Raw genomic sequence first — 104,053 nt, forward strand, 5'->3', positions numbered from 1 at the left:
TAAGAGTCCCGGCCCTGCCCTCAGTTCTAATGACTTTTTCAAAAAGGATCCTAACTTATTTGTTTGTAAAGGCGATGATGGATTAAAGATAACAAAACATGCTAAAGGACTGTGTTGAAATTGTTACAGCTTTAAAATTCGTTGTGAGAACTGTTACTGTATATCTGTATATATTCGTTTCTGCAATCATAGTTATGGACTCAGTATATTATATTCGTCAGGTAAGTAGACCAAAGCACTATGCTGTACATGATGTCATCCGACCAATTCCAGCAAAAAACAGGTGACATGGGATCATCCGCTACTTCTGTGCTCGTGCACTTGAATCATGTAAAATAGTTCGTCCATGGTGTGACTTATGAAATTTACGGACTTTCGCAAAGTTTTCCTTTGGGATGCTAATCTTTCCACACGCTACAAAAATACCTTGTTCGACACTTCCAGTACTTCGACAATTTTGAACAAAGTGGTCTATTTGCCAAAATTAACAGTACAAGCAACCTCGATATGATTTCAACAAAATATTTAGTAGTTGATTCCGTTTATCTAAATTTGTAGATGTCTTCAAAAACGAATGGATTATTAAGGTTCAGAATATGTCAAAATTAGGAACATGATAAGTTCCATAAGACCGAATTTTGTTTTGAGTAGTATACTAGTAATCAAAAGTGATTGTCCATACTACAGCGATCAGTTACATCTAAAATGCGATGCGATACACTGTCCGTTGAGAAATCGAACGAGGTCGATATCGCCGGATTGCGAATTATTCAAACCGACCGGGGAATCTGCAAGGTGCGCAATTTCAACTTGGCCGAAGATGAAAACATTCAAGTTCCGTTGTTGATACTTGCCTCATTCTCAATTATACCAATATTGATTGGGTGAGGTGTATAAAAGAGAGTGTAATGAAACCCAAAATAAAGAACATATTTGTATATTGGGTAAACTTAAATGAAGTCTCTTACTCTGCTAGATATTCAAGAGCATGTGTTTCCTTTTTGAATATCCAGAAAACAAGAAGAGCTGCTGCATGTAAGTAATGAATTCGTTTAGAGTAATCTACAATGATCATAATTTACGGTTAAATTGGTTCTCTTATATCGAAAGTCTCATAACTTAGTGACCGTTATACAGAAAGTCTGTCAGAGATGATCACGGTTATGTTTCTTTCCTTATATCTTTGACACATCCCATCCTCCTGAACTTTCCCGAATGCAGCTTGTAGTGGATTAAATACTGTTTGAAATACCAGTGGGTCACTACCAACCCTCTGGAGTGTCTTGGATTCATATCTTCGTTGTGTTTGTATCGTGTTTCCTTTGCTTCATTTTTCGATGTTGAATTTAGCAATGCATTTCCATGATCTTGTCTATTCTTTGCCTTTGTGAAAACAAAGACATATAATACAAAATATATGTATTTGTATGTCTATGGGGAAAATACACAAGAAGATTTCAATGATGTTAGAATGACTGGTCTTATTTTCATATTGCATCCTATTAAATATCACAAAGGTTCTTCATTGCTCTAAATTAAGCTGATTTTGAATTGCATTCCACGTTGCTTTTTTTTTTAACTAATATATGAGCAATGTCGTTATAAGTTTATTACTTTTAAAAAACTCATCAAAAGAACACTTAATAATGATATATCTATCAAACGAAGTACTGTAAATTGTTTTTTTGTTTAATGCATTTAAAAACCTGGTGTAGGAAATGGAGAATGACTCTAAATACAGAAAAAAACCGAAAGTTATTCATTACCGTAATAAAACATTGCTAGATCTGCCGTTGAATTTAAATGCGGAGATATTTCAGTTAATTATATTTCATCCTACAGATATTTGGGACTACATTTGAATGAATTTTTTGATTATAAACATACAGTACGAGAAATTACTAAATCAGCAAGCAGAGTACTTTCAGCCTTATATGCTAAATTTATTTCGTGTGGTGGAATGACTTATGATGTGTTTACGAAACTATATAGGTCGGTAGTTGAGCCTGTTCTATACTATGGTTCTGAAATATGGGGACATACAAATTGGAGAGAGGTACAAGTTATACAGAATAAAGCATGTCGGTTATTCTTAGGAAGTGCTTCAAATGCGTCAAATATAGCCATTCAAGGTGCTATGGGACTTACAAGTACGAAATCAGCAAAAATTTTAGAAACTTTTCGTCTATTTCTTAGAGTGAGCAAAACTTATGATACAAGACTTACGTATAAGGTTCATATGTGGAATAAGGATTGTTCTAGGTCATGGGATAAAAATTGTATAAAGAAAGCACAAATTTTAGGTATTGAAAATGTTATTAATGATACTTTTTCCATTAAACATAAACTGCAAAATATCAAATCTAAACTATGTGAAAAAGATAACTAGAGGCTCTAAAGAGCCTGTGTCGCTCACCTTGGTCTATGTGCATATTAAACAAAGGACACAAATGGATTCATGACAAAATTGTATTTTGGTGATGGTGATGTGTTTGAAGTTCTTACTTTACTGAACGATTTTGCTTCTTACAATTATATCTATCATGCACTTTGCCCATTAGTAACAGAGAACTATATTTGGTAAAAATTTACATAAATTTACCAAATTAATGAAAATTGTTAAAAATTGACTATAAAGGGCAATAACTCCTTAAGGGGTCAATTGACCATTTAGGTCATGTTGACTTATTTGTAGATCTTACTTTGCTGAACATTATTGCTGTTTACAGTTTATCGCTATTTATAATAGTATTCAAGATAACCAAAAACGGCAAAATTTCTTTAAAAATTACCAATTGGAGGGCAGCAACCCAACAACCAGTTGTCCAATTCATCTGAAAAATTCAGGGCAGATAGATATTGACTTGATTAACAATTTAACTTCTTGTCAGATTTGCTCTAGATGCTTTGGTTTCATAGTTATAAGCAAAAAAATGCATTTTACCCCTATGTTCTATTTTTAGCCGTGGCGGCCATCTTGGTTGAATGGCCAGGTCATCGGACACATTTTTCAAACTAGATACCCCAAAGATGATTGTGGCCTAGTAGTTTCAGTGGAGATTTTGTAAAAGATTACTTAGATTTATGAAAAATGGTTAAAGATTGACTATAAAGGGCAATAACTCCTAAAGGAGTCAACTGACCATTTTGGTCATGTTGACTTATTTGTAGATCTTACTTTGCTGAACATTATTGCTGTTTACAATTTATCTCTATCTATAATAATATTCAAGATAATAACCAAAAACTGCAAAATTTCCTCAAAATTACCAATTCAGGGGCAGCAACCCAATAACCGATTGACTGATTCATCTGAAAATTTCAGGGCAGATAGTTCTTGACCTGATAAACATTTTTATCCCATGTCAGATTTCCTCAAAATGCTTTGGTTTTTGAGTTATAAGCCAAAAACTGCATTTTACCCCTATGTTCTATTTTTAGCGGTGGCGGCCATCTTGGTTGGTTGACCAGGTCACGCCACACATTTTTTAAACTAGATACCCCAAAGATGATTGTGGCCAAGTTTGGATTAATTTGGCCAAGTAGTTTCAGAGGAGAAGATTTTTGTAAAAGATTACTTTAATTTACGAAAAATGGTTAAAAATTGACTATAAAGGGCAATAACTCCTAAACGGGTCAACTGACCATTTTGGTCATGTTGACTTATTTGTAGATCTTACTTTGCTGAACATTATTGCTGTTTACAGTTTATCTCTAACTATAATAATATTCAAGATAATAACCAAAAACAGCAAAATTTCTTCAAAATTACCAATTCAGGGGCAGCAACCCAACAACCGATTGACCGATTCATCTGAAAATTTCAGGGCAGATAGATCTTGACCTGATAAACATGTTTACCCCATGTCAGATTTCCTCAAAATGCTTTGGTTTTTGAGTTATAAGCCAAAAACTGCATTTTACCCCTATGTTCTATTTTTAGCCATGGCGGCCATCTTGGTTGGTTGACCGGGTCACGCCACACATTTTTTAAACTAGATACCCCAATGATGATTGTGGCCAAGTTTGGTTTGATTTGGCCCAGTAGTTTCAGAGGAGAAGATTTTTGTAAAAGTTAACGACGACGGACGTCGACGACGACGACGGACGACGACGACGACGGACGACGACGGACGACGGACGCCAAGTGATGAAAAAAGCTCACTTGGCCCTTCGGGCCAGGTGAGCTAAAAATGAGTGGGTTGAAAAATTGTTTAATGACAGAAATCAATGTAATGGTAATAAATTACGTATTTATAGAGAGTATAAACATATAGCATCAGATCACCACCTAATCATTGCAAAGATACAACTAAAACTACTTTCAACAAAAAAAGCAAAATCCAGAAGGAAGAAGTTTAATGTTGATCTTTTCAAAGACCCTAAAGTTGTTCAAGACTACCACATTCTGCTGCAAAACAAATTTGGTGTACTTGAAAATCTACATGATGAAGAAACTAGCATCAACACAGCATGGGAAATGACCAGAGATTCCATTGTTCAAGCATGTGAAGAAACTGTCGGCTATCTCCAACAAAACCGCAAGCAATGATTGTCAGAAAATACCTGGAAAATTGTCAACGAAAGAAGACAAGTGAAAGAAAAAGTTCTAACTGCTATAACTAGACAGCAGAAAAGGCAGACACAAGAACAGTATAGCAATAAAGACAAAGAGGTGAAGAAAAGCTGTAAACAAGATAAAAGGAACTTTGTAGAACAACTAGCCAAAGAAGCAGAAGCCGCCTGTAGCAAGGGAGACACCAAAACCCTATACAACATTACAAAGCAATTAAGCGGTAAACCACCAACTTCAGATACACCTATCAAAGATAAAAACAACAATACCGTCACTAAACTGGAAGATCAACTTGAAAGGTGGAAAGAACATTTCGAGCAGGTTCTCAACAGGCCCCCACCTACAGATCCACCTGAATTACAAAATGGTCATCTCCTTTTCCTAATAGTAGTTGACTGGGTTGGTAAATAAGCCTACAAAGATCCAAAAGGCATGGGATGGACCCTCACAACACGACTTGAAGATCTCGAATTTGCTGATGACATCTGTGCACTATCCCATCGCTTTCAAGATGCACATTCCTGATGCACAACTTCAGACCAAAAGTCTTGAAACAGTAGCAAAACAAACAGGCCTATACATCAACGCACAGAAAACTAAATCAATGAGGCTAAATACAAACCAGCAAGATTGTCGACGACTCTACTGTTGAAGATGTTCAACAATTCACCTATCTGGGAAGTATTGTCAGTACAACAGGAGGCACAGACAAAGACATATCCGCAAGAAAAAAGAAAGCACAACAGGTATTTTCCATGCTTAAACCTGTTTGGAGGAGTAATGATTTAAGAACTAGCACTCAGTTAAGGATATTTACCACCAATGTCAAATCTGTACTCTTATACGGATCAGAAACCTGGAGAGAAACAGCTGCATCCATCAAATCTATCCAGACTTTTGTCAATAAATGTTTGAGAAACATCCTCAACATCAGATGGCCAAACAAAATATCCAACAATTAGCTATGGAGAAGAACCAAACAACAGCCAACATCCCAGACCATAAGAGCAAGAAAGTGGAAGTGGATCGGGCATACACTAAGAAAGAAAGACACGCACATTACCAAGCAAGCCCTAGAATGGAACCCCCAAGGACATCGAAAAAGGGGAAGGCCAAAAAACACCTGGCATAGGGGACTAACAACCGAGCTGAGTAAAATTGGGATGACCTGGAAAGAAACAAAACGAATAGCCATGGACAGGAAGATGTGGAGAGAAACTGTAGTCGCCCTATGTCCCCCTTGGGACGAAGTGGATTAAGTCAAGTCAAGTAAGTCATAAACATGTTTTAGAATTTAGTTCTTATGTAAAATTAGTTCGTAACAGGCAGCATAGACGTGTTTTGTCAAAATTTTTTTTCAATTCAATTCTTTATTACTTTAAGCACATTATGCTTATCAGTGCAATAAATACAAATACATTTCTATAACACAACATAACATAATACATCAGAGAAGCAAATAAATATCAAGTATTGACCAATAACAGTTTGGTCCTATGATTATGTGCATTAAACAAGAATTTACACAAATTACGCAAATCTTTTACATTTTCAGTGCTGAGAAGTTGCACTAATTTGAACGACGATGGACGTCTATAATAATAAGGTTTAATAAACTGTCTCCTTAAGTCTCTATAGCTTTCACATTGTAAAACAAAATGGAATTCATCTTCAGTGATATTCAAATTACAAAGAGTACATTTTCTATCTAACCTATTTACTCCATGATAACGGCCTACTTCAACAAACAAATTATGAGATGACAATTTAAGGCGAGTTAAATACACTCTAAAATTCATATGTTTAGTTAGATAATTCTGTAAACATACATTATTGACAATATATTTATATAAATAACACTTAGATGAAACGTTCAGTTGATCATTCAAAGTCTGTTTTGCTTGATCATATATCCTTGTTTTTACAAATAATAATAAATTTGTATCAATAATCAAATTGTCTTGGTTATACCAGATCTCATTTAAACCCAAGTTAAATAATAATTGTTGTAGTTGATAAATCCAACTGCTTCTAATATTACAGAAATTATACAGTTGTTCCCTGTAGCAGTTTTTAAGAATACAATTGCTTGTGGATAATAATTTGAACCAGTACTTCACTATGTTGTACATTCTAAAATATATCAAAGGATATCTACCCAATTCAAAATACCATAACATTTGTTGTACATTGTTTGACACCTAATATGTTTTTGCAAAAATCAAGTTGTATTTTTTCAATATTTGGAGCTTTATGGAAGCCCCATATTTCACAACCATAACATAAAATACTGCTAATGTAAGTATCAAATAAATTCAAATATGTAAAAACATTCAAATACAATGACGAAACCTTCGACTTCAAACCAAAAACAGCTTTTCTACTTTGCTCAGCTAAATGTTTTTGAGCTTTAACAAATTTACCGTTAAAATTTAACAGTACACCAAGGTAACAAAATTCATCCACTATGTCAATAGCATTGCCATCATAATACCAAATTTCTTCGTCTTTTACAAAACCTCCGTTTCTAAATACCATAATTTTTGTTTTGGCAATGTTTACAGTCAAACCCCATTTACAAGTATATAATAATAATGTGTCTAACATATCTTGCAAGCCAATAACTGAATCAGAAAATAAAATCATATCATCAGCATACATAAGTAAAAATAATGACAAGTCTTGCACTTCATATGGTATATTACTATTACGTAGAAATTCCATTTCAAAGTCATTTACATATAACGAAAAAAGTATAGGAGAAAGAACTTCCCCTTGCATAAGACCAACTGAACTTGTAAACTGCTCAGAATAAAAACCATCAACTTTCACACATACTTTTACTGTAGAATACATTGATTTTAAAACAGAAAGTAATTTGCCTGTTATACCAACTCTTGATAGTTTCAACCATAAGTTAAGTCTGGTTACAGAGTCAAATGCCTGTTTGTAGTCAACGAAACAGCAATATAAACGTTTTTTCTTGAAAAGTGCCTTCTGAACGAGTGTCAACAAAGAATAAATTGCATCAACAGTGCTGCTACCCGGGCGAAATCCAAATTGCGCATCTGTAATAATATCATTATTCTCAGACCATTTAATTAGTCTTGAATTTATAATAGATGTAAATAGTTTCGCTAAATTACTGACTAAACTGATTCCACGATAGTTCGATGGATCGGACGAGTCGCCTTTTTTAAAAACAGGAATTAACACTGCGAGTGCCCAAGATTTCGGAAAATGTCCTGATGCTAATATCTTGTTGAATATTTCCTCTAGGAACGGTAGCAGAATATCCTTAAATTCAATGAATAACTCGTTAAATGTACCATCAATACCATGACTTTTGCCACGTTTTAGGTTTGAAATACACTTCAAAATTTCATCTTGTGTAATAATTTGATCAAGTTCATCATATGTTGTGTCGGAAACGGTCTCTGGAGTTTCGACTGTCACATTAATACCATCATTTGTGACCAAATTTCTAAAATGTTCGAAGAATTCAGAAAGTGTCACATCAGAATTTTTGGCTCTCTTCTTTTGAAAAAGTTTATAATATTTCTTTGGGTCGCTTTTACGCAATGTAGCTATCATATCACCCTCTTGACGCTTATATTTTCGTTTTAGTTTATTTTCTAAACGCTTGTATTGTCTTTTAGACATAATTAATATTTGATGATTTTCAACATTTTTGTCTCTATTAAATGTATACAAAGAACTAGTATAGATAGATCGAAGTCTTTTGCACTCGTAGTTAAACCATGGTTTGTCATCTTTATATCGGGTCGTCTTACTACGGGTACGGTCACAAATATTATTTGAACTATGTGAATTACAAAAGAATGGTGAAATAATGTTCATCAAATTAGAAGTAAACGATTCAACATAATTGTCAATACCATCTTGGGATTTTTCAATATCAGAAAATACTATCTGGCTAAGTGAACCACTTTTTAAAGTTAAAGACTCATAACACTGATCTTTTAGCTCTTCCTTCCATCGGTAACTATCATATGAGTTGTTTGACGTACCACTGTTACGCTTAGGCTCTTGTGAATCGTTCAATATGCACCGCAAGCGAACATGTAAAGGCGCATGGTCACTAAAAGAAGTGAAGTTACAAACAATAAACTGGTCTATAATGTGTAAAAAGTCATATGGAGCCAATAAGTAGTCTACAACACTCATTCCCCGGGAACCACAAAATGTATAGTCATTAGCTAAGCCATCCTTATGCCGACCGTTCAAAATACGTAGACCAGTGCTTCTACACAGATTTAACAATTTTAATCCAAACTCATTAGTACTTTGATCTGGATTTCTTCTTACTGGTAGATTTGTGTCACTTAAATACCCAAAAATATGGTTGAAACTATCAAAAATTGGGCGACATACATTGTCATTTATTATAAAATCATTAACTATAGCAGTTCTTGCATTCATATCACCTAGTAAAAATACTCTTGACGTTTCTGATGAATATTTTTCAACAGAATTTAACAAATCATAGAATAAATCACAATTATACATCTTATAATAATTTGAATAGGCAGGAGGCAAATACACACATCCAATAAAATAATCAAACCCACAAGTTGATATATTCTTTGAAACCTTGAGCCATATAATTGTATCATTCTGAATATAAACTACTTCAACATACTTTGCAAAACATTTTTTTATTAACAAATATAGTCCACCACCTTGTTTATATTTACTTTTTAGTAATGGGACTGGCTTAAAAATATAACCATCTACAATATCATCAAATGACTTATCAATCCAACACTCAGACAAAATAACAATATCATATGTTTTAATGTAAGATAAAAAATTTGGCTCATTAAGTTTATCATGTAAACCACCATTAATGTTCCAATACAAAAAGTTAATAAAGGAGATGATTCTCGATGTGTCCTAGTCTATACCTGTGTGCATATCTGCTAACACTTCAAAGCGAGATCCACTAGACGAGCCATTACTCACTGAAGATTTACTAGATTTTATACTTGAGACGCTCGGTGTTTTTTCGGCCACTGAAAACCCTGGACCCGACGCTGTATCCGACATTCTACCACCTGACTGATCACGACGTGCAATTTTGACTAGCTCGTTAGATTTAACAACAGTCTGCTCACCATCAATAAAAAGTTTATCTTTATTAAACGAAACTCGTTTACCTGCCTCCTTTGCTTTTTTATACACAGGAAATAATAGTTTGCGTTTTTCATGTATAGCTTTCGGAAATTGTTCAGAAATTGAAATGGTTGACTCTTTTAATTTGCGAGAGTTTTGACGTACAGTGTCCCTTTGTTGACGTTTTATAAATTTGACAATTATGGGGCGCGGCTTACGCACATTCCGAGTCGACATGCTCACGAATTTCTTTCCCATCCTAAAGGCAGATGCTATTTCGATTGGTTCTCGAATTTCCAGAGATAAAGCACATATGTTTCTAATGCTATCAATACAGTCTTCGCCCTCCTTCTCCTCGATACCAAAAAACATCAAATTGTCCCTCAAGTTTTCACATTGTAGTTGTTCAAGCTGATCAACCATACTCCTGTTAACAACACGCAATGAAGTTATATCATCGGCAATGACAGCCATGTCAGATTTATTTTGTTCGAACCCTGCAGATATAAACTGCTGACTATTTTCAACGACCTCAATTCGTTTCACAAGACCATCAACAACTGCTCCCATTTTCGTTAACTTAGAGTCAATGCTTATAACTGATGACTTTATTTCATCAACGGAATTCATTCTCAAATTAAGATTGTCAATTTTATTCATCAGGTCGGACATCCATGGGGGTGTACTGTTAAACGATGTAGGAGGAGGGGGTACAAATTCATTCCGGTCATTCCGGTATGCGATGCATGCTGTGAAGGATAATGCTGAGACATAATACTAAATGGATTTGCATCCTGTGATGATGCAAAATTGACCGTTGGCATCACATTACCACCAGATGAGTTTGTTATTGTTTGTGACATATTAAAAATGGCGGAGGAATCAAACGCACCACAATCAGTTTTACTTTGAACACGTTTTCTTTTTGGTTGCGGCTTTGTTACCCTTCTTTTATGTTCCATTAGGTCTGTTAAATAAGTTTACCATACACTGTTCATAATAGAGCAACCAACCACTCCTGAAGACATCTTAAATATCATTTTTTAAGAGATGCCAAACAGACATGTCCATACAGTCCAGGGGGACATAACTCAATATTTTAGAAGTGGCTGTTTACCACTGGCAGTTGAAACGGGTAGATACACCAAGCCAAAAATTCCTTTAAATGAGCGCACTTGGATATATTGTACAGATAATTGTGTTGAAGATGAAAAACATTTTTTATTAGGGTGCGATTTTTATGCAGATTTAAGATATGATTTAATGAAAAAATCTGGTGATATTTGTGATTCTTTTGACGATCTTGATTTACAGGAAAAAAATATTTTTTTAATGTCAAATGATGCTATTCAACCATTTTTAGCTAAAACTTTATATCAAATGTTTTATCGAAGAAGGTATTGTGTATAGTAATATTTTAGTACATTAGTTTTAATTGTTTTATAATATGTGTGATATTTTTAAAGTGTCTCATAAGTCAGTAATTTGTCTGGGTACCATTATTTTTATTGTAATATTTAATAATTTTTAATTGCATATTATGTAATTATATGTATTCATTGTGTTTTATATTGGTATGTGACACTATAATAAATTATTCTGATTCTGATTCTGATATAACTTAAATTTTCATTTAAATTGAAAAAAGTCTCATATATTTTTTAAATTAGTTTTCTCATGATTTGTTTGTGTTTCATTTATTTTAAAAATTTCATTTCTTTCTGTTTCATTTATTTTTAAAATTTGATACGTTTTTTTTCGTTTTATGATTTTTTTTTTTTATTTATGTTATTTTTTTTTTTTTATTTATTTATCTTTAATTTCATGTTAAAATTAAATCTGTTAATTTACATTGCTATAAATGTAAAATTTTATGTGATTACTTTTCAAATTACTACATACATTAATTACTGTGTGTCGTTACGGCAATCAACGGTACACCTTTAATCAACAAAAATATTATAGATTTAACAAATCCTATGATTGGCAATCAAGCCAATAATTAACAAAATCTTTGAAACTTGACCACGAGTTGAACACTGTTTAAATTGGTTGAGTAACGAGATGAGCATGATTTTACAATTAGAGACCGGTATTACTTATTGTCAATTCAAAATATCTACTATAAAAGGTCATAATACTTCAAATTTCAATATTAAACTTTCAAATCGTTATACGAAGCAGTCAGAATTCAGCAACTATAAATATGCTTTCAAGAAGATTATTCGACACAGGTGATGAATTCAATACAATTCCAGCTTCTGTATCTTCTCTGAGTTTTGATTCTCCTCCAGTCAAGGCTAATGACCTTATGTCTGTGATGACTCCAAACAGCAAACGAAATCTGTTTCTTGATGATGCCGATGATTCTGGCCTCGGTATGGAAGACCATATTACATCGAGTTTGCAGAAATTTACCAAGAGACAGCGTGAAGACGACGATAACTCAAGATGTTCAAAACGTCAGAAAGTTTGTTCAGATATAAAGGCTGTGGTAACCAAACTTGAAGAGAACGACGACTTCATTGCCGATGGTAGCAGATTACATACTTTACCAACCGTCACTGGAAAACATGCTGATTTGAAAAGCATCACTTCACAGACTCTTGCTGATGTTATAAACGGAGACTACGATGACGTAATCAGTAACTACAAAATCATCGACTGCCGATACCCGTATGAATTTGAAGGCGGACATATCAAAGGAGCAGAGAATATGTATTTGCACGAGACCATTTTAACTTTACTTCGACAACCCACTAAAGATAAACAGATTATCATCTTTCACTGTGAGTTTTCTTCTGAGAGAGGTCCAAAAATGTTACGATTCCTGAGAAGCAAAGACAGAGAACTCAACAAAGAAAACTATCCATCACTGAACTTTCCGGAAGTATATTTACTTGACGGTGGTTATAAGTCATTCTTTAATGAACAGCCTAAACGTTGTGACCCAGTGAGCTATCGACCAATGCTTCACTCTGACCACTCAGAAGATTTGCGACATTTCAGGGTCAAGTCAAAGTCATGGACTTTTGGAGAAAAACGAAGATTTGCCAGAAAAGTGATGAGATTTTAGCACTGCAAGGCAGCTGGTTATTACAAACAGTGCTTTAACTAATCTGTGATAAAAGAACTTTCAGTGCTTTGATTTTAATATACGTTTTATTATTATTGTTAGCTATACTATATATATTTGTTATTGAGATATTAAAGGTTACAAATAATTATATTATATTTTATCTTTTATCTTTAAGAATGACACAATAGACATATAGTGTCAATACGGGAAATATGATTTTGCTGGTACCGTGAAACCAGAGAGTAATAATATTCTCGTAACATTATTTCCAAAATGTCAAATATAGAACAAAAATATGAAAAATGATTTATTGAATGTTTTAATCATTCACCGACAATGCAAAAACAACAAAAAAAAGGTTCCCTTTTCAAAAAAAATTATACAAATAAAAGTATAAAGGAGAAACTACATTTGTGCTGATCGATTTATGAGAGAAAATAATATACACGAGATTACCCTGTTAACAAGAGAAAGACTGAAAATTGAAGACGACATTAAACAAAACATTTCGTTAGTTAGCTTTTGGGAGACAACACAAGGCATAATCCACTAAACCACAAAGTATTTGACAATCTGGTGGCAACTTACTATTGTAGGTGCCCCTGTATATTCACTGAAGAACTATTCCTATTTTGATGACAAAACTGAATTCATAGATAAAAACCAATATTATTGTGTCACATACTGATTGCACATTATACAATGACATAATAAAAATATACATTAAAACTATCAGTACTCAGACATAAGATTGGCTTATGAGACACATATCTACATTTCACGTTTAAATATACTAGTATGTAAATATAACATTTCCTAAAATTTGTTTTTTGTACAATTTCAAAAAGATTTATCGTTTAAATAATTATAGATAAATTCAATTAAAAATTGATTTAATAGATGAGTATAGATATATACCAACAACCTTACTGAAGAAGACTAATGCCGAGATTTTTTTTATGCTTTGAATGGGTTAAGTTATTGTAAGATTGGTGGATTATAAGCAAGACCCCATTCTAAATCAAAAGAACGTAGATTAAAATTTAAAAAAAAAGTTATACAAAATTCTGTAAACATGCAAACAAGAAAAAAGACAATATCGATCTACTTTCCCATGCAGTTGTCTCTGTTTTTGGTACGTGTAGAATCCTGGCTTTTATACACGGCATTGTTATGTGTGATGTTCCTGTAGAGTTATGTGTAAGGCTTTTATACACGGCGTTGTTATGTGTGATGTTCCTGTCGAGTTATTTGTAAGGCCAGAATATAACCTGCATGCACCACTTTATCTTTCAGTTGGTTCTAGTATATGGTTGTTTCCACAAAAAAAAAATGTTTGTATTGACTATTGTGGCATATTGTTGTCTGGCACTTTAATCTCTCTGGTGTTGTTTATTATGTGCTTTTCAATCATATTGTCTGTTTCAAAATTTGAATATATTTTGACTTTGATTGTCAGCCAGTTCTTTTCGTTCTTGCTGGTGTGACAAACTTATAGGCTGGCAGTTACAACACTAGATTCTCAACAATCTTGTATATTAACACCAGGCGGAGGCTGTGTATTCGTTCCTCATAGTAGCGTCTCAATTTCAAGCTGTCGTCATATGTAGGTGATGGACCCGTTTCTCGACTCTTGTAGTTTTTCTTAAAGAATCTTAATAATTTGTTTTGTATCAAAGTTCTAATTTGCCTACTACTATATCTAATCATATCCGCATTCACATGTGGGTTCCAGATGGTTACACCATGATATTCCATGGTAGATCTAACTAAGCTGTTTTTCTACATGCTTCTTGTATCTTTCTCAAGTTTCTCCCAAGTTAGCTCAAGGTGCCTTTGCATATAAATCAAATAAAAATAAAAATCATACAAAACATGCATCTTTATTGTCTTATTTTCGTCTTGGAGTCAACTCAGTGGCCGCCAAGTAATTAGAAATCCGATGGGAACTCATTCCTTATGCCATGTGAATTATGAAATTTTCAAATTGCAATACGGTATCTTAACAGCCCGAAAAATAATAGAGATGGACCATTTTGTACATATACCAAGGAGAAACTTCGTGCAAAGCAATAGTATTTATTTTTTCGTTGCATTTAATAGAAACTAGAGGCTCTCCAGAGCCTGTGTCGCTCACCTGACTCTACTTGGGTTTTTGAAAAAGAAAAAGAAAATCCTAACAGGTACTTAGATGATCTTAGATAATGATTGAGGCCAAATTTGGTTTAGTATTGCATTCCTTTTTGTGGTTCTCTAAAAGAAGACATTTTGTATGTATTTCTCATAGGGTCCTATGTTAAACAAAGTCCCTCGCTGACGACCATCATGGATGATGGATCGGCTACAAAGTAACAACACTTGGTCAGCACCTCATAAGGAACATTCATGCTATGTTTGGTTTCATTGCATTCAGTGGTTCTCTAAATGAAGACATTTCACAAACACCGCTTTTTTGCGCCTGTCCCAAGTCAGGAGCCTCTGACCTTTGTAAGTCTTGTACTATTTTTAATTTTGGTTTCTTGTGTACGATTTGGAGTTTAGTATGGCGTTCATTATATATCACTAAACTAGTATATTTGTTTAGGGGCCACTGAGCTGAAGGACGCCTCCAGGTGAAGGAATTTGTCGCTGCATCGAAGACCTGTTGGTGACCTTCTGCTGTTGTCTGTTATATGGTCGGGTTGTTGTCTCTTTGACATATTCCCCATTTCCATTCTCAATTTTATTTGTATGTGTTCCCAAGGGTCCTATGTTAAACTGAGTCCCCCGCTGGCGGCCATCTTGGATGATGGATCGGCCTCAAAGTAACAACACTTGGTCAGCACCTCATAAGGCCGAACATTCATGCTTCATGTATGTTGGACGCCAAGTGATGAGATAAGCTCAATTGGCCCTTCTGGCCAGATGAGCTAACAAATCCCTAAAAAGGGATTTGGTGCCAAAAAAACCCTAGATTTTCACAGAAAATACTCAAACTTAAAAAAAAGTGATTTTTGTGATAAAATCTTAAGCATGGATTTAATAATCACTTATTTGCCTATGATGTGCTAGCATTTATCATTTATTATTTGGAACACTTCTAAATTAAAAAAAATCATCGTGCTGAGTCCCTAAAGTCAACCGCACCCTTGAAGGTGTACTTGAATTGGTCTTAATTATATTTCTTTTAACCGATATCTAAATTTATAAACTTGTTTTAAGGAAATCATTGCTAGCACTGCATACAACAATTCTCTATCTAAAAGTATCACGCCAAATAACTTGAGGGGAAAGGGGTGTGTATTTTCCACAAAATGTCATTGAATCACTGAAACTAAGGGTACATAATCCTTATAATGATATGCACAATAAATAAATCAAATATTGATTGAATAGCTCGAGTATCAGAAATCTTCTTGTATAATAATGCTTTATTGCAAAAGTACAACCATACATAGCAGACGATTTTTTTTGAATGACTGAATTGCAATCTACTCCGACTCTCCTGTATTAAACGTACGTAAAACGTATACTTCCTGTTTATAAAAAATAAAAAATAAATTGTCGAAAAAGATCACAAAATCATAAAAATGGAACAGAAAACAGTGTCCTTTGGATTTTCAAAAATTAAAAAGAACAAGTCTTTGGGAAAATCTCAAATTAGCGAAGGAGAAGTCGAAAAGAACGACGAGGCAGAATTTGTAACCGAGGTTGACGAGAACTTTTCTAAAAGGTAACACAAGCCTTGGATAAATTTGAACAGTTGAGTTTTGGTGATGTTCATGTTGCTGAGTCTCTATTTTTCTATGCTGTGTTTTGTGTACTTTTGTTTGTCTTTTTCTTTTGTAATCATGTTCAGTATATTTTTGATCTATGTGTTTGAATTTCCCTCTGGTAAAAGTGGTATCTTTTGCTGCTCTTTTGTTTAGAAAAAAGTTGTGTTAGTTATGGATCCGGTACCTCGAATGACCGAATAACACTGTTTATATCCGAATACACTTGTAATGACCAAATAACGCTTGGAATTTAAATATTAGCAAATATTAGTGACTTTTAAAACATTGGTTATTAAATAATAGTATATAGAGAAAGACTCTGGCGTAAACACCGAAAACCGTGTGATTACGAAATTTATAAATCATCCATGAACAAATACCACCATGAACTTAGAAATGAGAAACATTCCATTCTAAGTCAAAAAGTACTTTCTTTTAAAGGTGATTCTTAAAAGCTATACAAATTCGTAAAAGACTTAACAGGCAGTAAGGGGGAAAATCCGATGCCAGCCGTTGAAAAAGAAAATGAACTTCCCGATAAATTTGTGGACTTCTTTATGAACAAAATAAAAACAATTCGTGATTCTCTGAGAGACTTTGACGATTACAAACCATTGTTCAAAGACATTCCGTTATTTACATCATTTAAAAATCTTTCAGAAGACGAAGTTAAGACCATCATAAACAAATTGCAATGTAAATCATGCGAACTTGACATTTTGCCTACAAAAGTACTTAAATTGTTCCTTAGTGAATTGTTGCCTGTTATCACAAAGTTAGTTAACTTGTCTCTTAGTCAAGGCATCTTCCCATTAAGATGGAAGCAAGCGGTAGTCAGGCCTCTGCTGAAAAAGGCTGGTCTTGAACTAATTTACTCAAATTATAGACCAGTAAGCAACTTGTCTTTCCTGTCTAAATAAATTGAAAAATGTGCGCTATATAGACTGAATGAACATGTGAAAGATCATGATCTCCTTCCTACAAACCAATCTGCGTATCGTCAATTCCATTCGTGCGAATCGGCCCTTCTACGACTTGTTAACGACATACTTGATGGGATGGAGCATCAAAAAGTCACCACTATGATCGCCGTTGATTTAAGTGCAGCATTCGATACTGTTGATCATAGTATTTTGATAAAAGTACTCGAATATCAGTACGGTGTAAATGGAACCGCACTTAAATGGATCGATTCCTATTTGAGACCTCGAAGCTGTTGTGTAAATGTCAGCTCTACAACATCATCAGAGCGACTTCTTGAGTGTAGTGTACCACAGGGAAGTTGCTTAGGTCCCTGGCTTTATTTAGTCTACGCCAGAACTCTATTCCACATTATTCCATCTATTACTGTGTACGGATTTGCCGACGACCATACTGCTAATAAACGTTTCGTGCCAACACTAACGAATGAGATGGATGCAATTCGTGACTTACAGGACTGCGCTGTTCATATAAACACCTGGATGAACAGTAACAAACTAAAAATGAACAATGCGAAAACAGAGTTTATTCTCTTTGGCAGTCAACAACAACTCTCCAAATGTCTGACAAAAGAAATAATCATTTGTGGAGATGTTATAAAATCAAAAACATGTATATGGTACTTAGGAGCTTTTCTGGATGAGACTCTAAACTTCAAAGACCATATTTCTAAAAAAAATAAGACAGCAATGATGAACTGCTACAAAATAAAGTGCATAAGATCCTATCTATGGAAAGAAGCAACTGAAACTTTGGTCTTATCTTTGGTTATATCACATTTAGATTATTGCAATGTTATACTTTTGGAATTTCACAAACTGATTTATATAAATTGCAATGTATACAGAATATGTATGCCAAACTTGTGTTAAACTGTTCTAAGTATGATAGTGCCAAGCAGGCATTGTTTGACTTACACTGGCTTCCGATCAAAGCCAGAATTATATTCAAAATCTTAACATATAGGTACAAATGTCATGTAGGTAATGCACCGTCATATTTGATCAATTTGTTAAATCCTCAAGTGTTGAAACGTTCATTAAGGTCGTCAGAGTCATCTATTGGTTGTTATGCAGTCCCATATACAAAATGTAACAGAAAGAAAACTTTTTCAGATAGAAGCTTTAGTACTATTGGGCCAAAATTGTGGAATGAACTAGGTACAAATGTAAGAAACTCTGAATCTTTGGATACTTTTAAATGTCGGTTGAAAACATTGTATTTCGAAAATTATTTTGAACTTTTCTGACTTTTTTTTTGTGTATCACAGTATATATTTTCAATTCTTGGTATAGTACATGCATATTGTATTTTTGTATTTTATATGTCATTTATGTACAACGCCATTGAATACATATTTTATATGTAGAAATAGGCATTTAATTAAGTTTTCATGTTTCATGTTATTATCTATGTATTTTATAGCTTAAAAATGATTTACTGAAAGCAGATAAGTTCATGAAGAACTTTTTAAATTTAGTGTCTACATCCAACATGGAGACCACGGAAATTACAATGGCTGTCATGTTGGAAGTAAACACTAAATTTAAAGTGATCTTTATGAGTTTATCTTTTTTCTGTTAATCATTTTTTAGTTATAAAATACATCGATAATATATAATTACTAAATGATCAATATTTAAAAGTCATCAATATGCGCTAATATTAAAATTTCAAGTGTTATAAGGTCATTACAAGCATGACAAGTGTTATTCAGATATTAAAACATTGTTATTCGGCCATTCATGTTATCCTATAATCCTTATGGATCTGTATCTCTATGAACCCGTTGCGGATATCAATACTGTCTTTGAAATAAGGGTAGAGACAGCACGGTCAATTTGTTTATGGTGCGGGAGACTCTAAGAGCAGTCTTGAAGTTCTCAATGATGTAGTCCGAGATTACTCTGACGTCTTATGGCTATTTTGCCAGACAAGGTGGGGCCATGGTTCCAAAGCCCTAGCTTGTCTGGCAAAACAGCCAAGGACGTCTGACAGAGTAATCTCAGACTATCAATGATGATGCACACTCTTCATGTACAAAATGTATGTACAGTACACTCTTCACTACAGTGTCTTCAAGGTGGTTCCACTGACTTTTTCATTCTTTTACAAATATATATTGGAAAGGAGTATTGCTAGTTGAATTTCTAAACACTTTGTGTTGTTCCTTTGTTTTACCACACTTTTTATTATCTGACATTTTCCTGGCATTAATTAGCCTTTTTGGATATGCTGTTTTAAAATATTCATCTGGTTCTATAGCATGCAGGAACCAGCCCCTCAACCGCAGTATAAAAAAATATTAGTTCCTGGTTTGAGCATCTTGTCTTTATGTCATGTAATTCTAGTTTGGGACCCAACCATCATCATCTCTTGCAGCTTGTTCATTTATTTTTTCAAGCTTGGTCATGTTAGTAGATGTGTAGGGGTCACATACTATTGTTCCATACTCATGTAACTTAAGGCTATCATCTTTTAAAAATAAACAAATTGAAGACTTAACTTTCCCTTTACAGACAGAAGATTTTTTTTATAATAAAGATATTCTCTATTTCCATATTGATTTATAATTTATTTATCATGTTCATTGCAGCACAAAAACCAAAGCCAAAGAGTATGTTATACCCTTAATTAAAGAAAACAAGTGGAGGGTTAACGCATCTGGAAATCAAATTGAGGACAGTGCTGTTCAGGAACTGGTAGAAGGTATTACTAAATCTTGTAGAAATGTACATTAGAAAACATTTCTTGATTAACAATAATCATGATATGACGACTACTATCACCATACGTTCTTCAATAAGGAGCAAAACTTATACCCTTTGGTCAGCTATAAACATGATAAATGCCCTTCATATGCCAAAATATAAAACAAATCAAATGACAATAAAAGCAAATGAATAGATTTATTACATTAAAAAAGATTGCAATGCTACAGACAGAAACCAACTACATCAACCATATGTAAGCTGTCTACTAAATTACATCAACCAAATGTAAGCTGTCTCCTAAACTACATCCATCAAATGTAAGCTGTCTACTAAATTACATCAACCAAATGTAAGCTGTCTCCTAAACTACATCCATCAAATGTAAGCTGTCTACTAAATTACATCAACCAAATGTAAGCTGTCTCCTAAACTACATCCATCAAATGTAAGCTGTCTCCTAAACTACATCCATCAAATGTAAGCTGTCTCCTAAACTACATCCACCAAATGTAAGCTGTCTCCTAAACTACATCCACCAAATGTAAGCTGTCTCCTAAACTACATCCACCAAATGTAAGCTGTCTCCTAAACTACATCCACCAAATGTAAGCTGTCTCCTAAACTACATCCACCAAATGTAAGCTGTCTCCTAAACTACATCCACCAAATGTAAGCTGTCTCCTAAACTACATCCACCAAATGTAAGCTGTCTCCTAAACTACATCCATCAAATGTAAGCTGTCTCCTAAACTACATCCACCAAATGTAAGCTGTCTCCTAAACTACATCCACCAAATGTAAGCTGTCTCCTAAACTACATCCACCAAATGTAAGCTGTCTCCTAAACTACATCCACCAAATGTAAGCTGTCTCCTAAATTACATCCACCAAATGTAAGCTGTCTCCTAAACTACATCCACCAAATGTAAGCTGTCTCCTAAACTACATCCACCAAATGTAAGCTGTCTCCTAAACTACATCCACCAAATGTAAGCTGTCTCCTAAACTACATCCATCAAATGTAAGCTGTCTCCTAAACTACATCCACCAAATGTAAGCTGTCTCCTAAATTACATCCACCAAATGTAAGCTGTCTCCTAAACTACATCCACCAAATGTAAGCTGTCTCCTAAATTACATCCACCAAATGTAAGCTGTCTCCTAAACTACATCCACCAAATGTAAGCTGTCTCCTAAATTGCTGCAGGCACATAAAGAATGTTGTGGTGTTAAACATGAGAGAGTGGCTCAGTAGGTAAACAAAGAATGTTGTGGTGTTAAACATGAGAGAGTGGCTCAGTAGGTAAACTAAGAATGTTGTGGTGTTAAACATGTGAGAGTGGCTCAGTAGGTAAACAGTTGACAAGTGCCTATATGGATTGTCAAGCTCTTGTTGGATTCACACACGAACAAGTGTCCACTTAAAAGACAACCCAATTCAACAAAAGTGTTAAAATGAAAACAGCAATCACAACTCAAGTACCTGCACAACTAATCAAATATTCTCAGAAAGATGATAACCAAGCAAAACTGCTCCATAATCCAAATGTACCAGTAAAATAACATAACTAAACCAAGTGTCTAGATATGAAACAGTACAACAACACTAAATTGTCCATATAAATGAAAACACAGCAATCAACACCAATAAATAAGTGTCCAGTTAAAGTATTTGATGAACAACATGGAAATCTGCATTAACAAAAAAGAGTCTACATAAAAGGACAACACGAAGCTCTGTACAAAGACACAAGTGTTCACAAACAAAGACAACAAAAAATGATGGATTGTTAATATTAATTGAACACAAATAGATAAAATATTTTTTGAAAGGCGATTTGTAAGTAATGAGATGTATAAATTCATTCACACAAAATGAATCAACAATATGTATTTAAAAGTAAAGTATACTTAATTATAACATTTTTCAGATGCAAGAAAGTTTCAGGAAGCTGAACAAGGGAAGGGGCAAACTGATATGGGATTAAATATTCCTCTCTTGATGCAAAACAAAATTCCAGAAGGTTTTGAAACAGATGATAAGTTAGATGTAGGCTTAAGACCTGATGAGGTACTATATAAAAAAATTGAAATAAGTATACTCATGTACATTGTACTTCCAAATAAAGATGTAGAATATTTATCAGCTATGAGTTATATTAATGTCGGAATTAATACAATCTGAAAGGATTTTATATGTGTGACTCTTTTGACTTAAGACACATTCTGATTTTGTGTTGGAAGTTTATTTTGACATATATTACTATACAATGTATATATAATCATAGAATTTTAATTTTCAGACTTGTATTTCATATTATTGTTTTTTGTCGAGCCTGCAACTTTTGTTGCAGAAAGCTCGACATAGGGATAGTGATCCGGCGTCGGCGGCTACGGCAGATGGCGGCGGTGTTAGCTCACTTCTTGAAAGCTTTATATTTTAGAAGGTAGAAGACCTGGATGCTTCATACTTTGTATATAGATGCCTCATGTTACGAACTTTCAGTCAGTCACATGTCCAATGTCCTTGACCTCATTTTCATGATTCAGTGACTACTTGAAAAAAAAGGTTAAGATTTTTTTGTAAAGTTAAATTCTCTCTTATTATTAGTAAATGGATAACTATATTTGTTATGTGCGTACCTTGCAAGGTCCTTATGCACATCACACAGTTGTCACTTGACCTGGACCTCATTTCATGGATCAGTGAACAAGGTTAAGTTTTGGTGGTCAAGTCAATATCTCAGATACTATAAGCAATAGGTCTAGTATATTCGGTGTATGGAAGGACTGTAAGGTGTACATGTCCAACTGGCAGGTGTCATCTGACCTTGACCTCATTTTCATGGTTCAGTAATTATAGTTAAGTTTTTGTGTTTTGGTCTGTTTCTCTTATACTATATGCAATAAGTGTACTATATTTTGTGTATGGAATGATTTTTAGATGTACATGTCTAGCTGACAGGTGTCATCTGACCTTGACCTCATTTTATGGTCCAGTGGTCAAAGTTAAGTTTTGAGTTTTTGTCTATTTTTCTAATACTTTATGCATTAGGTCAACTATATTTGGTTTATGGAAATATTTTATGACCTATATATCTGTTACGCAGGTTTTATTTGACCTTGACCTGATTTTCACGGTCCATTGCTAAGTGTTAAGTGTTTGTGTTTTGGTCTGTTTTTCTTAATTTATTAGCAATAAGTCAACTTTATTTGTGTATTGATGAATTGTTAGCTGTACATGTCTGCCTGACATGGTTCATCTGACCTTGACCTCATTTTCATGGTTCATTGATCAATGTTTCGTTTTCTTGGTTAATGTTGAGTTTATGTGACAGTTGTAATAAAGCTTTATATTTAGGTCTATCAACATGATAACAATGATTAGTAAAGAAGGCGAGACATTTCAGCGTGTGCACTCTTGTTTGTATCTTAGGCCACGTTTTTTTTATTTGTTGGTTTACGCAGATACTTATATACTATATACGTCCCTGGTTTACAGATCCGCCGACCAGATTTTGCCGATTTTCAGAATAAAAATAAAATTGACTTTTCATGCTTTTTTATTCCCGCCGGCCCTTATAAATGCATTATCCCTGAAAAATAATTTAAATTTTCTTTTATTATGAAATGAAATGCATTAATCATTAACAAAGTTGATACAATGTAACACTTTCTGTTGTGAAAAATAAAACTTCCAATTTAAGTTTCTAAAAATAGACAAATCAATTATAACTGACCTTGAATTGTCTTTTGCGCAAATAATTTTGCGGAACGAAACCTGTGTTTAAAACCAATTACAAAATAAGTTTGTTTCCCTTATTTGTCATCAGTCTGTAAGATGCATCATCTCAGAGAAATAGACTTGTCCAAATGTGGACAGGTGGAATACATCAATTAAAGTACTGAATATTAACAAATCATTTGAAATTTTCTTGTTTCATAGATAACAAAATTTATTAGTTTTTGTGCTTGAAGATCATTATTCACCAAGTTTTCTGGAATTGATTGAGAGCTACGCCAATCTGTTTTTCTTGTTTGTGAAATGAGGATTTAATTTCGTCTTTGTTCGTGCAACCCCCTTTTTTACAGGAAATTATTAAACGATGTCATGCGATGTTCATGATCAATAATATTTCATCGAACTTTATGTTAAGAAATGATGACAAAACAGCATATAAAACAAACATTTTGTTAGTAAGGTGAAATATATATTTATTTTGCATATTTTTTCTGTTATGAAAGATATTTTTTTTCTATTTTTTTCTGACCGACCGACCTGACTTTTTTATGCGAAAAATCTGTAAACCAACAAATTAAAAAACCGTGGCCTTATATAATTATAGGAATTTTTTTTCTACAAGATAATGTTCAATTGCATATATTTATATGAAAATGAAAAAGCAAATGATATTTTGATTAACACGTTTGAAGTGATATTTATCAATTATATTTCTCATATTTAGATATATTTTGAAATTGTTTGTGTATTACATACGACGATGATATGTATATATACATGTTCAGAGGAGTTACTTTATACAGAAATACACTGTACATGTAAGCATAATAGTGTTATTGGTCACAATCATATTTAATGTTTCATATATATATTTTTAGCCTGAAGAAAATGACTATGAAGAAATACCTATAGACCAATTTGGGTTAGCTATGCTAAGAGGAATGGGATGGTCAGAAGGACAGGGTATTGGAAAAAATAATAAGTATGTAGAAACAGTAGCATACATGCTGAATCAGCTGATAAGTCAGTGTATTCCATTCAGGATTTAAGTAGGGTGTGCCGACCACCTTCTTTTGAAAGCCAACCACCTTCCAATATAAGAGGTGGTCAGTTTTTTTTCAAATTCTGGATTTTCTTTTGTTTTGCACTGTAAAAATTTATTTATTAATTGCGTCACTCTGACAAAAATGGCTGATCGACATATTTCAATGTTATCTTTTATTAATCAGAGGATGAGAAAGGCAGATGATGATGGTGATAAGGACCAACTAAAACTGATAGTTGTATTGAAATTTAAAAAAAAGTATCAAATACTTGGAAAAGGAACACAAGCCATTGCGTAATCAGTTGATATATTGTGATGTCCACACTTGAATGAATTTAGCTTTGTTGTTATTCATAGCATCTAAAATATTTTATAAATTCTTGTTCAACACAGTTTGACCTCCAGAGCAGTGTCTCAGATTTTTGATTTTTCCTATTGTATTTCATTCTTTCATAAACTTCAAATGAAATTTGCAACATCAATTCAGAAGAGATCACTAAATTTATTTGAGTATGTTGATGTTTTTGGAAATCTGAGACACAGTTTTGGAGGTCAAACTGATAGAGAGCAGTGTAAGGAAAATACTTTTTTATTGTTTGCAGAATTTCACTACTTTAAATTCATGTAACAAGCTAAAAGAAAATTGCATGACTTCATCTCCATCTCAAAATTGTAAAAGTAAAAATCAAATATTTACACATTTAAATATGCAAATTTAAACAATTTCTGTTATTTCAATTTATTTACATAGATCTGTAGCTCCTGTGAATGCTGTTTTGAGACCCAAGGGCCTTGGATTAGGAGCTGATAGGTCACAAGCAGCCCAGTTGAATGATTCAAAGAAAGGATCAGGAAAAAATGACAATGAGGAAGCACTAGTTTTAAAGAAGGGAGCTTACTGCCTTCTTCTGAAGGGAGCTAATAAAAATCTTTATGGCATTGTAAGTTGTGTGAAAGTAGTATAAAAGAAAAGAACTTACAGACTTTATATACAAGGCTTCAAATTTGTAAGCCTTGGATTTATTATTATTCCTTAGATACCAATTAACGTGGATTTTGTGGGTATGTTCAACAAATTACTAATTTTGTATAGGAATCTATGAAGACATTGTTAAAACCATAAAAAGTACAAGTTTTCCACAATTCACGAAAAAATAGTAACCAAGAAAATAAGAAAACATGAACAAATTACAATGTGACATGATTTCAGATTCTCATTGAATTCCTTTCACTTTTTAAAATACCATGTAGGGGCCTCATGGCCAATTGGTATAAGTAGTTACTACTGTATCACTAGCCAGTCAATACTGAGGTTGTGAGTTCACATCCCGCTTGCGTAAGTGCATTTGACTCCAATCTTAATTGACTAGGATTGTAAGTTTTCCTATAGAAGGTCATGGTTTTCTCCACCACTTCGGCTTCTTCCACCAATAAAAACTGGCCTCCACAAAAATGTGGGTGCTTAAAAGTGCGTTAAAACACAAAAAACCAAGGCAAAACAAGTTGAATAACATTTACTGTAGATTCATTATTATTCGTCAGATACCAATTTTCGTGGGGGATTTAATTTCGTTTAATTCGTGGATAGGAATTATCCACAAAATTAAAACCTCAACGAAAATTTAACTGTAGATTTACATTATTTTATGATCTGACTAAATCCTATTGAAATTATATAATTGATAAACATAAATGCAGACAATGAAATAAATAGGTTAATTGATAAGACATCGATATTATAAGTTTTTTTTATAAGTCAGATGATGATACTTATCCTTTTTTGTAAAGTAATTAATTATCATCAAGAACTGTCAATCAATGTCATTTAACAGCCTAATGCATCTGTAAAGTCGTAATACATTAATTACACAATCATTGTCCTTTGATAAAACATCAAAGGGTGTAAAAGCCAATTAGCGTGTGCAGGTTACAACCCTTGATTAGTGCTATGAAATGTTACTATGAAATGCAATTATTTATTATTTACCAACGGCGAAAGTTCAAATCAGTTATATTGTTTATTGTCAATCATATAGTGAAATTTTTGTAATTTTTTTCCAAACTTAAAAACCATGAAAATTAATCCCCACGAACTTACTTTTGAATACAAAACCACGAAATTTTAACCCCACTAAAAATTAATGTTTAAACAGTATGCAGGTTTTCAGCAATCCATGAAAATTGATACCCACGAAAATAAATGAGTACACAGTATTTAATTCATATGAGTTTGTTTCTGTAAAAAGTGTTAATTTTTCAACATCCATCAAAGGTTTGAATATGTCTTTTCAACAGACTCTATGTCTTATAATATCTTATGTATATCTCCCATGAAAAGTCCTCGATTTGTTGCACTTTTTCACTTCCAGTTTATAGATAAATAGGTATAACATAGATAGACTGCTAATATTTGGAGGGAAACAATTAAATGATTATAATGTTTTCACTATTTCTGCTGTTTCAAACAGATATTGTAAGAAAAAATAAATTTGATTTAATAAAATGAGTTGTACTTGACTAAATTAACAATTTATTTCTCTTTATTATCAACAGATAGAAGGTTTAGATGAAGACAATGCCAGAGTGATGGTCAAGCTAACATTGGGTGGGAATATGGTCACTCAAAGTCAATATGCAATCAGACTGGTAGATAGCCATGACTATAAAAAGCATTCTAAAATTCTCAGTAAGTAACATCAGTATTGGAAAGTTACAAATAAAATATTTTATTAACATTACCATCAATTCGCATTTGACACAATTTTCATGATTTGAATAAATGAGAATAAAGAGAATCCACATAATAGTGAATTACTGAATAGCTAAAATTTTTTTTTGAGTCCAGTTTTATTTAGTTTTATTTATATTTTGCATAAAATTATCATCTTTCAAATTAAAGATATGATCTAAAACAACAAACACAATTTCCGCTGCATTTTAGCAACAAGATGAGGAAAGGTTATTGTTCCAAGCATGTTTTTTTCCCCTGATTTTATACACCACACAATAAAAGTTACTGAAATGAAGTGAGTTAAATTTCAGGTAATTTTATGGCACAAAAATCAGTTTAAAGGACTTGAATACATAATTTGCAAATGTTATACTGGTTATTTTATGTATAAAGACGAAGTAAAATCAGTATTCTAATATGCTCAATGAACACATTGCAGACAAAGCAAAAGCAGACAAATACAAAGAAGAGGAGGAAAGAAAGAAGGAAAAGGATAGAAAAAGAGAAAGACATCACAAGTCTAAGAAAGACAAACATAGAGATGAAGATTCTGACCATGATAGTAAACAGTATGAAGATGATAATAGACAACCCAGTTCTGATTCTAGGAAAAGAAAACATGATAGGTATATATTTGTAAATAAGTCCCCTACCTACGAAGTTGAACGGACTTCAGGTTTGCACTCCATCTGTCTGACTGTCCATCAGTCAGTCTTGCAAATCAATTTCCATACTTTTTTCTATATGCTTGAAATATATCGATTTGAAAATTGAGAGTATATATATTTTTATTACAACAAGTTGCAGATCAAGTTTTAATTTTTTGCAGAGTTATGTGACTTGGACTTAAAAAAAATCACTAAATTAATCAGTTTTCTGCACTTTTTTGTGATTGAATTTTGAAGAACATGAGACAGGTAATTATGATTTTCAACTGATTTAATGTACTTATTCAAAAGTCTTTCGGTTTAATTTCAGTAGCGTTTTAAAAGTGTGTAAAAATTGTTATGTTAAAGTCATATGAAACGAGTGAGTGGTGAAAAATAATGTTTGTCCAATTCTTGCAGCAATGCATGTATACCTCATAAACTTAGTCCTCTGTGCACGATTTTATCATTATTTTGGCAAATATATCATATAATCGTCAATTTTTAACTGGATTTTTGTGACAAAAATGTTGGTTATTGATTTGGGGATGCTCGGCGGGCCGGTGGGCAACAATCAAATGTTGTCTGTGCATTAACTCATGAACCGTTCAACCAAAACTTTAAAAATTTTAATATGTTGTTACTGACAACTAAATGAAGGTCAAGTTCAATAATGGCTAAAGTTATGGTTCTTGAAAGATTGAAAAATGGCGTTTCCAGTCGTGTCCGTGCATTTACGCATGAACTGTTCTTCCAAAGCTTCCCAAATTTTGATATGTTGTTACTGGTGACAAAATGGAGGTCAAGTTCAATAATGACAATTTTGACTTTTACCGTTCAGGAGTTATGGTTCTTGAAAGATTGAAAAATGGTGTTTCCAGTCATGTCCGTGCATTTTCTCATGAACCATTAAACCAAAGCTTTTCAAATTCTAATATGTTGTTACTGATGACAAAATAGAGGTCAAGATCAATAATGATGATTTTGACTTTTACCGTTCAGTAGTTATGGTTCTTGAAAGATCATAAAATGGCGTTTCCAGTCGTGTCCATGCATTTACGCATGAACTGTTCTACCAAAGCTTCCCAAATTTTAACATGTTGTTACTAATGACTAAATGGAGGTCAAGTTCAAAAATGACGATTTTGACTTTTACCGTTCAGGAGTTATGGTTCTTGAAAGATTGAAAAATGGTGTTTCCAGTCGTGTCCGTGCATTTTCTCATGAACCATTCAACCAAAGCTTTTCAAATTTTAGTATGTTGTTACTGATGACAAAATAGAGGTCAACTTCAATAATGACGATTTTTACTTTTACGTTTCAGGAGTTATGGTTCTTGAAAGATCATAAAATGGTGTTTCCATTCATGTTGTTGCAATTACTCACGAACCATTCAATCTAAGCTTTTCAAATTTGAATATGTTGATAGTGATGACAAAATAGAGGTCAAATTTGATATTGACGATTTTCACTTTCACCAATCATCAGTAATGGTTCTTGTGATATTACCAGGACACAAATAAATGTTAATAAATCTGGTTTGCTGTCGTTGTGACAGCCTCTTGTTTTTCTCTCTGTTTGTTATGATTTAACAAATATGGCTGCTCATTAAATGCTGTGTTTTGAAGCCGAGTTTTACCGATTGTCACCTTATAGTAAACAAATCACAAAAAGCATGGGTATTGAGCACGTGTTTAACAGGTATAATCAGGAGGATTACGCGCGAGTCACTATGCATACGGAAAATATGTCAGCGAATTGCTTCCTGGAAGCAAGCAATTAAAAATAAGTAAACTTCTTCTAAATGTGAACAAATTAAATAATTTTCCTCAGAAAAAAGTATATGTACATAAGTTGTATAATGAAAACTATAATAATCCATTTAGTTATAAAAAACATATGGATATTTTTTTTTAATTTGAGGTTTCTTATGAATTTAAAAAAAAGGATTGAATAGTATTGAAAGAGGAGACTCATTTAATGCTCAAAGAAAACATATCATGTAAATATTTGCCACCATATATTTTAATATAATGATATGTTTCTTTTCTTTCTAACTATTAATATCCTTTATGTTCTTGTGTGTTCAAGAGAGCTTCCATACTTGAGTTTATGCAAGATATACATTACCAGCTTGACTCATCTGAGTAAAATATGATTTGAAAAATAGTTTTTTTTCTGGGATTGTAAAAATACCTCACTGGATAATTTTAGAATCAATCATGTCTAACTGCATGTATTTTACTTTTTCAGATTAGATGATTATGCAGACAAACACAAAAGCAGTCAGAACGGTAACAGTAGATCTGAGCCTCTTTGGATAAAACCTCAGATCCGAGTCAGAATTATAAGTAAAGATTACAAGAAAGGCAGATATTATAATACTAAGGTAAATGTTTTATGAAAAATGAGAAAATCAGGGATGAGAAATGTTCAGAAAGTCATGATCATGTAAAACTATTGAAATTTGTTGCAGATATTTCAATGACTTTCGTTTGACTTGAGGGAAAGGGATTTCACCATTTATAAAGATAAGAAGATGTGGTATGATTGTTAATGAGAAAACCCTCCATAAGAGATCAAAGGACACCGAAATAAACATCTATAGGTTGCCATACAGCCTTCAACAATGTGTTAAACCCTTACCACCTAGTCAGCTATAGAAGGCCTTGAGATTGCAATTGTAAAACAATTTGAACAAGAAAACAAATTATCTGATTTATGTACAAAATAATAAAGACAAATATACAGCAACAAGCAGCAACCACTGAAATATAGGGTCCTGACTTCTAACAGGCACATACAGAATGTTACGGGGTTAAAGGAGTTAAACAGCTAGCTAAACCTCCCCAACCTTGGACAGTGGTGTAAAGATACAAAATAAGATCCAGAACAAACTACAAAAATCAGTTGTAAAGGGATTAACTCATCAGATCGAAACAAAGCAGAAATACATGTAACAACCAGGTGCTCCACAGGGCACAGCTTTATACAACCGCAGAGGATGAACCCTGAACAGTTGGGGTTAGTATGGACACAACATTAAAGCTTGATACAGCTCTGAATTTGGATCGTGATCAAATTTTGGACATAATATAGGTTTCTAACACAAAACAAATGTCAAGATCTTACAAATCTATGCAATAAAAGATGTCCTCTCAAAAATTCCCCCTAGGATTAATTACACCAAAACTCATTCCCAGCCTTTCCATTGTAGTATATGGAACCTTGTAGTACAATTTCAGAGAGTTCCAAACACTTAAACAGAAGTTATTGTCTGGAAACTAGAAATATGCTTGTTTTTAGCCCCTTTTGTCCCCTTATTCCTGCATAAATAGGGCAGTAACCCCCAAACTCAATCCCAGCCTCCCTTTTGTGATTTGGAACTTTGTGGTACAATATCAGATAAATCCATACACTTACAAACAAGTTATTATCCTGAAAGTAAAAAAAAATGCTTGTTTTGGGCCCCTAATTCCTAAACGGTAGGGTCCATCATCTGCAAAATCAATCCCAACCTTTCTTTTGGGGTATTGAACCTTTTCGTAAAATTTCAAAGAGATTTATTTATGTAAACATAAGTTATTGTCCAGACAACAAATGTGTCTTCGGACAATGCAGACAACGACGTAGACTATGAAGACGCAGACAACGACATCATACCATTATATGACTTCAAAATGATTTTTGCTGTCGTATAAAAACGCAGAGTTGATGTGACAGAGTACTTATACAACCCATGTTTGTTCATGTAAATATTAATATTTTGCATAATTAAGCCAGTTTGAGGAAATTTAGTCACTTATGTTATTTGTTAAAAAAGTAATTTTAAAGAAAAACCATATCCATTGAAATCGTACATTGCATAAATTGATTTATTATTGGTTATTATTAGTAATTAATTGATCAATAACTAATATTTGCAGGTCAATGTAATAGATGTGTTGTCCTTAGATAACTGTGTTTGTCAGACTGATGATGGTAAAGTATTGGAGGGTAAGTTTGATATGCACGGTAAATTATTTTAAGTTTATTTGATTAAAATAGTAGCATTTCGTTGTACATATTACAGAGAGTAATTTTGTATATTTAATTATAAAAGTTTGCAATTACAGAAAGAATAACACTCCATTACAACATGCTCTTATGAATATTAAAAGTACTAAAGCACATATTGACTGTTTACAGATTTAAGATATAAGAAACTGAATAAGCTGGACAACAAATGTAGGGTAAAAAATAGAATACACGTAAAATTTCTCAATGAAGTATGTCTCTTTCTTTGAAAATACAACTTTCTTTTTAATTTAAGTAGTTAGAAGTAAAATCACAAAAATACTGAACGCAGAGGAAATCAAATCAAAAAGTCCATAATCACATGGCAAAATCACATGACAAAACGCATTAAAAACAAATGGACAAGAACTGTCATATTCCTGACTTGGTACAGGAATTTAAAATGTAGATACATAGTAAGGCTATCAACAGATTTAAATTTAATGTATTTATAACTTCTTTTTTTGTAGAAATTTCTCAATCTGAACTTGAAACAGTAATTCCAAAGCAAGAAAATGCCTATGTACTAATTGTTAGTGGGAAACAGAAAGGACAGGTAACTTACTTTACATTATGAGCAAATATGGTATACATCAATGACAGCAGAAAAAAATAAAAGTTTAAAAGAATAAGATTACAGTATTACTTCACGACAGATAGCAATTATCTGGAAAATCTTATTTTAAGCAATCTCACAATTACATTTCTTGTCAGAAGGATATTTTTAAAAAATTTAAAAGAAATATTGTAGTATTTTAAAATGAGTACCTTTTGTCAGATAAGATATGTGGATAATGAGTGATATTGGAACACTGTTCGTTTATTCAAATTGCTATTCTTTTACAGTTAGCAAGAATAATGAAGAAAGACAAGTCAAGATATATAGCAACATTACAATTACTGAGAGATAGAGATGAAGTGATCAATATAGACTTTGACAAAATATGTGAATACTCAGGAAATATAGACGAAGAATATGACTTTTAACATTTTATCATTTTTTAATATGTTATTCATAATAAATCATTTTTATTTACATATTTTTGTTTAACAATTGAGTAACCCCATACTCATACACATGGCCAAAATAACAAGTGTTGGCACGTACTAAAAATGTGCATTGAGTTTATATTTCATGCCCCCACAACCATGGATGATTGAAATTGGAACTTTTTCAAAGTTTACATGTTTAAGTTTGTGGAACTACTGTAAAGTCAAGGTAATTGGTAAACAGTTATAATACCTTTGACATATCTTATTCCCCTTGAAATATTTGGTCCAGTACCTTTATTCAAACTTTATTTTTTATGTTACATAAATTGTGAACAAATAAGTCAACCTTGCTGGAAATATTCTTGTATAGCAACTGCTCATATTGGCCAAAACATTAAGATCACAGATATTTATACCCAAAATGTTAGACATTATCAAAGTCCTAACTTAACACTATCCTCCTCTGAAGAAAAAAATAAAAATCACATGACAATGCAAACTTGGTACAGGCACAAAATCAGCTGGAGTCAAATAAATTTCTTCTTGCATACATGCTCCTTTTGCCTTTCTAAGTCATAAGTCTTTATAAAAGTAAATAAAAGGTAAAACAATACATGGTCCAGATATCCTGGTGTGGTAATTGCACAAATGTGGTGTGATTAACCAGTTTTATGAAAGCAATGTTGATATTCTGAACATTTTCTCTTATGGTTTGAGATATAAGACAATCACTTTCATCTGTCTCCATGTTTTATTGTTATATAGTTGGACACATTTTTGTCTAGCCTGAAATGACAGTTGCAGAATGTGACACACAGGGTCTACTCACTGGCAGCTTTGGCGTAAACTATAAAATTTCAGAATGCAAAGACCTGGATGCAAATGCCTTATGCTAGTAAGATTCTGTCTGTCATATATCCATTGTCCTTGACCTTATTTTAATGGTTTAGTGGTGGCTTGAAAAAAATGTAAAGGATTTCGTCGTGTGAAATACTCACTTATTGTGTGTAAAAGGATAACTATATTTGATATACAGGATTCTTGAAATGTTTGCATGTTCATCAAGCAACTTTCACTCGACTCATTGATCAGTGATCAAGTTTCTTGTGGTCAGTTCAGATTCTCGGATACTGAAAGCAATAGGTCAACTAAATTTAGTGAAAAATTAGTGGTAGGTTTGATCTGACCTTTACCTCATTTTCATGTTTTAATAGACAATGTTAAGTTTGATTGATTCCTTTGAATTTTGGTGTATGGGATTATGAAGATGCCATTGTTTGTCTGGCATCTGACCTTACACTCATTTTCATTGGTCAATGTTAAGTTTTCATGGTTTTGTCTGTTTTTCAGACTTACCTTTATATTAGTTTATACAAACTTCAAAGGTGTTTGTATCCTGCTATCTCATATTGTATTTTCTTGTGGTCTTGTATTGTATTTTCTTGTAGTGTTCTATTGTATTTTCTTGTAGACTCTTATTATATATTTCTTGTGGTCTCATATGGAAATATTATTTCTTGTAGTCTCATATGGAAATATTATTTCTGTAGTTTCAGTAGGAGGTTGTGTAATCTTTTGTTTGTGTAATCTTTGTTTGTGTTACTGTTGAGGGATCCTGATATAGCAAATCTCAATAAAGTCAGCATTGCAATATGATAGCTAGCCCACATTAAAATGAGCAAAAAGACCAAATAACTGCTCCAAAACAAACTACAACCAAGGCAAATATAAGGGGTTTCTGTGTGTAAACCAAAACATAGTCTCAGCAAATCATACTGGCTTAAAGCAGAAAGACAGTTAGAATAATAATAATATTTATTAAAAAATCATTTAATTTTGGCCCTTGAGAAACACTCAGCATACAAACGCAATTTTGAGTTCCTGCCTGAGCAAGTCAGCTTGCAACCTTCAGTGTAAGGAAGAACCTGCCTGCCCGACAATGCGCCAGCCGGGGAATGTGAAGCGAGGGTTCTCCACTTAGGTGATGAGACTAGGCGTCTCATCGGCAGCCAGGTAGTGCAAGGGTCTGCCTGGGGGATAGCCCATGTACTCGTGAAGTAGCAGGGGTCTATCAAACTGGCACTGGAATAAATTTGATAAAATTTGTCCCCGAAATGCTTGGGGATGAATGAAATTTTAGAAATGACCAGTGATAAAATTCCATTAAGGAAAACTGAAATAAATAAAAAATATATCACTAGTTTAAGCTGAGTTGTTTCTCTAGTCATGAAACAATATTGAAGGTGTTATAGGAAGGGGAAGGTGGGAGGTGAATTGAATAATAGCACTGTAAAACTCAATCAACTAGTCAGGCTGCTATGAACCAAGAAACTGATTATACAAAGACCATGCAATAGGCTTTACACACAGATTGGGTACATCTTACATCCAGGGGAGGAGACTGACCTACTGACCCTCAAATAATATACTATTATTGTGTAATCAGTATTAAAGAGATCTGGTATCATAATCTGCTTCCTCTCCCACAGTGATTGTTTGTGACATGTATCTGATTAAGACAAGATTAGTGTGCCTCCTAGTGAGATTCCAGTTGTAACTTCAAAGTGTCAAATGTTAACAAGTGGTCTGTGTATGTTAATTAATTGCATCCATAATGTCAGCATCTTTATCATAAAATTAATTACTTGAAAACTGAAATAACTTTTGTTTGTATAAACAATACTTAAATTACATATAAGTAAATAGATAACTCTGTTTGGTATATGGAATAATTGTAAGGTTTATGTCTGACTGGTAGGTTTCATCTGACCTTGACTTCATTTTCATGTTTTAATAGACAATGTTATTATTTTCCAGTTTGGTTGATTTCTTTGATACTATAAGCAACTATAATGGTGTATGTAATATTATAGATGCCATTGATTGCTGGCAGGGTCAATCTCAATTGAACTCATTTTCATGGTTTTGTCTGTTTTTTTAGCTATAAGCTATAGGATAACTATATTTGGTATATGGAATTATTGTAAGGGGAGGTTTTATCTGACCTTGACTTCATGGTTCAATGTTAAGTTTTCATATTTTTGTGTTTATCTGATACATTAAGCTATAGGTCAGAGTTCTATATTTTGGGATAGTTTGCGTATAAAATTAATGTAGTGTTTGTGTCGACATGTCAAGGAAGGGTCATCTGATAATGATCTCACTTTTTATGGTTCATCACTCAATGTTAAGTTTTAAGTTGTCTAATAATCAGAAACCATGAACAATTAGTATGTTCACAATATTCAGTGTATGAAATGTTTGTATGGTGTACATGTTCGACAGGTCTTTTTAACTTTGACCTCATTTTTATGGTTAATTGGTCAATGTTCAACTTTTTTTTATTATGTTTTATCTCTTGGATACTATTAGCAATAGGCTAGCTATATTTAGTGTATGGAATGATAGTAAGGTTTACACGTCTGTCTGGCAGGAAGCATCTGACCTTAAACTCATTTACATGATTTTTTAATGTTAGGTTTGTGTGATACCTCAAGTCTTCAAGACACTTTTAACATAAATTCAATTATGGTATGTGAACTTCATTTGGTAAGCAGACAAAATATTTCAGTGCATGAACTCTAGTAGCAAATTTTGGTTTTAAAATTACATCTTGAAGAGGATTTTAGAAAAGTAAACAGATAATACATGTCTAGTGATAGCAATAGCTCACACTGACAGACCCTTTTGTGTCCGGTCAGTTATTTTATAATCAATAGAGTGAAACTGTTCACAGTAAAATTGATAAACCAAAGAGGACTTAGTAAATGTTTTTTTCCTCTTACTATCTCATTAATCTCATCCAAACAAATAATGCATCTTATCTTAAATACATGGCACACTGAAAGAACTGTATACATTGTATTTGAAAATAAATAACTTTTTTGAGGTAAACAAATTATCAAGATGGGTGAAATGAATACCAATATGACAACATTTTGCTAAGTGAGTTTTATCAGGCTCACCAAGTTCTTTTTTTTTGCAATCAATTTTTCATCAATTTTTTTTTCTCAGGAACTCTAATTTTCTATGTCAGAACAAAACAGCAGTCCACCTTAAAAATTTAAGAAACAAAAAAACACGTAACAATTTTAATCAAACAGTAACAATAAGTAACAAAATATCACAGAACAATATATATTAAAATATCACAGACTGTCAACTAGAGATCTGTAACAATATTTATCTAACAATACTTTTTTTAAATTTACATATTTTACAATGTATACCATTATAAGCTAATCTATTTGGCTATCTGAAGACCTTTAAGATGAGTGCATAGTGAGCTTACAGATTTATTAGCTTTTGTTATTTATCAAAATAATACAGCAACTATTTTTTTGTCACTTTGCAAGACAAAAAAAAAAGAAAAAAGGAAAGATAACTGATAAAAAAGTTATTAAATACTTTAAAATGTCATAAATGAAAAAACAGTTGTTTCCCCTTTTTTGCAAAATGAGGCTAAATATCAATGTTGTATGGCTATTAAAAAAAAAAATTATTTCATTACTCAAAATTTAGGAACATCTCCACTTAATGTAATATTTGATCAAATCATAAGCTATCTCATTATAAAAAAAAAAACACCCAACAACACATAAGTGAAACCATGAACATTTATCATACATAATGCAATGACAGCTAGCCTAATAAAGCAAAACTACTTATATACATTCTGTTTATAAGTTATTGATTCTTTTACTATCCCTTACAGTGATGATGACAGTGTGTATTTATTATGCAAAATCTTATCCCTGACTAACATGATAAAACAAATTACTTTGTATAAAAAGTAAATATAAATTTAAAGTGTCACAAGTTTTCTTAAACTTGTCATGTGATCAATATCCTGAGTTGCTCATAAGTTTTTCTCTGTAAATAGAGCCTCAATATCAATCTTCCCTGTCCATATGAAAATGTCTTATTTAATCAATCAAAACTGAGTTTTCTAAAGTTAATGGTCATTCTAAACATGAAAAGCTTTTTTGATTGCGATTAATTCTTGTCCAATGTCAAAATTGTAAAGTCTCCTTTTCTCACCTCTTCTACTGTAACCAGACATCTACAAAACATTAAAGGTTATTATTTCATACTTTAATACAATACGGAAATGTGTTGTGGCATTCTTAGCACAACCATCAGCACCAAGTTTGACTAATAAATAAACAATACCAAAAGTCATTCAGTATTTTTAACTAGGTTTGTCAGGTGAAATTTTTGGTGTATGGCAATTTACCATATAGTTGTAGACAAGTAACTATATAGTTGTTATCAACTCAAAACTTAGTACACATGTTTATTATATGGACTTTTATATATGTCAAATTAAAGACTTGTGACCCTGATTTCACTAATCAGGTTGAAGTTTTGGTTTAAGGTAATTTACCATCAACTTTATATCACATTAAATTGAAACTTTGTTCACATGTTCATAATGATGTGAACATTTAAACATGTATGTTGAATAAGGGTTTGGACCTAGATTTCTTGGTTCAATAAACAAGCAAAATGTGATAGTATGAGTGGGACAATGTGTCCTTTAAACACATTCTTGTAAAATACTATATAAGCAACGATTCGAGACATTACAAAGAAAATAGATCTCAAATGAATTTAGGACATGTAAACATACCACAGATTGTCTTTCCCAATTATCAGAAGTATTCTGAGTGTCCTCCATATTTGGTGTACTCAAGAAATCATCTGACATTTCTTCTTTTCTTTGAGATACTGTGAAGTAAAGTGTTATAAAGATTAAGAAACTAAATATAAGAAATCTTGACAACTGAAAGCTAATTTGTCCTATATTCAAAACACAAGTTATTACATTAAAATAGAACTGAAGTTATGGTAAACATGTATATTTAAAACTTAATATCTCACTCAAACCATCAACTACGAAAGCTAAAATATGTGAGAACTAATGACAAATAATTTCCTTAAAATGATCAGAACTTTATTATACATGAATAACAATGCATTAATAATTTAACCCTTTCGCCGACGAGTCACGGTTTATTGAAAATTTGAATATTTTAGGAAGAAAAAATTGTCAAAACATGAACAAAACTATGAACATGGTGTTAGTGAGTGAAATAAATACACAAATAACTATAAACAATTTTTTATTGACATTTATTATGAAGATCTCCCACTTGAGTAATAGAAGCCAGGGAAGCCATCGTCTCAGAGTAACTTCTGTCAGGGCAGCAATCGGTGAAAGGGTTAAACCTGCTTATTTTTTTTAATTGAAAAAATCTTTTGCAAATCAAGTATTTAAAAAAAAAAGGATCCATGGAGGAAAAGGTTAAATAAGGCAAAAAGAACAAGGACCAGGAAATTAGGAAAATTAACACATCATCAACAAGTCCTGCCAACGAAATCACAACATTTTATCATAAGATATTAGAACACTTCGACATCAGTCCTTTTAGATCAAAACCAAAAATGCTACCTAACTGATAAAAAGATCAGACTTAGATGCCAAGGCTTAATATAGTAGCTTACAAGTTTGAAATCCATCTTTTTGAAGAGGAGTGCTAGTTTGTTGTCTTTTTCGATTTTTCACTTTTCTCTGAATCATTATTTTTGTTATTGACAAAGATGGTGATGATTCTCTGCTACTTTCAGTCTGAAATAAAAGACAAATGATTTATGTATGAATGAAATACGTACTGATAATGGATTGATCACTATTTATTTAATGGGTAACCCCTCCCCCCCAAAAAAAAATTGGCATGAAATTAAATGCCACAATTCAAAACTCTTTTTTGTTTTTTATCAAAAAACAATTTCAGTCAACATAAAGCAAGAATTAAAATGCCAACTGTTAAAACTGAAAAGTGTTTTTTTTCAATTTGCAGACAAACAAAATGTAAACACTCACAGCTGACTCTTGTCTGTTTATGGTATATCTGTCCCTGAAAAAAATGTATTAGTATTATTAAAATCAATTGAAGTCATTTTAGGGGAAATTGGAGAATCTGAAAGTCTGTATAACAATATATTTCAACACCAATCAGAAGAGCAGAACTAAACATGAACTTGATCTGTAACTCATCACGGTAGATTCACAAACTTAAAAAAATGCTTAGTTTGATTAGTATTTAATAAAAAGTCTGTATAACTGTTCGTTATGTTATGACAGAAGGATAAAAATATATGGCCCTTACCATTATTTTTTTGACAGACCTAATAGAAAAAATTACTTTACCTCTGCTTTATCTCATTTACAGTTCTTGTACTGCCTGCAGGGGAATCATTGAAGTCATAGACACTCCCATTTTTCTGTTGTAATCCAGAAGTGTGGTTGGGTTTAATATTTCCGTTAAATTTATTGCTATCCCTTTGCTGCGAAAATCTCCTTATAGGTTGCAAAGAATTAACAACACTTGGAGTGGATCTTCTGAGGTTGGTGGTGGAATATGTGTTTGGTCTTACAGGAAGTATTTTGTCAAACTGTGTTAACTGTTTTTCTCTGCTCATGGAGTTTGTAGAGAATGGTGTAACTTTTGCTTCTTTATTTTCATTTCTGTTTGGTATAAAACTACTAAAGCCATGGTCTGTATCTTTATGCAATTTGTGAGAGGAGTATGGTTGTTTGAATACAGAGCTGTTTGTATTTCTGACATCATCATGTTTTCCATGCTGCTTTCCAATGCACTCTTTGTCTCCAATTTGAGATTCATCCAATGGCAATGAACTTGAATATGACCGCTGATTTTTCTCTCTCTCAGAATCATTTCTAACTGCTTGTAGATCTTGAGAAAGTCTATAAGTTTGAGAAGCATCACTGGTATCATAGTCTGCATCACTGCAAGTTCTGTTTAATCTTTGAGATTTTCTTGATGGCTCTCCATGTGCCTTTCTCTTTCTCCGACTCTTCTTGTTATTCTCCCTGACTGGTTGTTTTTTCTTTGACAAGTTTTCATTAATTTGTGGCTGGGGAATTACTGCTGCCACAGGTGAAGGGTTAGTTTTAGAGAACATAGATTTGGTGCTGTTCCACATGTCCCCCCTGTAACTTGGTGACACAAAAGTAAAGTTTTTCTTGTTACTATCATTGTACTGAAAAATTCTATTACTATCGGATAATATATTACTTTTTCTGTTTGGTTCAATATTAGAAACCTTGGAACATATATCCTGACTTCTTTGTACTGAATTTTCCAAAGAGACTGGCTCAATTGCTGATTCTGCAAAGTAAGAATTCTTCTTGGCTGCCACTATTTCCATTTGGGTCCTCATTTTAAAAAAATCGTCATTGTATCTTTCAAACATTTTATCCAATTGCTCTTGAACACCTTTTGTAACTGTTTTTGGGATAATATTTTGTGTATGTCTATCTGAAGTTTGTTTGTTGCTGATCTCACTCATGGTCTTCAGCGTTATCATCTCAATCTGTTTTGCTAATTGTTCATTTTCATGCTTCCTTATCATAGCTTGTTCCTGCGTTTGAGTTTTCATAAGAGTTTTGTGAGCTTCCTGTTGGTATTTACATAATCCTTTAATCTCATTGATTTGATAGTTACACATTTCTCTTGAATCATCTCTAATTTGATGAGTATGTTTTTCTAATCCAGTGCTGATGTGGTACTGCATTTCCTTCATACCTTTATAGTGAGTTGTAGATAATTCCTTACAATAAAAATCTTCAAGCTGCCTTGTGTGACTTTCTAAATCCTGTCTTAATTGTTGTAGTTCATTCATTACTCTGAAGTAAAAAAATAATAAATCTCTATTTAATTTTCGACACAAATATTACAATAAGGAGAAATGGTATGATTGCCTATGAGACAACTATCCACAAGATATATGATTGCATGATGCATGATTTACCGCAAATGAATATGATATACTAGAACACTTAATTACCAGCAATACCCCTTAAACCCCCAGAAGAAACTATGACTAGAAAAATTTAAAAAAAAGGTTAAGTGTCTCCCTATCTATGTAGTTTCATTTTTTATCACTTCTTTTTTTATGTTTCCACATAGCCAAAAACAGGAGATAACCTACTTTCCATAGGGCATATATCCTATTTACACATTTAAAGTTCTTTCTTATGTTCAACCAATGTGTTTATACAGTTCAGTTCCATTTAAATTCATAACTTTTTATATTTCCTACACAAATATTTTAGTAATCAATTTAAATCAGCTATTTAAAATAAGTAAGTACCCTCTTTTGATATCCTCATGTCTTACACTCTGAATATTTTTATATTCATGGTAGTGTTTTTCCATCAGATCCTTTTGCTGTTTGTGACTATCTTTAAGCTGGCATTGGTTGTTAGTGTTGACCATTACTGTATCACCAATCTTCTTGATGTCACCAATAGTTTCTTGGTGAAGCGAAGTCATTACACTTCTCAAACTGTCAACAAGCTGGTTCTCTTTCTCTGACTGCTGTTTTTCCATCATGTTATTAAGTTCTTCTATCTTAGCGTCTCTCTGAATCAAAATAGAACAGAATTATTATTATTTAGGACTTTCAAAAATATTTGCCTACTCTAGATTTTCAGTTGAAAATGATATGGAAATCAATGCCATATTCAGTTTCACATGTAATAGTTTATCCACTATTAAAGGACAACATGAAGCACTTGTGACATTAATTATTGATTCTTATCTACATATATATATATATCATAATTACCACAAAGATTTCTCTTTCCAAATCTTGCATCTTGTTAATCTCTTGATCTCTGTCTTGCATTGTTTCAATCATTTTCTTGAAGTTGTCATTCAAAACATCAAACACTAAAATAGAAAAAAAAAAGTATATTGAAAAGGGTTATTTTGAAATATGAAAGTCTTTTGTGTTTAACTGCTGAATATTTAGATATTGGAATCACTTCAAACTCTTAACATGTACCATTCAAAGTAGTGAGTATGATAAGATTGTTGAAAACATTTTATTTTGTGGCTCTTCCTATAAAAAGTTAGCATATGACTTTCACGATATTTTAGCATTGTGTTCTTATTTCTAAATACATAATTCAAATCATGATGTAAGCTTGATTGACTCTGCTTTTACAGAAACTGTTACAACAAATCACAATATTGAATAACTAAATCTGATTATCTCCCCTTTAACATGTAGGACCAGGATTATATTTTCACCCACATCCTCAGTGTTCTGCAGGTGTTAAGTTTCGTCAGTATCAGTTTGATCATTTAGGATGAGTTGTGCTATTGATGCAAAACTATAGAAGCAAAGATTGCAAGATTGAAGCAATTAAATTGAATTATCTCCCCTTTAACAAAATAACCAGGATTGGAGCAAGTCACGACTATAGAACTTTTTGTGATCAATTTTCACTGTTATGCATAAAAAGAATGTGTATTTGACAGAAAAAGATGTGTCATATCTTCCTTCTTGGTGGAGCTGGAAATAAGGTTATCTCTTATTTGCTGTTTGAAATGGCCATTGAGTGGACATGAAAGCTCACCTGAGTTAGTCATAGCACTGAACTTCTCATGAGATACATCAGACATCTGTTCCATGTTTTGTTGAAACATTTTAATGCTTCCTCTCATTTCATCTGAACATTCTTTGACAGTGTTAACTACTGATTCATACATCTCTCTGGAATATCATCAATTTTAGTAAGTTGCCCAGAATAAGTAATACATATAGCTTGGCATATCTTGGCTGCAGTTGATATCAAATAACATACTATAAATAAAGAATGCACAAGAGGGCCCAGGCAAAACAAATGTATCTCTGGTGTAATTTTAGGCAGACTATGAAGAATAACAATCACATCTTAACCACAAAAATTGAAATTAATCTTTGAGATCATCATTTTTTATTTTGTTCAATACATTCTTCTTTTAAGAAAAACATCAAGAAATACTTTGTTTGTTTTAACTACCAGCATATTTTTTTAAAAGGAAAGACATCTTTTTAAAATAATTCCCTAAATGAATTCGGATTACATTCACAATGAGAATTAAATGCATTGCTTTTTTTCCATTTTCAAATCATTGTGAATATTTATAATTGATTAAATTAGATCTCACAGTTTAAACCTTGCATATACTTATCAATTATACTAAGAACTTAATCAGTTGATTTTATAATACTTCAATTCTATAAGTCAAACTGGGCCCTTAGTGCACCTCCTCCTTTCTAAATATTACAGCTACATCTCTACAAAAATAAACGTTCTAATAAAAACTCATATATTTCAAAATTGGTTAACCTATCATCTCTTTCTTTAGCCTTTGTTTTATTGATCAGTACTTGTTGTTGGAAATTTGATCTTATCTGTTGCTTCACTGGTAATGACACTGCAGGATTGTATCCAGTAGATGGCTTTGCAGGGGTAGATCTGAAAGATGTCTCCGAATTTGTTCTTTTTGTCATAAATCTGTCAAATACTCTTCTTCCTTGTGTTCCTTGTGACTTGAAATAAAATAACAAACATGGAAACTATTGTAACATTATGCATAAATAAACACTCAGGTTAAAAATTATTTAATGATGGTGAATTGAACATGACCATTCTATATTTAGAACAAGCACCATTGAAGGCATTTTTGCTTGGTGGTCTTAGTATTAGAGTGATCACTTAAAGTGTAGGGGATGTTGGTATGATTCCTGGCTAGATCAAACCAAACATTTGAAAACTGATATTAAGTTTGCTTCTTCTCTACCATAAGGTTTTCAGAATTAAGGAGTAAGAGCAAAAACTGGTATGCTCAATTCAGTAAAATTTTATTACACACTCAGTGGATGTATTGATGTTAACTGGTTGATATTTTAGTCTGGGAAATTTTGATTTATTTATAATTTGTAATTGGCTTTGAACTAGCCTTCAGTAACAGTTAGGACTCCAAGATTGGTATGTTGTGTTTTTCTTCCCTTTATCAGCCTAGCCACAATCAGATGTGCATTTTGTGTTTCACATGAAGTCAAAAATGAGTATCATCTCAGGGAAAAACTCTTTTGATATTTTGGTTCAAAAATGGTTTAAATTATGAAAAAATGCCATCGTTAGGCTAACACTGGAAGCATTTATATAATTACATGCAATTGTTAGAAGAAATATTTAATATTTTTATTAAATAAATGGTGTTTAAAAACTGTATAATTTTCTTTAATGGTTGCCTTCAAGACATAGTCACCAGTGTCAGATTTTTGGTCAATGACTAAGACAACAAAATATGTTTAGAATTATTGAATATCAACTATTTTAATTGAAAAAAAATTGACAAGAACATGTTTAACTCACAGTTATTTCAAACAGCAGTAGCTTTCTTTGATTATTAATCTTATCTGATAAAACTGTATCTAAACTTATCTATAAATAACAAAACTTCCAAAAAAAACCTCTCTTTTGGTGTATAGAACATTAAAATAACTTGATGCATATTCTTACAATAAACAATCAAACTTAGCAATTCAATTTATATGTTTTGTCTACGGACAAGACATTGTATTCATATTTAATGAAACGTATTATTTAAACCTAATTTTGATATAGCTGAAAGTGTTCTCTTAAAAAAAAAACATACATTTTATCAGGTTTATCTATCAAATGATGCTTAACTTCGAAGAAAATGAAAACAAATACATTTTGATAATGTCTACGGACAAGACATTTTATTGATATTCAATAAAATGCTTTCAACGATGATTGTTAAAGTTAGAATTTAAAGTTACCAATTAAATTTTAAGCTGTGTTTTTTAAATTTTGGAAAATATAAAAATGTACCCATAATTCTTTACATATCTCAATAATTTATTGATTAAGCCAAAATGAAGACACATATTTTTAACTGAAATCCATTTATCTGACTGTTTAAAACAATCAAACTATTATTAAAACTCAATTTTGACATAGTTGAATGGGTTCTCTTGAAAAAATAACATACATTTTACCTATCAAATTAGGCTGAACTCAAGGAAATTGGATACAAATATATTGTGGTAATATCTACGGACAAGACAATTTCAGTTAAAAAAAAATTTGTTTGAATTAATTGTGACTATATTTATGTTGAAAATACTGAGTTTTAATTTGAATAGATAACTTTCATCACCTATAAATAAGGTTTAAGTTCCAATTAGCAGACAAATAATTGAATTTAATACTTGTTATGTACAAGTGTCTTGTCCGTAGACACTTCCTCATATGCTGTTAATACAAAAAATCAAAAGATAAAGTAAGAGAGAGAGAAATACTGTTTCTTCAATTGATTTAGTTAATCTTTTAAGGTATGCAGCAACTGGAATAAACAATATTGAAGTAAAATAAGGTATGCTTTTTATGACTGATAATCTGCCACTTTTTAAAATCCTTGCCTGTAAAGTAATTTTACAAAAATTGAGAACACTTAAATTACCATTTATTTATTAAAAATAAGATATTTCCAAGTTTAAACAACACATAGGTCTTATTTAGACCCATAAAGCCAAGCAATATTGATAAAAAGACATGTCTACGGACAAGACATGTGTCTACGGACAAGACATTCTGACATATTTTTGAAATTTTTCTTTGATTAATAGATGGAAGAAAAAAATGTAAGTAGTGTTTTCATATCTACAAAAAAGCAGGAACTTAGCAATGCAAAATTAATGTAATTATGCTTCCAGTTTACTAGGGAATGCATGTCTACGGACAAGACATTTTTTCACTTTATTTGTATATCCAACTTTGATGTCATATATCTCCAGCTAGGGTACTGCAATTTTGATAAATGAGGTAGTTTTTGATAATGTATGTACTAGAAGGGAAAACACAACACATAATAGCATAGATTTGATTCATTTTTCTGTTTTATCACTACACTGAGCAAGCTAAAAACAAAAGTACAAAATTTTATAACGAACGCATAGTATTCAACTTTTTATCATAACTTTGTAACCACTGAAGATTTTTCGTTGCAACAACCAGTAAAAGAAAGATGAATAAATTGTTTATAACAGTGAATCAATAATGTAGTTCAAATTAAGTTCACTTATTAACTATCAATTGATAAAAACAGCGAAATTTTAAATGAAACAACATAACGTGAAATTTTACCCATTTTCAGTGTGTATTTTAGTGTTTTTATTCAAAACAGTAACACCTATACATGATATTTGATATTCATTGTGAAACCCTACATTCTGTTCTTCAGTTCAAAGATGTATTACTTATGTAAAGTTTATCTTCTTGTCTTTAGAAGCCTATAACATAGACCCAATATGAAATGCACATCTAATCTTGGCTAGGCCGTTATGCCAGTCTAATAGGTCTGGCCCTTTCTGGGATTTTCAGGTGCAGTTTTTTTTGTTTGTTGCTTCACTGTCCTAAGTCAGGAGAGGGAAGTATGTTTACTGATGTGTTTAAAAAAAATTGAACTGCCAAATTGTTAACGTGATTTCTAAGGTCAGGAGCCTGTCATACAGTGGTTGTCATTAGTTGTTGTCTAAAACATCATTTGGTTTTTGTTTGTTTTGTTTTTTGTAGTAGACAAGATCCTTGGGTTTTCTTTACGAATTATAACACATTTTGTCATAACAGTGCCCTCAATTGGTTAGTAAAAAGTATGGGTTTGCACATGGTTGAAGGCTAATTGAGGTTTTAAGATGAAGAACAACACTGTGCTTTTGGTTTCTTTAAGTGGGTGATTGTTTTGTGTCTTGTAGTAATACAACACATCCTCCTTTTACATTATTTTACCTGTGATCCACTTTCTCCTGACAGAGGCTGGGAATAGGTTGCATCTTGGGAATTCTCTGAAAATTCTATCTGTGAGTTTTGATATAAATGTTGTGAACCATTATCACTTATTTGACTGTTCCTTTTATCTCTGAAAATGTAATGAAAATAACAGGAATTAATCATTTTTAGTTAATTGAATGCACATTGATTTTATTAGTTCAAAATCAATTATTATTAATTTTATTGGTAAATGAGCTATTTACTGTATTTTGGTTTACTTTACTGTCTTTGCCAAAAGTTCGATATAGGGCAAATGTAAGTGAATCACAATGTAACTGTCTAGAGTATAGAAGTGTTTTCTTGTCTAGCATTTAAAAATGTCAACTGCTGCCAAAAGACATCTACCGGTAAACACAAGTGAAACCAATTTCAGGATGTTTAAATGTAAAACACCCTCAAAATATATCCTCATTAACTATATTTAAGGTTTTTTATTATGTTGTTTGGTATTAAATCTATCATCCTCAAATTAAAGCTTCATATTTAGTCATACAAAATAGATTATGCAACTGCATATAATCCATGAAAGACAAAATTACTTTTCATTTCAAACTTTAAATTACATTTTTTTACCACGAGGATCAATGCAAGTCATTTTGATCAGTGTAAGTTAAAAATGAACAGGAAGAGTCAATTCTTAATTTCTGAATTTTGATAATTGTTCAATTATTCATCATTTACCAATATTTTTATCAGATATAGTCATACAAGACTGAAATCACACATATTGTCATTACAAACCTTCCACCATTAAAAAGCTCTCGTGACGACACTTGATTGAAGTACATTCGAGACATTTTCACATCTGGAATCATAAAAAAAGCTTGTTAATTTTATTGTAAGCAAAGTTATATTGACTTTTAGTAAATGTGTTTTTATTGAACTCAGACACACATTTTTCTTTTTTCAATTGAAGGTATTGAGTTTTCTTGGAGCAGAAGTACTTCACCACAAAACATAAGACAAAAACATACGGCTTGGCAGTTGTGTATTTTAATGCAAAATTGTTTCCCCATCCTAGACAAGATTTAATGATCATGTATCATCATGTACAAGGAAATAAAATAAAAAACTGCATTTGATCCCTACATTCTATTTTTAAGCCATTGAGGTCATGTTTTTTGACAAAAAAAAGAAAATATAAAATCTCAAACTTTATTCTAAGATTGCTGATACCCTTAGAATTATTCGGCCTACGTTTGGTTGCAATTGGTTAAGTAGTTTCAAAGGAAAGATGTTTGAATTAGTTTACACTGAAGGAGGACAGGGGACGATAGATGTCAAGATTGTCTTCAAGTGATGACAAAAGCTCATTGACACCATTACTTTGGAACGGTGAGCTTAGAATAGAACAGAATAGAATAGAAAGTTTTATTTTAAGTCGGATTACATAAAATACTATAAAAATAAGCTCTGTAGAGCTTTTTGCCAACATTAATAACAATAACAATTAACAGGTACAATATTAAGACATATAGGACATATACACATACACAATATACAATAAAAAAGACAGCTTTATTGCAAAGGCAAAAAGTTCATATATACATGTATAAACGCAAGCACTATAAACAGTTTACTCATGAACTAGATTATAAGCACATGCAAAGCTTGAAAAAGAAGTCTTATATTTTTTTCATTCTGAAACAAACAATGCATTTAACCCAAGTCTGATAAAAATCAAACCTCTCAGCGGTCCTGTTTCTGATATGTCGCAACAACAAAGGTGTTAACAAAGCCATTGTTTTTTTTCTATTTCAGGCATTTGTGATAATTTCTTTATAATTGTTAGTTTTAATTTATGTATTGGCTATTGTTGAGACTTTCAATTTCATCACAGAAGTTTGAAATCCTAGCAATAAGGGTGTAAAATATACCAAACTCGACTATCACAGTAGACCTTCTCTTAAAGAGAGATTTTAGCAAGAGAAGCTCTACTGTGATAGTTCAGTTTGGTATATGTTTACACCGTTATCAGGCTGGGGACAACCCACCAAATGGGGGAACTGTTCCCCAAATGAGTCACAATCCCTCATTTGAGTAATCATTTTGTAGTGCTAGAAAACAAATTTTCTTAACCGAGTCTTTTTTCTTAAAATGGCAAATATTCATGAACAAGAGGCTCTCAAGAGCCGGAATCGCTCACCTTAGTTAATTTTTTTGGTTAAATCTCTCATCAATGATTATTTTGGCTTTTCAATTTATTTAAATGTTCTTTGAATCGTCCTATTTTCTTCAAAAGCAAAAAAAAAATCATTTTCTCCTATGTTCTATTTTAGCCATAGGAGCTATGTTTCTGACATGCAAGGAAATGAAATATAAAATTTATACTAGATACTCTGAAACTCATTTAGCCTAAGTTTGGCTGAAATTGATACAGCAGTTTCAAAGGAGAAGATTTTTTAAAGTAAGTCAACATGATGAACAAATTGTGAAAAAAGTCTTTAAAGGGCAATAACTCCTTATGGGGTCAATTGACTTATTTGTAGATCTTACTTTGCTTCACATTTTTGCTATTTACAGTTTATCTGTATCTATAATAATGTTCAAGATAATAACCAAAAACTGCAAAATTTCTTTAAAATCATCAATTCAGGGGCATTATACCTGAAAAACCAGTTACCCAATTCGGCTGAAAATTTCAGGACAGGTAGACCTTGACCTAATAAATACTTTAACTTCTTGTCTTATTTGCTCTAAATGCTGGAGTATTTGAGATATAAGCCAAAAACTGCATTTTACCCTGTGTTCTATTTTTAGCCATGACGGCCATGTTTTTTGACAAAATAAAAAATAAAGCACAAACTTTATTTTATACACCCTACTGATCATTCAGTTGAAGTTTGGTTGAGGAGTTTTAGAGGAGAAGATTTTTTAAAGTTAGCAAATATGATGAACAAATTGTGAAAAATTGTCATTAAAGGACAATAACCCCTTAAGGGGTCGATTGACAATTTTGGTCATATTAACTTATTTGTAGATCTTACTTTGCTGATCATTTTTGCTGTTTACAGTTTATCTTTATCTATAATAATATTCAAGATAATGACCAAAAACTGCAAAATTTCCTTAAAATTACCAATTAAGTGGCAGCAACCCAACAATGGGTTGTTTGATTCATCTGAAAATTTCAGGGCTGATAGATTTTGACCCAATGAACATTTTTACCCCATCTCAGATTTGCTCTAAATACTTTCGTTTTTGAGATATAAGCCAAAAACTGCATTTGATCCCTATGTTCTATTTTAAGTAACAGCGGCCATGTTTTCTGACGGATCAAAAATCGAAGCACACACCTAGTGCAGGATAATATAAGGAACAATCATGCTAAGTTTCATTCAAATCCATTCAGTAGTTTCAGAGGAGAAGATTTTTTAAAGTTAGCAAATATGATGAACAAATTGTGAAAAATTGTCATTAAAGGACAATTACCCTTTAAGGGGTCAATTGACAATTTTGGTCATATTAACTTATTTGTAGATCTTACTTTGCTGATCATTTTTGATGTTAACAGTTTATCTTTATCTATAATAATATTCAAGATAATGACCAAAAACTGCAAAATTTCCTTAAAATTACCAATTAAGGGGGCTCCTGGGTATAAATCAAATTTTTTTTCTAATATAGAATTTCGCTATATTTTTCTCTAAATAAACTTTATCCTATACCTAATAGAAAAATAAAATAAAAATATGGGGTCACTGTTCATTTAAGCTCACAATCTGCCATCGAAAAAAGCATGCATTTTTGTTTAGGTACTTTTTTCTGTTGAACTAATAGGAGAAAAAAAGGTAAAATTGAAATAAAAAAGAACCTTATATAAGAAAATTGCTTAAATTTTACAATTGTGTAGTTTAAGTGCAGCTTATTTGAAAAAAATAATAAAAAATATAGGTCACCAATGAGTTTAAAAGATATTTCAATTTTAATGCCAAAAAATGTCATTTTTTCACCAAAGGGAGATAATTTGGAGCTTTTTCAATGATATCAAAATTTAAAAAATCATTTTGTGCTAAAATGCCTTGATTTTTTGGGTTGAATTTTTAACCATATCATAAAGTTACAACTAATAATGTAATGAATAAAATTTGTTATGAAAAATAAATGTTTAAATATTTGCTGATTTTTTTTGTACCCATGAGCCTCCTTAAGTGGCAGCAACCCAACAATGGTTTGTTTAATTCATCTGAAAATTTCAGGGCTGATGACCTAATGAAAATTTTTACCCCATGTCAGATTTGCTCTAAATGCTTTCGTTTTTGAGATATAAGCCGAAAACTGCATTTGACCCCTATGTTCTATTTTAAGTAACAGCGGCCATGTTTTTTGACGGATCAAATATTGAAGCACACACTTTGTGCAGGATAATCTAAGGAACAATCATGCTAAGTTTCATTCAAATCCATTCAGTAGTTGCAGAGGAGAATATGTTTGAAAAATTGTTAACGACGACAGAAAACGAGGACGACGACGGACGCCAAGTGATGAGAAAAAAATGCAGCAACTTTTCCAAAAGATGATTATCCTTATCTTGATTTACCGAGAAGATACAAGTCTATGAAAATTCAGAAAATTTGACTATTTCAAGGCTTCCAACTTTTTAAAAACCAATAATAAATATATAGTTCTTTGGGAGAAGTTGATCCATTTTCTATAAATTTGTGCCATTTGGCATTTTACATAAAAAAGACCAATTTTTAGAAAATATAGTTTTTAGCACTATGAAATGATTACTCAAATGAGGGATTGTTACTCATTTGGGGAACAGTTCCCCATTTGGTGGGTTGTCCCCAACCTGGTTGTTGATAGAATTTCAAACTCCTGTGATTTCAGAATCCGGGTCCGTCCGCCCTGATTCTGGTTCGCCCTAATACCTGTTCTCCTCAAGTCTGTTTGCCCTGATTTTATTTTTTAGTATAGTAAAGTGTTGCGTTGTGTGTATATAATTGAATGTGTTGAAGTCAGTCTACAATTTCAGTATTTTTAAATGTTAAACAACTGAAGACTAAGTTATTATGTTGTCATGCTGTAGTCCAAATAATTATGACGTCTTGAAAGGCTATTATATGTTTTTTCTTTGACGCCTTACGTTGCCTTTCAAGATGTCATAATTATTTGGACTAGTCTTGCTGCTACGAGGATAAGTTTCTGTGAATTCAAAAACCATGAAAGAGGGACGAAAGATACCAAAGGGACAGTCAAACTCATAAATCTAAAACAAACTGACAACGCCATGGCTAAAAATGAAAAAGACAAACAGAAAAACAATAGTACACATGACATAACATAGAAAACTAAAGAATAAACAACACGAACCCCACCAAAAACTAGGGGTGATCTCAGGTGCTCCGGAAGGGTAAGCAGATCCTGCTCCACATGCGGCACCCGTCGTGTTGCTTATGTGATTACAAATCCGGTAAATAGTCTAATTCGGTAGGTCAAATTCATGAAAGGGAAGGGGATTGTAGTTACGACGTAAGGAACATATCCGATATCATTTGTGAAACGGTTATTCCATAACGGTCAACCAACTCGTGATGGCGTCCGTAAAATTTACGAAGGGATGATTTCAACTTCACCATTTGGAACTCTTGATTTAATTGCTTCCTTGAGAGCAGTAACCCTCTATCAAGAAAATCATGATAGGAAATGCAAGCACGGGAATATCGTATCAATTGAGAGATATATACCCCGTATGCAGGTGCTGCTGGAATGTTGCTACTTAGAAATGGAAAGTTCACAATTGGAAAGCTGAAATCATCTCTTTTGACGTAAAGTTTTGTCTTCAACCAACCCTCATTGTCAATTTCTAGATGTAAGTCAAGATATGAAGGTGACTTAACTGTATCTGTAGTATCCTTTATCTCCAATTCGATGGGATAGATGCGTTCCACATAGTCACCAAATTTTGAATTGTTTAGTGAAAGAACGTCATCTATATAGCGGAAAGTAGAGTTAAAGGATATTGCTAACTTCTTATCTTTCTTCCTAAGAAGTTCCTGCATGAAGTCAGCCTCATAATAATAAAGAAATAAGTCAGCAAGTAGAGGGGCACAGTTTGTTCCCATTGGGATGCCGACAGTCTGTTGAAAAACACGTCCTCCGAACGTATTACGTAACAAATATGTTGTCAATCAAGAAATCAAGCATCTTGATAATATCGGTTTCAGAGAATTTTTTGTTTGAATCAGAGTAATTCTTTACAAAGTAGGATTTATCCCTCCTTAAGACAAGATACTTGTATCTACGTTGGCCATTCTTTTTTATGAAGCAAAGTAATACCAACTCTTTTAATTTGTCTTTAAGTTTGGAATGTGGAATACTTGTGTAAAGAGTAGAGAAGTCAAATGTTTTAATACTGTTACAAGATGAAAGAGAGTTAGATTGTATGTACTCTAAAAGATCTTTGGAATTTTTAAGTATCCACATCTGATTCACGCCACCTCTAGAATAGGCAGTTTCATAATAACTTTGAAGCCCTTCTTTGATTGCTTAAAGTACTTGACATAAAAACAACTAATCAGCAATCAAAAACAGTACTTAATTAAAAGTAATTATAAAATAAAGTGTAACAATGCAGCCAAGAGATTTATTAAATTAATATAAATTTGGCAAATAGATCTATTCTGTATTTAACTTTTAATAGATATACCAAAATTTTAATATTATATATAACATACATATCATCAATGAATATAGGGCGAACGAACCCAGGGCGAATGGACTACCAGGGCGAACAAACTCAGTGCGAACGAACATAGGGCGAACATGTAATCAGGGCGAACGATCCCGATACCGTGAATTCATTTATGATCATTTATCAAAATCAAATTCATTGACATTATTCTATGACTATGTCAGTTTGTGTCATTAAAGATGATAATTATGTTCAGTAATCTCAGCTTTAAAATATGTTCAGATAGAAATGCTTTTGAACTTTTGTTATTATCATATCCACTCTACCCTGTTCTTCTTCAATCTGTCAATATTATTTTTTTGATGTGAGCAGACGACAAAAGTACTTTGTGAGGTAAAATGAGAACATACCCGAGGTATTCCGAAAGTTAACCGGAAACGCAGAAAGCCTAAAGCTAAAAGAAACACCCGTTTTGATTGGCTTATCGAGCTTTGAATGTTCGGCAAGCTAGCGACACGCACTTGTTTACACAGCCATATCATTCACATTGCATGGTAACTCAAATTACCTAATTTGCGTGTCTATTGTCAATCATTCTCTGTCATTTAGCCCCATTATGTGTTAATGAGGATTTAGATAAGCCACTGGGGATTTGTAACAATGACTGCTGCAACTGATGTCCGTGGCAGCTGGGTAAGTTTATCTCATGAAATGTCCGAGTTTATACATAAAAATCCGAGACATTTTGCAATTTCGTTAAAAAGTAGACAATAGTAAATTATAGCAACAGCTTGTCACAGGAACATAAATACTGGCCAGAAAATAGTTCATGATAGATAAGTTTTAATTTCGATTTTATGAATGAACTGCTCCGGTTGATTTGGGATCATTCAGGGGAAACATGTCTTTAGACATATTAACTTAAAGATAATTGCTATGTATGTCAAATAAAGCTTGAAGATTATGTACATTTATCATTTGCTGGATGCAGTTTGTCACTGGTCATTAAGGAGAGGGGGTAGGAGGGGTCCTGATCCTGAAATCCCGGGATTAAAAACACCAGATCCCGAAATCCCGGGCTTAAAGATACGAAATCCAGAGGTCCGAAATTCAAAAAAAGAATTCCCAAATCCCGAAAGGGTAATTACCGAAATTGCAAGCTTAAAAAAACCCATCCAAAGGTCCCAAGAAAGGTCCTATCCCCAATCATTAAGCAACAAAGATTCAATCAATCATTTTAAGAACTGAATGGTTTTTTTTGGAAATTTGTTGAGGCATTAAAGTGTAGACTAAAGAACATATTGAATTTCACACTACATTCTTAAAATGTGCTCAAATGATCAGCACTTAATTAATAACCCTATTTAAATTACTAAAACAATGTAAAAGTAGCAATCTTAGCATTAATACATTGTACATGTTCATGAACTTATAATTACATTATGTAATGTGCACTTTATTTTGGTAGGTACAAATGTAGTGTCATCATAAATGTTGTATTTTTTTTTAAGTGAGTCTTAATTTCACAATGACTCCAGATTGCTGTTATCCAATCAAAAACATGTTAAGTTATTATAATGAAACATGCATATAATGTAACTACATGTATTATATATATATGTAACTTGACAATATTCAACAAATCGATTGTTGAATCAGGGAGAAATGGAAGAAATGAGAATTAAAATGTAACATAAGGCATAAAAACAAATTATTGAAGTTTATGGTATCCCAACCAACCATAACTTTTTAACTTAAATTTAGCCAAATAATTTATGATCATCTGACATCATGATCACTGTTATTGTTTTTGTAGATAATGGGTCTGAATTTGTTTGCCCAAGGAGTAACTGTAAGCACTAAGCATATTGAAATTCTGACCCGTTATTAAAATGAGTGGGAGGTAAGCGATGATTCTCTCCTGCTATTCCATCTTGCTCTAACAATAAATCCTTGACTAATTAAAATATGGACTCATTATTTTTAAAACTGATGAGTTCTGGGGAAAAAAGGGTATTTTCTGTCATTATTTTTCTGACTACTTGGACAAGGTGAACCTGAGAAATATTTGGAGGAACATATTGGGAAATATTGTTATAGGGTTCTTTAAATCTAAACTCAAAAGATAATGTAACTTCATCAGTTTTTCTCCATCATGTTACAAATGTACTTCCCTTTTCATCTTCTTTTCTGAAACTACTTGACAAGTTTTAATGATACTCTGCAAGAATTAGGTGATGGAAAAAAACCAGGGTTGGCAAAAACCCGGGTTTTATGAGTATTGCCCAGCCCAGTGGGAAATACTGGGAAAACCCGGGTTTTACTGGGTTTTAGTGGGTAATAATGGGCAAAACTGGGTAATATAAAATACTTGTTTGAATTTTAAAGTGGATTCAGTGATAAACACAAATGTAATACATATAATAAGATAGTTATACCCTATTTTGTTTGTCTAGCATTGTCTAGATTGGCAAACTGTAAATATAGAGCAAAAAAAAAAATGTTCTTCAAATAAATATAACTCCTAATTTAACATTGTTTAAGAATTAACAATTACTTGTAATAAAAATTACATTTAAATAATGTCACTAATTAATTAGTAATTATTCAGATTAGAACACATTTGTTTATGTAACAATAATCAGCCTTTATAATTCTATAAGTTTTATTTGCATGACCCCTTAGGGTGTTTATTTTGCAATATAATTGTGTATAACAAATAAAATTAACAAGTCACTTAAACACTGCAATAAAATGCATGTTTCAAAGTTCGGATTATTAAAACAATGTTTGGTAATTAAAAAGGTATCTTTAAATGTACAAATCTTCTGTTCTGCCTACATATATAGAATTAATAGAGAAGACAATGAAATTGACATTTCAATCTTCTAGAAATGACTGTCAATGGTTATCTGTATAAAAAGTGTATATTTAGCTGTTATACTATGAAACTGTACCAATTCTTTATTATTTAGTGTTAAAATAAGCATAGAAAATCATATTGCCCAGTATTGCCCACTATTACCAATTTCTGGGAGTATTGCCCAGCCCGGGAAAACCCGGGAATTCCTGGGCGGGCAATACTTTGCCAACCCTGAAAAAAACCTAGAGGAAACCCTTGATTTTGATTAGCCAATTTAGAAAAAAAAAATCTTTAACAACAATTTTGATTTTTTGTTAACTTCCATAAGTTTCCAGCAGAAAGCTATACCTGTTGAACAGATCTGCATGAAGATATAACCCGACTTCAATTTTTTTTTTTAAGATTAGTCTCTAAATTTTGCATATACTTTTTGACTTGATAAAGTATATTTCAGAGATTTTCTTTGCCAAAACATACATGTAGATTTACATTTAAAATTGCATAATGTACAGGTACAATGTATTCTGGTTGAAAAAAAGACTGTTTTAAATTTAATAGAAGAAAAATTGTATGTACATGTAATGCTAGGTTCTCAAATTTTGCATTTCTTTTCAGTTTTCATCTGGATATTATGGCCATTATCGTAGTAAATCACGCAATGACTTTGTGTGTGAATACAGACAAATAGCAAAACCAGTACCTCCAAAAAGATTTCTTAATCGCGCTAGGGTAAGTATAAGAAAACTTACAAGTTGTATAAGTATTCAATTGATCTGTGTGGTACATGTATGCCTCCTTTCAAAATCTAAAGTGAAAAGTTTCAATTATTTAGAAGTTTAATACCTAGTTCATGTTTATATTTATATATTAATGAGGTTCCTATTAATATTTAAACACACATCACTGTTAAATATTGGTCACATCTAATATGTTTTGTTTTATTTTTTTGGGGGGGAGGGGAGTGGGCTAAGAAGTTTATCTTTGGTGATCTCTAGTCTGTCAACCCTACTGGCATTCAGCTATTAGACTCTGGTCACGATCTAGCAAAGAATGCTTGAAGTAATTTTTAACACCCAATGACCAATAGACATGTAAAATTATTTTTGTTAAAATAAGAGTAAGTTTATGTTTGTAAAATCATTGATCTATAGTTTCTTATACAGTGTATCCAAAACTCTGTCTGACCGACAAAATGTCAGACAAAAAAATCATTCTGTCAGACAGAACTTTAATTTTTTTTTAGATGAATATATACTAGAAAAGTTCAAATTTCTGTTTCAAACAGACAAACCATGAAACAGTTTGGCACAGACTGCTAATAATAATAATTGATGTCATTTGGTCTTTTTGTATATACATGTACATGTAGTTGTCTCATTGACAATCATACCACATTCTTTATATGTTGATACTATAAACACATTATTAATAATAATTATAAAAAAAATAAAAATAGTTCAGTTACAAAATATATACATATGTAACATTAACTTGTCTCTTGTTACGTAAAGTGAAACGTTTAAGATTTGACACAAACAAATTCTAAATCAATTCATTCAAATAATTCCGTCGATCCATTCTAATAATTACTGTACAAAACTGTATATAAATTACACAAACACCACAATTTATCCTATCAAATAGGATGTGTAAAACTAATCAAATAGTTACAGAATAATAAAACATTAACTGATAGCAATTATTTGAATATTTTATTTGAGTAAATATTACCTTCTCTTCAGAGATTTTAAACACACAGTTATCTACTAATACAATAACTACGTATTGACAAGTACCACAAAGTATGGTATATTTTTATATTTACAGTAGGTGGTAAAAGTGGAGTATTTACATACTGGCATTTTATTTAAATAGACAGAATATGATTTTGTAGAAATTTTTGCGGTTATCTGAAGACATTTTCTGTTTAACTTGGCCCCCACAGGGACTAGTTTATTGAAAATAAAGTCTGGAAATAATTTAGACCAAAAAACTAGATGTTTTTTATTCTTTCTTTTTATGTTATGAATTGAACTCTTCTATATATTTAACAGTCCGTACCAGTTTTAAACAAAAGTGGTACTTTTCATTTCATATTTTAGACAGACAATTTGATGAATGAATTAAAAATTTCCATGATAAACCACACCATTTTCTTATTCCAATTTATGGTGGTTAAGTACATGTACATTGTACCAGTAGTTCTACTATTGTAATCGTTTGAGGTTATGATTGTGCAGCCCTATGGGTGCACCTGACTACAGTCTCAATTGACTAGGGTTGTCAATTTCCTATTGAAGGTCAGTGGTTTTCTCTGGCCTCTCCAGCTAATCCTTCACCAATAAAAAGTGGCCACCACAAAAAGACCAAATGTGGCGCTTAAAAGTTGCTTTTAAACAAAAGCAATCAATTAATCAATCTACCAAAATAATAACTTGAGTGGTTTTTTTTTAATTTAGTACCAGTGGATATATTTCAATATCCATGCACATAATTGGTACATTGTAGAACACAGCGTCTTTGTGTGTATTCCTTAACTATCTAGGAGTCATTTTTCAATAATTGCCTGGCATAAAACCATCAAACTTTGTATAAAGTGCATTTAAGTAATCCTCACTTTTTGTTACAATGAGATTATTTGACTCTAAAACTTATATTGTTTCCTTGTTTATTGCCCTTGGTTAGGTTTTCTTTTAAGTTCATATCAAAGTCATTTTATATAATCATGTGATATAAAATGATCACATAAACTGGTTTATGGAGACACCTAGTGTTAGTCAGCATATAATTCAGATTATATGAGGTCACCCTGAAATGCAACACAAAGACATCTTTTTAATTTTGGCTAATATACAAAATTGAGAAAATTGCAATTATAGATTATCCTCGTTTCATACAGATTTTTGTATAACATATATATCGAAACATGTTAGTTACGTTTAGCATGTTTAGTTGAGTTAAAGACTGGCATCATTAATGCTAAAGGAAACGTATATCTGTTGGTCTTTTTTTCTCAGTTATTAATATCATAAAACATATGTTCATAAGCACCAGAACCTTCAAACAGCTAAATCATAGACATACTATATTTTACTCAGGGAATATAACATGTAAGTTATACAGTCTACAGCACATGTAAACATTTTCTCATAACACATTCCTTATTTGAAAAAAAGGCAAAATAAAGTCAATTTGTTTTTAACTATTAACTTTATTCTGTATTTTATTGTAATTTAGTGATGTATGAATCTTAATCTTTTTGTCCCTACCTTCACCAGAGGAGGCATTAAGTGTTAACCTTTTCTGTCCATCCGTTCCAAGATTGATTTTCTTTTTCTAACTTTAGATTGCTTTAACCAAATGTTATGAAACTTATGTGCAATGCTTATTTAAAAAAAAATACAGATCAAGTTCAAATTTGGATTCATTAACTGTTGTTCAAATTTGGAGTCATTAACTGTTCTTCAATTTTGCCTCATTATCAACCAAGCAGGGGCATCATCTGTATCCATGAACACATGCTCCATTTATTTATTTTTTTATTGACTTTTCGTCTTACTGTTTTATGTAATACAATTGATAATATTATTTTGTATGACTATGGCTTTAAAGAAGACAATACTGAAAGGGTTTAATCAGTAGATTATGAAGTCATTTGGGATAAATTCAGATGTCTTGTTTAAATGACAATCATAAATGGTTTACAATTTGGTATAATGTGGTAGCATTCAAGAGGGATTATAGAAATAAATCCTTGTTTGAAGTTATCTTGTCGACTCTTGTAAAACAGACAGAAAACCAGCTCTACCACTTTAGATAATCTGTCTATTGATTTTCCTATTGATTACTTCGACATTCCATCAAAGATTTACCTCCTGATCTGTGATTTGTTTTCTTCTTAAAACATTACACATTACATTGTACATTTTTACATAGCTTGCAGATAATTTTTGTGTGGTATTTCTAACTTTGATTTTTTTAGCTTCTTGAAACATTTGCATTATAAAGATTTACATAGCAGTCTGATAATTTTTGTCTGATATATTCTGATGTATGGTAAAAAATACAGCAATTGTTTTTCTAAGAGATCATGAGCAGAGCTAAAAAAATAAAAACCTTGTAATTTGTGTCAAACTACATTGTATCATTCTTAATTTTGCCCTCAGCAAAAATTCAGTCAGGTTTTTATGTTTGAACTATTGCTTAGCCACTTTTCTAGCTGGTATTCATATTTAAAAAAAAACCACCCTTTTCTCTAAATGCAGGATGGGAATAGAAGTTCAAGAATTCATAAAATTTCATCAAATATAAAGATAAATTACTTTTAAATCTTAAATTTTACAAAAAATGGACGAGGGCTTGCAAAATCACAGATATTGGTAAAGCAATGAATTTGCTTGGTTAATTTGAAAATACTTTTTGTATTATAGTTACTGAAAACAGTTTTTAGTTTCCTATAACAATGCATATATATAGAGGATTATTCCTAATGGCAGGTACTAATATTTTCATAGATATTGTTCTCGATTGTTCAAGTAAATGTTGATCCAAAATGGATTGTATCTGTTTATCCATGTTTAACTTTCATTTAAACTCAGTGGCACTAAAACATATGTAATTTTCAATTTCCTGTCCTTCAGAATTGTTATCAACAATGATTGGACAGTCAAAAATAAATATTGAACATTGAAAAAACTGGAATATATAGCCTACATCTCCTTTTATTTATTTTAGAATGCATAGCACAAGGTGCGATTTAAATATAATGGCTATGGTACTTGAAAGTTTGGTTAATCAATAAAACTATAATGATATACAATCTAATACTCATTTAATTTTATAGTTAAATTATATTGTTATCTGCATTATCAAGATAATTGATCTCTGTCTTTCAAATTTTCATATATCCACTTTTTCATTGTACCATAAATGTTTCAGTTGATCTTTTAATTGGTGTTCCTTACATAAAATTTGAGACTTTATTGATATCTAGACTATTAAACCATACTTTAACCATTACTGAATAATTAAACAAGATCAATGATCTTTTAAGTTCCAATATAATTTATCCAAATGTATAAGGCATACCACTTCTGACATGCAAAAATAGAATAGCAGAATGATAAATCAATGAAACAGTAATGATATACAATTTGTTACATCATACCCGTAGTTCGGGGGGGTTCAGACGAACCCCCCCCCCCCCTTGAAAACTATTAAGCACTGTTAAAGTCGATGTTCTGTTCGAATTGTGACTGTTAAAGTCGAGTTTATGAGTCAAACGAACCCCCCTTTGGAAATTCCTGGCTACGGGCCTGTACATTGTACTAATTTATGGTTTATCTGCTTTGTTCACTAGTAATTGATCTACATGTATGACTTTCAAATTTACATACTGTGGATGGAATACTAGTACCAATTTCTTGGCTTAAGATGAACCACACATTTTAATGATCTACAAAGAAATATTTTCTAAAGGCTTGCATGCAGGCTTTTGTGAAACCACAAAATCATATTTTCATGAAAATGTAATTTTTCCTTTAAAACAATTTACGAAAAAATAATCCATGAGATCCAATTTTGCATAATTCCTTTTTTGTTTCAGTTAATGCCAAACTGCTTGCATTAAATGCAGGAATAAATCAAAACTAACAGTTATTAAACAATTATACTGAACATTTTCCAAAAAATCAATGATCTATACCTTCACATTTCAATATTCATAAAAGTATGCTTCTTTTGTGTTGCCAATGGATCTAGACCATTTTAGATTTTATACGACTCACTTATCAAATTACTTCAACAAGAAAAGTGAATTATATCTGCTGTGGAAGTTTATTTAGATTGAGGGTTGTAGATTTCTCAAAAATGTCAGATAAAATACCATTAATTTGTTCAGACAATCTCAACAAACTTTGCCTCTTTGTCAGACATTTAAGTCAAGAAATTTAAGAAGTATTCAAAAATGGTTACTCTGACATATATAGTTTATGATTATTGACCTATATGATATTTACATCCAAGTTCTGATTGCAACTTCTTTGTAACCTTCAATATGAACTCTTGGTTTAGGGACACATCTTTGGAAAGTTAAAAGACACCTTAGGATGTAGGTCACTGTGAACTGCATTACAAGTCTCTTTCATATTTATCCATGTTAAACCTTTATGTTGGATATCAGAACATATGTTATTTGTTGTTTACTTTTTAAGACATATCTTTGGGAATATACATGTAGCAGCCTACTACATCTTATGCTCCAATGATATATGATAAGTTTCCTTTTTATGTCCCATTTATGGGCATTATCGTTTCTGATCTGTGTGTCCGTTCATCTGTCTGTCCGGCATCAGGTTAAAGGTTTTGGTCAAGGTAGTTTTTGATGAAGTTGAAGTCCAATCAACTTGAAACTTTGAATCATCAGTATGGTCAATGATTGCTGTACACATTATTCACTGACTCTGTTGCTTTTATAATTTCAGCAACCAACAGCCAAACATGTGTTTTCTCATCATGATAACAGGGAATCATTTTTAGACAGTGCATTATATTTTGAACAGGTAAATATGAGTTAACTTGGTAGAAATTTTGAAATATTTTTATTGAATTCTGAAATCGAGGTTTTTCTTGGTTGACGACCATACAGAATACATTTGATCTCAAATATATTAACATTAAAAACAATAAAGATACAAAAAATATAACAGTTGACCACTTAATGAAGGCAAACCAGGATGAATGCATGTATGCAAATGAAAAAGAATAATTCTTAATTTGTTGAATTAGACTATCAGTTGACAAGATTATTGGCAAGTCTTATTTCTAGGTGGTGGGCCATCTGCACTGAAATAAACACACTACATCAAAATCATTAAAGAGGTCTGAATTTAAATGTTATATGATAAGAATTGGTACAAAATACCTTTACAAAGATTTTGATTTCTTTTTCAATACAATACAAATTTTGTTGGTCTTGGAAAATAATATTAATGTAGAGCTCATGTAACAAAAAACATCCACCGTCAATCTCTGTATACAAGTTTATCATTGACTCGACTAATTTTGAACAAATTGTGATTGAAACTTAAAAATAAATGTTGACTGTTTAACCCTCTTGTTTTTTATAACTTCAAAATCTCTGATTATTGAAATTGATTATGGTGACACTGACTTTTAACAGGCATTTGGTAACTACTAGTATATGCTATATTTCAATAGTACTTCAGTATTAACAGCTGAAATGTTGATAAAATATATCCAGTTATAAAACATTCATTTATCACTTGTAACTGTTTGTTCAAGGTATTAGTTTTCATGTTTTTCATTTAATCAAAACTATTTTAACACATATATGGAAATATTTTGATTAATGTATAAGCTCAGTGGAGTTTAATTGGCATAAACACAAATTTGCAGTTGATATATATGTTAAGAGCAGTTGAAAAGCTCCTCAAACTAATATGGGGATTTAACTTGAAGATATTTGAGAGAGTCCCACATTCTAGCAATTACATAACCTGCAGTATATCTGCCTGGTCTATCAGTGGAACCAGTCTTTATAGATTTTTATGGTGATTAAATTGATATTGAACTTTATACAATTTACAATTTTGATAAAACAAATTGAGCTATTCTTTATTAATGTATTTTGAGGATTTTAAAACTTTTTTGATGAATTCGTTTCCAACAGTTTTCGAAGATTAAATACAGTCAATATTTAACACATCACAATGATTTGATACTGTTACATGCATTCCTTATAAGTCTGTAAGCAAATGTGTCTGGAAATAAGTTTGTTTACAGTAGATGTATTATAAATTGATAATTTTACAGCAATATAATGCAGCTGTATATGGTTTCACAGTAAGTCAATCCAGTTTCCATATGACTTTTAGTTGGATTAGATGGAATTTCTTCAAATTTATGTTTATTTTTAGTTTTTACAGTTCGTTAAGTCAGTATAAAATTTTAATTGACCACGTTCACACTGGAATTCACAAGTTTAGTTTTACACAGATATGAACACAGTTGGGAAGTGAAATGCTTTCCAATATGACTGATTTGTTTTATAAAAATGCATGAATTTTTTAAAATATTCTAAATCATTGAACGTCATGGTTCAAATACATGTACATGTATACTAGTATGGTATGTAATCAAATACATGTATACTAGTATGGTATGTAATCAAATACTCAAGCACAGAATGTCTTCTATAACTTTTTCATTGCATCTCTTTGTATATGTTAAGGGGGCTCCAGGGTATAAATGATTTTTTTTTTCTAATATAGGATTTCGCTATGTTTTTTCATAAATGAACTTTATCATATACTTAAAAGAAAAATGAAATAAAAAAATGGGGTCACCGTTCATTTAAGCTAAAATCTGCCTCTGGAATAAGCATACATTTTTGTTAATGTCCTTTTTTTCTGTTGAACTAATAGGAGAAAAAGAGGAAATATCGAAATAAAAAAATAACCTAATATAAGAAATCGCTTAAATTTTCCAATTATTTAGTTTATGTACAGCTTATTTGAAAACAATAATAAAAAATATAGGTCACCGATGAGTTAAAAAAGATATTTCAAGTTTAAGGCAAAAAAATGGCATTTTTGCACCAAAGGGAGATAATTTGGAGCTTTTTCAATTTTTAAAGTCATCTGGGGCCAAATAAAATCAATTTTTTTGGTTGTTTTTTGTACCATATCATAAAGTAACAACTATCAGTGTAATAAATAAAATTTGTAATGAAAAAATAAAGGTTTAATTTTTTGCTAAAATTTTTGTACCCACGAGCCACCTTAATGAGGGAGTTAGACTGTTGATATAATGTATGTATATTTTTTTAAAGTCATCAATGTTACCATAAGGCATATATTTTTCCACACCGTGCATGTTCATCACTATCAGACTTATAATTTGGACTCAAATCAGTTGGATGGCAAATATTAATTGAATCATGAAGTTGAGTCTTCACATTGAAAACCAAAAATTGAAATGACTTTGTGCCAAAACCTGGCTAAGGTTATTATAACCTAGCAGTAGAAATACTTAAATGTGTTAAATGATTTTAACATTTTATGAACATTAAATTACTTAGCTTAATAATGTCTTTCTGATCTATTGAAAATTGTTAAAGTCATAATTTGATATTATATCAGAAAATTCCAAATTGAGTACCATTATATTTGATTTTAGAAGTCGTTATCAGAATAATTTGATATTATTTTTGTTGTATAAACAAGCCATGAAGTAATATATGATTATAGCTTTCTCTGGGTGGGTATAGTTTAGAACTGAAAGGTTGAGTAGACTTAATAAGATAGGTTTTAAATAGTTTAAATTGCTTTTTCATGTATTTACATTTGGTGTTGGGAGTTTATATGGTCTTGAGGGTTATTACTGATTAACATTGATTAAATTTAAAACTTTAATTTGATTTATGAAAAGGTTTAAAAGAAGCAAATGACAAACGCTCCATAGCAGCAAGATCTACACATTCAAGTTAAAAAAAATTGTTTGTAAACTAACATCGTTTATTTGTGATAAACACCAAACATTTGATTGTAAATAAGAAATGTTTGATAAATACATGTCTTAACTACACAGATGATTGGGTTTGAATATCATCTGGTATTTCTTGTATTGTGCAGTTTAAATGCTTATTGTGTTCGTCACATGCATGAGAAATTTGATGTTTATCTCATTAAACTTTTGTGTCACAACTTTATATAATATTGCAGTAGTTGAAACCTTTAAGTTTAGATAAAAAAAAGAATCAATTCTCTTAAGTGCATATAAATCATCCTACTTCTTCTTTATCTGCAAAAAATACAGGTGACCTATAGTTGTTAATTTCTGTGTCATTTGGTCTCTTGTGACAAGTTGTCTCATTGGCAATCATACCACATCTTCTTTTTTTATATATATATTGATTAAGATCATGTAAGATATAGATTTGCACCATTTTTGAGTATTCAAGAAATTTCTCAAGGTTATGTACATTGTACTAAGGTATTAAGGTCAAAGGTGCTACCAAGAGCAGTTGTCTGTCTGGATCTATAGACAGAATTGTTGGTACAACTGATTTAGAATTCCTAATTTACAATACATTTATGTAACAGATGATTTCAATCTTTCCCCTAAAAGGGTAGTTTGCCATGGAAAAATATTGAAGCAAAAAATACTGTATAGGTTTAAGACATTTTTTTGATAAATATCAATATTGAAGGAAAGTTTAGAAGAAAAACATATCGTATTTGCTTAATAATTTATATAATGTTTTATGTGCCTTCATTACAGGGTCTTTGCAGAAATTAATAGCAACATTAAAATATTACATGTCTTCATTGCAGGGTCATAATAGAAAAGATATAACAATATGATATGCCTTCATTACAGGGTCTTGGCAGAAATGATATTAATACTATATGCTACCATTACAGGGTCTTGAAAATTACAGAAATGTTATAACAATATAAATGCCTTCATTACAGGGTCTTGGTAGAAAGAGAGTTCCTAATGAGACGTATAACTTCAAACAAGATTTCATCACATGGATGCCAGAGAGAGAGTTTACAGAGAGATCTCGACCTTTATGTTCAACATACAGAGTTGACTTTAAAGTTTCCGGTGGTAAATCAAATCAGATTCCTGTCCCCATACCTATACCCGTACCACAGATAATAATAAAACGGCCAAAAACTTCATTTGATGGTGTTCCGACATCCACATATCGTTATGCCCATAGTGAAGGAGGCCCTAATAAACCAACTATTGATGCCAGCAACAACGAATCTGTAAAACTTAGTCTTTTAAACAGGAAAAACCGATGTATGTCTGCAAAACCTATAAGGTACAGGGAAACAGTTGCCTCATGTTTAAACTGGGTAAGCAGTCCACGAGCCCCAGTAAAGTCAGCAACCCAGACTGATGGTTTTATGCCACATCCACCAGCCCCCACATCAGAGGGGGAACGACAGGTTTCATTCCACCAAGAGCCTACACAAACTGCTCCTGTTAGAGAAACAACACAAGTGATGGCTGATCCACCAAAGCTGGCGTGGACAGCACCAGCACCAACGGTAGTAGCCACTTGTGAATAATTAAAACATATCAAAATTATTTGTCATTGTTATTTACAATGAAATTATAGATTTGACTTACTAATTAACTGAAATATTGATATAGTGTCAAGAAATGGTGATGCCATAGACAATGCTGCTTGAGAGGGAAGTTGTTTTGATGTCAACAGAATTGAACATTTAATTTCCTGAGAAGACTGAATGTTATAAATATAAATATGTAAGCTCTTCATAGAATCACAATCATTGTTGTAGATGTATTCACCACGAATCTAATCCATCAATGGATGCATGTTGAGCATTATCTACTAGATTTTAACACATTATGCATTTTCATACATATATACATGTATATATATATGGAAATTATTTACATATGAAATTTCATTTTTGCTGACTTCATAATATGAAATTAAATTATAGCCAGTAGACTAGATGTGGAAGTTACATGGGGATTGTTTTGGGGTTTTGAAGTGTACATTTGTTCATCTTAGTGGTATTTTGTCTTCAGGAAATTTAGTTGCATTTTTAGAAATCTCATTGTCTTGTTGAATAAGATATTCAACAGGAAACTTGTTTACTTGTTATCAGCCTTTTTAAAGAGAATTTACAAATATTATATTTTTTTCACTTGTTTACGTCCTCACCCTATCACTATTTTTCAATAGCCTTTTTTATGGAATACACAGTTATGTACTGTACATCGAAATGGCCAGTGTCTTTAAATATCTTCATATATTACATATGGTTTCATTACCTAAGAGATGTTTAAATAGGAGTAGATAAAATTCAAATTAAAATAAACAGTTGCAAAAAAAATAATGTAACACTTGTATTAGTTTTGATGTAGCTTTCCTTCTTTCATGATTGTTGATGTATTGAGAGTTTGATATAGAAATTTATATAATTCATGTTATATAAAGATAGTTAGAGTTTTAGTCTTCAAGGATGTGATCTAACATTCCAGTATTTGATCAACACAGGGTATCCATGTAAAGCTCAATTTTAAGCTTGGAAATATAAAAACAGTATTCAAATTTCCATATAACCATATATATATATATATACTGAAACAAAAGGTTACTTATTTAGTTTCTTTTTTTGATGCACTGAACTGTATGAATTAGTACAGATGTTATATACTTGTACTTCCTTGCTCATTATTGTTATTCTTTTATTTCTTTTATATTTCACAGTATTAACTGTACACAGTTATTATTTTAAGTTTTCTTTATTAAATTATATTGTTGTTTGTTAAGTTAGTTTTTATATATATTTTCCCCTGTTTAGACATAATGTCTGGTTCAAAGATACTAACTATGTTTTTGGTTTTTCTAAAGTGCTTTTAAACTGAGAATCTAAAAAAAGTGCAGTGAAAGGGAAGTAACTGTTTTCTGTAATAAATCAATAAACGACAGTGAGCCTTGTTAGTCTGTGATTCTTTTTTTTAATAGTTTTATTTTTACATTAACTGTGATATTTTTATTAAGCCTTTAGTTTATATATTTATTTATAGTTTGCATTTTAAATATTATGGCTTGCTGTTGTAACAAACAATGGTCCTTCAAATGTACTGGCAAATGGTTTTTCTGCAAGCTTTTTCATTAATAAAGTTAAATAACTTTAAATTTTACTTATACTAAATTTCATATATGTAATGGCTTGTGATCTTTTTTTATGAAATTTTCTGCTGTTAAATTTTTGGACAAATTATATTACTAATTTGTCAGTTTTGAATTAACTTAGTGTGGGTTAAGCTCTAATATATTGGGTTAAGTGTGTTTCTTCAGTTAATGGGAGTATGATTATGCATTTTTATTGTATAGTAAACATTCTTATGTATGTAATATTATTAGCTGTTGTTTTTTAAAAAGCATCAAACATCAAACATTTTATCTATAATTATACCTTGGAAAAGCTAAATGATACGTTACAGTAAGTTGATTTCAAATATTCTGGACACAATTCTTGTAAAAATAAACATGAAAACTTTAATGAACAAACTGTAATAAATTTAAAGAACTTAATTTAAAAAAAAGATTGACAATCAACAGATATTTTGAAGGCTTAAGAATAAGTGTGATTTTTGGGGGGGAAACTAACTACAGATAATTTTAAGGTTTCATTGTGATTATTTTGGGGTAATTCAGGAAAAATATATTTACAGAATTTAAGAAATATTCAGAATTATCTGTACATTTCTACTTTAGGTTATTTAGGTGTAAGATTCTTCTAACAAGACATTTTCGGTTAGAAGAAAGAACTGCTCAGGGGAGGTAATCTAATTGTGTAACTTTTTCATTTCAAATTATCATTCCAATTTAGAACAGTTTTTCTCCAAAAGATGTTTAATCTATACTTTAAATGCAGTCATTAATATGTTGATTTGTTTGTTGAATATATTATTGTTACATGAAAAAATAACCAAAATCCAGTGAACATTATTATCATGTATATTCCGTCCTGAAGGTTAGTGATATTATGCATTTATTTGTAGAATTAAAAAGATTATAAAGAATTTTATTTTGTTATTGTTATCATTATTTTAAACAATATTTAACTTTATGGATAACATGTTACAAAACAGATACTTTCAACATACCCGTAGCCAGGGGGGGGGGGGGGGGGGGTTCGGGGGGTTCATCCAACCCCCCCCCCCCTTGAAAACAAAAAAGCACTGTTAAAGTCAATGTTCTGTTCGAATTGTGACTGTTAAAGTTGAGTTTGTGAGTCAAACGAACCCCCCTTTGGAAATTCCTGGCTACGGGCCTGTTCAATTCAACAAAAATAGATGTACACTTAGAAAGAAATGGTGGTACTAGTTCCTTACATCGTCTAATAAGACCTAGGATTTGAAATTGCAAATCTGTTTTTGTTTCAAATCAACTTCTGAATGATAAAATTTTGAGTTTTGAAAGAATATATTTGTGTAAATGTTATTCAACATTCAACTCTACCCTACAATTGTCTAGGAATATGGTAGATCATACATAGCATGATTACCATGATGTTATAAATTATAAAAACTGAATTGAGCCGATATGCTTTATCATCCCCAAACAACACCCAAGTGGACTGTATGGGTAGAAGAATCAAAAGTTTTAATGTTGCTGCAAAAAATGCAGAGATTATTATCTTAGATTTAGCAGTAGATCTTTTTTTTTGATGGCCATCTTTTACTATAGAATGAATAGTAGTCAGCTGATTAGAAAATTGTTTTTAATGGAAAGTAAAATAAAAAATACCAATTAAACTCTGACGAAAATTCAAAACAGAAAGTTGGTTGTAATCAAATGACAAAATCAAAAGCTCAAATACAGCAAACTAATGGATAAAACTGTCATATTCCTGGCAGGCATTTTCTTATGCTCAAAATGGTGGAAAAAAGGTTTTATATCTAGATAAACCACTCACTTTTATGACAGTCCCATAAAAATCCATTTTATTGAGAACAAATTGTGAACACTACAAACAGACATAATAGGTTAAAAATTTAAAAAAAAGGGGAATAGCACTCAACACTTTTATAATCGTAATCACTATAAAACAATCAAATTTGTATCAAAGAAAATAAAGAAGGCATATAGACAAAGCACATTTGCAAAAATGAAAGACAAGAATACATCATTTACTATAGCACAAAACACAATAACAATATATAAGTACAGAGCCACGTCAATTGGATATCATCAAAAATAGATTATACAGTTGAAGTAATATTCATAAAGACAAAAAAAATACTATAACATGATATAAAGTTGATATACAATGTCAGTACCCAGAATCTATAAATTGAGACCACCGTGTATTATTTGTGAAGTTGAAAAGGAATATTTTTCAACAATGTCTTGGTACCTACCGTTGAAATTTTTAGAAAAAGGGCGATACATTCTTTGACATACCCCTTGGTCATCAACTTTCTACTCGGACACTGATGACGTTTTACAAGCCTAAGTAGTAGCTGCAAACTATAAATCACCTAAGAGTCTAGGACATCTTGATGATCCAGCTATGTATCATTCTTTATTTCTGAATCAACTCATTATGATTCATATAAATACTTGAAAAGTATATTCAACTACTTCTATTGTGATCTTGTCTCCAGTAAATGGTCTAATGGGTTCAGATATATCCGAGGTAATCACAAACCCAGTAATTATCATTTCTGTGTTGACATGAATTATCATGATAACTGTTAATAAAACTTTGAATTTTCAGATATTCTGGGATTTGTGTACCCTAGGCATAAATAACATTAGCTGTATATGACAAAATCTTACAGAATTTGTTCCTCAACACACTTCAATTTCGTTCTTTGTTTGGCATTTCAAACTTTTTTCACGTGAGCGTCATTGATCATGTTGATGATTTATTTTTTTAAAAGAAATGCGTGTCCGGCGTACACAATATTAAGCCTGGTGTCTATGATGAGTTTAGTTACATAAATTATTCTTGTGCTTTTTTGTATTTTCAAATGATATAGGTTAAGAGATAAAAATCCAGATAACATCATCATGGATAACTTGTTCGATCTATTTGTGAAATAAAATATACAATATATAAATGTAAAAAGTGATTCAAGTCACAGTGCAAGTATTCATTGATAGACATACACGTAACTCGAATATTGCATAATGATGCATTTAAATATTAGATATACTTAGAGTTTTATCAATACTAATATGTAAATTTTCATATTCAAATATGAAATAAACAGGAATATTGAAATCGTTTATGAATTTTTGAAAGAAAACTTTAAAAGACATTCTAAAACAACTGCCCTTGTGGCAAGTAACCATTTTGGTAGGTGTCATATAAGCTGCAAAATTGAAATAATAAATACATCTAAAAACCAATTTAATGATGTACAGCATGTGCTATATATCCCAAACTGTCGGACAATTTTGTGTGAAATCAATTCATGACATTTAGTATAAAGCATGTGAAACATATCGGCCAATATAAAAAAAATACAACAATACTTTGTAGAGGTCTTACTAAACAGTCAAGTACAACCAACACATTCTTTCTCTTGAAAGAACAACAACCAACATAAATAAAAAATTAACAGAAATAAGATAAAGAGGAGTAACTCATCTTATAGACGATGTTTCGCAGTAAGGTTAGATAACTGCAATATATTTGAGAATTGCAATGGAAAATCATATAAAAAAAAATCCAAGTGTAGAGTTTCATTCGTTTCGTTGGTTTAAAGTTTTTGCGGACTTTTTAAATTTAAGTTGGAGTTTAATATATTTGATAATACTTTTTTAAAGAATAATCATCATATATTTCAAAAATATAAAGCTTTTTTCTTCGCTAACTGCTTGAGATAATGTGGGTGACCGCTAGTATTAAGATTTCTTCGTGGAAAGCATTGATAATCTTCTCTATTTAGTCCGTTTCTGTGCATTTCGTATTGTCGGTTTTTTTTGTTGCACTTCAGTGTTTCTGTTGTTTCGTTGTTTTCTTGTTATAGTTGACGTGTTTCGCTTGGTTTTAGTTTGTAGCCCGGATTTGTTTTCTCTCAATCAATTTGTAACTTTCGAACAGCGGTATACTACTGTTCCCTTTATTTGTGACTTTTTAGTTCTTCAAATTCTTTTGTTCGTAATTTTTCTTTGTTGACATTTTTTTCAGTTTAATCTTATTTGCATGTTCCACTTAAACATTTTTACTCGATCTGAATTTTGTTTTGACGTCAACAGAGTGAGACGCAGATAATCGGGACGACGATGGATTTTTTTTCACGAAATTGACTGGCTTTATAGCCCTTCCACGGTCAGCTAGGATAATGGTAAAAGGTTTTCTGACGTTTATAAAGGTTTAATCATTTTAGAGATATTGAATCAGTATTTAGTCAATCATTTTGAAACTCTTTTTCTTATAAGTGTGATCAGTTGAGTAATTAGGTGTACATTTTATTTGATTTTATTACACACAAAAAAGTGAAAACTCCGAGGAAAATTCTAAATGAAAAGTCCATAATCAAATGGCAAAATCAAAAGTTAAAACCCATCAAACTAATGGACAGCAACTGTTTTATTTCTGATTTGGTACAGGCATTTTTTATGCAGAAAATAGTGTATTTAAACAACATTGTTTTAATATTTCAGGTTGGGTGTCCTTATAAACTTACAAAGTAGACAATTGCAACTACAATTGTGTGGGTTCTTTTATATCCTAGCATCGTTTATTTTAAAGTTTAGTTTAAAGGTAAATGTAATGTTTCCTGTTGAGATGTCAAAGTTTTGAATCTACATCTGGAAGGTTAGATGACATAACAGACATGGTCATTCTGAAAAATGTAATTCCACCATATTCTCTTAGTCTACAAAACGGATAGAGTGGTTTATTAATGGATCATCAAAGCAAAAAGTTTAAATTGTATTGTTTCGGTTATTGTTTTTCGTAATTATATAGCTAAACTTGTTGTAATTGTATCATATCATGCTTGCCAAGAAGATCGCGAAAATTCTGTTTCAGTTGAAGGATTTCATATTAAGAGAGACTATTCCGCAATGGAATAGACTTTTCCAAAGGTTAGACCATTAGTGATGATGTTATTTCTTGTAACATGGCAGGTTCTTTGTCTAATAAGGTATTACTACATTTATTTATATGATGTGCTTATAAAGATAAGAATATGTAATATTAATGTGCTTATAAAGTTAAGAATATGCGGTATAATTGGCAATGAGTCAACTCTCCACAAGGGATGAACACAAAAATAAACAACTTTAGTTCACTGTATGGCTTTCAACAATTAGAAAACCCCATACCGCATAGCTAGCTATAGGAGTCCATGAAATGACAATTGTAAAACAATTCAAATGTGAAATATAACGGCCTGTAAATATTCAGTACACTTGACTGAGAACTATGATAGGTGGTTGAAGTTCAGCTGTAGTCCTAAATTGTCAAAGTCTCTAACTTTGCTCCTACAGAGAAGGCAACTTAATCCTATAAGCTTGTCTTTGGCAATCATACCACATGCTTTTATGTTTTGTTTAAGAATGTTATAAAATAATTGTGAGAGTTTAGGCAACTTTTTCCTTGGCATGAATTGTGCAGCTAATTATGCTTCATAGAAGAAAAGAGTAGGTCTGGTAAGGACCGATTTTGGCCTAAAATTTCAGGTTCATCTGACAAAAGATTTTGAACACTTTTTAGACACTTAATTGTCTATTTCATTTGAATCAATTAGTTTATGTGAAAGAGTTTAACTGATTTAGTCATTAAATACGATCCGATTCAAGTTCAAATATGACAAATCTACCACATATGCCAAAAAATGTCACTTTTCAGATGTTTTTTTGTTGTTGTCAAAAATGAAAGTGGCTGCATTCGTGTTCATCCTTAACCTTTATATATGTGATGCATTATCTCCAAATACAACTTACATTTCAATATTAAGGATGAACACGAATGCGGCCACTTTCGTTTTCATATCGGGAAAAGATACGTTTTTTTCCATTGATTTTTATCATTCAAACGCATTTAACTTGAAACTGAGTTCATTCACCCCTCTTTTTTTAAATGACATTTGGTTTGAATAAGTATGAAGATTATTTGTCCCAATTTTCATGAAAATGTCAATATTGCATGTTTTTTTTAATTTGATCAAAATGACGTTTTTTCTACATTCATGAACATTTGATAAATATGAGTTATTTGTAAAAATAAAATGCATAAAAATCAAAGAACATTTAAATAAAACAGAAATAATTTATAAAAAACAGCCTGTGTTTATCTTTTAAACGAAAAAGTTATGTATGTCTGTCGTCCACAAATCCTAATTTTAAGCAAATATCTAAATCTTCGACCTAATTTTACTCAAAAAGTTGCACATGAAGGTATATTTTGTATTACATCTTTGATTTAATCAGGTAAAAATAGTCTATATGGAAATTGTCATCGAAATTTCAATTCGGGATCAAAATTGTATCGTATGCCCTTAATTGTTGGTTTGCTTAACACCAGAATGTAATTAATGTTTAATTTCATATGTAAAAAGCCATATCTAAGCATGAAGTTTAAAGTTAGTATAAATTGCATTTGGAGGATTTGCTTTTAAATTGTCATTAACTACTTTTTTGATAATTAATATTGTGATGTAAATTAATCGGATACTTTGGTGATGTAATTTTTAGTCATGAATTACTACAATCAAATGTAACTTAACCTTTGTACACAATCTTTCTTCACTGAAAGACAAGTTTTGCATTTTCACTATTTGAAACGACATGAACAATGCGTAAAACTCAAATAAAACTAAAATCATCGGAAATATTGTGATAGTCCGGGAGTCCGATGTCTAGCGCACGTATATATACCATGTTAAAACTTGAGGACTTTATTATTTTTATCCTCCTTGACCTGAATCTGTTCGTCCTTCCTATAACCTCAAATTATACTGATGGTAAACTATTTTTTATATCAAAAGAAACTTAAAATGATTAATCTGTATTGCTGTAACTTGATCGTTTCAGTTGACAATGTACGCCGGTTATAGTTGGGACCAAATCTAACACCTATAATGTTCCCGTTTAAAGGGGCACTTGCTGTAAAGGCAGCAGTAGTATACCGCTGTTCAAAATTCACAAATCCATGGACAAAAAACAAAATCGAGGTAAAAAAATAAAACCGAGGGAAACGCATTTAATATAAGAGGAGAACAACGACATAACACTAAAATGTAACACACACACAAAACGGACCGAGCATCAGACAAAATCCCAGAGAATAACAAATATAACATCAAAACCAAATACATGATTTTGGGATAGACAAGTGCCGTGACACGTTTTATCGCAATGTGAATTTACACTAAAAAATAAGAGAAAACAAACGACGCAACGTTCAAATGTAACACACACAGAAACGAACAATTATATAACAATGGCCATATTCCTGACTTGGTACAGGACATTTTTAAAGGAAAATATGGTGGGCTGAACCTGGTTTTGTGGCATGCCAAATATCGCACTTTTATGGCCATGTGAAATATAACATCAAAATGACAACACAACACCACAGGACTACAATATAATTAAATTGGAGAACACAATTGACAAAGAATCATACGAACAACAGCCAACAAAAGGCAACAAGTTCAAAATTTTAATACGCCAGAAGTGCATTTTGTCCACACAAGACGCACTATTGACGCCCAGATACAAAAGTTTGAAAGCCGAAACAAGTACAAAGCCGAACAGCATCGAGGACCAAAAGATGAAAAAAGTTGTGCCAAAAACGGCAAGGGTTTTCTGTTAGTTACCAGAACATCCCTATTATTTAGAATAATTTATACTTTTGCAAACAGTAAATATTATAAAATGACTTTACAAAAGATGTACATGATAAAACTGAAGTATTAACTAATTACAGGAAACAACTGAAATACATTACATAACCAGACATTAGCAACACAAAAAGTAGACACATCCGAATAATTTTAAACCTCAACGCCAAGTGACGTCATATTTGAAACTAAATATTTGCATATTTTAAAATGCATGTTCCCCGATATGACTCCAATTCTCATATCTCTATAATAACCTACTAAACGTATATCTAAATTATAAAAAAGTATAAAATAAACAATCTGCAAATCATTTTCTCGGTAATAAATAACAGCATTTCCTATGTATTTTAGTCAAGACGACATTTAACTAACCACCAAGGTGATATTCGAAGACTGCCAACGGACCATTTTACGATATGCACATAAATAAATATATGAAGAGATAGCGAAAACGTGCGATTTTTTTTTATGTCTGTTTGGTTTTATTTCGTATTATAGGTTGAAACATATATTGATCATCGTTTTTACCTGTATAAGAAAGAGCTTTTGTAGATCGAAGCAGTCAATAAAATTGTCTATCATTGTTTATTTATTTCAAATGTTTACATTCTTTTCCTTTCAATAGATGAATACACCTAGCTCATGCATATCCCATCTGTATCTGCCATTTTAATAAATAAAAAGAATGTCAACATTTAAAGTGAAACAAGGGTGAACCATGTTGTTGATTGATTCGATATAAACAAAATCATTATAATACAGATAAAACGATGAGTAATCTTTTATCTTTATCGATAACACGAAATCAAACAGACCTCAAATAAAGTCCAACTTCACGCGGTCGCTATCTATTTATATTTATGTTTATATTGGATAATATAATCGTCTGCAGTTTCCGAAGGTAATCTCGATGGTTAATTAGACGACTTCTATACTAAAATACACACAAAAAAATGATATATATTATTGAGTCCAAGCATTGTTCGTTGTTTATTTCAGACTTTTTGTATTTTGAATATACGTTTTTGTATGATATAAATCAAACATGAAACTTTGAGACAAATCAATGAACATGGCTGACAGCTAATGTTCCTTTTAAATAATACCGACGTAAATTTGTCAAATTTTTATTTTGCTCGCTTCACCAGTTGTTCCACAAGATTTTAATTTTATATGGAAGGAGTAAAGTGCGACGACCTGTTTCGTCCTGTTTATTAACCCTCAAGCTCGTAAAACAAATTGCGCTGTACATTACATTGATTTGTTTTCCTTAATTTTTTTAGCACTCCATATTTACCCTTTCGTACTGATGGTATAGGTGTTTATGTATCCCGGATACAAAATGCGTGTCAAATGTATGGTGATCCTTATACAGGACATGCGTACCAAGGCAGTTATAACTGGCTTGGGTAATCATAGGTTTTGTGTAAATGGAGCACTTTGACATGTATACATAGAGTAACGAATTGAAATATCAAATTATCATCTTTATTGATATACTAGAAAAAAGACAATCGAAACACGGTTTACCTTTTTTTGCACTGTAGATTTCTATATTTCTAATAGCGTATTTAAAATATATTTAGCACTTTGAAATGATTGGCCCAGAGGTTTTTTTACATCTATACTTTTGCATATATTACAAGTGCATCACCAGGATAACGCTTCCTTTACAGCAACATCATGATCAGAAAAGACAGGAAGGGTCTGCAACCAAGAAATATTGTAGATATGCAAAGTAAGATTTTTGTCATCTTGTGTGAATATGTAAACATGCTTCTTTAATAGAACATTTTTAAAAATTAATTCATTTTTTTAAAACATTTATTTATCTATTTCATGTACGATGAAAATATACATTTAACTAGCCCTTCGTGTAATTGAATAAAAGCTAAAGGTTACTTCTGTTCATCATTATTAATATGCACATATCGAAACAAACAATCGTGAAGGAATTTATTTACGGCGCTGAAGTACATTACGGCAGGTACGCGGAGGAACTTTTATCTAGAATACATTGATTGTTGGTTGCTTTAAGTCCAGTGGCAAACATTTCATGCATGTTCAGAATGGTATTGAAAGGACACATGAAAGGTCAGTATGAAATGCATTTTTTTTATATATAAGAAAGAAAGAAAATGTCTGTCAAAGTGGTTCAACGTTACAAAACTTCAAAAGATATATGATAAATAACCGAAACGTAAACAAACAAAGATTAATATGAATGAAAGAATTGATTGAAAAATGCAATTCTGAATAACTCTTTCAAATACTACTGAACCATTTGCCGTAGCTTATTTAAAATGAAAGCCAAAAGCTTAATACTAATATAAATCGTGAAAGATCAGGAATTACTTGTTTTTGCGTATACATTTGAAACCGTTATTTTCTTTGATTATCATTGTAATGGGTATACCAGAAGACCAGAAGCCAACAGAGGCTGCGTTTTTAAACATCCCAAATAAACAGCAGTTTGATAATGAGAAAAACGAAAACAATCATTTTGACAAAGGTTAAGTAATTGAACGTGGCTGAGTACTTAAAAGTCCCAAAATTAATAGAACCCTGCGATTTAAACTGGCATTAATCAACATTTTAGAGTTGACAAAGGTCAAGGAATAGCAACAGAGACAGCATAGTAAGATGTAATATATGACTAAATGAAAAGCAAGGCTTGAATTAGAACTACACCTTTTCATTGATCCCATTTTGTGCCAAGGTTTAACTTTTATTTAATCGAAATCCTTCTCCAGTGAGTCTATCCTCCCTATAACAAACAGTGTTGTGGTCTATGATTGCAATGGTCAGGGAGACGGTCTGGCTTGCTATGGTGGACATTCATTCGTTAGTGAAATGGTGTTCTAGCTGACGCGCCTATACATTTTTTAACACATATAGCTGTAGAAAATACACAGCATTTGTAGTCTTAACAAAATATGTTGTTTTCCTTACCAGCTGAGTGACTGTTAAGAGTCTAGGTGTTCAGTATTTATTTGCAAGTCAAATATCGTTTGTTTTTCCGTATTTCTTAGAATGACATCAGACGAAGAGGCTGCTTTAGAGGATTAGTTAGCTCACAACAGCAAGACTTTAATGCTTTTGAGCCTACAAAAAGCCAGGACATGTGGCTCGGGAAAGATCTTTGAAGTATTGGATATTTTTTTCGGTTTCTTTCCAATTTTCTATGATTATGTGTGATAACTTGTCAAATTTTGGTCGGAAACTCGGCCCAGACGACACTCTTTTGTTGACCTTTTGTCTTTATATTGTAAAATACATCTCCGATGACGATATTAGCACGAGATAAACCTTATCAATGTCTTTTCTTTTGTTGCCCCAATTTTTTAGGTATCACCAAGTTCTTGTAGTCGCTTTCATGCAGTATCATTTGGTGGATCAGAATTCTTTTTTTCGCATGGCCTGGCTGTAGGAAATGCTCTAGTTGAAATGTTTAGGATGACAACTCAAATGAGAAATATATTGATGTTTGTCTGTTGGCTCGCAATTCAGATCTGTTAAGACTATTGCATCTTCACTTGCGTAATAGTGTCAAGAAATGCGATCTTGAAGTCAGGGATTTCATAAGTAAATTTTATTAAAGGATGAGCACCCGTTGGCAAGGTGAATGAACACATTTAGTTCTTGTTATACCACTTCATGTAACTATCGTCGGTGAATCGGAACCACAAGAGAGGTTGATAAAGAGAGGAAATAAGAGTTCGGGTTTCTAATTTACCCATATTAATATTGGCATAAGGCGAGGTTATCTTTGTTCCCATTGCTGTTCCATTAACTTGGAGAAAGTGTTCACCATTGAATGTGAAGTTAATACATTTCAATACAAGAGTTAAAAACTGGACATTCAGTTGGTGGATGTAAGGTGTTGCGGGAGTTCCAGATTTCCCTACAGGCTTCAATACCATCGTCATGGTTATAAAAGAAAACAGTGTATTGTAAAGTTGTATCACTTTAAAAAAAAAAAACACCATTTACCCTCCACAGTTCTTCATCCTCGTGTGATATTGGATCTGCTCTGTGCGTTTTCGTTCCTAGTCCTTGGGACAACAAATCGTTCATCTTTCATTGTATCCAATATACGCCTAAAAGGAGCAAAGCGACCATCGATCTCATTCAGAAAGCCTTTTTTGTGCACATTCATGTCTCTGAGTTGTCTGGGTAGACCACAAACGATTTGATATAGAGATTTGCTACCTTCTACTTTTTATTTTCCATTTTTAACCGCTCAAGCTAAAAATCTATACTCACCGGTTTCATGAGAGGGAATATAAAATTTGTCGTCGTGTTTAGTTCTTGCTGACCTTTACTCCCTAAATACTCCAACCTTGTAATTTTCTTGTATTAGCAATTGATTGAATAGAAACGAGTTCTTTGATTTCCTTCTCAGAAACTGTAGTAACGAAACGTTCGTCATACTTGATCTTCGCTTTTTTATCGACATGGATTAATTGTCCGTATTTACCAAATTCTGATCAAAATCAGTTGCGCAAAAGAATCATGCACTAAATAGTTTTCATCAAAAAGAGCCACATCATCACCGGACTGTCTCCTGCTTGTCAAAGTAAAACATCTTCCATGTACTCTACTTCTAATCCGGCCTCTGGTGTGCCAAAACAATATCGTGCATATCTTAATCTGTCATGGCTAAATCGCATTCGTTGGATCGAAATCTCAACGCTAAGACCGTGCAGTTTTTTTTCCAAACAGATCATCTCGTTAGAGGTTGCATTTCATTGGTCAGTGTTTGACCTTTTACACATGTCGTCGACCATTAATATTGCAAATCATGCCATGTCTTACTCATAAAAGCTGTGCTTTTCGGGAATCGAATACGCTAATTCGTAAAAGGAGTGCTATATATAGAACTTATCCTCTAGATTTTATGTTCTGGCAATGCATGCAGTATTTATGTTCTACTATCTATAAGCTGTCGGTTTTAGCATACTTTACTATATAAAAATAAGGGAATGTGGTATGATTATTAATAAGCCAAGTTGTTGGTTTTTAATTACTTTATATTGCTTTATTTTTTAGGAAGCACCTTACATGATCAACCTTTTGAGTATGATCCTACGGGCTGGGTTCAGAGAATTATCAACAATAATAGAAGAGAAGTTTCGCATAAAGCTCACAGTGTGTTCTGTGAATTAGACGTCCTTCGGAAACATTATGATAACTATGAATGGAAAGAATCGGCAAGGTAAAAATAAAACTTTATGACCAAACTGAATGGGTCAGAGGTTGTCCAAGGTAAAACTAATATATTAGATCAATTTTGATAGAAGGAATCGACTACAACATTTTAATAGATACAGATTGCTGATTCCTATTTTTTTATACGCTACCTTCACTATGATAATTTAAATAAAGATAACAGTAGTATACTGATGTCCAAAACTCGTAAATCGATGGAAAACAAATAGAGGTAACAAACCAAAACTAGGGGAAACGCATTAAATATAAGAGAAGAACAACGACACAACTTTAAAACAGATTACAGATATAAAGCTATTACAGTATCTTTTAAATTGAATCACTTGGCAGTTGAATGTTTTTGCATGTATTTACCGTTTTAGAATAAACCGTTAAAAAAACCTTAAAGGGAACATTTTTCCATATTGCTTCATGTTATTACCAAGTCAGTTTTATTTTGAACAGGTGGGTTAAATATGAAGAAAATTTGGAAGAAGGAGGAAAACGCTGGTCCAAGCCTCATGTTGCCTCTTTGTCTATGCACTCGCTGTTTGAACTGCGATGTGCTTTTGTTGATGGCGTTGTTACACTAGACCATGACGCCCATTCTCTATCTAATGTCAATGGTAAAGTACTTTTTACACAAAATAAAACTCACTCATATTAAGGGTTTTATTATCAATGCTATTTTAAAACGCCTTACCTGGTCTACCAATTTTTTTTTATAGTTTAATTGGCAATTTGTTAGTGAATCGGGACTAAATTGAAGGTGACAAAAGAATACCAGGAACAAATAAAAAAACAAGAATCCATACCTGCATATCTTATTGTAGATAAATAGGAACCTTGTGTTTTTACATTTTACAAATACAATGTACTAGTCGCTGATGTCTTTGTTATATTGAAGAAATATAAACATAGATGTGTTTTAGTCTAAACGAAAAGATTAAGTCCCCTTATACTTATTTACAACAAAAGTGCTATCTAATATAGAAGTAAGAAGATGTGATATGGGTGTCAATGAGACAACCCTCCATCAAAATCAAAACTTATAAGAGTAAATCATTATAGGTTAAAGTGCGGCCTTCAACGAGAAGCATTGGCTCTCGTTGAACAGCAAGCTATAAAGGGCCAATAAATTACTAGTGTAAAACCATTCAAACAAGTAGACAACAACTGAACATAAGGTTCCTGACTTAAGAATTAACATATACTAACTTTGTTTTCTTTTTATTTGAACTGTAGACAAGCTCCTTGAAGAATGGCAGGACCAGAATGATATGGATACAAGATTACGCCCACATCTTAGGGATATAATGTTGGCAGGACATAAACACAGTCATATCAAGCGTTCGAAGGCATCTAAAGGAAGCAGAACTCTGTCTGATATTGCTGATGAGAGATGTACGAGAACATATCATCTATCTTTTAGTTTTATAAAATTTAAATACCTATTTTGAAAAAAAAAATAGTTAATTATAAATGTAGACACATGCTATTTTTTTTTTACATGTTTTACAATTCATTTTCCAGTATTCCTCCGTATATATGCTGTCTATTTTCAGGGTAACTAATGTTCGTCTTGCACATAAAATACTCTTTGACTTGTTCCGTTACATGAACTATTTATGTAGATATATACCATCAAAACTGAAACGTAGAAAACATAATGTGGTACGAGAAAATTAAAAATTAGTATACAAAAAATCAAATGATCCTCCAAAATGAAAATTTGGGTGTTAAATGGAATAAGAAAATTGAGAAATAAACGCTTACATTTGTTCCAAATTGTTCTTTTTTTTTTTTATCTAAATCTATTAATAATATTTGCAGCTGAGGCAGAAAAGGGAGGATATGGTTTCCAACTTGCATCAAGTGCAAGTCTTGCAAGTATGGATAGCTCTGGACTGCATAGTGTTCCAAGTTCACAAGATCTTATGATTGACCCGACTAGTCCCAGTTATAAGGTTAGATATACATAACGTGACGGTACCCTAATTGCCCCTATTTTGACATTTTTTGCAACTACGTTTTTTTATGATCCATACAAAAGTTTCCGTTCGGTGCTTATTTTGTAGATGTATCCTTGTTGACTATATGGTTACATCAATTTAATTTTGAATCAATATTGAATCGTAGAAAAATGGGTTTGAACCGACCTTTAAACGATCCAGGATTCCACAATGAGGAGGATCCAAATTGCATCCATGCATAAATTCACATCCATAAAAATTAAAACACAGATGTTTTGTTTCATTTCTTTAAATATTAAGAACAATTTGACATTAGTCCCTGCTTACTACCCCTTATATAAGAAATGAATGCTTGTAACATATTTGCTTATTTTAAAAGATGAATTTTGAAGAACGTCGGATGACGACGTTCCCGTAGGTTTACTTTATCTGTTGATATCTACTGCGAACGTTTTCATGCATATCTAAATGTATTCAGCTATGTTGAAAGACGTGTAAAATGTCAAATCATAATTATACCATGTTGAGTCTCAAAGAAAACGTGTTAAATTTCCACAGCTATTTTTTTTTAATAGGTGCAATTTGGGTACTGTGACGTTATATATTATAAATGACAACAATTTTAACAGAAATATCTGGATCGTCGGAAACCCAACTTATTATTTTCTTTTTGCTAGAAATCCTAACGATTGCACATTTATTTTCTCGTAACTCAAAGAACCGATACATCTCAATTTTTGAATAGACTCGATAATATGTAAATATACTTGAATAAAGTATAATTCAGTTCTGCAAAATATTTTTAGCCCAATTTGAACTTTATGAGGAAGATACCAAAAGATGCCGAGGCTGCCAATGTAATGGTCGGAGAAGTTGAAGAGCTTGAGAAGAGATTGATTGGTTTTGTGAGGCTAAAAGAGCCACGTCTTCTTGGCGATGTAACAGAAGTGGCATTGCCGTCACGCTTCGTGTGTTTCATGTTCGGACCGAAAGGAAGCATGACCCAGCTAATGGAACTCGGAAGATGCATATCAACTATGATGGTTGATGAGGTAGATTTTTTCCCAGTTACTTTATAATGACCAGTTTTAGTATTGAATTCATAATTTATTTTTCATAATCATTTTATTGTCATGCATCTTTTTAATGGTTTTGATGAATTAAAAACCTGTAAAATGTTAAAGAATTTGAAAACGATGGTTGCTTCTCATTCTGCAAATCCAATAATGAAAATTTTATTTTAAACATTCTATGAAAATGCCATTTGATAAAATGTATTTCAGGCATTCTGTAGAAATTCCATAGGTGTATATTCTATTCCAGATACACAATCTGTATGTGATAAGTTGAGACATTCTGACAAATTCCATATGTGTATAGTGTATTAAGACATTCCGTGAAATTCAATCTTGTTTTCTAGATACTCCACCCGTATATCTTAAATTTTATACATTCCGTAAAAATTATAGCTTGTATATTGTATTGTAGATATTCCGTGAATTAGCTTACAAGTGTCTAGATAAAGAAGAGTTCTTGGCTGGTGTTGACGAGTTCATGGAACAAGTAACGGTTCTACCACCTGGGGAATGGGATCCAAAAATTCGTCTGGAACCACCTTCAAAAGTTCCATCTCAGGTATTGTATTTCCTTTTTTTTTTTTTTTTTTTTTTTTTTAAGTTTTGTCAACACGCCTTTTGGTGTATGATTTCAGTGATCATATGATTGATTGGTTGGTGTTTAACACCAATTTCAACACTATTGTACTATTTCGCGGTTGTTAGTTTTTAGTAAACCTGCCAATTACGGGATGGGTACTATCTCAACCTCAGTGTTGACTGGCTAGTATCACAGTCCATAGTTAAAACTGTCATTTTAATGATAGCAAATTAGATGTTAAGTTGACTTGTTTGCTTTGTTTGTACAAATGTTTGCTCAGGCATTGTAATTAAGATTGGCATCTACTATCAATAGATGGGCAGGTTTTTAGATTGTATACACTTTCTTTTAAATGTGCTTGGAATCTAAGCAATGTATATAATTTGAAGTCCCACATATCTATTGATTACATATGTTAATCTTAATAACATTTGTTTAGCAAACATTTATCCAAACAATGCAAGTAAGCCAATTAAACCTTTAACTTGCCCAGTGGTCACTTCTGTGTTGACACGCTGTATTTGTCAAAACTTACAGACATTTTTGGTCTTCAATGCTCTGAAAATTCGTACCTAATTTGGCCTTTTTTTACTCTTTTTCATTCGAGCGACACTGACGAGTTCTTTGTAGACAAAACATGCGTCTGGCGCAAATACAAAATTCCAATCCTGGTATTTATGATGAGTGTGTTGCTAGCATTAGGATAACATGCTTTAAGTTATATTTTCCGGTTGTTTCTTTCTTTCTTTTAGATATCGATTCATATTATTATGTAACGCCTCAAATGAAACATTACTTCGGATGAATAATGAATTACATAATATATATTTCTTTTGTAGAATTTTAGAAAGAATTCAGTTAATCCGTTACTTGGGAAGCTTTTGCCAGCAGAAGAAGAGGGAGGAGGACACAGTATAGATGACCCGGCACTCTCGTGGTCAAAAATGTAAGCTTGTACATATTTTAAGATCAATTCAAACGATTGTTTAAGTTAAAGTTGATCACTTTAATACAGCATTCAATAAAAAAATGTATCTTATACATAAAGGCAACAGAAGTATACCGCTGTTCAAAACTCATTCATTGATGGAGAGAAAAAAATCCTGATTACAAACTAAACAATATGGAAATGAATCAATTTAAAGAGGAAAACAACGAAACAACAGAGCACTGAGGTGCAACGAGAACAAATGACAATGAAACATAAATAGAAACGAACTTTTAGATTACAACTGCCATATTCCTGACTTGGTATAAAACGTTTTAAAGAAACTGTCTAACATTTCTACCCAAATGAATGTAAATCAGAGTAAAAGCTGGTCTATCTGCTAAAGACACATTGTCAGCAAAATATTGCTGTGTAAGGAACGGAACATGCAAATGACAGGTTGTGTTCTATATTTGCAGACCATTCAAGGGTTTAATAGACGATGTTAAACGAAAGATTCCACATTATCCCTCTGACTTCAAGGATTCCTTACATATACAATGTTTTGCTTCATTTGTGTATGTGTTCCTTGGAACATTGACACCAAACGTTACATTTGGTGGATTACTTGGTCAAGCTACTGATCAGTACATGGTGAGTTTTATCTAACAGAAATAGTTTGTATTCTAATATTGCTTCTAATACTGACACAACTTTCATACAACTCTGCAATACACTATTGACAGTTATAAATAAAAAAAGACAACAGCAGTATATCATTGTTCAAAAGCCAACGCTACATTGAGAGAAAAAATCATCATAGATACCACTATTAAAACTGTGTACGCCAGATGTCTATATACGACTCATCAGTGACGCTCGAGGCAAAAAAGTTTGAAAGGTTAATAAAGCACGAAGTTGAGAGCATTGAGGACATAAAATTCCAAAAAGTTTTATACTCGATTATCGTTTTAGGTAAGTTTTCAAATTCAGCAGTATTTCTTTCATAATGGACTTTCTTGATGAACGTCTCCGCTGTGTTAAACAGAAGAAACTATGTATCTGTCAACGTTTTAATAAATGATAGCTCATCATGTTGAAGTGGTATTACACATTCAAAGAAGAAATCTTATTGTAAATTAGTCAACTTTTGTTACATAATTGAATATGCCACTCCATTTCTTTTTATCGACTGATATAAACGAATGTCAACACAAGATTCATTATACAGATTAGACCAGTTCTAAACAAAAATATATTTTTGTCAGGGAGTGATGGAGTGTATTTTTGCAGCAGCAGTTTCTGGTGTCTTGTTTGCCTTATGTGGAGGACAACCAATGAATATTTTAGGAAGTACAGGTCCCATGTTAGTGTTGGAAACAATCATCTATAATTTATGCAAGTAAGTTTATATCATTACCTAATAAAAGGTGTGATTTTTTTATGTAATAAAAAGAATCTATGTAAAAATAGAAAAAAACAAAAGATATTGGGTGTCAATTCATGACACAAAATCAGTATATCTGTTCCGGACCATATGAGTATTTGGACCATACGCGTATGGTCATGACCATATGCGTATACTCATACGCGTATGGTCGGACCATATGAGTATAATACTCGTTTGGTTATTAACGGGCCGGAACATATGAGTATTTGGACCATATAGGTATATATATTTTTTCAAATTACATTATAAACGTTTCAATAATACAAAAACTTTATCTAAAAAAACAGTGATGGTTTAAAACATGACATTTTTTTTAATTTTATAATCCAAAAAACTACGTAAAAATTAAATATTGATGCCATAGTTAGTTTTCATCGCTAGTTACATTCGTGCATTTAGGTTTGGATGACATTCACTTCCACACGGTATCATAGATTTTTTGCATTTGCAAGAAATTTGTGCACGATCGTTTTCATTTACACATTTTGTTTGCGAGTGAAAACAAGCCTTTTTACAGCTGCTTTCAGTGATACCGAGGTATTTGGCAATTCTGATGTCTACGGTGTTTTTAAGAAGCTCTAGATCTCATATATCGTAAAATAACTGCAATACACCATCTTCACAACACAACTTAAATAAACTTATAGTATGCTACTTTCCAGTGACTTCTTATGTAACAGTTCTTTTTTGGAATTTAATTGTTTAGTCGACATATTGCCATTTACTCGTAATAACAAATCGGTAATGACCATCGGTATAGAATGTGTTTACTTTAAATTTGACAATTTAAAGTCAAATTAAGTAACTATGTGAAACTTCTTATTTTTATTTAGCTTATCTTTTTATTATAATATAATGATAAAATTACCTATATGATAGCTTATTTTGAATGAACGGTCATACCATATGAAGAGTTTAGAAATATTAAAAGTAAACTGTAACAGAGTGTTAATAACCCCGACCATACGCGTATGGTCCGACCATACGCGTATGGTCGGACCATATGAGTATATACCCTTATGGTCATGACCATACGCGTATGGTCAAAATACTCATATGGTCCGGAACATATCCACAACAGAAGAAAAAAAACCACACACACAAAAAAGCTAAGGAACTGCGCTTTTATTGGTTTTTTTTTTATATAGCATGATTTGATAAAGGCAACAGTAGTATACCGCTGTTCAACACTCATAAATCCATGGACAAAAAACAAAATCGGGGTAACAAACTAAAACCGAGGGAAACGTCTTTACTTGCAGAGATAATTGTCATAAATTAACATGATTTTTCACATATCTTTAATTGCAGAGATAATGATTGGGATTTTATGCCGGCGAGATTCTGGGTAGGAATGTGGACTGTACTATTTATTCTTATTATAGTCATATTCAACCTGAGCTCATGCGTCAAGTATATCACTCGGTTCACAGAAGACAGTTTTGCAACACTGATTGCAGTGATATTTATTGTGGAGGCCTTTAAGAAATTATTTGAGATAGAAAAGAATTATCCTGTTAACTTTCATCCCGATGACCCCATCCCTTTCAACTGTTCATGTAGCAGTACATGTAATGAAAACGTCACAACAGTGCTCGGGGCTCTGGCCTATGGTGCCTTTACTAACTTTACGTGCACAGGAACAGAAAATTTTACCACCAGTAATATAAGTATCAACTGGAATGGTCTGACAACAGCCGAGTGTAGCGAATTCGGTGGAAGCTGGGGTTGCGATCCTAAACAATATTATGGAGATGTATTTTTCCTGTCCGTTATTCTATTTGCTGGAACTTTTGGAATAACAGTCTTATTGATTTCATTCAAGACTAGCTCACTGTTTCCAAATGTGGTAAGTATTCTCAGCTGCTGTGTTTTTTTTTTAAAAGGAACCTTCTCCTATCCTCTTATACTTAATTCTCCTTATCTTAACTGAAAATGTATATACTATCTCTATCTCTCTCCCTCCCTCTCGCTCTCCCTTTCAATTATCTTTTCATACACTGTTTCATGCATTTGTTAATGCTTTCAATCTTTTAATCATACACTTATCTCAATGTGTTTGTCAATTTATACATGGAGAGAAAAACGTATAATAAGGTTATTAAACGAATCCGTATTAACTTCATTTGTCATGTTCTTCTAAGAAAATGAATTATGATCCATATGATTATTAAAATAAATTAGCATAACAGATTTAGATAGGTGACATTTCTATTCTAGATTCGACAAAGAGTAAGTGACTTCAGTGTTTTGATCGCCATTGTTTCCATGGTGCTGCTTGATTATTTCCTGGGTCTCCCGACACCAAAACTAACTGTACCAAGTGAATTTAAGGTATGTGTTTATGTTAACTTAATTGCCGCAAAACAAATAAACAATATTGATCTGTAACGCAACCTGGAGTCGGTTTCACTAAAACAACTTACGACAAAGATTGATCGTGGGTCATGCACAATCAATCATACTTAAGATCACATCTTTTCGTAAGATTTTTTGTGAAATCGGCTGCTAAAAATCAGATGATATATATATAAAAAAAGGCGGAAGAATAAAAAAGTACAAACAAAACTCACCGACAAGACACAAAGAACCGACGAAAAACATACAAAAACCGTAAAAACTCCTCATTGATAAACAAAAACCCCACAAAAAACCCGAGGTATCTCGAAAGCATCGGAAAATATCCTGTACGATCTTTCTCATGGCGGATCAACTCGTACCTTATGAGCAAAAGTAAATACACGAAAAAAAAAATCAACAAGAACCACAACCGTTACTTTGTAGGCACTAGACTATTATGAATAAGAAGTTTTTTTTACTCTTACATAGCCAGTTAAATATTACACTGACTGACAAGTATAAGAGCTAAATAGCTAATCATTGCTAATTGGAAACAAAGAGACATAAAAAAGTTGTATTCGTTCAATAATCTTAAATCATAATTGACAATGGAAACTGCAGATTAGAAACATAGTACTAGTACTAATGAACAAAAAATGTTCGCAAATACATGAATAAGTTGTTTTACATATATTTTTGTATAGCCGACAAGACCAGGTCGTGGATGGATCGTCAGTCCCTTTAGTGACAAGAACCCGTGGTGGTTGTATTTGGCTGCTAGTGTTCCTGCCGCACTTTCAACAATCTTAGTCTTTTTAGATCAACAAATTACTGCTGTGATTGTCAATAGAAAAGAACATAAATTACAGGTGAGCTCTTATGTTCTGAATGAATTGAACCTCATAACAAATAACAGGAAAAGTTAAAATTTGATTGATACATGTATACTTAATAACACATTAATTAACCAAAAAATCTACATGGAGTTTTGTTGATCTGTTGAATTTGTCCTCAAAATTGCACAAAAAAGTCATTAAAGTAACATTTATAAATTAAATTTAAAAAAGCTGAGAATGGAAATTGGGAATGTGTCAAAGAGACATCAACCCGACCAAAGAGCAGACAACAAGCTTATCTGTTTCATCAAAATCATATTTGCCCATGATAAGATAAGAATCAAGGTATTTTGTATTTTTTTCAGAAAGGGGTAGGTTACCATTTAGATATGTTTATAGTTGCCATTACTGTGGGTATTCATTCATTACTTGGTCTTCCATGGTACGTAGCTGCCACTGTGTCTGCACTTGCTCATGTCCAAAGTTTACAGAAAGAATCTGAATGTACAGCTCCTGGTGAAAAGCCAGTGTTCTTGGGAGTCAGGTAAGAAATCTTATTCAATTCTTTTTTATATTTTAAGTTCAGTGCTGTAATTGTTTAATGTATTGTTAATCTAACATTTCAATTCGTACGCTATCACGATATTATACTGCTTGGTATTGTATATGATGACATGTTGAATTGTCCCAGTAGTTTGTCCATGTAATAGAGTAATGGTATATGTCGCAGTTGTTTGCCCTAGTGGTACAATAACGGTATATGTCTCAGTTGTTTTCCGTGGCGATAAATTTATGGTATATGGCACAGTGATTTCCCTTAGTGATAGAGTACCGGTATATTTATCAGTTGTTTGACTATGTGATACGAGTAATGGTATATCTTTCAGTTGTTTTCCCTTGTGATAAAGTAATTGTATATGTCTTATTTGTACGACCCACTGTTGGTGTATGGTTACGTGTTACAATGAAATATCATTCCGTTTTATCTGTTTTCTCTATCAGTTTTTATTGCATGTTTCATTAAGAATAAAAGGAAAGAAAAATTATCACATCATTTTTATTAAAATAAAGAGATGTGCTGTGATTGCTAATGAGACAAAATCCAATAAAGTTCAAATGAGTAGATTACGATAGTATATTTAGACAATTTTTATCATTTAACAAAAAAAAAAATCATCAAAATAATAATACGTGTTGTTGACTTTATCAATTTCATGAATTTACAAGGATCTTTACTTTATTTTTTGAATTCATATAGGTGTTTCAACATCGTTATCCTAATAATTGTTTACATTTTTATACAGAGAACAAAGAGTGACAGCTTTATTTATTGGTATACTAAGTGGTTTGGCCGTACTCATAACCAGTGTTCTTAGGGTAGGTTTTTGAAACCCTTACTTTATACTTTTGATTTTCTACAAGTATTGATTTCTTTATATGAAATCAGTATGTTAGGTACATATACAAAAATATGAATGGAAATAAAGTCAACAGTAGTATATCCGTGTTCAAAAGTCATAAATCGATTGAGAGAAAATAAATCCGGGTAACGAACTGAAACACATTAACTATAAGAGAAAAACGAAGGAACAACAAGAACTCTGAAGTGCAACAAAAATTACCTCGAACACACATAGAAACGAACTATTTGATATCAACTGCAATCAACAAAAAAAACCAGTACAACCTTAAAAGTAAAATCGAGGAAAAATAAAAACGGAAAGACCCTAATCAAATGATAAAATCAAAAGCTCAAACACATCCAACTAATGGATAACAACGGTCATATTCTAAACTTTGTACAGGCGTTTTCTTATGAAAAAAATGGTGGCTTAACCTGGTTTTATAGCTAGCCAAACCTCTCACGTGTTTGTATTACATAAAGTGAAAACAACTTCTTCGATTTTTTATGTTTTACATTCGAATGAAGGAAACATTGAATGAATGATTTTTCAAAAGTAGTGTTTTACATCAAATTATGAAAATGATTATTGGCAAAATATGGGTCTATACGTTTGTTTGTCGATAGGTATTTTGCTAGTTATTGGATTCACATACTTTTTAGAATTTTACTATATAAAGTGGAATAATAAGAGTATTTAGGAAACATATTTTAAGAATGTTTTTCATTTTGATGGTCTTTTATTTATAGATTATACCAATGCCAGTGTTATATGGGGTCTTTTTCTTCATGGGATTTTCGGCATTGCGGGGACAACAGGTTAGTATTAATATACTGCATATAGAATAATCGAAGAAATGAAGAATTGAACATGACCGCAAGTATGATGGATTTTCACATGCACTTGTTTCAGAAAAAAATTGTATATCTATACCTGAAAGTAAGGTTGAGGTACATATTTATTATTTTCTGTGACACGTTCGTGTACGGATGACTAATAAATGGCACAATTTCATCCTCATCGTAAATATATTTATTTGTTTTGTTATAGGATAAAAAGTTAAATCATAAATATACTGAACTCCGAGGAAAATACAGAAAGACAAATAATATGAATTATTATTACATCAGACGACCATGAGGGCATTTCGGTGTTATGTTGCCGCAGACATTTCTTTCCCTAAGTGACTTGCGTTTTTGACTGATAACCGAACGCATTTCGTATAATTACGCGGATTTCATCGAGTGCTAAATAACATTCATTATCGCAGTTTCTATCTGTGGTTTTTGTATAAGTTACAACGGTAGATGAGTGAACATTATCATTTCTTGTCTTTTATCTCTTTGACAGTTGTTATTCATTCGTTTGATGTGTTTGAGCCTTTTGATTTTGCCATTTGAATAGAGACTATTCCTTATGAATTTTATCGGAATTCGGTATTTGTGTGATCTTACTTTTTGAGGAATAGTTTTTTTTTCACTAGCATTCGTACATCATCTCCTTTATGCATCAATTTTGTATCTTGGACTATAATAATAACGAGAAAAGTCCCAGGTACATCAAATAAACAGCATACACACTGAAATTATAGTGGGGACATAAAAAAGATAATGAAAATTTTCAAACTATAGCATACCATCCCAGACTAGGTTAATACTAAATTATCAATTATTCTCCTTCAGTTATCAGTTTAGTAACTTTATCTATAAACTAGAACACACCCGTGATACTGCGGGTCCGTGACTGACTTAAAGTATATATAACAATGCGTAAGCCTTATTTTAGAATTGGTATTGTCATCTGATAAAGTCGTGCGGATTATGCAGTTTTCCTGCTTTCAAATCTTTCTGTTTGAACCCGTCGACATGGAACTACAATTATTGGTAATATTAATTATTTGGAAAACAAAAGGTCCTGGTATGGAGTATTTTTTAATCAACAGCATTGTCCTATATTAGCTAAAAATAAAGTTGAATTCTTTTATTCGCTGTTTTACGTCATACTCGCTAACAAATTGAAAGCTGTACTTATACGTTTTAGTTTAAGTCCAGATTTTTAGCATTCGTATTATTATCTTAGAATGTCTTACTGATTAAAATACTACAATAGTGAAAAAATTGACAATGAATGAATTTAGTAGCAACCCTGTGATTATAGCAAAATCCTAAATACACCACTTGGTGGTGGTTAGCCTGTCAGATGCGGAACGTACAGATAAGGCAATATGTAACAGGTGAATATACTATTGGCATCTGTATCAGATTCGTCCTGGAACTTGTTAATTATTGGCAATAATAATTATGTGGAAAACAAAAGGGACTGGAGTGTATTAATTTTCAATTTACACCATTGTGCTATATTAGCTATATATAAAGTTAAATTCTTTGATTGGCCGTTTTTACCTTATGACGGCTGACAAATTGGACCTCGTTATTTTAGTATTATAGATATTAAGTAAGTAAGTAAGTTAGGCCGTGTTCACATTGACCTAAATTAGGTGTTGTGTTAGTGTAACTCACACGTAAACTAAACACAATTGCGTTCCCATTGATAAAACTCAATGTTTACATGTAGTTTAAATCATGTTTTATCTACACACAGTCGATAGTCAATCTAGGCCTTGTTTAGGTTAAGTGTACACAAAACTAGACATTAAGGACATTAGTTGTATCGTGTATATATATTTAAGGAGGAAACTATTTTTGAGTAAAATTGATATTTTTGATAATTATTAGTATAGTTCTTTATTGTTGTCTTAATTTTACAGATATTGTTTTTGTTAATTTTTTTTAACGTACTTTATTAACCCCTGATCAAGACTCTAAGCAGCATCATTGCCGAACCCATAATTGACTTTCGGGGGGGAGGGGGGGGGGTGCTATTATAGTTGAAAACAAAACATAAAGGCAGGGGAGTGGGGTGGTGGTGGGCCGTGGATTTGTTTTAAAAAAAAATGTTTCCAGTTTTTGGCCATGATTTTTTTTTTGTTTCTTTCACCCTCAGTTGCCACTTTATACAATGCTAAATTTGATTTCGACTTGTCATCAATTTTTTTCGTGAAAAGATCTATAGCCCACGCCCCCTACCCCTCGACCCCCCCGCTCCCCCTCCAAAAAAATGAAATAAATAGTTGCTGCCTAATTCATTTGAAAAGGTCTTCCCGAATCGACTTGACGTACACAGAAATATTCGCGACTGGTCTTTTCTCAAACAACGATTCACGCATAAATGCATGACTAAAAAAAGTGTGAGGTAAATGATATGTTTGTTTAGTATCTCAGATCCATAAAATAACACTTGAAATAAAATAAAAACGTTACCCTATTCCTTAACCAAATACTCCTTGGAGAAGAAATACCATTTGAAACAAACAGAAAAGATAAAAATGTAGTGATCCCTAATATCTTATTTTCGGCTGTAACTCCGCGGCACGCTGCTGCAGCTAACGTTTTTTGATGCGTAATCGAGACATCACTAGTTTATTCAAACTACTACAAATTATAAAAATGGCTGTCATAAAGTAGCAACATCTTAACTCAAAAAAGGGGGACAGTTATTTTTTTATCTGAGTCAGATTTTTTTTCCGCGCGTACGTTTTTATTCCGGTTTTTGTTCGATGCTGGTGAACAAATACTTTTTTCAGTATTAACCACTATAATGTATGGGGAAACTCTTGATTCAGAATATTTTTTTTATCATCTGTATGAACAGATTTTTTTTATCAAATTGGGGATCGGAATATTTCCATCCCCCCTTTTGAAGTCAAATGATCGTTCTCTAACCGCTAGAAAAAATGTCCGAAAACTTTGAATTCAGTTCTACGTATTTAACATTTAAATGACATATATAGTTTACAAGTGTGAACAAATCTTATGTACAGGTAGCTAAACAAGATGTATAGATGTGAACAAATGTAATGTAAAACCAGTGTATATTACGGTAAACTAATTGTAAACATGTTTACTGTACACGGCGTTTGGTGTGAACACGGCCTTAGTAATAAAGTGTGTAAATAGTTTATTAAAGTGTCACAATATGATATAGACATCTTCATATCGAGCATCATATTACTTATCAGATCCATGCCTTTTAGACATAAGAGACAATTTCTTACTTTTCAAAATAAAACATATGTACAATGAATACTTAAATAATAAAAATGGTCATGTGATACCGATAAATACTCGTTAAATTCATTTATACATTCAGTAAAGATTTTATCTTCCTACCTTCAAACATTAGATGCAATGTCTTGGCTCATACAACTTGGGTATCATCACATTTCATAAAAGAATTAAGCTTGTCATCAGAATTGTAATTTAATCTACTGTCACCCCTTTCACATCATTTGTTTATTGTCATCATTTTCACATTAATATCGTATAACGAAGCGTACAGTAAAAAGTAAAAAAAGATTGACGGAATGTAAAACTTTGATATTCAATACAATAGCTTTTTCTGTTTCTTTTTAGTTTGTGGATCGTCTGATCTTGTTTCTACAACCACGTAAATACCAACCCGATGTGCCTTACATTCGTCACGTACAGTTATGGAGAATTCATATCTTTACCATTATCCAGATCATCTGTTTGGTGCTATTGTGGGTCGTGAAAAGCATTAAATCTATTTCAATCGCCTTTCCACTTTTGGTAAGTTTGATTACAAAATTTGGTGGAAATTAAAACTTTTCATAACTTACCAAGAAGAAGTGTTTTATTAAACAAACAGATACCAATTAAGGTCTGTATCATGACTTTCTGACTGATCTTCAAATCTATAACGTTTATGTATACAAAAAAGCAGACATTCATTTAAAATTTTGTTGACACACAAACCCGTTGTGTCCTATTGTTGTATGAGTTCTTTATATAATTTTTTCGCTAACCTGTTTATTACTTTAACATGCAATTCTATGTATATGTTTCTGTTTAATTCTATATTTTGTTTCTGCAATCTGCTTAACATACATGAAATGATGAAAGTACTATAATGAGTTTTGATTATTATTTATGTTATACTTTTTTTTATAGGTGTTAGCTACTGGAATAGTACGAAAAGTACTGGAGTGTATTTATACAAATCATGAGCTGAAATATATCGATGATCTACTTCCGGGAAGTGAAAAGAAATCTCACAACGAGGTACATACATTGAAACAAAAATAATAACCATTGTTGAACTATATACGTGTTGTAAAATAATTTCCAGTTTCATTGATTCATATTTATCAGAAGAAACAGAATATGCATATTAGTTCACAAAACAATTATCTCTGTAAAAAAGGGACGTACGATACCAGAGGGACTCTCAAACTCATAAATCGAAAATCAACTAGCAACGCCGTGACGAAATAAAGACAAACAGACAAAAAATAGTACACACACCAAAACATAGAATATTAAATACTAAACAAAACGAAAACAACCAAAAATAGTGGTCTCTTTAAAACAGGTGGTCGGTCTTTTAATACATGTTCAATTTATATGATATGTTTTACCGAGGGATCTTTTATTAGTGGTCTTTTAACAAAGGTTTTTGCTTCCTACAGACGGTCTAAGCAGGTTTGAATTTATTATACCTTTGATCGTTGATGAATTTTATAGAATGGTTGCAGCTACTGAAAGCTAGCTAAATGGTGTATTGATTTACTTGTATAGAAAGCATACCTTTTATAAATTTGCCGTTAACGTATGAATACTGTTTTATCTCTTTTTTTTCAAGGATAACGAAAAAATTGATGTTCCATATAAAACCTTCAGTAGCATTGATTCCGTCAGTGCAATAGTAGAGGACAAAGAAAACGGAATTAAACCAAGCTTTTATGTTGATGAGGAATGTGACGTGAAACAGAGAACAACATCTCTAGGAAACACCAAACTTTGAAATGTGAAGTTCTAACTTAGAATATCAAAGAAATACCAAACTCTGAAATGTAAAATTCCATGTAAAAATATAAGAGAAATGTGATATTTAGTTAAAGACTCTCTTAACAATGAAATATTTCTTTCTCATTAACCTAAAATGAATTTCTTATAAGCATGTGTTCATAATATTTTATCTAAATGTGAACAATTGTAACTAGAATGAGAGAGTAACTTAAAGCATAATATGTCCTGTGGATTTTGAAGTGTTTATATCAAAGAGTTTAAGTTAAAAGCGCTTTATAAAAAGTAAAACCAATGTGATAAAAATATATGCAGTGTATATATGATTAACAGATAGTTTAGTATTTTATAATCTATATTCATATTTGCCTTCCTTAAAAACAAGTTAATGCAAGTCTGTCTTTAAAAGAATTAGTGTATATTGAAATGACTATAACCTTATGATGTACATATTCCGTTTGGTCATATTGTGCATATGAACTTTTTTTAATATCAGGATATTATTTTATTAAGATTGTCTATTATTCATACTAGTAGTTGAGTAGTTTACGGATTTTTTTTAAAAGTTTAATTAGCTAGTGTAGTTAAACATTTCAGGAAATTCATTTTTTTATATATATATTTTATTATTATGAAATCTCTATTTTTCTTCATTTTGCTACTTTGGTTATACTATCAACATATGTTTCTTTGAAGTTTACTGAATATTTGTTTTGGGGTGTATTTAGATTTAATTATTTTTTTTTATGTAATTTCACATGTTTCATCTTGAAAATATCAAGAAAAAAAAGAAAAAAATATACAAAAAAGCATTTAAAAACAAATGTGTTGATGCATTTATTCAAAAATATGGTGCCATGATTTTTATAAGCTTATAGTTATACTGTACTTACCTATCAGTTGTTAATGTGTATGTCATTTGGTCTTTTGTTGTCTCATTGGAAATCATACCACGTCTTCTTTTTTTATATTTACATGAATGTAAGGTATGATTTGATTGTTGTCGTCATAATAAAGGATTGGTATGGTGTACGGTAGAATATATTAGCTAGCCTTTATTATATGCACTGGTATTGTACACAAAGGATTCCTGGTCTTAATTACAGTGAATGAAATATTGATAAATACCACACGGTCAAATTAAACCCTGATTGTTCATATTGTGCATGATTTTTTTTGTGATTATTTGGTTTTCTCCAAGTGGTGTATGTAGTCTTTCTAGAAAGTTTTATTGATCGGTATAATAAAACACTTACTTAAAAAGGCTAGTTATGATGTTATAGCAAGTAAGTTTTCACTTTGCACATAGCTACTGCCCTCGGCTTTGCCTCGAGCAATAGTTGGTATCTCAAAGACAACAAACTTTCTATTACCGTCATGACCATTCAATGGTGTACAATGTTAATTTTTTACTTGTTTGGCTTTATAAATTATTGATATTAGTGTCACTGGTGAATCTTATGTAGACGAAACGCGCGTCTGGCGTACTGAATTATAATCCTGGTACCCTTGATATCTATAAATTAATTGTTTTTGTAAATGATAGATGGTGCTACTTTAAGGAACGAACTTCTTCTGACAGCAATTTATGATGTATTCCACATAACTGTTAAATTCTGTATTGAATTGATTAAATATTATAATAAAAAAAACCATGATGACTTGTTTGTTATTTTTTTTTTAAATTTTATTACATTGTTTTTACTGCCTACACTATAACACTTTCAAACAATAAAAGCAACAAAGAACGGCTGATAAAATTGCAAACATTGACATACTCCAAGAGATACACCAGGTACTATTATACCAAAGTTTAGTACAATAGTCCAAGATTACACAAGACACAATCAAAATACATTTTTAAAAAGGAATAGTGGTACGATTAAGCATAAAAAATCACAAGAAAATATAGCGCCTACGCCCCGAAATTTTATCACTATATTCTAATTTATTAATTCAAGCATGCGGAACACTGTTTTGTTTAATCCACCATTTTCTACATTTGAAAATGCGTGTACCAAGTCAGGAATATGACAGTTCTCGTACATTTGTTTTTGATGCGTTTTGTTATTTGATTTTGCCATGTGATTATGGACTTTCCGAATTTATTTTCCTCTAAGTTCAGTATTTTTGTGATTTTACTTTTTGTTAGGTTTTCTTTGAAATAAACAAAAGGCAAAAAATGGACCTTTCCAAATGAATGTTATAAAATAATTTTGAGAAATCTGGCCAATTTCTCCTTTTGCAGCTAATTCCACCCTATAGAAAAATCTAACAAATAGGTTCTGTATTGAGTTCAAATGTTTATAACCAGACCATGCGAGACCCTCAAGGGTAGCAATGTCGTGGTAGTTGTAGATTAATTGACTTTTAGTTGCTTAGCGGCTAGAGTATAGTAAATGTTTAATGTGTATTGTATGAATTTAATCTAAGCATAAAGTTGATTGCGAGTAAAAAGTAAAATCACAAATTCAAAAAGGAAAGTCCTTAATCAAATGGCAAAATCAAAAGCTCAAACACACCAAACGAATTGATAACAACTCTCATATTTCTGACGTAGCATATGCATTTTCTTATGCAATTGCACTTAAGGGATTTTGTTTTAAATTTTCATCAACTTTATTTTGTATATAAGTGTTTGATAATGCTTTTTTAATTAGTTGGATATTTTGGTGATGTAATTTCAGTTATGAATTAATTTAATCAAATCTAACTGAACATTTTGACATATTTTTTTCTTTTTTTTTTAAAGGTCAAATTTAGCATTTGTACTCTTTGGAACGACCCTTAACAATGCTTAGAAATTTAAATAAAAATTAAGATCTACGATAGCAGATGAATCAGACGTCTGGCGCATGTATCTTTACCATAAAAAATTTAGTACTTTAGTACTTCCGATTTTTATCCTCCTTGACCTAAGTCTGTTCGTCCTTCATATAACCTTAAATTATGCTGATATTCAACTATTTTATATCAAAAGAAACTTTAAATGAAAAAATTATAATGCAGTAACTTGATCGTTTTATTTGACGATGTATACTGTTTAATTGTTGGGGGAAAATATAACACCTTCTCTGTCCCAGTTAAAAGTTAAATATTAGATAACTTGAAGCACTTGGATTTCCTACTTCAAAACGTCAAAAGACTATAAATAGAAATTACAGCTCAATCCAGTTGGTCCCGGATCCTTTACTTTTTAAATGTGAATAAAAATATATAGGACACAATTAATATATAAAATTTCACGAAATCAGTTTCAATTCATTAATAGCACAATAAATCTCAAAGACAGTATTAATTTTTTTTTAAATCTAGGAATAAAGGAATAAGATAGTAAGTTAGTTTTATACATAAAAATCATATTTAGAATAAAATTGGGGAATGCTTCAAAGAAAAAAGAACCCGACCAAAGAGTACCAAAACAAAAACCGCTTGAATCAGAAAAGTTCAAGACAATAAAACTTATTGGAGAAAATAAACACTACCAAGTTGGTTTGTTTTAATTATTTTTCATGTGTTTATACAGCCTCTAAAAGTTGAATGTAGAGGCATTATTAAGGATTGTGTGCATCTAATATACATGTCTATCCTTAAGTTATTGTTAAGATCTTCGAAATATTCGTAAATATTTGAATTAAAAACAAAATTACACACGAAAGTAGATTATGGCAGATGCAACTCCATTTGGATCTCTTCAATATTTATAAGCATAGAATCCATCAAAAAAAGAATCACAAAAGATTAAAGATTGATATTTTTCAAACATTAATTTGCATAATAGAGGTTACATATTTTTTTTCTTAATTTTGTTTTAACTAAAGTTATGTGTGTCATTAATTCTTCTTTTAAATGAAAATCATGTAAAGCTTTTAAAAAGAAATCAGAAGAAACTGTGATGAATTGCTTCACAAAGTATGCGCCTTAATAAAAAAAAAAAAGAGAGGCCATATTTGTCCTTTTCATTGCAAATCATAAAACTGGAGTGTTAATCAGTAGACTTGATATTTGATGATGTATTGTATTACAAAATAACAATTGCAACCAATGATCGGTTCACAGTCACTTCTTTGTGGGCATTGACATTTCTTGAAAATCATGAACTAGCATTATAAATCGATAGTCTTGGTTTATCACAATGAATCTAAGTACCTCTAAAGGTTTAGGATTTTGCGGTTATGAATGAAACACTTCTATGTTAAAGAGGGGCGAAATATACCAGAGGGACAGTCAAATAGTTATCAAAGGTACCAGGATTATAATTTAGTACGCCAGACGCGCGTTTCGTCTATATAAGACTCATCAG

General features: G+C 31.8%; 5 protein-coding genes across 6 annotated transcripts; 4 read left to right on the forward strand and 1 right to left on the reverse strand.

Annotated features, from left to right (window-relative positions):
- The first annotated feature begins 11,901 nt into the window (after positions 1 to 11,901).
- Positions 11,902 to 13,213, forward strand: LOC134706796 (M-phase inducer phosphatase-like). Its single transcript, XM_063566087.1, has one exon. It carries the CDS (start codon positions 11,919 to 11,921, stop codon positions 12,786 to 12,788), a length of 870 nt encoding a protein of 289 aa, XP_063422157.1. The 5' UTR covers positions 11,902 to 11,918; the 3' UTR covers positions 12,789 to 13,213.
- Positions 13,214 to 16,274: 3,061 nt separating this feature from the next.
- LOC134716704 (G-patch domain and KOW motifs-containing protein-like) lies at positions 16,275 to 33,500 on the forward strand. The gene is made up of 11 exons (XM_063579711.1): positions 16,275 to 16,503; positions 20,124 to 20,236; positions 22,173 to 22,312; positions 24,862 to 24,965; positions 25,780 to 25,969; positions 27,582 to 27,714; positions 28,199 to 28,385; positions 30,660 to 30,795; positions 32,333 to 32,402; positions 32,933 to 33,018; positions 33,309 to 33,500. The coding sequence occupies exons 1-11, from the start codon at positions 16,361 to 16,363 to the stop codon at positions 33,447 to 33,449; spliced, it is 1,443 nt and encodes a 480-aa protein (XP_063435781.1). The 5' UTR covers positions 16,275 to 16,360; the 3' UTR covers positions 33,450 to 33,500.
- A 4,633-nt stretch (positions 33,501 to 38,133) lies between these two features.
- On the reverse strand, positions 38,134 to 55,224 carry LOC134716715 (uncharacterized). The gene is made up of 12 exons (XM_063579722.1): positions 55,141 to 55,224; positions 48,919 to 48,982; positions 48,136 to 48,265; positions 44,665 to 44,867; positions 43,909 to 44,045; positions 43,113 to 43,216; positions 42,636 to 42,907; positions 40,669 to 42,168; positions 40,342 to 40,375; positions 39,963 to 40,086; positions 39,088 to 39,185; positions 38,134 to 38,517 (listed from the first exon to the last, which is right to left on the reverse strand). Exons 2-12 carry the CDS (start codon positions 48,972 to 48,974, stop codon positions 38,422 to 38,424), a joined length of 2,754 nt encoding a protein of 917 aa, XP_063435792.1. The 5' UTR covers positions 48,975 to 48,982; positions 55,141 to 55,224; the 3' UTR covers positions 38,134 to 38,421.
- A 74-nt stretch (positions 55,225 to 55,298) lies between these two features.
- Positions 55,299 to 71,279, forward strand: LOC134716725 (uncharacterized protein C3orf84-like). Of its 2 annotated transcripts, XM_063579731.1 has the most exons (5): positions 55,299 to 55,507; positions 58,293 to 58,406; positions 64,160 to 64,237; positions 65,511 to 65,540; positions 68,174 to 71,279. In XM_063579731.1, exons 1-5 carry the CDS (start codon positions 55,475 to 55,477, stop codon positions 68,780 to 68,782), a joined length of 864 nt encoding a protein of 287 aa, XP_063435801.1. In that variant the 5' UTR covers positions 55,299 to 55,474; the 3' UTR covers positions 68,783 to 71,279. The 2 variants fall into 2 exon arrangements, with proteins under 2 accessions (XP_063435801.1, XP_063435808.1); XM_063579738.1 differs by lacking the exon at positions 65,511 to 65,540.
- An 8,429-nt stretch (positions 71,280 to 79,708) lies between these two features.
- On the forward strand, positions 79,709 to 100,292 carry LOC134683401 (electroneutral sodium bicarbonate exchanger 1-like). The gene is made up of 19 exons (XM_063543028.1): positions 79,709 to 79,806; positions 83,121 to 83,286; positions 83,745 to 83,905; positions 84,525 to 84,683; positions 85,113 to 85,246; positions 86,059 to 86,304; positions 86,741 to 86,887; positions 87,748 to 87,854; positions 88,316 to 88,490; positions 89,105 to 89,238; positions 90,598 to 91,135; positions 91,507 to 91,620; positions 92,331 to 92,495; positions 92,828 to 93,006; positions 93,767 to 93,839; positions 94,615 to 94,683; positions 98,338 to 98,514; positions 98,896 to 99,006; positions 99,587 to 100,292. The coding sequence occupies exons 1-19, from the start codon at positions 79,752 to 79,754 to the stop codon at positions 99,746 to 99,748; spliced, it is 3,072 nt and encodes a 1,023-aa protein (XP_063399098.1). The 5' UTR covers positions 79,709 to 79,751; the 3' UTR covers positions 99,749 to 100,292.
- Positions 100,293 to 104,053: the final 3,761 nt, after the last annotated feature.

This window comes from Mytilus trossulus, chromosome 1 (assembly GCF_036588685.1).
Source record: "Mytilus trossulus isolate FHL-02 chromosome 1, PNRI_Mtr1.1.1.hap1, whole genome shotgun sequence".
NCBI lineage: Eukaryota > Metazoa > Mollusca > Bivalvia > Mytilida > Mytilidae > Mytilus > Mytilus trossulus.

Excerpts from the sequence above, each read along its gene's own strand:
- LOC134706796 (XM_063566087.1), top strand. The coding sequence starts at position 11,919 with ATGCTTTCAAGAAGATTATTCGACACAGGTGATGAATTCAATACAATT.
- LOC134683401 (XM_063543028.1), top strand. The coding sequence starts at position 79,752 with ATGATCAGAAAAGACAGGAAGGGTCTGCAACCAAGAAATATTGTAGAT. Across the intron at positions 84,684-85,112 it reads TGATATTGCTGATGAGAGAT|CTGAGGCAGAAAAGGGAGGA; the intron begins GTACGAGAACAT and ends TAATATTTGCAG. Across the intron at positions 93,007-93,766 it reads CCAGTGTTCTTGGGAGTCAG|AGAACAAAGAGTGACAGCTT; the intron begins GTAAGAAATCTT and ends ATTTTTATACAG.
- LOC134716704 (XM_063579711.1), top strand. The coding sequence starts at position 16,361 with ATGGAACAGAAAACAGTGTCCTTTGGATTTTCAAAAATTAAAAAGAAC. Across the intron at positions 22,313-24,861 it reads TAGGCTTAAGACCTGATGAG|CCTGAAGAAAATGACTATGA; the intron begins GTACTATATAAA and ends ATATATTTTTAG. Across the intron at positions 32,403-32,932 it reads TGATGGTAAAGTATTGGAGG|AAATTTCTCAATCTGAACTT; the intron begins GTAAGTTTGATA and ends CTTTTTTTGTAG.
- LOC134716715 (XM_063579722.1), bottom strand. The coding sequence starts at position 48,974 with ATGTCTCGAATGTACTTCAATCAAGTGTCGTCACGAGAGCTTTTTAAT. Across the intron at positions 44,868-48,135 it reads CAGGAGAAAGTGGATCACAG|TCACAAGGAACACAAGGAAG; the intron begins GTAAAATAATGT and ends TTTTATTTCAAG. Across the intron at positions 40,376-40,668 it reads GTAAATGAGATAAAGCAGAG|GGACAGATATACCATAAACA; the intron begins GTAAAGTAATTT and ends CATTTTTTTCAG.
- LOC134716725 (XM_063579731.1), top strand. The coding sequence starts at position 55,475 with ATGACTGCTGCAACTGATGTCCGTGGCAGCTGG. Across the intron at positions 55,508-58,292 it reads CTGATGTCCGTGGCAGCTGG|TTTTCATCTGGATATTATGG; the intron begins GTAAGTTTATCT and ends ATTTCTTTTCAG. Across the intron at positions 58,407-64,159 it reads GATTTCTTAATCGCGCTAGG|CAACCAACAGCCAAACATGT; the intron begins GTAAGTATAAGA and ends TTATAATTTCAG.